This window comes from Argiope bruennichi, chromosome 3 (assembly GCF_947563725.1).
Source record: "Argiope bruennichi chromosome 3, qqArgBrue1.1, whole genome shotgun sequence".
Lineage (NCBI taxonomy): Eukaryota > Metazoa > Arthropoda > Arachnida > Araneae > Araneidae > Argiope > Argiope bruennichi.
Genome location: NC_079153.1, coordinates 134,663,091 through 134,807,269, shown reverse-complemented (window position 1 = coordinate 134,807,269; position 144,179 = coordinate 134,663,091). Strand labels below are relative to the sequence as shown.

Sequence of the window (144,179 nt, the reverse complement as noted above, 5' to 3'; positions counted from 1 at the left end):
TAAGTCAATAGTGTTATTTCTCAGTAAAACAAGATTATTCGGAAGCAATTATTGGAGAACTGAGAAAAAACTTCGTGATGTATACGATGTGGCACTAACTTGTCTGTCGATAGATTTTCCAGATTACAATTGTTCAGTGACGGCCTGTTGAGCAAGGACTTGTAGAAGAAAATTTTTTACAAGTAGTTCAAAAATTGTAATTATGTAGTAGTTCTGAAATTGGATTGTTATTGAGAAAATCAGTTAGCAGCAATAAGAATCCAATGTAACAAGAACTGCAATGCATCCTTTTTTTTCAGCTTGGAAAAACATTGTTTTAGCGAAAAGACTGCTTACGGATCGTTCGTGTGATGTTCAAATGCAGGTCCTTTAACAATAATTGCATAACCTTCAATGTATGGGACAATTGGGAAAATATATGAATTTGTCATAAAAAAATATAGTGATTTAAAAATGGCATGATCTCTCGCATCTAAATTGAAGTCAAATGTCCTGCACCCATTAGGCGGTGGTAGCGGCGAGTAAGGAACTGTCTCGAACATATTGTGTCCTTGCAGTGGGGGGGGGGGGAGAATTCCACCTCTCCAAATAAATTATCGAATCTGAGGAGTTGACACGTGGTGTAACTGAGTAATAAAATATGCACTGATCGGCTAAATCTAAACCTGTCGATGTAAGCGATTCAGCGATGATCAACTACATATCTTGTCTATTTCATCTCCATTTTATGACAAATAATTCTTTCAACAAATCAGGACAATTTTTTTTTGCCGCACCCTATATTTATCAACTTGCCATGTGTGAATCTTGAAATTATCAAAAAATGGCAGTATTGATTTCCCCCACCCCGTTCTTCAGACAGCCGTTAAAGGGAGGATAAACGGCTTAATGGCTTTACTGAGAAACGCTGTAAGAGAAAGGACATAAAATAAAACTCATCTAATCAGAAGAATCCCCTTATCGGACAACACTCAGAAGATAATTTTTCAAAGCATAACAAAGCCAACTATGGTACGAAATATTGTTGATAAACTTTCTACAATATTTGCCTTTTTTTCTTACTGTTTTTTTTTCCTGCTAACATATATGTCTCGAGTTATCTTACTTTTTCTTCTAGTAAAGTAAGAGCAGCATAATTAAAAGTATGAATTTAAATATTTTTAATAATTACTATCTGGATAGTCATTCTAATTATCATGTCAAACTTTTCAATAAAAATATTATATGGTGCAATTATTGTCATGCTTGTATTTCTTTTATGTTTTCTTTTAAAAGATCGCGTTCACGTAATATGCTGAAAAACTATATAAAAATGGATGCAATTCATGTAACAATTCCAGAATCAATAATAAGATGGCAAATTTTTGATGCAGATGTCCCACTTATTTTTATTGAAAATAAAATCCTCAGAATTGTTTGATTGAAAGCATCTAACGGATTTACTAGAGATTGAATTACTTCATTTTTTTTCCTTTAAAGAAATGGGTGGAACAAAAACATTCCACTCAATCTATTTAAAAAGGAAGGAAATGAAATTTGAAAACTAAAAAACATTAGTCAGAAACATGATTAGGTTAAATAATAAAATAATTCTTTTAGCTCTTATTTTAAAGTAATTTTCAAAGTGAGGCGAATTTCATATACAAAATCTTCTACCTGAAACGATGAAGGGAACTAGAAGTTTACAAATACATGCTTTGAATAAGAGACATTCATCTTCATTTCCAATTTTGCTTAAGGGTTTCATTTGAATAATTCTCCCCCTTTTATGTAGCTCCATATATCAATGCAAAATCTTTCTTTCATCCATCATTGATTTTCTTATTTTTCATATAACCATGAATTTGAAATTTCGCCCTTCAGCTGCATTTGATAATCGATGTGACCTCCTAAAGAAATTTATAATTTATTCCATTTTAAATTATCGGTTTTACGACAACAATACGCATTTCTTTTTTTTATATATATAAAAACAAAAGTCCTTAACAGTAAAACTGTTTAGTGTTTGTCACCTTTAATATCTTGATTTCAAATCTCCAAAAAGAATGCACAATGCATATATTGCATTCAAAACAAAACAAAAAAAAGAGAATAGGATGAAAATGTTTTTAACATAAATAAATAAAAAAAATATGTATATTGAATTTTGATCTATCTATCTGTTCATGTATTTTATCATGATATTAATCTAAATATTATCTCGTTTTAATAAAAAAGGAATGAAATGCTTATCCATATATGTTTGTCTACTATTACGTAGAAATATCAAAATGTTTTCAGAATAGCTCTGTTAAGTATCATATTGCAATATTGATAAAATATTCGATTACTGATAAATAATGTCAAAGATAGATAAATCAGAAAGTTTGTAAATAGATCTATTGAGTTCTGATCTATCTGTCCATGTATTTTATCCTGAAAAGTGTGCTAAACACCATCGTTGCTTTAATATCGAAGTTGTTACAAAGGATAGTTATATGCCATTTTGCTATGATATAGAAATAGCAAGAGGGTTCTGTACTAATTCAGCTGTGAATCAACAGGGTAACCATAGATTGTGTTGAATCTGAGAGTAACTGCAATAATGACAAGCAACATCAGTGTGTTAGCATATGAATTTGTTATATTCATAATAAGTTCAGAGGAAGAATACGATAACGTAACTGGTGCCTTTCATGAAGTTAATATAATGATATTATTAAGGGATGTGTCATGGAGTTCTTGAACTTAAGATGCTTATCCTCCAAACTGACCAAGTAAGGTCGGTATTAATATGGCATTGAGATTATTAGTAAATGGTTGTGCTTTATTAAATGAATGATGCTACGTGGCAAAAAAGTTGGCCACGATTGCAGATTATCACTGGAAATACATTCTGCTTCCCAGCCTTATAGACCTAGTTCTAATAACTTATGACACTAATGCATCTGCTGTTGTAAAAACTACTCCCTTTACAAATATCATTAAGAATGGAAATTTTTGCATTCTATTGATATACTTTATTAAATGATTTACTTCAGTTTTACTGCCCATTATTTAATTTGTTCTGACTCTGAAATTTAATTAGTTTCATGTGTTGTCATGGACGAATTTTATAATCGATTTTTACTCCTTTATACTGAGTAAAATTTTTGTGTTTTGTTCTTGGTGGTAATATGTTATTTTCAAATTTTAATTTTCTAAATTATAAATTTAATTAAGTATTAATTCTGTATGAGTGGGGCCAATAATATGTTTTGTAGAAAAAAATTGATTATCTTAAAAAATACATGATATTTTTAAAAATAAATTACAAATTAAAGACTAAAAAGTAAAAAAAAAGAAACATTCTGCTATTTAGTACAATTTTTTAAAATGTTATTTAAAAAATTTTTGTTGTGAAACTTTTAAAATAACCTTGAAAATTAAGTGCAGTAAATATATTAATTTTTTATGTGCAATTAACTAAGCACTTTTTCGACATGATAGAAAAATTATTTATTTATTACTTGACGTATGCGGAAGGTATTTATATTTTAAAATGATTTAGCATTATTACTAAAATTTACAGTAGCGGAAAAGGGCCCTCTTGAATTATAATTAAAAATTACTTTAGATTACAGTCACATGTATTAACTCTATAGATACGTATCCATTTCTGGTTAGCTTTACACCATGAATCATGCAAATTCTCAATGCCAATTTCATTGCAAATTCTCATTGTAAGATGTAATGTAATTACTAAGAATTCCAATTAATATTATTTGGTTCCAGAAGCTGTACTTTGCTTGAAATTAAATTCTGTCCGACGAACACCCTTCCATCGGATGGGATTTAATTAAACTTAGTTTCAGCTAATAGAAGGATTGTAATACTTAAATGTGCAAATTCCTCTCTCCTTAAATTATTCGATAGGTTTTAAAAGTAATTTTATAAATAGTTTTAATAATATTAGCAAAAATGTAATGTTATTATATATTTTTCAGAGAAAGCAAACATACAAAAATTGTTTTTGTTGATTATACGTAGCACAAGAAACGAGTTACCATTTTACTTTCGTAGTATTTACCATTTATACGTAGTATAGGGAAAGTATAGTAATCGCAAAAAATTCTACCTCGAGATTTAGACGAATCTCCACGTTTTACACATTTCTGAGTTCGAAAAACCAATTTTTAGAAACTATCTGTCTGCCTATCTATCTTCTCTGAGAAGGATAATTCAGAAACGCTTTGAGCTAGATGGTTGAAAATTGGTATACTGTCTTAAAATCAAATTGCAGATTTTTTGTCAAATTTGGAGTAAAATCTGTTCAGTAGAAATCCGTCTATCTGGCTGTTCGAACATGAGTTAACACGATAATTACAAAATAAAAAATTTTTTAAATCCGTCAAATTTTGAGCCAAATCCGAAAAGGAAACGTATATCGGTCTGTACTTTTAGAAACATAAAAACGCAACGATTTAAAGTTATCAAATTTGGTATGTGGTTTTACGACTACAAATGTAGTTTTGCTAGAAATTTTTGTTTTAATCTGTTTAGAAAAACATCTAAAACACAAATTCAATTTTGGATAGAATGAACGCATGCTGCACATTAATCGCCAAATAACTCGCCAAGGATGACACGATTGATTGAGTAAAATGGTAAATTCACGCCAAAAGTTAATATTTCGTAACTATTGTGCGCTAACACTATGTAAGACAATCTCTGACATGAAAATTTATTAGAGAGTATACGAGAAAATTTTAGGGAGATCACTCCAGCCGGTTTGATAAAATATGTGAATGTACGGCTTCTAATTTTCTATTTAAATTTCGATTTCAATTTGATATCATTAGATTTTTCTTATTTTTTTATATTGAAGGTATTCATAGTAGATAATGATACTGGTCTAAATGCATGCATCGGAACATAATAAACAGAAGAATGAATGTTTTCCGGACATTCAAAATATTTTCTCTCGTGAGGTTTCCTTTTCACGATAATTATTTTTAGAGCAATATACCTTTCATTTGAACCTGCAAGAATGTCTTAGTCTCGATTTTCTCGTATACTTTATAATATAGCAAATTCTTAGTGAAGAAATTCTGATATCCATTTTGTGCAAATACTCTTAAATACTGGGTTTGAAATGATATAAATCTGTAGCTTTAATGCTAAAATCATGGGACGAATTTCAATTTTTGACCTGTTGCTTTGCCATGTACAAAAGCAGACTGGTGGACAAGTATCCAATTCTTTGGTGAATATAATTCGAAATTCAATAAAGATCTATTATAAAACAAAAATAATCTGCCATTTATGTAATTTTTTTTAATTCTATGAAGCTCTGATAGTTTATTCAAACTTTCAATTTCATTCTCACATCACTTATACTCACACATCACTTAATATTTGCGCAGTTTCCGATCTTATCTAAAATGTTTAAGTTTATATGGTTATATAAGGTTTAATATTAATATTTAAAGTTAAAATATTAAGGTTTTATGATACGAAGAATATTTATAAAAACAATGATAAAGTAAAATAATTCATGAAGTATATAAGATACATTTTATACTTAATCTAATGCAGTTTCACAAATTTGTACAGGACTAAAGTAATGCTTTGAAAAAAATTTCTTAAAGGTAGTATCACTATGTTCGAAATAAAATTTTTTGGGAAACATCCTAAAAAATTATATTTTTTGAATATTTGTATGGAAAAGATTTAAAAAAAACTGCTATGAAACCAAAATATACCCTAAGTGGCAATTATTTTTAAAAATATGAGAAAATAGGGCTTTAGGGGGCTAAAAAGGACATAAAGCACAAATAGTTTAATTTAGAGTTTGCTTAAAATTTTGTTGATAGATTTTGAATATTTGCTTAAAAAAGATTGAAAAAAAAATCTATGAAACCAAAATATACGTTAAGTGGCAATTGTTTTTTAAAAAATGAGAAAATAGGGCTTTAGGAGGCTAAAAAGGACATAAAGCACAGATAGTTTAATTTAGAGTTTGCTTAAAATTTTGTTGATAGATTAACAAATATATAATCTAATTCCTGAACTAAAAAATAAACTTTATTTCTGTCTATTTTTAAATATTAGGGGTCAATTAATAAATAATACGAAATTTAAATTTTTTTTAACGTTAAGAAGAACTAAAATTCTTATAAAATATTTCGAAGTGGAAAGATTACTTATTCTCTAGTTCAGAACTGTAGAACATATTAAGAAGTTATTATATCAAATTTGAGCAAAAAGTATGCATTAGAATTTAATTTATGAGTATTCTCGTAAGAAATTTCTATCAAAGACTGGAATTTGTGAAAATAGCATTAAAACGTATATAAATGCAAATATAAAGATCAGTGTCCCAAAAAATAGACATAGAAACAAAATTCTAACAATTTCATAAAGAAACCTGGGGAAACAATAAGAATACTAAATAATTTCAAAATTCATAATTTCGTTAAAAAAAAATAGATTTCACCAACCTTTAAAGAAAGTTTTTTTTTTTTATTTAGAATATCTTTAAGTTTAGAAGTTCAGTTATAGTTATATTAACGCCCCGTTTTAAAACAACACAAGGGCTATTTTGGGATGGACTTAGTAATTTTAAACCGCGGTCAGATGACGAGGAGGACACGTGAGCTGGCAGTCCCAAGCTTCCACGCAACACCAGCGGGAGAACGTTTGGCCTCGACGGATTTAACGTGCATCAGACCCGCTTACATGACATTTCTTCGGTGGAATTGGATCTCAAGCCTGAAACCCGACAGTTCCAAAGCTAGCCCGCCAGTTCACTAGGCCCCCAAGGCCAGAAAAATGTTAGAAGTGTTCAGTTCTAAGAGCAGTATTTTTGTGTTCTCTAGTGACAGATTTCTATGGAGCAGCAAATTAAACTAGTCGTATTAACTTATTTCTTTGTAATTTTGTTTATCGATTTATAACATAATATGCCTCAGAAACTAAATTGTCTTTTGAAAATTTTCTAAGAAAGTACAAAGAAAGTCATTGAAAGTGGAATCAGATAAAAGAATATTTTATACGCGTTGTCTTAAATATTCCAATAAAGTTTGTCAGTTTGTTAAATGATAGCTTTCAAAAAATTAATAAAAATTTTTTAAATGTGAATGATTCAATTTTTAATTCATTCATTTTGATTTCCAAAGCAGGCAAAAAATTGCTGCCAATTTAATGCACAAAATTAATTAAATTTTGACTTAAATAGAAATAAATTAAAAATGTGATGCTCTTGCACAATTTTTTATCAGTACCTGTTTTTTAGACAATTATCACACAAAGACGATTCTTATCTTATTGAAAAATGCGAAAATTTATCATCCTGTAATATTATAGAGAATTAAATGTTTTACAAATTTTTGAAAAATATCGTGTGTTGCTAACAGCAGTGAGAAATCTGTTTAAATTGACTGTTCCCTCTTTAACAAGGTTACAAAACGATGTTACTTCTAGTAGAGGAAACTAAGGCTACAGATTACAGAAGGGCAGGCTGGGTAAATGCCTTAGGGGCCATAACCTAGGGCCACAAAATAGAGAAATCATTTGCTGTAAATAAGAGAAAAACTTGTTTTTCAAACTCTTAATCAGCAGATTCTTAATAAATAAAATGACTTCAATCAATTTAGGGAGAATACATATCATATTGTTCCATTCACAACCTTTACAAACATTACATACAAATACACATAAAAATTGCATACAAATATCTGTTGATGAAAACCTCATCTGTTAAAAGCGAAAGCTTTTTATGGTCTTATTCAGTGATTTATGGAAAAAAAAGCAAGGAGTCATCCAATTGCCCTAAAAAATTTAAGTGTTCTGGGTAATCTATCCTTAAATTGCACAGTATATCTTTCGTTATACTATGACTTCCACTTTCTCATTTCTCAAGTAAACTGCACAGAAAAGCAATATAAATTTGTTTCTCATTCATGAAAGAAAACGAGCAAATAAATAGTTTATGAAGCAACAGAATCGAATTGAATTTCATTGCAATAGTGAAAATTATGATTAAAAATAAAGCAAAAAATGCTTAAAAAATTTCAAAACTAAGGAAAAAAATTGCAACCCATCTAAACGACGTATCATTAATAGAATTTTTTTTTTATTTTAACATTGTGTAAAAATTAGTTTAAAGCAATATTATCTTAGAAAATTATTTATGTAAAACATTAGTATCTCTCTTACTTTTTATTTCATTAAATTTCTAAGTAAAATTCAAATAATTAATCCAAAATTCAAAATCGAATTCCCTTAAAATAGGAGTACTGCGAACCATCAGCATTGTAGAGCGCTAACAGATACATCCATGCATTTTTTTTATTAATAGAAGATATAAAATGTTTTCATTTATAATTTTATTATTATCTATTAAAAGGCGATTCTATTAAATTTTGGTTCACAGAATACTCGAACATAAATTTCTGGGTATACCAAATGAGCAGTTTCGCAAAATAGCATTGAAACTATCTAACAAATAAACTTATGTTAAATGACGAAAAATATCGGTTCTTATTATATTAAGAGTTCCGTAGCTTTCCATACCTTTACCATATCCGTAGCTTTTAGTTTATATTAATCATCAATACGATATCCTTTCATTAAATATATTATTTTTATAATTCAATAATTTAATAACCAAGAAATATGCGCCGATAGACTCGTCATTGAGCACTTGAGAAAATAGCGTCACAAATATGGAGACAATTCTCTTTTGGGAAATTGAGCACTTAAGAATGTAACCGGTAACCATTTGAGAAGTTACTTCTTTTTTTAACTTCCTGTATGCATTTTTACTAAAAATGATCAAAAACAACAACAAAAAACTATCCCTCAAAAATGCTTATCAAAATTTATACTGGTAAATTTGAACTTCTTTTTCATTATTTTTAATTTATTTTGAATAATTATTAGTCTCATTGTAAACATTTTTTTGCTTCTATCTTTTGAATTATTTTGATCCTATTTGGAATCATTTGCGTTTCTTCCGATTTTCCCTGTTTAATATTTTACTCTGCTTATAGAAGTAATTATTATGAACATTAAATCTAATAATTTAAAAACAAAACGATTTATTTGCTGCACTTCAGATTGAAATAATTTCATTGGATGGCTCTAATTCAAAATAATTAGGCTGCAATAATAACTACTTTAAACAACGTGAGGATTTTTATACGATTTACTTCGCCGTTTACCGTCATTTACCTTTTCATTTTTATACTTTACTTCTACATATATTGAATGGTTATGGCGGTTACTTATAAAAGTGCACAAATATCGTATTTAAAGCCTCTAATAAAATGAATGCTTCTGAAAAATCATTCAAAAAGAACTAAATATGACGAAAATTAAATATTCCTGACGTTATGTGTAAAAGTAATTTCATTATGGATATTCCGGAATACTCTGTGGCCCGAATTTTATGGAAGAAATTTCTATTTAAACAAATCTAGGAAAATAAATTAATTGAAGGCCATTTATGAAAATAGCAATTTTAAGAAACAATCTGCATTATTATTAATAAAATTTGAATTAGAATTCACTTGAATTCAAACTGTGGGTTAAAAATGTAAAGTAAAAAAAAATCATATCTGAAGAGATGTCAATATACTTAAGATACCTATTAAATGATAAATAGTAAAAATAGTGGGACGAATCAAATAAAAATACAGCAAACATAAATAATAAGTAAGTCGTTCTTGGATTCTACAACCTTTATCGCTTTTGCGCATGCGTCAGGATGCGTTTATTTAGTTAAGATAGAGGTGAAGAGGAAAATGAAAGAAGATGCTTACATTTAACAGTAAGGGGAAATCGGATTATTTACGGAGTTAAGAGACGTAAAAATAGCGGATAGTTCAAAAATGTCGGAAAATATGTTTATATATGAAGCAGATATTTAGTTTCACAGATATAATAGTAACAATAACGATAAGTGTGAGTAATGAAACATTTAGAAATCTGATCAATTATACTTGACAGAGCGTAATTTTTTCTTAATATTCCATCATTCAAAAAATTTGCATTATTTACAAACTTCTTTATTAGGCAGGTAGGAATATAAAATATTTTAATCGACCGGTTTGTCGCCTTCTTTCTAATTATAGTACTAGGCAGCTGCCTAGTTTGCCTATTTGGAAATCCGTCACTATTATTTATGTTAATTCGGCATTTTGAAACAACAGGATTATTATTGGACAAACCACGTCATTTTGAGTCGCTGGTAAATGAAAAGGATAACAATTTCCCGTAGATATAATTTTCGCAACTGTTGACATAAATCTATAACTTGGATGTAAAAAATCGTGTTCGAGATTTCATTTGGTCAGCTGGTTCTGTTTAAGTTATTGTTTTCAAAGACAGACGATCATACATAATATTTCCAAAAATAGATCATTTTTATCTCAGAAAATTCCAGGACATCAAAATCTTAAGGTCAAATTTTTTTGGCAAGTACAATCTGCAAAGAAATATTTCTGTACATTCCATATAAGAAAGTAAAAAAACAGTAGCAATGTTATTTTATTTTTTTGAATACATTAGGTAGCTTACTCAAATCCTGGCCTATTAGCTAATTTCTTAACTCTAAGAGATAAGCATACATTTTCCATTAGAAATATGATCAAAATGAGGTAATGAATTCATTTTAGGATGTTTGAGTCAATAAATATACTGATGAAAAACTGTCTTGTTCAAACTTTTATAGTCCCCCTGGCCCTACAAGTCATGTTTAATACAAGAATCTTAATACTCAAATATTTGAAGCAAAACCACTTTAACTTTTTGTGTGGCCAAACTGGAAGAGCTATGAAGATTTGAATATCCTTATTATAGGCCAATCAACGGCTGCCGAGAGAATAGATTATGCATTTATTTGCAAATCTTACTCGAAGCGGCTATTGATATTTTCATAGTTGTCTGAAAATGAACATTAACATTTTCATAACTCGGTAAATTTTAGTAGAGAAAAGTTGAATTTTTGTTTTTTCGTTTAAAATGTTAATGCTTCAAAAATCTTTTTTTTTAAAAGACTAATAGAACTGCAGGGGACTGTAAAAAATGTAGACTTAATTTTTTCAGCATTATGTTTATTAAATAAAAAGCCACATAAAATATAATTATTTGCACAATTCAGACACATTTGTTAATTGACAATATAAATAAATCTATTTCTAATAGTTTAGAAATTGACTATAAGCCACTATTAGAGTGGATACCCTGAATGAATACACATTTTATACATTCAAAAATATATTTCATTTAAATGCATAAAAAACGTTTTTTGAATACTAAATATGCATTTATAAAGACTTATAACATATATTTATATTCTTTTTTTCTTAAATAATAGCAAGAAAACTCTCCCATCAATGGAAAATTAAAAGGTAAAGCTCTAAGAGTGCAACAATGCAATAAAAGGAAGAAAAGGTCTAAGTAACCTTCAATAAAAGCTCGATGAACGATTTGTTCACAGGAGGAAGGCCAGTAAACTTGCTCAAAATCTCTTTGTCCCATCAAGGTATTCGCATGGGAGTTATCGTAACTCTCTGTAATTTAACGTCAATGAGAACTTGGCTTCATTCAGCGGGTCCCGGAGGAATGTAAACACCTCCCTAAATCTCCAATGAAGAAGAAAGTAAGAGAAATTGTGAGATCGAAGAAAGAAAAAGAAAAAAAAATGATGAAAGAAAACTCTAGTATCTTAATTTAAGAGCTCTACTATGGCTTTCGTTAATTCAACGAACTGAAAAGAAATCGCCATTGTGAGTTAATCCCAGAATGCAATGTTTTTAGATATTTATACTGGGCATCACTTAATAAATTTTTCATTTGCATGCAGTAGATGTCTGCAAAATACTTTATTAAAGCGTTAATAGTATTCATTTTATAAAAAATAACTGGCCATTTTCAGAATAAATTTCCAACGTCAGAAAGTTTATTTTGTAGAAATTTTTTTGATAGTACTGAAGTATGGAAGTACTGAAATGTTACGGCATTACCCGTTAGAATTTACAAAAAGTTTATTTAAATAGAAATAGCATCTCACTAAGTTTTAATATCAATAAATTTAGACAAATATTTAAAAAGCAAAAAAGGTTTAAGGAGTAGTTCCGTAATAATAAGCCATGATTTTTGATACTTTTAGTCTGAACACTTGGTACTTTTTAATTGGGAGTATTAGTAAATAAATCTATACAACAGTTATCTAATGAAAATTATTGAAAATAAAGTAATATATTTCGAAATATATGAAATGCTTAGAATATGCATTTTTTGTTACATAACAATGTTATACCAAATAGTTATTTTTGTATCAAGTCTATTTTTCCTGTATAATTGTGATATATAAGCAAACATTATGAACAACGTTTAGTTTAAAGCCCAGAGTTTGATATTTAAAAAAGAATTAAAACACTTTACAGTAAATTATAATTTTTTTTTTTTTTTTTTTTTTTTTTTGTAAAACAGACAAAAAAAATTCCAAGATAATATCTTGAAAGTTTAATAGCTTGAAATATTTTACTATTAAATCCATTTCGATTCAATATCTCTAAAATAGAATCTTCTTCCTATCTATTGATTTTTGGAATGCATCAATTTTGTACCTTCATATTTTCATTTCCTCTTCCGCTCACAGCAAATATATGCTGCCTTCGCGTGAAACCCGATGCAAACATTTTATATCCTATTTTCGGATACTGAGTGAAGGAGCTTCCTCTGCTGGAGGCAATTTTCAACTTGCTCAAACATTTGTGTTTTCTAGGAAGCTATGTGTAAGTTAAAAGTTAGTTCTAATTCAAACAGACGATCTAACTTAAAAATTGAGAAATTCTTTTATAGAGAGAATTCTGATAAACATGTCTGCCTTTCTTTTTTCTATTATCTTGTTACTCATATCATATCTAATTTCCATTAAAATTAATTTACTCGAGATGATACAAATTACTAATGCAAAACTAACTACAAAACAATTTGAAAATTAGATTTACGGTTCCAAAGATGAATTGTTTAATTAATTTCTTAATTTTTTCTATTTATAAATAACGCTATATATTGCAGTCCCCATGAAGTTTCCAGAAGCTTTTCAACCATATTTCATTTTTAATTACACCTTAAATATCTTGTAGGTCTTGTAGCAAAGGACTTTCTATTAGTTTAACTGCAACTGTTCAAAATTCTCCAATACAAATTTTTCATCGCAATTTTATTTATTTTCTAACTTCATCATTTGAACACTCTTTTTAGTAGTAAACGTCTACCCTTAGCAATAGTTAAATTGAAACTTGTTACTTATATTGTTTGTTTGCTTATATTGCGTAAGCGTTCATCGCGTTTATTAAAACATTGGATCAGAAAATAGTAATAAGATTCCGGAACTTGTTTCGTTTTAACTCCTGGCGTTAAAAAAAAAAATTTGATTCATTTCTGTTATGTCATTCGTCTCTGATCCTTGTACTTATCGTTTTTCCACTTATTATTGTATGGATTTGATGAAGATGATGGTTTTGTGGTACTCATTCAGAAAGTCAGAATACAATTTTAGATATTTTTGGTCTGTAGACAAACGAGTCCACAGCGATTCGAGTCGTTTTAGAGCAATATCCCTTGAATTCCCTAGACACGACCAGTGGTCTTTAAATGGCATCGCACAGTGTATTTTCCTGTCTCATCTCTTCTACGTGTTCGCATTCTCTTTACTTTAGGTAATTAATTACCTATTTCCCTAATCTCCCAAAATTTTCTTAAGTTTGAATTTAATTCTTCTGAACCACATATTAAATCGCAATAGTTAGAATTTAATTTATCTGAACTCGAAACGCTACCTACTACAATATAACCAAATACAGAGTTCGATACCTCCGATTGCGAATTATTTATGACTCCAGCGGTTTCTACTTCAGTAGACAAAACATTTTTTGCTTCTTTTGGAAAATGAATTCATTTTTTGTGAGCTTTGCCATAGAAGCAATTTCTATTTCCAAATTTTAACGCTGCTATTGGGTGATAAACATTTAAAGCAGGTGTTTTTATTTTTTACTACCTCAACGCGTTCAAGAACCGAAAGTTTATTGATTTGAGGACAAGCATATAACGGATGATTCTCACTCTTTAAACATAAATCCCAATTTTTATTTTTCACTTCATTGAAAAATAATTTTGATGCCGATTTAAATTTATTGCTATGAATTTTTTGCCCTTTTTTCGTCTGATTCATGATTTTGAGTGTGGAAGCAAAATACAGATCGCATTTTTTTCCTAATTCGAGAGGTGTAAACCACTTTTGGTTTTGTCTAATATTGATATTGTTTCTTTGTCCAGCGTTTGGAATAATTTATCAGAAACCATCCATTGTTTTAAGATCTCGAAATCTGTTATCAATCTTAATTTTAAATAATATTCAAAACTCGTCATTAAGCGTGACGCGAATTGCACATGACTTTCGTTATCTCTAGAAGCATTTCTAAAATTCTCTAAAACCGCTTGCGCTGTTGGTTCTAATTCTCTTAATACAATTTATTTAATTTCGTCATAATTATTTAAATCTTTCTCAGCAATATGTTAGGATATTAGAAGCTCTTTCCCCTAATAAAATTAATAAAATATCTGCTTTAAACTTCTCAGCTACATTTTTAGTGCTAATTGCTCTCTCTAACGAAGTAAAAAAGAAACCCCAGTCCTGAGCTTTATTCGGTGGTTTAACACACATTATTCTCCCAGACTTTAATAAGCTATCCAGTGACTCTTCTGGTTCGGTTTTATAACCTTGGTTAACGGGAGTCTGCGTACTATTTTTATTAGTCCTTAATTGTGCTAATTGTAATTCTATTTTAGCTCTCTCTAATCTGTGACGCTCTGGTTCTCTTTCACTGTCCTGATTGGATATTCATTTTCTATCCTCTATTACTCGATCTACAACATCTTTAAAAACTTCTGTTATTTTTTATGCGTCACTTTCCTCAATTAAACGCTTTATTTCACTCTCTTTCATGCTTTCCGCAAAAACCAAACTTATCCCCTCGGCAACGAGTTTTAATTCATCTTTCTTTAATTTTGCTGAGCCCGCCATTTTAAGCATGTAATTCAAAATAATTCAAGTGAACAGTATTATCACAATTTTATCCTAAACTCATTAAAACAAAAGTAACTTCGTCTCGGGAAATTAATTAGTTAATAACTCAACGGATAATATTGCCCCTACCACTTTGCCGGGACTGCTGTCACATGAGACCAATTACACCAGCCTGTAAAAAAAAGAAATTTTTTTTTGTTTGTAAAATTTTAATTGATTTATATCAGCAATGATGATGTCATTCCAAAATGCAAACTAAATTTTATGTCACACGTAAGGATTTTTTACAAATGACGATGAAAAAATTAACAAAATGCAGTATAATGCATACAGTTGCAACTATAGTTACTATTAACTAAACACAATAATGCTGTTCATTTACAATATTATGATAACTTTTGTGTTTTTCATGAAGTCAAGAAGCTTCTTTTTCGGGTTTTTCGTTTATGGTCCACATCACTGTCTCTTTTTAAAGACCAACAGTAATCGGCCATAATGTTAACATCCCACCGTCCTTGATATCTGCGTTCCATCTCCTTTATATCCTAGTGGAATCTTTCACCTTGCTCGTCACTCATTTTTCCTAAATTGTCTGGGAAGTATTCCAAATGTGAGTGAAGTAAGTGAATTTTAATGCTCATATTGCACCTCAAAAGATGATAAGTACGTAATAACTCAGTTACAAGTTCTTTGTAATTTTCTTTTCTCTCATTTCCCAAAAACCTTCTACGACATCTTTAAATGCAATCCAAGCCTGCTTCTCTCTATTTGTCATACATTGTTCAAAATTGGAATCTTTAACTAATTTCTTTATTTGCGTTCTATCAAATATACCTTCTTTAATTTTAGCTCTAGACAATTTTGGGAACTTCGATATAAGATACATAAAATATTTTCCACCTTTATCCAAAGCTTTCACAAACTGCTTTATAAGTCCCAATTTTATGTGAAGTGGGGGCAATAAAATATTTTGTGGGTTTATTAAATATTCATTTAAAATATTCTTCTTGCCAGGAATCCATTCTTGTCTCTTCGGCCATATCTTTTTTATCCAATGACTTTCTCTGTCCCTGCTATCCCATTCACAAATAAAGCACGGAAATTTAGTAAATCCACTTTGTTGCCCGAGAAGCAGACCTATAACCTTTAAGTCACCACATATTGCCCACTTGTGTTCAGTGTATTTTATTTTAGTGAGAAGCATCTCCATACTTTCATATGTTTCTTTCATGAAAACGGAATGTGCAACTGGAACTGATGCAAGTTTAGATTCGTTATGCAATAAAACTGCTTTTAGACTCCTCTTTGAGGAATCTATAAATAGTCGCCAATCATTCGGATTATAAGGAATATTATCTTCTAATTCATGTAACAACCCAGGTATGTCAGCACAATAAACCAAGAAGTTATCAGATTTGAAAAATGATAAAAATTGCTTTTCTCGATTCCTGTACCAACTAAACGACGTATGTGTCGATAATAAATTTTTCTCTTTTAACCGAGAGCCTAATAATTCTGCATTTTCTTTAGTTAAACCTAAATCACGAAGTAAGTAATTTAATTCGGCTTTATTAAGTTTTTCAAGTACTTCATTTTTCACAGTGAAATCCCACTGCCATCTATGTTTTGAATTTTAAAATAAAAGGTTTTTTAAAATATAATTATAAGTATTTATTCAATATAAATGCATTATTTAATTTCAATGAAGAGGTTTTCAGAATTTATTTAAATAAATAAACATACATACTTTATTAATTTATCCTATTCAAATCGCAAAAAATCTGTGTATTTTTACTTATTTAAAAAATTCACTTTTCAAAAAAACTGTACGTGATACGTAAAAACTGATATTATTTTTGAAATAAGCACGCGAAAATACATAAAAAACAACTATCACTTTTAAAACAAGAAATTGTTGCAGGCTGGTGTTATCCATAACTGAGTTCTCATTCTTGATATTTTCGTCATCATCGACGATATCACCACTAATAAATCAAACATTTCAAATAATGAATCACTATTCAATAGATGCATAACCGTCTCCGGAGAACTGGCTCTTGTTTTGGCCAATGATGGATCATTTTTAGAAAACACAATCACATATAAATCAAACACAAAATCTTGGGACGTATCACTGATGCTTTATTTCAACACTCATTGGAACACACTAAAAGGTCATATCATTTGGTCATTTGATGGCGCCACAAAATTAGTGCGCGGAGCGTTCTGCTGACTCATTGGCACCAACATATACAGTCTGCCAAAAAAGTATTGGGGCACTCCACAAGTTCTCAGATTTTTATCGTAATATTTCACTTAAATATACAAATGAAATCAAAACAAATAAATAAATATTAGGCCTAAGTGAAGATTAGTGTGCACCAGCTGTTTGTCGCCAATATTGCAAACCATCGAATCCCTCTTATAGCAACCATACTGATGTTTTGTTTACTACTTTTTGCAATGGTTGAGTTGTACATAAACTACAATTACATTATGAAAAATGTTAAATTAAAAATATTAAAAAAATGTCGATTAAAGATTTTAATTTTGTTCTTTATTATAATTAAAATTTATTAAATAAAGAAAGTTAAGTTATAATTAAAAGTTATTTTCTTCTTTCTTTTTTTAATGTGAATACGAGCAGAAAATATTTATTCTTTTGCAATTTTTAATTGTCAGTATGCGCTTTAAAAAAATCGTCTGCATTCTCACTTTAAAAGACAGCTGCAATGGAATTCTTCGCAGTTCTCGTAATTCTTTTGGTGTTATAACCGTTGGTTCCCTTCATAATTTGTTATGCCGTGAGTATTTCGAACCTGTAGAATGGATGAAGGGTGAGTTAAATATTATAGTTAAATTATATATATATATATATATATATATATATATATATATATATATATATATATATATATATATATATATATATTTGATGAAGTTAGGAAAGGATGCTTGTTTGAAATTTTGTATGGAGAATGTTCCGATTGCTTATTTCTCCGTTTTTTCTTTTCTCTTGGTTATGTACAGTTTCTGTTATCCACACAGTCTTTATGTTCAATGTGCTAGCGAAGCTACTAGGTTCCCGCTGCTAGCGAAGCCGTAGGATGTTTTTTTTAAGTTACAAAAATTCTGTCCGGTGCCTTCTACAGATACCGAAGGCATCTGTAGAAGGTACCAGGCAGTATGAAAAAACAAACAAACAATACTTATGAGTAAAAAGTCCTAATTAGATGGCGGGAAATGGTAACCTTAACTGTTCCGCGGAAGTATTTGTTTATTTTGTCCGCCATCTTTATTGGCGACTTGGCTTTGTTGGCGCAGCTGGGTGCACACTAAAGTTCACTTTTACCTAAATATTATTTTGATATATACAAATCATAATCATTCAAACAAAACTATCATATTTATGCAATCATGGTTATAATTGAAAATAAAAGAAATCAAATGAAAAAACGTGCTCAAAAACGTTGTTGAGACTCTACCTGAATTTCATTTCATTCAGTCGTTTCTCCGCTAATAAGATTCAAAGATGTGGGATCGTAATGTGAAATAATCCACTCGTTATTAATCTGACTCCATTTTATTATCTATCTATATTACAATTCTATTTACATGCTATATTTATATTTAGTTGCCATATACAAAAACATATATTGGTTTCGCGCGCAGTTAATTCTGATTTTAGAGTTGTAAAAGCAAGTTATAGCTCTAGTATGATTAAAGTTAAAATTAGTTTTTAGTCAAAGGCGCTTGTAACAAAAGTATTGGGATACTTCCCAACAAATAAAGAAAAATAATGCAAACTTCTTCGACCAAATGTTTTCTTAACTCCTGCTTGTCAGAAATTTTTTGATGGTTAGTAGAAATTATTGAACTGCAAATAATCCTACACATGCTCAATGGGATTAAAGTCTGGACTTGTGCAGGAGTCTTAATAACACTAGGGCAATGACAGAGGACCCATTACTTGCAAGTATCAGTGATGTGTCCTCTATGATTCGGGTCATTATTTTGGTACCATTTATAATGTCTTGAGATTCTCAGCTTGCTCACACTTTGCTTTAAATTTCGCTTGAGAATGTAAAAATAGACATGCTTATTCATTGTACAACCAATAAAATTTAAGTTCCCGACACTAGTGCTTGCGATTCAACCTCAGAATTTTGATTGCCACTTCCATATTTGACAGTATGTAGTAAATTTTTGACATGCAGAGCTGTATTTGGTTTCCTCCAAACGTTTTGCTTGGCCTCCGATCCAAAAATGTTATATTTGCTTTCATCAACAAAAATTACATTTTTCCAAAATTCTTTTGGATGCTTTACAAACATTTATGAAATGTTAGCCTAGCTTGTCGATTTGCTTTGTTGATGTAGGGCTTTCTTTGAGGTACTGCCGTCATAATTATATTTTCTTAAATCACTTCTGACAATTTCAGGATTTAAATATTTTCCAAACTTACTTTTACATTGCAGAATCAATTTTACTGCTCCAGTTTTTGGATTAAAGTGAACTTATTTTACAATCCACGTCTTTTCACGTTCATTAAATGTCCTTGGACGTCCTGATCTTTGCTTGTTTTGAACACTATTTGTTTTCTTGAACCTGGAAACAATGTTAAAAAAAGTAGACATACTCAATTTCAAGATACGTCCTATACAGCGAATTGATTTTCCATTTTTCCAATGACTTATTTCAAGATTTATACCTGGTCTTATATAACACAAGATTTCGATAACGATTTCTGACACGTGACGATTCTGATAGGAATGTCTTACACGTGTCAAAAGCGAAACAGAGGGATCCTTTTGAAGAATCTGTTTACATCAGCGATTCTCTATCCCTTTACACGGCACGTGCGAACCGCTGACGCAATCATTTTTACAAAGCTTTAATTGAATTAATTAAATAGAAAAAGTGGAATGGGGTCAGGAAATAAAAGAATATTTTAGAATGACTTCGACATGGGCTGAATTAGGCTACAAAAATTAGTAAATTAATTAGGATGAAATTAAATTTTAAAATAACATTACATACATACATACATACATATATATATATATTTATATATATATATATATATATATATATATATATATATATATATATATATATATATATATATATATATATATATATATATATATATATATATATATATATATATATATATATATTATTCAAAACTTTCAGCTGCAAAAAATTGAAGGAAATCTATGGAATCTAAAATTCACAAGTACTTCTTGTTTTTCAAGCTCGAAACATTTTACTAAAAAATTCCGTAATTTATACATAGCATAATTTGACTCTTAAAGAGTAAATGAATGGTTTAAAAGAATTTTGACAGAAATATTTATATTTACTTAATTTATAATATGGTTTAATTATTTCTACATATGATATCCAAACTACATTCATTATATTTGTTGTTAAATTTAATGGAACGTAATTAAACTCTGCATGACGTCAAGTGAGAAATCCACTGCTAAAGTATCTCATTGTCATTTACAAGATAAAATACACATACTATCAGAACAACATGCTTCATCAACATAAAAAAAAAAGTTTATATTTTCTTTGTTTTGAAATTTAACCCAATTTTTAACCTTTTAATGGTTTATCGTAAATGCTACAAAACTTATCACTAAACAACGATTTCTTAATTTATAAATTAAATCAAACACCTCTTCTTAAATGGCATTCTAATATTAGGGCTCGTATTATGGGAAAGGTTTTATTAAATAGAATTTTTTTTATTCAATTCCATAAGCTGAAACATGTTTATAATAAATGAAAAGTTAGATAATTAAAATGCTTTTTATTTCTTAACTGTAACTAATTAAATAATAGCTAGGATGAATGAATATACATTTTATTTAATGACTGAGTCTCTCAAGATAATTTTCAATGCGTAGGTAGCTTTCTTACTTAAAATAACTTATAATTTCCTAAAATGAAACAACTTCAAAACGCCTAACGTATCTCTAGTATTTATAAATTTAAGCAGAGAACTTTAAAAAAAAAACTAGTTGAGTGGGGAATCGTGATCAACATCGTATATTTCGGATTACGTTTTTCATTCTGTTTTCTAAAGTATCCGTCTTTATGTTAGCAAAAACGTAACGACGTTAACAAGGAATTGTATAATAATAAGGCGATAATCATCGAACTAAAGTATTATTTAATCAAATGAGCAGTTATATTTTGCCTTGTTATTTTTTTTTGTTGTTAGATAAAATTATCTAATAAAATGTTGAAAAGGGCAACACAAATATACGAGTCCAGTTTAGTTTAGTTATATTAACGTCCCGTTTTAAAGCCCCACTAGGGCTATTTTGGGACGGACTTCGTCATTTTGAACCGCGGTCAAATGGCGAGGACGACACCTAAGCTGGCAGCTCTCCTCCATACTTCCACACCATACCCTCAGGAGGACTTTGGCCCAAATGGATTTAACGAGCACCAGACCCACTTACGTGACGATTCTTCAGTGGAATCGGGTCTCGAATCTAAAACCCTCCGTTTCCGAAGCCAAGACCTTCCACCAGGCCACCGCGGCCGATAATGAAAGAATAAGAGTAAAATATTCACCATTATTCCTTTTATACAAAGTATTGTTAGAAAATGAATAAAAATCATTAAAAAGAGCTGGACATTATTAAACCTATAATAATATTTTTACTATGACTTCTCTTGAAAAATACAAATACTTTTAATAGTAGCATATAAATTTAATTTAGAAGCATCTTTGGGAATGAATATAAATGATTCCACTTTCCTTGAAATTTCAAAAGCATCCATGTGCTATGTTTCTACGTTGACCTTTCATTCTCTTTTTAGCAATGTTTACGAATTTTTTATGTTTAAAAAAATTACAAGAAAACATTGCTAAATACATCATTTTAGAAAAGTATTTGTAGATGTATCTTGAGGGGTTTTAGGAGGTTTACAACAAGAATTATATATCAAATGCAAATGTGTCTAATGTTTAGAAAAAAAAAACCCTTGAAATATTTTTAAATATTTATTTTTCAAAAATTGAGTGGACTGATCAAATTTATAACCAAAAATTTTGGCAGTAAATCCTCAATATGCAGCAAACATCAGCAAATTGATTTTTTAATCCCCTGTCATTTTTCTTCCTACCTACCGTAGAATAATGAAAACTTTAAACTAATAATCTTTCACATATGACCTAGGCATATCTGTAGGTTATAGCTTAGATACACCTATGATGTATTTTGATCAGAGCAATAAAATATAATACTGTTAAGCATTCGTTTTGTGCAAAACTAAACTTTTTAAATCATTAGAAAGTTTTTGGAAACGCATGATTGTTGAACTATAAAACAAATTAAAAGAAAGTTAATTTTTTTTTAAATCTGTCAATACTTAATTAGAAATTTGTTGAAAAGCAATTATTTAAATGGGTAAATTAGCTGCTGATAATATTTCTATTTTAAACTGAGCTTTTATGAGAGAGGAAATATAATTTCTCAACTCTCTCGTTTTGATACATACGACAATTAGTGAATGCACTCCCCCCCCACCCCCTCTTGAGATATGACTGATTGACTTTTAATTTGGATGAAAATAACTTATCAGCGATTGACTCATAATGATGGAAATTTTTCAAAGTGCATCATGTAAAATTCTTTCACCTTAAACATATTAAATGTCTGTAACAACCTCTCATCTGGTTATACATTTTAATAAATTATACAATCAATGCTTTATCCAAACAAATATGCATTTTTCTTTTTCCTTTGAGCGTATATGTTTCGTCTATCTAAAGAAATTGCAAACGATAAGGTTCAACAAAATTGCGATCATCTTGATGATTACGATTCTTTTAAAATGTACATAATTTTAATAAGTTCTTGCTATCACCAATTAATTTAATTTTTGTATTGTATTAAATATCTTTCCTTTGCATAGATTAAATATACTAATTAGAAAATATGGATAAAAATAGATAATTTTTAACTCAACGGCTGAGTTAAGTGAATATTTCTAGCAGGTCTATAGAAATAAATGTGATAAGTAACAGTGATAAGATATAGAAAAATAAATAACAATAAATTTCAGATTCAAATAGAGCTAGTAAAAGTCTCTGATATATTTATCAGAAATCTGAAAAAGCCTGATAACTTGTTTCGTCGGCCTGGGAAAATAATGTGAAATGGCATATGTTCATTACTTCGCCTACAAAGTATAACAGCTGAATCAAGAGAAGGTAGCATACACGGATAAGCCGTACTTAACATCATGCGTGCAAACGATATTTATTCGTTAGAAATGGGATTAGAAAAAATTTATATTGATTTTGGTTTAGAATAATTTCACCAAATGGCAATTTCTTTTTTTATAGGAATGATTTTAATCAGGACACGTAAAAAAGCAAATGTAAGCAAAAAATTTCTTAAGTATGAAAAACATTTTGTAGAACACATTTTATTTCGTGTAAAATTTCGTAGAAAACCGAATACAAATACTATCTCATACTCATCAAGTGCAAAGATAATTGACTCATTCATAACACAAATGGAAAACTTAAGAAAGCAAATGACTTGATTTATTAGATTAGTTACAAGTTATTAAATTATTTTTTAAGGCTATACGATTGCGGACGTTCCTTATTTATACTTTTAGCCATGGCTAGATGAGGGCAAAATTATTGGGATTCTTTTCGATGTCATTCTAAAATCATCTAAATAAATACCAGCGGTAGTGGTCTCCCAAAACTTTCTCGCATACTTTCTAATAAAGGTGAATTTGCATTTTGGATGCATTTTTTCCCAACCGGTTAAAACTAAAATTTGACACAGAAGTACAATTTCACTCACAAAATCTTTTACCAAATCTGATAAATTTAAGTCTTTGCATTTTTGAGTTATCACGTTGACATGTTTCTGAAAGAACAAACTGACAGACGTTCAATACCTTGTTGGATTTAGCATTAAATTTGATAGGTGTTTAGAATATAGATGTTAAATCTGTATACCAAATTTTATTCATTTAACTCTTTTTGGTTTGAAGGTAGCTTTATTCGAATAGCTGGACAGACCGACCTCCTTTGAATAGATTTTGCTCAAAATTTGACAAAAATGTACAAATTTGATGTAAAGACCATATACCCAATCCCCCCCCCTAACTCAAAATGTTTTAGAGTTATCTTTGTCACAGACAGACATATTCCCAAAAATATATATATATTTTTAACTCAGGAAGGTCTAAAACATGGAGATTTGTCAAAATGTCGAGTTTTAATTCTTTTGGCGATTACAATACTTTCTCTGTAATTCGTGTATATATATATATATATATTTAGTACTATAACATTCATTTCTAAAAGTTAGATGTGCAGATATAGTTCCACTTTTAAATATATGTTGTCAGTGTCGAGTAAATGCTAGAGGTTCAATGATAGGGAGCTACTGAGAAGCGGCGTTAACATAATTAGAGTATCTTTTTTAGTTATCTGAAGAATTCGAATAGTTTGATCGCAGCACTGTTCATAAAACTAATCGATTATTTTGCATCAATTTATCCACACGCGGACATTCTGTTTCAAGTTCTAATGTTTATCTTTTTTTTTAATTGTAGCTGATCTTCAGTTTTAATATAATTTTTTTATCATTACACACACACACACACACACACACACACACACACAAATAATAATCAGGATGAACAATGAAATCCGTAGTGAATCATTAATTACTGATGGATTGCTTAAACCATTTGTCAATCCGAATTCCACCAAGATAAACTCTCATATCGCGATAATTATTAAAGTATAATTAATTTTAATATAAAACTTTGATTATATAATTAACTGTCTAAACAATAGTTATTGGATGTGTATATACATTTTAGGGCATTATTTATAAAAGATTTCTTATAAGTAATGTTTAGAAATATTCCAATGTAATTTTTTACAATATCTTCTCACTCTTATTTTCTTTGTAGTGTTCTGCTTCTGTAAAATCATGAACAGCCAGAAAAAGCGCCAAGGTAAAGAGAAAAAGAAACAGAAAGAGCAGAAAAAGGAAACTAAGAAGAAAGCATAGTAATACAGCAGATGTTTAAAATAATTTATAATGAAGTATTTCAAAATTATTACATTAAATAAGCCACATCATTAAGAAAGAATACACTTCAAATGAGTCTCATTGAAAGAAAAAATGCCATAATAAAGATGTAAGAGAATAAAATATTTTATTTTCTAATTATGAAGAACTGTTTTTTTATATGAAAAAATAAACAATTTTTAAAAAAAAACTTTGCATAGATGTTTATTTGCATAGGTTTGTATATGAATAAATAAATAATTTTAAAAAAACTTTGCATAGGTGTTTAGTTGACAGTCTTGGTAATATTTAATATTCTTTATGTGTAAATGGAAAACAATATTAATCTTTAAAAGAACAAGTAGGAAGATTTTTTTATTGATACAGGTTAGATAAAAATAAATTAATTTAATCTAAAACATAACATTTTTTTCATTTATACAATTTAAATACTGATAAATGTATATGATAATTTTATGAAGTTAAAACTGTAAAAGAATTTATGTATAAACTAATGACTCCATTTCTTCAGTACTACACATCCATACTATTAACATAAAGTATGATATAAAAGAATGACAGAAAGAATAAAGATGATATAAAAGAATAAAAGAGAAATAAACTCTACTTTTGTCGAATCTGAATTTAAATATCTGTATTGGTTTATCACGAAAATGCTTTGGGCACTTTGGCTTAAAAGACTTGTTTAGATTTCAATTGAATTAAAAAAAAGACTGACATGTTCATGTAAAAACTTATTTTGTACCAATGACATTAATCTTATAAATTTAATTTAAGCCTGTGATGATGTTTGGTCTATATGATTTGATATGAAATGATTTAATGTCTGAGGCTTTTAGAAACCTAATGTGATCTCAGTTGTGGTACTTAGGACTTGGCCTCTTCCCCTGCTGTTTTATGTTTTACTTCTTTCTTGAATTTTAAAACTGATTGTGAACTGACTGTTTTAGATAAGAATCCTTCATAATATGTGATCTCTTTTTATCATGGCTACAAGCATAGAAAATGTTGTTGTTACTTATGGCACTTGCTACAGACAAGCCCGCTTGCTGTTCGAAGACAGCCTCTTGTTTTTATTGTAGAGCCAACTAAGGCCAAGAGTACAAATTAACTACATACACGTCACAACCCTTTTTACGGGACAGACTTCATTCTCGCATTTCATTCACTCATCCACAGATCGTAATTTAGACCTGAATCAGGGAATGATCACCCCTGATCCAGTACCCCCAGTGGTATTACTCTCGACATGGAGGACTTGGTGACCACAACAGATTTATACGCGTGTCAGTCACCAAGCAATCTTCAGCCTTAGCATAGAGAATTTTATCCATTATCTGTTTATATGAACATTTTAGAGATTTTAAAAATTAGTAGCAGTTAATATTAGTTAAGCTTTCAAAATAATAATAATTTACCAAAAGAAATAAAGAATAACAATTCAGAAATATATATATATATATATATATTGAACCATATTTTTAAGTCTAAAAACAGAAACCTAAATCCATTGATTGTGTAACAATACAAACAAGTTCAGACAGCGGAATTTGATTAATTCGAAATTGATGGGAGCACAATAAAAACTCAATTTATTCAAGGAAGCTCTGCTCATCCCTTCCCAAATAAGCACAGTTAGAATAAACAAAACTTATTTAATAATGAAGCAAAAATCTAATTAAACTATATAAAAATTTTAATAAATAATATATATTAAATAAATAAACAGTAATTTATTTTGTAATTTAAATTATTTTAAAAATAATTTAAATAAAATACTTTTAACAAACAGTATATAGTACTTTAATTATAACAGATATAAAATTAATTATAATAGAACAAAACCTATAAATAAACAGTGCAATCACAATTAAGATGTTAAACTTTTTTTAAAAATAATTTTGGATACAAATTTACTATGCAGATTCAATTTGAAATATGGCGCACTATTTATGACTGTGTGATTAATAAATGTAAATATATCACATTTATATAAAGAATGTATAACATTGCACTTTAAATGATAATGTAATATATATTTAAACACATAATTATAAGCAAAAATTTAAAAAAAAAAAATTATTGATATTAAGCCATTACATGAAATCAATCTCAAGTCCTTTCAAATGGAAATGAAATCAATTTCATATGTTTCTTAAGCCTGTATAAAAAAAAAAGAGACCTAATTGATATCAAAATGGCATTCATAGGAAAATTATGTCCCATCTTTACACAGGAATAATGCCAAAGCATTGTGAAACTTTGGAAAATATGCGATTTACTTAAGTATTGTTTTCATGGTTCCCACCCCCAAAGGTATTTTATGCAAACCGTAGTTTCAAATTACTGAAACTTTCATGTGTTATTAAAACAACAAATCATATCAATTAAGCTATGAACATACCATGAACGGCTTTTGTAACAAAGTTTACATTTTAAGAGATATCAATAAAGTAGATGCAAAGCACAATGAATTGTTCAAATGCAATGTTTATAAAATTGTATAAAGTGAATACACAAATCGAATTGGATTCACTAATAACCTTGTTAATTAGATATAATAATTAATGTTAAAAGTTTCAAATTTTAAGACATTCAGATGAGCAAGAAAAACATAGGTAGTTTAATTTATATAGCTAATACATAATCACTATTTCAGGAGAACAAGGTAATCAAGATCAGCGGCTTGTTTATTAGATACAAACATCATGCAATAATGTGATGATTATTTCTATACCATGGAACTGCATTAAATGGTATAAATAAAAATAAACTAAATCCATAATGAGTCTAATACATTATATATATATATAAAAACTTTGACAGATTAACCCCTTAATTCACATTCAAGACACTTTTTTTTAAACTTCAATAAAATAAAACTTGAAGAGGATTAATTATAAGTCACAAAATACTATTCAGGAAAATCATAAATTTAAATGAGTTAAAAATAAAAAATAAAGAAACATGCAAAAATGATAGAATAAAAGTATTAATATTTGGTTGATAATTAATATATATATATATATATATATATATATATATATATATATATATATATATATATATATATATATATATATATATATTTTTTCAATTAAAAATCATTCATTTCTTTGGTCATAATTATCTTAAAGAGATAATCTGCTTTTACTTTTGATTCGTCAAAAGTTTAAAAAGAGTTTTTTAGTAAATATTTAAATGAAACTTTATGCATATTTTCTGAATTCATTAAATAATTCATAATGCTATGTGATTGAAAATACATTACCAAATACAATGTACTAATTTTTTTTTTTCCCAAATAACCAAATATTAGAAACAAGAAAAAGTAATTCCAAGAACTAACACAGAATATTAAAATGTTTTATTTTTTAGAAAATACAAGCAGCAAAATTCAGATGTTACAATTGTGGAAAATTTGGTATAGCAAAGAGAACTGTTCAGATATATCTACCCTGATGTTATAAATAAAAATTGGCTTATCCTATGTATCAAAACATCTCACTACTTTTTTAAATTCAATTAATATCAATCAAATGTTTATTTGATTTAGCTGAATGATATAACAAGTACATGAATGAGCATTACGAATAAATAAGAATCATGATTATTATTTCTATCAATGAATGTTAATGGCAATCAATAAATATTGTTTTATAGTTAAAAAAAAACAAGACTTACGTCAAAAATTGTTTTAAATATGTTCAAAATATATAGAAATATACATAAAAGAGTAAAAAACAGATTCGTACATATATAAAATAAGTTAAATAATTAAAAATAAAAGACTGTATGGCAATTTCATGACTTGCAGAATTAAATAATCATATTTAATACATTGTCCACACATATAACAATCATAAATACTCTTAATTATAAAATTAAGTCATTTATATTATGTATCAAAGGTTATCCTAAATATACGCATTACACTTTTATAGCCCACATAAAGTGATATGTGGATTGACAAATAATAAATGATTATGAAAATCACATCAATAAATTATGAATTATGTGAATACATGAAGCATTATACAAACACAGGTGATATATTAAATTTATTATAACAGATTTAATAAGAATACACAGGTTATCACTTTCACAAATCTTGAATAAATAATCATAAAACTGCTTAAATTATTACAATGTTTGATACTGAAGTACAAAAATAGCTTATTTATAGGAACTCTAGAGATTCTTAAAGAGCATGTACACAGATCTAATAGCACCACTGAAAGATCGCTTTTAAACCTATACATATAGTTATTGAGTGGTATGTTAACATATTTTGTACATATGGCACTTGAAAATAATTATTCTTCTTCACAGCTGAGAGATAATGGTACACCAAATATTTCTTCCCATGGGTTTTTCAAAGCACTAATAAACGAAAAGAGTGCAGATTTTGTTTCCATTTTAACTGTCCAAAACACTGAATCACAATTCTGTTGGGCTGAAGTTTCATTTAGAAAACTAATTTCAACACTTCTCAAATCCTTTTTAAGTTTCTAAAACAAAGGAAATAGGTATAATTAATAAAGTAAATAGATGAATTTTTTAAAAAGTCGCTTTTTAAAACAAATTATTTTGAGAGATAATTTTTAAACATCTGTCTTTTTAACAAATAAACATCTGCAAATATAAAAAATTATTAAGAATTAAATCATTAATTGAATAAAGATCTATATTACTATTATATATAGAACAATCCCCCCCCCGAAAAAAACAATTTTGTACTTTAAAATTAATTTTAACAAAAATGAGTTAAAAATTGATTTCATAATTCAAATTTCTTAACTAAAAATTTTCAAATCTAAAATATAGCAAATAAATGATTTTATTATTTAAATTTAATTTATTATTTAAATTTATTAAAATGTAAAAACATTTAAAAATTGGTAGAGATGCAAATATTAATCTAAGCACAAAATATGGATAAATGAAAATATTAATTCATCAAATTTATAACCCTTTTTTTTAAATGAATTAAGATTTATTTTTAAATATAATGATTATTTATATATTATTATTATTAGAATTATATTGATTAATATTATTATAAAAAGCAGAACTTCAAAGTAATATGCATAAGATCAACTTTTTAGAAGAAAATAAATACCAAAGAAACAAGATCAGACATATTCTGATGATCCACTAAAGAATAATGATAGACGCTAAGTTTTCTTGAATCTGATGCAGAATCTTGTTTTTTATAGAGAACTCTTGACACATATATATGTTCAGGAGTAATTAAAACACACACAGGAATACTTGAGTTTTTTTCTGAAAGAGAGAGAGAGAGAGAGAGAGAGAAAAGAAAATTATTAACACATGAAACTTAAACAAATATTCAAAATAACAAAAATCACATAAAAGTTTTATTTACAAACCTTCAATTAAACTTTTCAAAAAAAATTCAAATTATATAGGACAGGTCAAATTCTATGTCCTGATTTTGAAACTTGTGAAATGAGTGATACTATTTGATTCAAGTTTTAAATTCAAATATCACAGATGTTTTATATACATTCCTTTCATTACATGGCATACATAAAGATTGTAACACAATTCTTGTCAAAGCTGCAACAGAATATTTCTTTTGATGCTGGTGACAACAGCTGTGACATAGGTTTTCATATCAGAGATGGTTGATGGTAAATATGGAGGCTTTACATGATGGATACGCAGGCATTACAACAATAAAAATAACCACATTGGTGAACCTGATTATTCAAATGACAGATATTTTTTATTTAGACAACCAAGACACCTAAATTGCATCAATTGCATTTCCACCTTTTTCTTTTTGCATGTTTGTATCTCCATCACAACTATGACAGTCTTTTGTCGTCAGAAAATTAATGGAATGATCATTAATAATGAATGTTCAATCAAGCTTAACTTTAAAACATGAATTTGAAAGCATTTACATTTCGATAAAGCATTTATAGATCTGCTGGATGAAATCTTCCACATTTCTTAAAATTTGTGAAGGGGGAGGAAAAATTGAATAGACATCATAAGTAAATTTAATATGAGAACCTTGGTTTGTCAGTATAAAAAATAATTTCTGATGTCAGTTGTCAAATGTATATTAAAATTTACATATTTTTGTCTTAAAAAAATAAATAGTGGTATGTTAAAGGAGTAAGTATTAAATTTATATGATATGAATAATACTAGAAAATTCAAGCAAATTTAATTATATAGTTGCTATAAAATCGATTATAATGATTTCAATGATGCATTCATTTCTGCAAGTGATATAAATTTGACTTCAAATAAATAAGTGAATACATAGTATAATTCTTATTAATTCTGAATTTAAACAATTAAATATGCTAAATAATGGAAGGCAGATTAAAGTGAATTTCCTTATTCGAAAGCTTTACTGCTACAATTAACTGCTGTCTTTGTCTGAGAGAGAGAGAGAAGGAGTGATATATTCAAATTTTGAATGCAAGTGTCATATATGTTCAATATGAGTTCATTCTTTTTATTTGATTGCAATTCCCGTTCCTTCGGTATCATGTATTTGTGGATGACATAAATGAATTATTTACATATATGTAAAAAGTGTTTAAAAATACATGATTGTACAAAGGTCAAATCCTTTTTAAATGCAATAAAATTATAAATAAAAATTGTCCAACAGTAGATGATTATTCAATGGGGTTATATAATTTATGGGATTATATAATTATTTTTGCTTAAAAAAGGAAAAAAATGTTCCTCATATTATTTAAATTTTCACTTTTTTTATAATCACTAAACAAAAATAAAGACAAAAACTAAAAATAAACTACATTATTTAAAAATTCAATTTACCTCCTGCTCGACTATTCCACCAAAAGCCAAACTGATGTAATAGAATTTCAGGCATTTCTTCACATTCTGCATTGGATAAAAACACTGAATCCTTCAGCAACTGCATAGTTTCATCAGCACTAGATAAGAATTTCACTTCCCCAAAAGTATTTTGATGTTCTTGAATGTAATCTAGAGATTTATCATTAAAATGAGTATGCAAGAACATGGTACATTATTTCAAAGGATAACCATAAATATTTTTACATATTAATGCATCCTTATAAAAAAAGAATTTCAATTTGTCAATGGAACATAAAAAATCAAATTCTGTTAATTAAAATACAAATGGAATAAAAGTAAAATGAATAAGAAGCAAAAACATTGGATTTTTCAGATATAGTGGAATTGACTTTTATGCTTATTATTATCATGTTTCATTCCAATATATTCTTATTATTTGTTTTATTTATTTTCACTTGAACTGAAATATGAAGTGCTTTTTAAGATTTTTTATATATATAAAAATTGTCTTATCCATGTATAAGCAGAAGAAGTATACCTGAGAGTGAGTGTGAGGAGGATATTATTTTTTACCACTCCACACATAAGATTAAAGGTTATAATTTTAGGTGTGGAAAAGGGAGAATGGTGAAAGTTTTCAATGAATTGTTTAACATAAAGTAGTATCCATGATTTAAAAAACAATAAGACAAGGAAAATATAGAAACAGTTCGGAATAGCGATAAGAATAGTAAAAATAAAGAAAACAATGAATTAAGAACTTTTGTGAATCTCACAATCCAAATTTAAAATGACTATTTACATAAATTAAATGATGTCTTTTTTCTTCCATGTATTTTACACCTACAAATCTTTTCCCAGTTATCACTATATTGGTGGAGAATTTTTGATGGTGACAACCAGATTAAAGGCTTTGATAATATTCACATATTATCTGTTTATTGGGGGAAGGGAGGAATTGGGTTTGTTGTCTATTTAAAGATGTTCTTCATGATTTAAAACTATGCTAAAAAAAGATTTTATATATGCTCACCTTCAATGAGATCACACTTTATGACAGCTAACTACTAAGTATAATTCTGAGGGATAAGTAATATTTTGGGGTTATAATAATTTCATCGTTTGATTATGCAAGGAACAATTATTTTTTCCTTTTGTAACAAGCACTTGCACGGTTTGCTCATACATTTAATCAAAATATTAATGTATTAGATTTAATAAATTATTTTACCAGACAGCAATGAAGAAAATGAGTTGCAAATGTCGGCATCTCTTATTACTAAAGTGAATACTTGGGAATTTGATCCACACACAAATGTCAGGCCTTGGTTTCCAAGAATTGCTTTGATCTGCTTCAAATGACTGTGAGAACTTGAATGAACAACCTGGATGACCTTTTCAATTGGCTCACTAAAAAGAATTAAAACATGCTGTAGCTGCTAAAAAAAATCATGCAAAAATCATTAATTCAAGTACTTTATCATTAATTACCTTTTACTAAGACTTAAATGAAAGAGAGGTAGAAACTTGATTATATACAACTTCTTTGTAGATAAAGCAAATAAGCCTGTAAACTCATCACCAGAAGATAAAGGCACAATAGAAGTCTAGAAAGATAATGAAATTTCAATCAAAGTAACAAAATAGATTTTTATAAAGCTAATATACTGACAAATAGCATAAAGACATGCTTACAGCATAAAATGATCTCTCTTTACAAAAGTAATAATAATAATAATAAAAAAATTCAAAACATGTTTTTATTGCAAGCAAACATGCTGATTCTAGAATTGAAAATTGAAATTAAAACAACCTTGATATTCTATAACACAGAATGAGAACATTCAAATACTAACATATTTCCATTTTTAACAGTTAATTTCTCAAATCAATCATTAAAAAAAATGAAACAAACATAAACTGCATAAGGAAAATTTTAAATAAAAGAATGTACTTTTATGTTAAAAAATACAATAAAATTATGTCATTTTAGTTGTAATTCAAATACACTATAAGATTTTGCATAAAATTACTGTTTTAATTTAATTCTCTATAAAATTTAAATAACAATTCAAAATTTCTTTATGCATTACACAAAAGGAAAGCCTATAGAAATTGAATGTAATATTAATTAGTAATAAAAAAGTATTAAAAAAATCTCAAAGCAGGAAGTTAAAATGCACAAACTATTTAGATCACACATTTAAAAAAAAAAAAAAAAAGTAGAACTTTGTTGCCATTTTTTCTCCCATTTAAGAATGCAATATCATAGATATTTTTATGGCAGATATTTATTATTATTAATTTATGGCAGATATTTTTATGGATAAAAAACAAATTCAAATATAAAAATATCAATAAAAATCGGACTCAGAAAAATTATTCATTCATCTTTCATTGAAAAACCAAATTTGAAAATGCTATTTACAGGTATGCCTACAAGAATATTTTTCATGATATTGAAACATACACAGTTTCATGTACAGTGACTATCTCTTCATAATATATGCCAAAAATAGCAGAAATTAACTGTTGCTCTAAAAAAATGTCACATGATTGGATAGTTTTTTTTTTTTTTCAATGATAAGAAAAATCTCAGATAGATAGTGTTAGATTTTTAAGATGTTCTGCAATCAATTTATATGATTTACAATTTGTTATTCGGAAAGCAATTTTCAGTGTTTCCAAAATGTAACATCATTTCACATTTCAATTGTTCCTTCAGCAATAGTTGCATTTTCAAAGCATCTGGTCCTTAAAATTTTTTTATATGTTTTTACGCTCTGAAAATTACAGATAGTTTTCCCTTTACATTAGCAAATTTTTGAATAAATAATACACACTAAATAATAAAAAAATGCTCAAAATTCCATGTGGCTTTCCTGAAGATTCCTACACAGTTGTGATGCTTGTTTCACCTATCCCTTACTCGAAAAGAAAAAAAGGGGGGGGGAGAGTAGCAATTTGCAATGTATCTATATCTCTACCTTTTTACTTTTTTTTTTTTTTTTTGTATAGAAAGCATAAAATAAAAAGTATAACAAAAACTGTATTAATACAGAGATAGAAACAGAACTATTGTCTAACAATGTAAATTTTGAATACCTGTGAATTCATAAGAGTGAGAGAAAAGAAAGAAAGAAGGATGAGTATTAGCATCTTGAGAAATAATTAAATTCCAAGTTTCTTGTCCAGCTTTACTTTTATGAATGCAAGAATACAGAGAAAGTACTGTAATCATTGAAAAATTTTACACTGATATTTTGACATTATATCTGTCTGTGAACATGATAATTGAAAAAGGCTATACATATATACTTATTATGTTGTTTTTACATCAAATTTTTAGACTTCTATAAAATTGTGAGTGAAATCCATTCATAAGAAGTTTATTTGAATCTGAGAACAAATGAATATGATAATTACAAAATGTAAACAGTTAGTCATATAGATAGTATTTGATGTACTGTTTTTTTATCTAAATTTTAGATTTGTATTGAATTCAAAAACAAGTATGTTAATGGGTTGACTGTTTTTAAATTAGTATGCAAGTAAATACAATAACTCTAAAAGACAAACTGTAGTTGTGTATCAAATTTTGATCTGAATTTTAATCAATTTGAGCACTTTCTTAACCAATTCAGGTTTTAAAAAAATGCCCAACAGAAAACATGCCTTTTTTTCCCTTCACTTTCTTACATAATACAAAAGATCTTATGAAAAAGCATGAATTTGAAGCTCATGACTTAGAATGCAGGAAAAAAATTCAGAACTCAAGACATTTGCTGTCTTTTGTAGAGATTTTATGTGGGTGAGAAGGACGGTAATAATTTTATTAAGGAGTATGAGTGAAAGTTTTGGAGAGACCACTCCAGACGGTTTTTATTGATAAAATTCTAAAGGTAAAAATTAAGTCACAAAATGATTTTACTTCCCTCTTAAAGTAATAAAGAATATGTATTTCATCAATTTTTTTTTCAAGGACATGAAAATTTAAGTATTTTTCTGTGACCATAAGCATAGTGAAATAAAGTTAAAGACATTTTCAGAACTGTGCCAAACCCGTTCAACTGGATACACAGGAAGAAAATCACAGAAAGCAATAGGCAAGGAATTTACTCTACAGTTAAGCACAATATTATTCATTTATATCAATAACATTGAATGGATGGGGAATACAATGGAAACACATTTGCCTCTTTTTATTGGCGATTTTAATACAGCTATAATATATAGACATGGAGGAAAAAATTGCCACTTACAGAAGTCACCCTTTCAAGATGGCATAATTGGCCAAATGAAATAAAAATGTAATATTAATAAGATGCATGGCAATATTTCAACATTTACTGCACATAGTGGTCATAAATCTTTGTTTCCTGTTTCATTAAAAAAAAATCAATATTATTTAACTTTTGAAGTTGGTTATTCTAGAGTAGAATTGAATATACAGCACACAAATTATGTTCTGCATGTATATCAAAATTGGAACAGAAGTTCAGAAAAAAATAATAATAATTAAACATTAGAAAAAAGTTAATCTAAATACAGTTCATTTTATGGAAAATAGAAACTATATACAAATAGATAATGCAAGATATTTTATAATTTGGAATATTACAAGCCTATATTTTCTCAAAATATAAAAAAAGAAAAAAAAGGCACTAATAATTTTTTAAAAACATTTATGGCACTGAATAATATTTAAACAAACAAAATGCCACTTCTTCTGATGCAAACTCAAAAGATTATGTCTCAATATGTCACTGCACTAGTGCACAATACATATCATGTAAAACTTTTTTTTTTTTTTTTTGAGAATTAACCTTCTGACTTAGAAATACATTTTCTAACTGCTTTTCAAAATTTCCTACAATCATTTATGTAGTTATTAATTTTGATGAAGCAATAAAAATTAAAACAGTTTTGTTTCTTTAAATAACTAGCATTTAAACATATAAAATAAGTATGTTTATATGACATTTATTTAGCTCAAAACTCTTTACCATAAATAAATAAGGATTCACACTCAATTGCATAAGAAAATTAGATATACTTAAATCAAGAATCTTCATAGATTAGATAGTGTAAGAAGATGCAAAATAATTTACTTACTTGTAAGCATGCTTCCAACTGCTCATCGTCTCCAAATATATTCATTTCTAAATGAAGTTTCAATCTGTGGTCGATTTCAGTAAAGGCATCATGAGTTATTGTTATTCTTTCACCTAATATGTTAAGCATTTGAGACACTTCATCTAATTCTTTTGTTTCATTTGGAGAATTAGATTTTGATTTATGCGACGTTATGCTCTTGGAAGGTGATATATATTGCTCAGACCCACTTGATAAAGCATCTTTTGTCACAAAATGGCTGGCACTTTCATTAACACTATCGCCATTTACAGAAAAAAAATCATTGGTTCCATTTGTCGAACGAGGATGATCATCTGGATTTGGGTTCACAGCATTTTGTGCCTCTGAAATAAAATATTAAAAGAATGCGATTAAATTCCTTATTTTTAATATAAAATTAGAGACTAAGCAAAGAATATGAGTATTCTTTAGAATGTCTCGATACAGTATAAAATATATATTTGGAATAGATACTTCATAAATGTTGCCAAGAAAATAAGTAAATATCAAAATATTATATATGCAAACTGGACCAATGGTGGATTGAGATGTTTTTCAGTGTTTCTAGGCAGTGAACATCATGTGGCTCTTTTTTTTGGGGTAAATTTAGTTTCACATTTCTACCTATTTTTAACTTATTCAACATATTTATTATATATTTTAGATTGATTTTTTTTTCAATAACTTTGTAAAAATGTGTTTGCCTATTTTTTATTTTATTTTTTCTCATGACAACATGACATCTACATTTGTACCAAATATTGTTTAACCAAGTGTTCAGGGAAATGTGAAACTAAATTTACTCAAAAGAAGGGCCATGTGATGTGCACTGCATTATAAATATTGGAATAACTAAATAGCCATTATGAAACTTAGTCATTTGACAAAATACTAGCCCTGCTTCTATATCTTGTATAATTCAGCAAATTTGTATTTTTGGCAAACTTATTAATAAATTTTTTAATTGAGGTGCATGTGGCTCCTTATCTGCCTAGTTAATCGCCAAGTCAGAAATCCGCTACTGTACTACATGGAATTAAGCAATAAGGAATCAATCACCAATCTAAGGAATTTAAGCTTGCTATTGAAAAAATGTATTTAAATTTGCGCAGTTTCCCATGTAGTGTGTGCATAGTACAGCAGATTAATTACAATGCAAAAATAAGTTAAATTCTAATATATTAATTCTTTCAATATTTTATTATATCTAGATGCAATTTTAAAGGTATAAAGCTATATTTTAACATGTTTACTGTGAAAGTAATACATTATTGAACCTAATTTTGTTAGCAGAGGGAGTGAGAGATAATACAAGATAAAGTAAATAATATAAAATATAATACCTCCCAAACATAAAAAGTCCATTTATGAAAAATTTGATGATAAAAAAAAAAAATAGTATGAGGAATTATATTTTCAATGTCATTTTATCACTTTAAAGGGGGAAAAAAAAAACCCATCTTACAATATATTTTATTTATAAACCTCACAAATAGGAAATGTTGAGAACAATAAAATAAAACAGATGTTGCCTAAAATTTTTATTATAAAATGTCTGAACTTCATACTCTTTTGATAACATATGAATAATCTATTCTTATTTTATAAATAAAAACAAATTTACACTGTATTAGAACTCTTATTTTTAAGGATTATTTATCATTCCATTAAAAAGCTAAATCCTACAATGAGTCAAAATCTAAAATGCTTTCACATTTCCTAGAAGAATTTTTATTTTTTAAAAAGAAATGATTTCTTAAAAATATATAATTAAGTGATCCACAGTAAATCTCTGCTGCATTTCAAAATTGTAAGCAGTTTTCTCACTCAAGAGGCAAAAATTTAAAAAGTTCATATTTTCTATTTCTTAAATTACTACTATTCATAAGCTGAAAAGGTGAAATGTTACTTGAATTTCTATATCAGTTTGTTCTAGATATATTTGCTAATAGATATGTTTGTTCATATTCTTATTGTTACCATACTGCATTTAAATATAAATTTAAATTGTTTTATTTCCTACAACCTTGAAAAAACAGAATTTGTGAAGTTGACTGCTGTATTACCCAAGGATATTAATTTGAATCTGCATTTATATTTATCATTATAACATATTTTCATGATTAAAAAGCACAAAATTTGCAATAGCTGAAACAAATTTAGATATTATTCTTAAGTATTTTATGATGAAACTAAATATCAACAAAAAGGTACATACTTTGTTTCAGAACCTCAAATGCTATTTCTTTAAAAAATAGTAGGGTGGATGTTTAAAATTAACTATTTATAAAATACTAAAAAAAAAAGTATAATATAGCAAGAAATTGGAAATTACCAGTTTCACAAACTTCTGCATGCTCCTCAGACTCTGAAGTATTATGAGCTTTGTAATAAATACTATCTTGAGATATTGGAGGTGATCTGAGGAGCAGAAAAATACATAACATAGTAAAACAAAAATAATCTGCAAGTCATAAGCCAGTATTTTAAGGTAATTTAAAATAATACTCCTGAAAATATCCTTAACTATTAAAACTTTTACATATATATTGATATTTTTTTTTTATACAAATTAATAACAAAAAAAGCAGCAAAAATAATTACGACAAATATTATTATTATAAAAAAGGTAAATTTCATATAATTATATATATGTACTTACAAAGAAGATTGAGAATTCTTCTCAACAATAGTATTGAGGTTGAGTTCAGGGTCAGGAATTACAGCTATACTACTTTGACTTGGATTGCTGATAATGGTCACATCGCTGGAATTTCTTCTTAAAGTACTTTCACTTGTTGTTGCTTTAAAATCATTATTCTGGTTAGTTACCCAGTCCTTAGTGGATGCACTTGAATCACTTACTTTAAAAAATTAATGAAAACATATAAAATAAAATTATATTTTATATAAAAGAAGGGTAAAGAACATAATAGATGCAAATATCAAAAAAGAGAATAAAAACAAAATAGAGCTCTATAATTTTGTATGAATTTAAAGCACTGGACATTATTACTATGAAATTTAATTAAATAAATGTCTTTCTTTGAAATTACAAATGAGTTATGGAAAAAGAGTTGTATTAATTGAGATATAATGGTGATAAATCTCACAATGAAAAACTTGCTTTTGAAAAGTAATGAAAAAACATTATAGATATAAAATCAGACATTATAATAAATAATAGATAGAAGTATAGGAGATATAAATGTGAATGCATTTCATTAAGGAATATATATTATATATGTATATAAAATCAAAATTAATTTTAAAAAATAATTTATTGAGACTAATATTAAATATATATCACAATCTATGTCTTCCTATCATTAGCTGGAAATCTATAATAAATATGAAAGGCCTCAATTAAAGTTAAGATGGAAAAAAAAATAACTTGGGCAGTAATATCTTATCACTACATGTTTGCAAAGTAATTCCATTATAAATATACATTTAAATTATTAAAACTTAAATAATAATAATATAGTTAATTATATATGAGGGAAATTTTCTTTTCATCAAATATAAATAGAAATCTTACCTTGAGAAGTTTGTGACCTCAAAGCAGGTTTCCTAAAACAAAAATTTATATTTTGTAAATGACTTACTAATTAGATTGATTTGCATTAAGAATATAAAGATTAAGATCAAGTTTATAATGATTAATTGTTCACTTTCATACCATCACATTAATTTTTCCATGAAGATAAGGTTGAATATTATTAAATTAAACAATATTTTCTTAACTTACAATAAAAGAATGATGATCTAGATGCAACATTTGACAAAATAGTAGAAAAATATAAGCAGATTTCAATAATCAATATTTTGAATTAAAGTATCCAGGAACTGTAGTACACTAAATTATTTGAGAGTATCTTTTTACTTACAATCTTTGTTAAATAAGTAGTTCAAAATTCAACTTTGCTAAATCCCTGTTAAAGAGAATTTTAATATCTTCCCACATTTATAAAAGGAAGTGTTTATATGTGTATTTATTTATGTATGTAGACAAATCTATCACACTTACAGCCATGAAATTTGGATGCAGGAAAAAGGGTGATTCAATGAACCTTGAAACCTGAATATTAAAATTTAATATATATCATTTTTTATTTGTTTTGCATTATTTTGGATAATTTCTCAAACATAAAAAGGTTTATAATTATTTAAGGGGAAGAGGATATTGGCATTGTCAAAAAGAGCAATCAATTGCCATTATAAAGAAGTTTGTTTTGCACCTCTGACATAATTTAGTGAATTTTGAGAAATGTTTAAATATTCGTCACTTTTTCTCCAAAAATTTAAAAATTCAGATTAAAATCCCTGCAACCAACATTCTAATTCAGTTATCTTTTTCCAACTGATTGAAATGATTATTCAAACATTACTCTCTAATTTAAAACATGAATGATCACGATGCCTTCATTAATTGTTTTTTTTAATTGATTGTTTCCAAATGAGTACAAAGGTTTTTTTCACTACTCTAGTCAGAGAAGGAAAAAAGGATCTAGTTAAGTTTTGCGTCTTTACAGATCTAGTAATTGGTAATTCATTGTTACCAAATTAGAAAACCAGGATACATGAGAATTTATATATAAAAACACTTTTATGAATCCAAAATCTTACCGCATTTTTTAATCACTATTTGGCAACCACCCTTTTGCTTAGTTTGTTCATGTATCTGAATAAAAATAAAGTCTGGGACAACAATCTTTTCTCTTTTAGTTAAACAATTGGATAAAATTTAGTTTAACTATGTAGTTTCAGTTATAAATTGAATTTAAAGCCAGTATGCATTAATATGTTATTGTGAAATTTAGTTCCAACAAAAAGTATGTGCAAATTCATTGCAACACAAATATATATATATATAGTATAATACATTTATGCATACTATAAAATTTTATATATAATATGCAACCAAATTGCAATACTATATTTAAAAAACATTGGTTCTGTAAATGGTGTGATAATGGCAGGTAATGCTAGTAGTACTGTATGAAACCAAGTTTAATAGAAGGCATTTCAAGATTACTGAACGGAACTATTTTTGTAAGATTATATATGGTTTTAAACATAAATCCAGCCTTTCATCATTTCAGTGGGTTGATAAATTGAGGACCAAGCATGCATTGAACTAAACACTGGGGGTTCCACAATATGGTTAACCACATAAATGGGATATATGCCTTAAACATAAATCCAGCCTTTCATCATTTCAGTGGGTTGATAAATTGAGGACCAAGCATGCATTGAACTAAACACTGGGGGTTCCACAATATGGTTAACCACATAAATGGGATATATGCCTTACACCCCAGGGCCCTCAGTCAAATAAGCAGATATTGGCACTGTAGGCCTTGACCCACATTGGCTGTCATGCCACTGAGTTTAGTTTAAATATAAATCATTATGCTCTTCAAATATTAATATCAAGGAAACACTTTGCAACCAAAAAAAGAAAGAAAGTAAGAAACAAAAATTACTGTATATGTATTAATAAACATATTTAGTTAAAACATCTAAAATACATAACTCCTGATACATAAAATATATTTCTGTAATCACAGAAAATTATGAACCTTAAAATATCTGCTTTCAAGACACATTTTATTTAGATGTTATCACAATAAAATGAAATTGCAACATAAGAACAGCACTTGTTACTAACAGTTACTTAATGCAATCAACATTTCAAAATCCAATAATTTTTATTGTTTAATTGTAAATATATTTCTTTAATTTATTGTTCAATTTATTGTAATGATATCAGCTTTAATAATTCATGCTTGGAATGTGCATGCTAAAGTTGAGAAATAACTTGAAAATTTTCCAGAACATATATTTTTGATACATTTTACATAATTATTTTTTAGAATCCAGTAACTGCTGAATTGCAATACCTTTAATACCAAAAAAAAAAAAAAAAGAGCATATGAGGATATTGGTGTAAAATGCCACTATGTCATTTCTTAATATTCAATGTAATACTTGAATAAAAGAAAATAACTATTAACTATCCATTTTTCCCACTCTTAATAAAGTTAGTGGGGTAAATCAACTAAAATATGTGAAATGGTATTCTGACACTAATAGAGTGTAAATAATGATTACTAAACTAACTTTTCACATACATTTTTAACAATGTATTTATTCAAAAAGTTAAAAATCAGATAAGCATTCGCTAGTTACCAATGAATGGAAATTATGGTAGCTAACTAAAGTTATTAATTTTTTTTTCTGTATAATTAAATTGAAAATCTCAATTAAATTATTCCTTTATTACTGTCTATTTTCATGATTTTGATATTGTTCTTAGTGGATAAACAATATCAAATAGCTCATATTCAGATATAATTAATCAGGATATGGATGGAAAAGGTGTAATTGAATCAACAATAGACGAAAGATGACACACTAAGTTCCAATTGAATATAATGAATCAGAAGTGTAGAACAAATTTCAAATTATCTTTTTCTTATACACGCAAAACCACATATTGTGCTAAAATATTAGATACAAAACTGTACCTTTTTAAAATAGGTGAAATCTTCATTGAAGAAAATAAACTAGAAAAAAGCTTGCCAGAAGATCCAGATCCATTAGAAATAGTATCAGGAGATGCATTTGAACCTTTAATTAGTAGATCATCTATACTTGGAGGCACAGCAGCTGATGGTACAGGGAATGAATCCATTTCTACGAGTATATGATTCCCACAGTTGGGACATGCATCTCTTTCCTCGGGAAATTCTATAAGAATTATGAAAATATAAGCTTCACTCCATTAAAATTATTTAAACTGTTATAATTCATCCAATTCACATGTATCAAAGAAACCTAAAATCTGAAAAAATAGGGCCACATGGAAGATAAACATTAAAAAACTATCTTATAGGAAAACATTGCGACTATTTTTACAGCCTAAACAAATGGACAGAAGAATAAGAGGCTATTAAAATAGGGAACTACTACTAAAATAGAGATCAACTGCTAATTCTGGAGCATCCAGTTATTTAATAAGTGAATTGTTTCAATATATATATATACCATTAGATTTTCTTTAATGCATATTGTTGGATACATTTAAAAATAATTTAACAGTATATCTAATATTACACGCTGTAGAAAGATCGGATATTATTATTATTATTTGCAGTTAATGCAGTCTCTATGAAGTATCTCTTTCCCGAGTAGGAGTGCAGCAAATATTGCAAAACCCAGATATAACAATAATATACATGTTCAATATGATTGTTTGAAATATATCCATTGCAGACCAGTTAAAAACAAACAGAAATACAAATTTGAAAGAAACTGCAGATTTTCAGAAAAACCAGCAGAAAAGATGACACTCAGATTTGAACGCTCACTTCTTTTTATTCATAGGGTTAATTTGAGACATAAGTAAAATTATACTACAAATAAAACACACTTCAATTTTTGGTGAATTAATAGGTTGTAAAAGGTAAATAATACTAAATAAAAAGTATTATAAAAATGTATATAGAAGATATATTTTAAAGAATTTCGAATATCATAACAAAAATGCAGATTTAGATATGCAGAATATCTAGAATAATAGATTATTTATTTCTCATAATAAATTATAGCACACTAATTATAACTCAGCCTATGGAAATTTTAATGCACCTAAATTAAACTGAGGCTGACAAATAAAGTTTTTATAAATTGCAAAAAGATTCAAAGTTAATATAACCAATGTAAACCATGATGAAAGTTTGAGGAAAAAAATATAAGTGATAAAGGGGTTGGAGCTGTCTTATAGTACTAATTTTAATCTATAAATCAGAAAGGCAATCTTTAAAATAAAACTTTCTTAGTTTCATTTAATACTACATTAAATTTAAATTCATTTTTACTGAAAAAATTAAGTAAAAATTTTAAATTCAAATAAATTTTTGAAAATTTTTAGAGTACAAATCACTTTTTCCGTTTTTATATGAAACAATATATTACTAAAGATATCTATGCATTTCATACAACTAAAGTAACGTTTATGCTAACAGAAAGAAAAGAAAATCTTATTCTGAAACAAAAACAAATAAAAGATTATTCTAAAATATTGACGTGCATTCTTCTTCGTCTTCAGAAATCCATGTGGTTTCCAGAATCAATGTTTAAAATAACATTGTTAATCACTGTAAATATTCTCTTTGTCTTCTATACCATCATGATGAAAATACAATTTGGAGGATGCTAAATAAAATAGTTTTCAAAAATGCAATTCCAAATTTCTCCCCATTTCTTCTTTTTTTCCCTCCACATTCAAACTGTTTATGTCATTTATTGAAGTAAAATAAGACTATTTAGAGACATAAAATAATAGAAAAAATCACAGCTTACCTTCTTTTCCAAATGCATGCTTCTTAGTCATTATTAATTTTTTGTGAGCAACTTGTTTTGAAAATTGTGAGCCACATTTGATGCACTAAAATTAAATACAATTTAATAAAATAGTATTATTAAATGTGTAAAAAAATAGAAAATTTTGAATATTGCAGTGAAAAATAGTCTGTTAGAATCTTAAGTGAAATTTTATAAAACTTGCCTCCAGAGCACCAAGAGTAACTTCTTTTAAAGTTTTTGCATCTGCAAAGGGTTGTAAAACTTTTTGCAAGTCCTTTAAAAGAAAAAAAAAATTTTTTTTCAGCACCTAATATTTTAAGTAAAAATGAATTAATAGTATTGACAAAATCTTGTAAAGAAAATTGAATTAATAATACTGACAAAATCTTGTAAAAAAAATTACAACATTAGAAAAAAAAAAAGATGTTTCAATAAATATTATGAAAACATTTACCAGAATGAATAAAAATATTAAGAAATAAAGACACATTTAAAAAATAATTTTAATATTGGTTACATATAAGCAAAAAATACATAATCAACACAAATGTTGACATTTAAGATTTCAATTTTTCAAATGTATTTTATCTATAATATTTGTTTCAATAATTTCACATTTTAAAAATATATACAATCTTTAATAATTTTAACTTAAAATACAAAATTTCAAATTTCCCTTAATGCAGCTCATTTCTTTAATTTCTAAAATTATACTGACATCTTTATACTGAATATCTAGAAATATTGATAATGCTGCTTGCAAAAACGTTTTAAATGAGGAAAAATCATTGAATTCCAATTCTAATTATAGAAGAAAATTATATTATAACAGTTACAAAATTCAGTAATATAATAACTGTTAGTATAATAATTATATACTAACAGTTACAAAATTCAGTAATTAACTATACATACAAATATTAACTCGTTTTAAAATTCAAAAATCAAAATAATTTGATTTATAATTTAGATTTTTTTTTTTTTAATTTACTTGCATACATACCTTGGTAGATTCAATGTCCTTTAACACATATATTCTTTTTTGCCTAGATGATTTAACTGTATCAAACTCCAAATGAATTTCATACCATTTCTTCATACTGTCATTCTAAAAAAAAAAATTAAGAAAATAATATTTAATATCTTAATACTAAAGAATATTTAAACTGCTAAAAGATCTATAAATTAACATACAACATTACAGATAATTTACATTATATAGACATGTATTTTTTAAAAACATATAAACATTTATAGAAAGAATGAAATATTATTAAACATAAATCAAAAAGAAATTAAGATTATGACAAAAATAAATATAAGTATCGTAATTATAACTGCTAATGCTGACTAGTAAACAAATTTGGAGAAAAGTTTTCATCAAGACAGGTACAGTATATTTTAAAGAACAAGAATCGAATTAGGGGTATATTATGTTTATAGATGGTGAATCCCTATAAAGGCTAATAAAAAGTAAAAGAAAATAAAGCATTTATATTTTGATTCTATCACACTGGTCAGCTGCAGATGTGTTTTGCACATTAACACACTGCCTATTAAAAAAAATTCTCATTAACGAAGCAAATATCATTCATTTATTATTTTAGCATTGTTGATCATTTCTTTTTTTATAATTAGAGAAACATATTAAAAAGTAGTTATGTCACACTAATCATCAGACAAATATAAATATATTTACTAGCTAATATGTAACTAATTTATGTTAAAAAATGCTACACTATCCTATTATTTTTCTATTTGGGAAATATAAAAATAGATTCCTTAATAAGATTGTTACTGCCATTTTGCATTCATCAATTGGACATGAATAGGCTCAATTAATGTAAATATATTTCAGCCAGCTCCCCGATAATTTTTTCTGTCATCAAAAATAGAACAAACAGAATTCTACCAAAAAAATTTTACATCAGCAATTATAATTTTTTCACTACTTGGCAAAACATGAAAATTTCAGATTATCAAGAATTTTTTCATATATTGAATAGTTCTCAATAATTTAATCAAATTAAGACATAAATAAAAATAACTAATTACACATTTCATGAAGAAAAATATTTTACCTCAGTAGTTACAATTCTTTCAACAGATTGCAAGACATTCAAATCCAGACGATCAAGAAATTTTCCAGATATTATATCCTTCTCTTTTATGTAATTTGATCCAACCATGACAGAAATCGGCTTCTTTTTAAATCCTTCTTTTGAGCTAGTTTTAATTTCAACAAAGAATATAGTGTCTTCTAGTTCTAAAAATTGGAGACGGAAAAAAAAAATTGAGAAATAATATACATATATTCATGGGTTTCAGCTTGTGAAAAAGGTCTTAAAAGTAACCTTTTCTTTAATATGGGAACCATTCAATGGACAAATACAAAATTATGCATGTATTAAAAATAAGATTTCAAAAAAAAAAATATTACCAAAATTCTTTTAGTTTAGTAGATGTATCAATAAAGATCACTATTTAAACAATTTTATTCTAAAGAAATGGGCTCCAATCAAAACAGTGAAAAGATAAATAAAGGTAAATTTCATGACTGATTATACTTTAGTGAAAGCAAAGAAAATAGCAAGACAACAAAACAATAATAAGATAATACATTAAATTTCAATTTTGTTTTTAATTATACTTTAAAAATGCCTCTTTTCAACTTAAAACAGTTTTACAAATTTTCCTTCTGTTTGCACTCAGTTTATGAACTTAATACAAAAATACTTATAATACCAGCTCAACGATTTCAAAAAAACTGATTGGTTAGAAAACCAACCAATAAATTATTTAAATCCCATTATTGAATACAGAATTAACTAGAGAATTAAAAAAAAAACACCCAAATTCAAATATATATTTAATGGAAACATCAACACTTCCCTGAATGAAGTCAAAAATAGGTTCAAATTTGTAACTCAATTAAATTAGTTAATTTAGCAATAAAATAAGTAATAATACTGTGCTGAGAAAATCAATGAAGGTCAATAAATAAGAAGAGAAGGATAAAATATATTACTTGATTCATGCAAAAAATATTTTCAGTACCCTTATTTCCCACTTTTACACTAAAAAATTTAACAATGAAATACAAATTTCTTAGATTCTTAGAAATTAATACATTTTAATTGGATACATTTGCAAATTGTAAAGTGTAAATAAATAAATAAAATAAAGCTAATTAAAGGTAAAATTGCAGCTAAGAAATTATTTTAAAATAATTAATATTAATAAGATTTAATTACTAATAGTAAAACAAAATTACAGAACATTAAACAGTAAAAATATTTGTATGATAAATAAGGAAATATGATGAACTGATTACAAAATTTTTAAACCTTACCATCTTCAGACTCTAAATCTTCATGCTCTTCATCATAATTGACAGAAACTGTATTTTTTTTATAAATATCACTGTCAGATAAATCATCTTTGCTAATGGATAATTGAGGATCAAGATACTCTTCATTACAGCTAGAATTAAGTATCTCAATGTCATCATTTTCAGGTGGAAGTTGAGTATTTAAATCAGGAGAATTACTATCAGCATTCATATTCAAAATTTCTTTTAGTTCTTTGTCATCTGGTATAGGAGATGTTTGGTCATCAGAATTAGAAAAGTCAGTTGGTGGCATAGGTATAGACCCACTTTCAGATTGCATTGGTATATGTGCAGATGAAAGCATTTTATCATTTTCAAGAGAACAAGCAGTTAGGGTTCCAAGAGAATTAGTAATTCTTGAAATGAGTTCATTTTCTGAAACAGTTCTAGGTGAAGCAGTATTAGACAATGGAGTATTGGCAGGAACTTGTGGAGTAGTGATTGATAATTTTTGAAATGGATGGTCTGGAATTAGCCATGCTTCTCCCTTTTCCAGACGCCTGGCTTCAATCAGTTCTTTTGCCCTAATATGACTTGGAACAACAGTTTCTACAGAAAACAATAAGTCACTTATCAATCAGTTAATGAATGCAAAAGAATTTACATCCTTATATCAAACAGATATAAAGATAGAAATATAAATAAGGGGACAAATTTCTACAAATAATAAACCAAACATGCATTTTTTGGTGTTCAACAGAACAGGCAATTGGACCTCGAATTACTAAATTTGGCAGAGGTATACTTATAATTATATAACACAGATATAATTATACAGAGGTAACTATAGAGGTTATATTAATAATACAGGTATAATTGCAGAGATACAGAGATTAACAGAGGTATAATTATATAACACACTACAGAATGATTTTTTATGCTCTTTAATCAAAAATTAAGTGAATTTCTGACATTTTCCTGATACATCTATATCAAATTTTGTAGCACAAAAATGATACTTGCACCATATCAACATTCAAGCAATTATCTTTTTACAAATCTCAGTTTAATTACCATAAAAAACTAATTTTTCTAATTTTTAAAAAGTGTTTCAAGTATTTTTTAAGGAAAAATTTAATTGTTACAATGAAATTCAAATAATTTTCATTGTAGTCATTTTCTTCCATTGTTAATAATCAAGGTGTGATAAACTGCATTAGCCCATCTTCAATATATTATTCAATTCACCTTCAAAATATTATATATCAATGTTCACAATTTATCATACTTTCCACAGTTCAGGAAGTTCTTTTCAAAGCATGCTTTTAATAAAGTTTATCTTTCTTATAAAATATTGCAATAATCATAATTCATGCTTAATTTCAAAAGTAAGTAATACTGAAGATTTTTAATTAACCTATTTTTAAAAACAATGAATTTTTTTTTGTTTGATAAAATAATTTGATGAACAATTATTAATATTTTAGCTTAAAATTATGCTTTCTTATTGCAGTAAAATAAATTTTATATTTAACCAAAAAATAAAATTCTGAGATATTACATAGTTTATAAAATCCATTTGTTACTTACTAAAAAAAACTTTAATGCTGAATAACTTTTGTTTCCATTTTATAAAAATGCTCCAATTCAATAAGGTTGTCAGATTATATAAAGTTTAACCACTTCGCTCTTCAAATTAAAGTTTAGAAAATCAGGGATTTGCACAGCACAAACAAAATGAATGATATAAAATTTCAAAAATAGAATGAGTTAAATACTTCTAAAAATTAAAAGTTTAAAAATATGTTTTTTTTTTTTTTTTTAATAAAAAGACCAAACTTTGCAGAAAAGAATTAACTGAAATGTTAAAGAATCAAAGATTCTGGTGAACTAGCTGACACTCAAAGTGACAAGTGCGAAAAAAATATCAGCAAAAAGTTTTGTTTTTGAATTATAGACTTTTCAAGAAAATAAGATACTAATAGTGAACACAGTGAAATATTTTTAAACTTTGATGTACTGAATTTATAAGTAAAAAGAAATATTTACTTATTTTCCTTTCTTACATTTATAAACAAATTAAAGGTTACTATGTTTGAAAAAGTTTGATATAACAGCTATTTATAATCATTTCTCCTTAATTTACTTTACATTTTGGTATCATATTATTTTACTATCTAGTTACGATAAGAAATATTAAATACTTTGTAATAAGAATTTCTTATTCAAATATGATTGCAAACTTGTCCCCCCCCCAACAAGAAAAAAAATTATTCAACTGTACATTTTTATCTAAAAAGTTTAAATGCTGCTTTCTGTTCCATATTTTATAAAAAAAAATTTCAGTTTGTTTAGAGCAGAAAAGCAACTAATAAAAAGACACATTAAACTACAAGGTGCATTAATTGGTTAAAAATCCAACTGATGTATTTTTCTTATAGTTAATGCATCTTAAATGTTTATATAGTACCAATGTTCTCAACAAACGCACATATAAAAATTTCAATCAATTGCCAGTTTAACTCTTATTGTGGCAAGATTGCTTTTTTGAAGAAGAGCAAAAAAAAAAAAAAAATGTATATAGGTATGTATATATAAAAATGTGCAAGAACGAACATTTAGGCATGTGTATTTTATAATAAACATACATATTTAGGGGTACAAACATAAAAATAAAATAAAACTTACCTTAGATAAACCTGAGCGACACATCTTGATGGTTATTTTTCACAACTGATTTAAAATTATGACAAATAAACTACTATTTTTATTTTTGAAGTATAAATAAATGTCTAGAAATGTCATGTGTTTAATAAAACTAAGTTAAAAATTATTTTATAGTGGTAGTATATTTTTATAAAGTTATATGTATGGTATACTATACAAAATGAACATAAGGGTTAATGGCTTTTAAAGGAACCTATCAAGAGACATACTATACATTTTTATTCTAATTTTTAATTAATTAGAATATGACAATCTTAATTTCAACAGAAAAAAAAGCCACTATTTATATAATACATTAGATTTATTAGTATATTATAATTTATCTTTCAAACCCCTCCTAACTGATTTCAATATTTTACACATTTAAGAAAATTTCAGACAGAACAAAAACGCCTAGAAAACATCTCATTGAAAGTTCTCACAGAAACTTCAATACTCATTTATGGAATGGATTATTTATAAAATATATACAGACAAAAAACAATAAACTAACCTGTTACAGTTACAGGTTGTGAAATGACATCAGATTCTTCATATGCTTGCTCATTTATTAAAACTTCTCGAGTTTTCTTCAACTTTTTTCCGGTTTTTGATTTCCGCCTACAATTTTTTTTTGTTGGATCTTTAGTACCAACAGCTAGCTGTTCCGCACCACTCTGACTCGTAAGGGAAGAAACACTGTTTTCTTCATAACTACTTCTTTCAGACAGTTCAGAGATACTTCGGGTTAAAAAGTCTGTCACCCGAGGAGCACAATTTACAGTTTGTGCATCACCTACAACAGTATTTATTGAAGTCTGATGATTATTGGTATGATGAACTTCACAGGTTTCCTTTACATTACAGAGCTAGGTGGAAAAAAGGGTGAAATTACTCAAGTGAAGCTCTTTTTTTTTTTTTTTTTTTTAAGAAAATAGAAAGCTAGAAGTTTAGAATCAGCTATACATAAGAAAATGTGATAATAGAAAATATATAACAAGCTTATAATAGCAAAATAAACTATTATTTACATTATGTTATTCTGTTTTATACCAAAGCTAATTCTTGTATACAAAAAATAGCATCAGCAAGAATATAAAAAATTAATATTAATATAAAGTTAATATAAATAATAATTAATCAGTTACAATAACCAACATAAAAACAACATTTAGCAGACAGTTTAAAATAAGGGATGAATTTTGGAGATATTCAAAAGATGATTAGCAGAACAATGAATTTTTCTAGTAATATAGAATATATATAATATTAGGAAATAAAGGTACTTTTCTACTTATACTACAACAGTCAAAATCTATGGAAAATTCACAAAGGAAAAATAAGTAAAATCTGTGAAATAAGTAGGAAATACTGTGAAACAAGTAGGTCTTCACTAATTTTTAATAAAATGACATTGCAGACATGTTTTCTGTTTTGTTTATCAACAGTTCCTTATATCATTTTTTAATTTTAAGCAATTTTCAAATTTAATGGATTTTACTTCAAGTGCCAACGCAAATTAATTTTGTCTCTTTTACATTTGAGATGGAATCGTAAATTCTATTTACATACTTTTTTTTGTCTGTTAATTTATTAATCAAAAAAACTAAAGACAAAAATATTTCTATAACATCTGGCTTCAAAACGCAATATAGATGTACACATATATCACTGGAAAGAACAATAACAATGCAATCATGGAAGCCATTTATAAAAACAGATACATATTTAACATATACATTCTAAGAAACATAGAAATAAATGCTTCAGTCTAATGTACTCTGAAATCATAATAACTGAGAAAAACAAAGTCTTTAGGACATATCCACACATTTAAATAAAACTGAACTGAAAATTGTCACTAATATAAACAATACAATAGAAATTCAGCCAAAATTCAAAATACATAATGCACAAAATAAATCAAATGAAAAATTTGTTCATATTTGTGAAATTTACACAACTTATTGTGTAAATTTTGATTGCTATCTAAACTCTAACAATAAAGAGATATTTCATGTTAAAAATTTATTATGCTGTTATTTAACAAGAATTAATAACAAATAATAATATAAATAATAAATAAACAAATGTTGTTAAATTAACAACAAATAATAATAATAATAATCTGCAATGTGTTTAATAAAAGACAACAAAACATTCATAAATTTTTGAGTAAAGAATTAATGTGAGATTTCATAACAAAATATAAATTGGCCATGCATTATTAGAAAGTACATTATACAAACAAAGTGAGAAATGTAGTGAAAAGTGAATAACAAAAAATTATTTACAATTTTCTGCACTGATTTAATTGATAATGATATTTCACAGATATTAGGACAAATTCATAGTGCTGATTTCAAATATGTTATTTTGATTCTAATTTTTAACATATTGAAATGATTTTTATTTTTTTTTATTTTTTTTTTTTTTGCAATTTTTAAGATTGGAGTGAAACTATCACAATTATAAATCAATAATACATTAAAACAATACAATAAATAAATTTAACCATAGATAATAATAATCAATATTTAAATTAAAAGGCGATCAATACAAAAATCACATGAAATCTATGAAATATTTATGCTAAAAAATAAAATTTAAAACAATATAAATGAATGAAATAAAGAAAGAAATTTCAACAAATTAAAGTCAAAATTTTTTAATGGTATGCAAAAAAATACAAGTACAATCAATTAAGGACCAAATATAGCAGCTCAATTAATTCATGAAAATTATTTCATTTTACATCCAATAAAAGTTTTGCATTGGAGGTAGAACAACAATAGTTTTTGTGTCTTATTGCCTTACTATCTTTGTTACATTACTTTAAAATCCTGGTTCAACCTCTCTCCATGCTCCCCAATAAAATGACCCAAACTGTCAGGGAATTAGTTTACATGAGTGTGTAGAAAATGTGCACTCATGTTAAAATACTATATTTCAATCCTTTATAGAATATTTCAGATCAATTCTTATGTTTTCTGCTTTTTGATAACCCAACAGATTCTTAATACCTAAGATGAAGTATGCATAAGCAGAGGACTTCAACATCAATAATAAATGAACATCTTGAATTTTTTAATGTTTATAAATTTGAGGACAGTTTAAAAAATGATTAGTTTTAGTTAAACTTCATAAAAATTACAACTAATCCTTCCACTATAGAATGCATAGTGGAAGGATTAGTTGTAATGAATCAATTTTGTTTTACACATTTTATTAATGAATTCAAATACAATTAATGCAGTTCATCCTCAAAACTATCTATTTTTTCTTCAAATTTCTGGAATACCTGCTGTATATATTATTGCAGACATCTGAGAAAATTAAGTAACATACTTTTAATATTAATTTTGCTAGATTATTAATATATCGAAAAAGAGCAATATGGTGCTTCAATTAAATAGATGAACAATTATTAAAATAAATTTAATAAAATTTAAAGGGTTCAAACAAATTTACCATTGCTTGTGTAGGTAGAAGTATTTTTCCATTGAGCTGAAAGCCATTCATCAATGCATACTGATTAATGTAACTTGCTACAAATATCTGATGGTGGCTGTGGAAATAAAGAGGATTTCCTTCAAGGTTTAACTAAAAAAAATAAATGAATCATTAATATAAAAATAAAACAGCAGAATTATACATAGAAAATACATTCAACACTTGTAAAAATTGTAAAAGATTAATAAAACAGGAAATGTTGAAATAGTAAAAAATTCATAAGAAAATTGATACTTTATTATGGATTAGATAACTCCACTTTTCTACTTTTTTATTATTGTTATGAAATTATTGAACCAGTAGGAATGGTCTTCCCAAAACCTTTTAGCATACTCAGTAATAATAAAGGTGTTCCCCTTGCAAAAAATTCTGCACATTGGCTAAAACAGAGAATGCCTTATATGTCATTAGCTTATACAATAGTCATGAAATATTAACTTGTGTCATGAATATAGCTTTTTACTGAATCTATCCTGTGATTCTTGGTGATTCGATTTTTTCACTATCATGTGATCCTTGGCATACAATAAATAATATCTGAAAGTCAAATTTGTGTTTTAGATGCGTTTTCTTTTTCTAACCGATTGAATCAAAATTTAACACAGAATTACAATTGTCAGCGTTAGATGCATTTGTAGTCACAAAATCACATACCAAATTTTATATAATTAAATCAGTGTACTTTTAAGTTAAGTTACTTCTGAAAGTACAGAAGAAATCAAACAGTGTTGAATTTCTCAAAATTTGATAAGTGTTTACAACATAGATATTAAATCTCTGTTTAGAATTTCATTCATCTAGTTTTCTTTGTTTTGATGTAATTGTGTTAACTATACAATTGATCAGTGAGACTTCCTCTAAATAGATTTTGCTCAAAATTTGATAGAAATTGACAAATTTAGTGTAAAAACTGCATACCACAGCTCAAGTTGCTTCATCTAGCTCCAAGTGTTTGAGTTATTTCTATCACAGACAGACATTTACCAAAAATTTGCTTTTCAAATTCAGGAAAATCTAAAATGGGCCAAGTTCGAATTTTCTAATGTTTACAATATTTTCTCAATACTTTGTATAGAAGAAAATAAGCAGTATTCCATATTTTTTTCTTTCAAAACTAAGTAAATTTAAAGGGCCTGAAAAATATTTATATTATAAAAAAAGAATGAATTTCCTTTACAAATAATTGAAATAAAAAATTAAAATTGCAAGCATACCACAAACATAATAAATTTAATTGTAGTATCAGACAGGTATATGTATGCCAAAATGAAGTAATTCCTTTATCAAATAAACTTATACATATAACTGAAAATAGTTCTAATTCATTTTACTTATTCAAGTCACAATAAGTTTCAAAAGAGTTTTCATTGTAAATGTTTTTGAATAATTACAATGCACTTACCACTTTTAAGACCTTTAGTTTATCTAAAGGATTTAAAACATGATAAGTTGACAGCAAATTGTTACTAACATCAAGTTCCTCTAAATTAAAAAGGCAGTCTATACCTATATAAAAAATATAATTTATAAACAAAACATACAAATAATCATTTCAATTTATTCATCAACAAAAACAATCGGTTTGAAATAAAATTAAACTTTTAACTCTTTTAGTACGATGTTTTTCATAAATTAACCAGTTCTAAAGATAATTTACATCTGTCAGAAAAGAAAAAAAACATAAAATTATATTACAATGTTTACAAAGACATGATAAATCTAGTACAACTAGGGATGAAAATATTTTCTCAAATTCTTAATTAATTAATGATTTTATTAATGAATTTCATTTTATGAATGAAAATTTAATTACTCAATTGTCAAGAAACATTCACTATATTCTTTTTATGCTTAGAAAATAAAAATCGATGTTAATATGGGGCTTTGGCTTCCTTTTATCCTCTGCAATTTTATTTTTTATTAGAATGAGAATATTAGTAGCTTCAAATGATTTTTAAATCTAACAGCTTTCCAAGAAATTACATATAGGTATAATAAATGATTTTTAAAAGCTACAAAGTCATATTTTTTCCAAAAATTATAAATGATTTATCAAGAACAATTCAAATATAATTAAACATAATAAATGTTAATTTATTATAGGTATATTAGTAGCTTCAAATGATTTTATATAGAATATTAGTAGCTTCAAATGATTTTTAAATCTAACAGCTTTCCAAAAAATTACATATAGGTATAATAAATGATTTTTAAAAGCTACAAAGTCATATTTTTTCCAAAAATTATAAATGATTTATCAAGAACAATTCAAATATAATTAAACATAATAAATGTTAATTTGCAGCCAACTATATGAAATTATGCTATTTTTTTTTAATATTATGATTCAATAGAACAACTACTAATAAAAAAGAATCTTTTATATTAGTTTCAAATTTATAAAAAAATTACTATTTAATGATTAAAAATTTTTCTAAAATCTTCCTTATTCATCCTAGCATTTATGAACAAAATCTGAAAAATACCTAATGAATAGAATATAAGAAGCTTTTAAGAAAATAATAAAAATATGTACCTTCCAAGTCTTCCAACATATTATTCTTTAAGTACAGTTTTGTAAGTGATCGGCAACTAGCAATATTGAAAACTGGTATATGCTCCAGCTCATTGTAATTTAGATTCACAAATTTAAGATTCTTTAATACCTTTAAAAAAAAGGAAAAAATATAAACAAATCCTTTATTTTGATTTTGAATAAAAATGAAACATTAATATAAGTAGTACTTACTTGAATTCCATCAACATTTTTTATATGGTTCTGACTTAAATGAAGTATTTCAACATTAGGTACATTTCTCTGGAAAAAATAATAATAATAAAGAGTTCAATTACCAAGTTTAAAGTTATAAGAATTTTACATTAATTTAATTACATTATCCATAGGATGAAAGCACATTGTATGCTTATTCCTTAGATAAAATTAAATGACATAGTGTAAATGTAAAATGACAGTATAGTATATTCATAATACAACAAATAAAATGAGTTTTGCACATATTACTTAAATAAATTTTTAAAAAATAACAATAAAAATATTTTCAAACTTAATTACCAAATAAATACCAGCAAATTAAAATAATATACATGTATATAAAAAAAAAGCATGCATCCTTTTCCAATATTTCTGATTGTTGTTAATACAAATATTTAGACAAAATTAAATTTAAATTAAATTAACATTAAGAGTAAAATTAAATTAAGATTAAAACTAATGAAAACAGCTTAAATTTGGAAAATTATACAAATAAAAATGCTTCATAATGATAGCTTTGCATGTATTGAGATTGAAAACTCTATGTTTCCTTTAATATTTCTGATAAATATTCTTCTACATCTAACTTAAAATCCAAACAATAAATTAATTTACTATGAAATACTAACTAAAATAGCACATGGATACAAAATAAATTCTTAATAAAGATAGGAAAATTTTAAAAATAAATTTTAATCAAATAAAATGAATCTTCATTATATAATTTAAATATCCACACTCATCAAACATCTGGTTTACCCAACTTATTAGTCATAATGATTCATTTATAACAATATTCAAAACAAGCAATTTTTTTTAAATTTACTGTTATTTCTATATTTTATGTTAACAATTTGTAATAAAAACTATCTGATGAAGCAATTTCTAAATTAAGTTTATGAACATCATCAATTATTACTGGTGAAAGATAAACTAAATATAGAAAAAAAATATTATTTTAAACCAAGTAAAATATTTAAAATTGTGTGTTTTTAGATGAGTGAGTGAATATTATACCAGCGCAAGATCGTGTTTTTAGATGCTTTTCAAATGAAATAATATGTTTCAAATAACAAAGGAAATTTAGATGCATACAGAATCAAGTAGTAAAGATAGATCATCTTTATAATCACCCAGATGACTAAATCACATTAATTCCAGCTTCAAAATTTATTAGTAAGTAAACTAAATCTAATATTGGCAAAATTTTAAATGAATGTAATTATCAGATAATATTTCTTAAATAATAATTTGAATTTCAAGCAAATAACATAAACAAAACTGAAATACATTTTAATCTTGAACAAATATTACAGAAAAATAAAGTTTACTTGAAATAAAAAGTGTAATAATACTTACATCCTGAGCCAGTACTAAAGATATAATTATCTGCAAATATTTATATGGGCAAAAATACTTATCTGGGAAGAATTTATAAAATTAACAAATATATTTATAAACAGAGAAGGCCATCATTTAACAAATTATATTAAAATTACAGAAACTTCACTTTTTTGGGGGGAGGGGGGGAGGAGGATCTAAATATTCAGGAGATCATATTCTACAAATATTATGAATGAAAATCAATGTAAGCAAAAATCTGTTGAAGAATTTATTCCAGAGATGAAAGTAACAGCAATGATGATTCCTTTACTCTTGATAAACTTCAACATGTAAATTTAAAAAAAAAAAACCCTCAACTCACCCCCAAGGTGGGTTGGTATAAACATGAGCTTCATTTAGTTTTACTATGAATTTCAAATAAACATTATTATCAATTTATAATGAGCTCTGGCCAAGATGAAAGGCACAATCTAAATGGATTATTACAAATAATATTTACTCTTTAAGCAGGAAAGGGATTGAATTCTATAGATATATTGAATTTTACAGATTCATCTATTTGATTCAGTAATTCTTAAAATTTTTGAAAGATTGAAGTACTAGTATGTGTTAACTGTATGTCACTAGAAAACGGTTAAGAAAAAGTCCATTCCTGTATAATTTGATTTTTTTTTTTTTAAGTTAAGTATCAAGATTGATTTTAAATAAATTTATCAACCAGGGAACTGAAAAAAAAAATTGCATCCAAATAACACAGGATTTCTTCTCTGCAAGGATTGCAATTATATAATTTATCTTGTCTATCATAAACAAGCTAAATATGAAAAGTAATTTTTTTATTCTTGCATTTTATCTATTACTCTTTAAAGATGGCTTGATTTTTGATGTTCTTCAAATTAGAATAAAAAGAACATCAGTGAAACGGTTCTACAATTTTCTTCAAGATACAATTACAATTTTTAGTATTTATTATTATTTTTTTTTTAATAATTTATCTTTATCTAATTTGCTTCTCAGCTTAACATGTTCCAAGAGTTTTTTTTTTAATTTATTTATTTACAATTCAAATGACTTATACTTTTGAAATAAAACTTCATAATAAAATATGCTAATCTATGCTGAAGATATCTCATTTAACAATAGTGATTAAAACTTGTTACCTCTCTTTAAAAAACATTTAATTTTCTAGGGGGAAAAATCTGTGATGATTCTATACATGGAAATTTAAAATATACATTGAAAAGGCATAAATTTTTCTAATCTAATTCCCAAGGAATTGCTTAAAATTATATGAATCAAATATTACCTGAAAACAGAAAAATTAAATTTTAGAACTAAAATATTTTCCAATCTAATCTTTAGAAGCCTTAAAAAGTCAATAATTAAAATGCCTAATGCAACTGAAGCACTTTCTATTAATTTCAAGAGGAATAATAACCTTCCATTTATTAAAAATTGATAATGTAACAATTCATAGCATGTTAAAATTACAAAAATAAATAAATAAATAAAAATAAAAATTATATCTTTATCACATACAGCAAATGTCTTTTCTTTTTACTTTACAGCCTTATATTGTGCAGTTCTTTGTTTTGTAATTCCAGTATCCAAGTATATTCTAATTCATATACATATTTTTAAAAAATAGGCAAAACTCGCCCTTTATCTTTAAACATCAGCAAAATTTTTCTTCTATAATATTTACCCTTGGATGATACTTCTGCTTTATTCTATTTTCTTCATCAGTCAATAATTTACCAAGATTAAGCAAATCAGTTGAATTTTTATTTAAAGAACATATAAAATTAATCAGTTTTCATATCAAATCTCTTATCCAATAAATTCCCTAATTTAAATAGCAAGAAAACTTCTTTTTCATTTCGATACTTTGCCTTTTCAAACAAACAAAAAAATGAATAAGTCCTAGACATCCAAAATCCTCTTAATATGAATAAAAATGCATTAAAAAATATCATTGTAATGGATACTACCAAACTAATATGTGAACAATACATGATTGCTAGAATAAATATCACAGCAAGAAAATCAAAAGGTGATCTTCTCTACCTTTTTAATTCATTCAATTTTTTTACAAAATGAGTTAGACCATTAATGGACAAACTATAATCCTTTAAGAAAGCTTTGTTGGTAACTGCAGATTGTAAAATAATAATACAAAAATCTTAGAGACACTAAAAATGATTTGTTTATAGCAAACAGCTAAATATTTAGTACAAATAAAATTTCTAGAAATGACATCATAGTTTCTTCATCACATTAACAACAGGAAATTTTAAAATTCAAGATCAAAGAATTATTGAGTTTCACAATAAATTATATTACTGAAAAAAAAGTGTGTGATTGTGTGGGTGAGGAGAGAAATTGCCACTTCTAAAAGAAGTTTCAATATGCATGGATTAGACACAAAAAGATTGTAGTAAAATAACAATAATATATTTGGGAAAGTAAAGGTATAAAAATTCATTAATATGATATACATTTTTGACTGACACAATAAAACAGAATAACTTACAAGAGATTGATCTAAACTTGTCAAATAGTTACATGAGAGATTCAGTTCCTTTAATTCAGGCCATGAATAAGATTCTTTCTCAGAATTCAAAGACTGCCCAAAAATTTCCTAACATAGAGACAAAAATTCATAAGAATGTGCAAAACACCATTTTGGAAAATAAGATAGATCACATAATATTATAATAAATTGGTATTAATACATACATCAGATTTAAACTTAAGCAGTAGAGCAAAGCAAGTTTCAAGCTATAATATGAGAGCAAGATTAAAAGTTAAAGTTATTTATATCATATATGTGTTATAACCACATGTGATCTTTGAATAGTATTATTTTATGTCAACTTTTAAAACTATCAATGAGCAAAAAATTGTATTTCATAACGAAAAAAATATTAATAAATAAATGCAGGGTTTTTTTATATTATTTATTTGATAAATTAGTTACTAAAAATAAACTATCAATAACTTCACTCAATAATTCAAAACTAATTAAAAGATCTTTTTAATTCAAAAAGAAAAAAAATTATTTAATTATGTATATTTCCATCAAACAATGTAACTATTTAACTAATTCTGGAAGTTTTAATATTAATATAGAAAATTCTGTCACTTAGCAATTATAATTTTAATAAGATATTTAACAAATCAAAAATGTTCAGTAAATCAGTATAAAATGCATTATGCAATTCTTATTTAACCAAGAATTTGAATATTCACCTTAAATAACAGCATTGCAATATTGAATGATTCAATTAATTTCTCACCTTTAGTAAATATATACTTCTACAACAAATCAGAACTTTTAATTGAGCAGATAAACAATCAAAGCCAATTATTAAATGAAGTGGCATCTTTCTAATCTCTAAAACTTTGAGGTTTGTAAACTGAGAAAGATCTACACCACCTCTCAAGGTCTCTCCAGTATGGAAAAGCTAAAAAATAATTCAAATATATGACTGAAAATATACAAAATAATTAATGAGAATGTCAAAGAAAAATAATAATTAGAAAACATTTTTAATTATTTTAGATAAAACAATCTTGATTTTCAGATACTGACAGTCAAAGATAGCGAGGGTGAACACTATAGGAGACTTAAATAATTTATCATTACACTCAGTTAAAACAATAAGGAAATCAAAATCCTGGGCTATACAAGACATAATTAAAAACAAGAACAAATATTTTACAACAGCCATTTTCCATATCAACACAAAATCATATAATAACAAATGTTATTCATTAATAATGTGACCATCTTTACTAATCAAGGCACTGTCTATTTGAAATGTCTCTAACAATTAAAATAAAATCATCTATACTTTAATAAAAGTTTAATAAAATAAAAAGTTAGAATATCATCTGTTCCTTGCAATTCAACAAAAAAGTATTGATATATAAAATAATAGCAGAAAAAGAAATTTTCCAAATCATATTTCTTCTCCATCATACTTGTGAAATATATCTATGACAAATGCAATGGGAGAGGAAGAAATAATTTGGGAAATGCAATGGAAATCCCCATTTCTTTCTCCGATAGAACTCTTTTCCTCCCCTCTCACTGAATTTGACAAATGCAATGGGAAAATAAGAAATTATTATTATTATTTTTTTTTTTCACAGCACACAAGGTTCTTATTTCTTTTCTTAAACGACGAAAGAGCACCAAGTACAGAAAATTAGCCCTTATAGTTGCATTCAGGGTCATTTACTACCTGATCAGGAAAAAGTTTAAAGAAATTTTTGATTATCTCAGCAAACATGTCTAGGCTTCTGAAGGCTAATGCACATGTTCACATATTAAAGAATATCAGTATTAAATCTATAAATTTGAAATGTAATTATTGAAAAATTATTGCCAGGAGTATCAACTGATAAATTGAAATTTTGATATATGAAGATTTTTTAAAATCTTGATTTAGTGATCATCAGTTGAATTTTATAAGGAGTTAGATAATGAATTGGATATTTGTGAATTCAGATTATTATATATATTTTGCAAGAAAGAATTAGGAAATGATATAAAGGAAAACTAATTAATTTTAAGTGCTTTAATTTTACACAACAAATATTTTCTTTTAAAATGCATGAAATTTTCTTTAAATTTTGTGACAAAAACACTACATTAAAAATCCAGTATACATTTTCATAAATAAAAAAAGCCTAAACATATATTTAATAAACAAAAGGTTACAGAAAATTTTTTTGACTTTGTAAGAGTAATTTTTACAGTATAACACATTATTTATAATTGCTGTATATACTAAGCTACCACTTTCAGATATTTCTGTATACCCTACAACTCTGCATATCTCGAGAAGAAAACAATTTTACAAATTATAAAAACACATTGTTTAATTAAATATTTACCTTCAATGAAGGAGTCCTTTTTATAAAATCATATATATATCTTATATCAGTAGTGATATTCTCTGCATCTGATACTGATATATTCAACAAGCCAGGCCATTCTTTATTCATTACTTTTACAAATACTGTATTTAAGAAGTATAAAGCACATGTTGTGAGGGATAATTTACAAGAGCCATCAATTACTTTGTGACCTAAAAGTATATTAAAAAGATATGAGTTTTTTAATGCCATAACATCAACAAAAAAAATTAATTAGTATTTGCATGTTTAATGAGTAATGAAAAGCTTTCATTCACATATATAATAATCATGTTGCATACAAGATAAAAAAACATAATATACATACAAACAACAATATAACAAAACATAAAATGTTACATAAGATTTCAAAATATTAAAAAATAATAATTAAAATTTTTTAAAAACCTATATAACAACTATTTAAAAATGGCAAATTTCAATGGTGTTTAAATGTTTTTAATTAGCATTTGAAAAAATAAAAAGAAATTGATTATTTAAATAAAAGCTTACTACAACTTTTCTATTTGTTCACTTATCAGTTCTACCTATTAGTGTTATCTTTTTTTTTTACATATCATAACATTGTAGGATTTTTTTTTTAAATATATTAGTTTAAAGCAATCCTTAGGATTAAGAATATTATTGCATAATTAATCAGAAAATCAAATAGCAAAGTAATAAAATCATTTATTATTTCATCTTTAAAAAATTTTTCTTACCAAGATCTAAAATTGTAAAGAAATTAAAACATTATTCTTGAACTGAATATTATAAAAGTAATTAATTAATTTAATAAAACATAAGTCATAACTAAAAATTACAATATTTTAGAAATTCCAAAAATATTTGCACGTATTTTGCCAATAACATGAATAGTGCCTCATAATTTAGATTTTATTAAATTAAATTATCAATCTTTTTATTTAATTCTTATTCCTTCTTACCAAGGATTACTTGCAACATGAAATTTTCTTTATTCAAGGCTAAAATCAAAATGGGCTTTGTAATGCTTCTTTAATCTTTTTTTTTATTTTATAAAATACATCCATACTTTTTTACTTCGTCCTTTTTTATTATAAAATAGTTGTTATAAGTTAAACTTTCAGAATAAATTGTCAATCAGATAGAGATTTACAATTTTTGTTAATAATAAATAACATATATCATACAAACTAATGTTTTTCAAATATTTATACTTCATGAGCAAGATGAATGAATATCACTTCACAACGAACGCAAAAAATTTTAAAAATCCAAGTTTAAAACACGATTTTTAAGAGAGAAAAGGTTGAAATTTACATAAAGATTGTCTAACTTTTTCTGAAAGTAGAACAAACAAACAAAAAAAGCATGAAGTAAAATTGAAATTATTCAGGAGGGACAATAAAAAAAAAATTACCATTTGTCCTCAAAAATTGCGCAAATCGAGAAGCGTGGACATATTTCGATTCCAAAGACATTGTCAATACACTTAATTATTTTTTTAAGATACAAAATTTGACCGCTAGCAAATAAATGAGGAAAAAAATTCAAGGATCATTCCTAATCTGGTTTGAAAATTTTACATGGTTGTGCTTATCATCAATAAAGATTTCTTAAGACAAAAAAAAAATATTTCAAATTGATTAAAGTGATAAAAGTCAAATTTTTTTCGAAACTGCTCTGAAATTTTGTTAATACGCAATTTCATCACAACAATAAACATCGAACATGTGACGTTCACTCGCAATTTCACGAGCATGTAGAATTCCTGCTATTTGTCAACGAGACTCGTTAACCGGAGGACGCTTGAACCCCCCATTTGAAGTTGAAATGGCGGGAGAAGTGGGGGAAAGCAGCACTGGAGGACGGATTTCATTCCGGTAGTGATGGAAATGGGGGTATCGATGTATGGTTGCTTACGGAAAAGCTTTTTTCGCCAAAATTTGAAAATTTATTTACCCGCTAAGAATGAAGCGCATTTTTGGAATGTATAGGGTGGAGTGTGGACGAATGGCGGTTGGATCTATGATGAAGGCAGACCTTATTTATGCACGATCTTTTTTAATAAAAGAATAATACCGTGTTATAATATATTTATTTTTGCTCTTAATTAAGTTTTATGAATCCAATTTTTGACTAGAAATGAATGTTGACTGTGGCTGGGAACTTGGGAAAGCTGAATTTTCTACAGGCGCCTTCTATTTATAATTAATTAAATGGCAAGAAACTAATATGCTAACTCATAATTAAATTCTATCTTCTATTGGTTTGTTAAATGAAATTTAAAGTTTTCACAAAGTAATGGAATGAACTTACAAGTTTCATTTAAATTCTTAATGGAAGCTAAAAATGATGCTTTATCCGGAATACAAATTCGATGTGGTTTTAATTTTATTTCTTGCAATTTGGCTGTATTCATTGGAAAGTATTTTAGTTTTTTTTTATACTATTAATTTTAATGCCCATATTTTGTTTGTTTGTTGTTTTACAAAGCTAAATGTTGTTTTTTTTTAAATTAACTAAAAAATTTTTTAAATGATGCTTTTAAAAAATTATATATATATATATTTACCTAATTAAGTAATAAATTAGTGTTATAGAAAATTTAAAACATTTTTTATAACTGCAGGCATGCTTTGATTTTGTTATTTGCTAGTATTTATAGTAGCAATAAAGCATTTATATTTTGTGGTTTAAAAATTGCAATAATAAAAATCTGTAATCTCTTTCTTGCAGTTTTGTCCATTCTTTTTTTTAATGTTGATAATGTGCATGATGAACTCTTTAAAATTTGTTTTCAAATTGAATAATTCATACTTGTAAAAATATGCATTGTAAAGATATATATATATATAATTTTAGCTAAGTTTTTGATAAAATATGGCTTATTCTTTGTTAAGAAAGTATGATAACCAAAAATTCTCAAAGGAATCATCAAAATATTCAACATTTTCTATTTAATAAAAACTAATTTTTGTTTTGTTAAAATAAGATTTATATTGAATTAAAAATTATATGCATAAGCTGATTAATATTACATGATTTTAAAAAGTACTTTTTCAATACATATATTTCTTATTCTAATTTATTAATTTTTTTTCGTAAATGCTTAATACATTTATTTATGCATACAGCAATTCAGTTCTTCTTTTAATGCTAAAAATCATAATTTTGATTGAAAGTATCCAAACTAAATTTGAAAAGGTAATAGAATCAATTATTTCTAATTATACAATTGGTGTAATAATATTTTAAAAGAAAATTTGTATTAAAAATTCTAATATCGTGGATAAATTTGTTCTAAATGTTGAATTTTCTACTTTTATAATAATGCTCAGAAGTTAAAACTTTTAAAGAAAATTTGGAATGTAAAAGTCATATTTTATTCAACACTTACATTTTCTCTAGAAATTTTTCTTTTTCTTAGTTTTTTGAAGCTTAATTTCTTCTCATTTTGATTTTCAATAATAATTCATGAAATAAAAATGATTTGCTTCACAAGCATTCATTATTGTAATATACAAATGTATATTAGTTAACCAAACCATTAACAAAATAAACATTTACTCCACCTTAAAAAATACTATACTAATATTGTTTTAACTGATTCAAATGAGTGGATAAATACCAAGTGATGAATAGTTCTGAGATATTGTGTAAAAAAAAATTATAAAGGATGATGAAAATCCTTAAAACCTGTAAAACTTATATCTTTTATATACCTACTTTATCTTTTAAAATTAAGGTTTTGACTAAATTATTAAAAAAAAAAAACACGACAATTTCTATAAGGATATAGAAAAATGAAATGGGAGAATATTTTTTATTGTTTTAAGGTAATGATAATTACACTGGCATAATGAATTTTAACACTGTTTATGTTAAGTTGAAAAAATTATTTACAATTTAGAATCAATAATAAAAATAATCATAATCTCTGAATCAAATTATCTGGAAATTTATTTGTTCAATAGGCAATTTAATAACTTGGAGAATAAGACTAGTCACTTGGAGACTTTAAAACAAATTCCATTGTCCCCATTACAAAAACGTAAAGAAAGGCTAATTTCCAAAAATAATTTAGTATTGATTCAATTCACCTTCAGTAAAAATTTTAAACTACTGACACAAGTAGATTAAAACTGTCTGAGTGGTTTAACTTACATATATCAATTGGATCAATAAAAGAAAATAGATGGCAATCAACTGAAGACAGATTTTATTCATTACAGAAAAAAGGATGGACAGAGAATGAATAATATCAGAAGGATCACAAAATATGTTCTGATCATTGTTTTGATGAAGGAGTTTGTATGAAACCAGTATTTTAAAAATCAAAGTAGTTTTGTACATTTTAAATGCAACTGAAAGAACTTCCTGGGCCATTGTATTCACAAAAGAAGAAAAAAGAAATCTTTTAGCATATGAAAGAGCAGTTGAACTTGGATATGTATCATATAATTGGGAACTTCTAAAGAGAACTTGACAGGAAAAAAAAAAACTTAATGAACAAAGAGAAAGCACAATCATTTACAATTGGAATATATGATATAATATATTCTCAAGATATTGTATCAAAGCTGATAATCTATGCAACTCCTCTCAAAATTCAAATTATACCTCTAAAACATGATTCTTATTAATGCTTAAACCACAGCCTGAAAATTGGAAGGAAAAAAACTGTAAACAGTATCTTTCACTTGTGTTTCCAATATCATTTTAAATAAAAAAAAAAAAAAAATCTTTCTTTTTTATTTAGTTAAAATTACTTTTCAAAAAATCGTCTACCTCATTATTATTCATTGTAACTAAAAAGAATTTAAATTAAGTATGTTAAATGTATGATGTGTTATTCTTTGTTTTTTTTATTAATTTTTTAAAAATTTTATGAAATAAAAAAAATTATATGCTTCCCTCCCTTTCTCTCTTTTATCTTTATACTTTTTCTGCCTCTATAACATTAGTATATAAGATCATACAGTTTTTTTTTATATGAATACAATTAATTGAAAAATAAATAACCATTGTGGATATTTATCCTTAAAATTAGATACCTGAATGCCATCACTAATCAACTCGCACTAAAAGAAAATTTTACTTTTGAAGAAAAATAATTATTTTGCGAATAAAAGAAACCTTGGTTAATGCTTCAGAAGAAAATTTCATAATTTCCAAATGTATTTTTTGAAGTTTTAAATACTAAATCTGAATGATAAAATGGTATTTTAACAAAATTTCGAATATGGCTGTGTTAATTTACCTAAGCATTTTTATTGAACAAATAAAATATCTTGAAGGGTACGAGAAATTGCGTTGTTTCAAGATGTCATAAGGAATTGTTTACCTCGTTTGTAGATTTTTCAGCTACTACTGCAAACATAATATTCCATTTTTTTTTTCCCCAAGATTATTGTTATCATATAATATTATTGCTGTCATACTTTTTTTTTTTTTTTGTAATCATTCTATTGCATACAAAGAAACGCGTAATGTTGAGTGACAGAAAAAACAAGTTTAAATTAATGACAAAAGAATAAGTTCATCTTTACTTGATTAGTTAAATTTTGATAGTCTTGGAAATGAAATGAATTTTATTACAATAATAAAAATTATTGTAGAAATACATTCTAAAATATTTTTTTAGTTTATTTATATTAAAAAGACAATTGTATGATAATGAAATTGATATCAATAAAAGGATTTTGATATTAAGTTTGGAAAATGGTGTTAGTATCATTTTTGTACAATAATATTGTTACGAATTTCCTGCGATGTGCTTAGAGTAAATTCAATAAGCAGAATCCTTTTAAAAAAAATAAATAAAGCTATTTATTTAACGAAGACTACAAGAATAACACTGCGCATTCAATAGCTCAGTCACCAGCCTACAGCTTGCTTGCTGTCTAAGGCTCCAATACAACTCCTAGATCTCGATCTCGATGGTAGCTTATCGGGGTACCCGTCCTTGGAGTAGGACTATCCCCTTAAATGACATAACTGGTAGAAACTTGACTTTTAGTAATTTTGCCATGATAACTGTGATGGGTCTTGACTCGATGGTGGAATGAGAGCAAGTGGCATGGAACTTCAGCGAAAAAATGGTCTTTGGAGGTGAGGGAGAGTGGGAGAGTTGTCTCAGCCAATAGGAAAGCAGGTTGTCAGGAGAGTAGGAGAGGGTGATGCAGAGGGTTTTCGGAGCTTGTTTTTATATGCTCTCTGCCGGAAGTGACGTCACTAACAGGAAGTTATGTCGTATTAGAAAAATCCAGAACCTTGGAGAGAATTCAAGAAATCAGGATCCCTCTAGAAAATTCTCTCTGTCGCCAAGGTTTCCAACTTCCGTCGCCAAATTTGGCGATAAAAATTAGTTGCCTAAAACATCGCCAATGAGCCAATATCTCGCCAATTTGGCGACTTGCTATTGAAATACAATGGGATACATATAACATTCATTATCATAAGACAAATTACACCAATTTACAGAATTCGTAACATTGCCCCCCTCTCAAGGACTGCACGTCCCGGGCAGTACAATCCTTGAATAGGTAAAAATTATTTACAAGTATATACAATGGTCGACAGTACACAGTTACATACAAGCATATAAGTGGCTCTTTCGATCAGCTAGTTTCGTCCCTAGAGTTACAAAAATAAGGGGCCAGCCGATCACAATGCACTACCCTAGGCCTTGAGTTCTTAGATTTTTGGATACGAATCACAACGTCATTTAGTCTTTTTAGGACTGTATATGGACCGTTCCAATTTGTCTGTAACTTTGGAGAAAGTCCTTTTCGTCGAATCGGGTTCCAAAACCAAACCTTGTCACCTTCGTGAAATTCATGTCCTGTAGCTCTCGTGTCGTACCTAGTCTTCATCTTTTCCGTTGCGATGTCGATCCGATTACGGGCGAACTTGTGCACACTTTCTAAACGTTCCTGTAGTTCATGGACATATTCTTCAGGAGAAGAAGGCACATCAGGAGGGCGCCCAAACAGGAGATCACAGGGCAGACGGAGTTCACGACCGAAGAGCATCTGGGAGGGAGTGAATCCAGTGGTTTCATGGACGGCACTTCGATAGGCAAGCAGGAACATAGGAAGCTTCCGATCCCAGTCTTGTTGATTCATGGAAACGTGGATAGAGAGATGGTTTAAGATCGTTCTATTAAATCTCTCAACCATGCCGTCTGACTGGGGATGTAAGGGGGTAGTTTGTGTCTTATCAATCTTAAGAAGGACACAAAGTGCCTTGAATACAGCAGAAGTGAAATTTCTGCCTTGATCAGAGTGCATCTGAAGGGGCGTCCCATAGCGAGAAATCCAGTTCTGCAGTAATACTTCGGCAACTGTTGTAGCTTCTTGATCAGCGATCGGGTAGGCCTCGGGCCACTTGGTAAAATAATCCTTGACAACTAAGATGTATTTGTAGCCATCATTTGAACGTGGGAGAGGCCCTAAGATGTCCAACACGATTCTTTCAAATGGTGCCCCTACATTATAGCGCCGTAATTTTCCACGGCATCGTGTTTTGGGTCCTTTTCGGGCCCCACATGCATCGCAGGACTTGCACCATCTTTCTACGTCATCTCTTACTTTGCTCCAGAAAAACCGCTCCCGAACCTTTTGGATGGTCTTCAATATTCCAAAATGACCTCCGGTTGGACTACTGTGTAATTGTTCCAACACTTCCGGTATTCTTGATCGTGGGAGTACTAATTGCCATTTTGATGTTTTGCCATCCTCAGACTCCCATTTTCTGTATAATACACCATTACGAATATGGAGTGAATCCCAGAGAGCCCAATAGCGTTTGCTGTCCGGACGATAGCTGGAGATATCTTGCCAACTGGGTCTAGTGCTAGATGATTCAAGAAGTTCCAAGATAGGTTTTATGTCGGGATCCGTAAGTTGAGCTTCTCTGACTTCTTTATCGCTCCAACGGTCTATTTGTGTCGATACCGAATCCTTTATTTGACGAATGACAGGTGTTATCATGTCATATTTCTTCTCGACTGTAGTGCAGTAAGAACAAGCATTCGAGCATGGTCTTCTTGATAAGGCGTCAGCATTACCATGAAGGGACCCCTTGCGATGCTTGATCTCGAAATCGTACTCTTCAAGTTTCTGAATCCATCTAGCTATCTGGCCTTCGGTGTTCTTAAAATTTAAAAGCCATGTCAGGGACGCATGATCCGTTCGGAGCAGAAACTTCCGACCGTAAAGATAACTATGAAAGTTCTCAACAGCTTTTACAATGGCCAGTAATTCTTTTCTGGTGACGCAGTAATTTCTTTCAGGCTTTGAAAGACACTTGCTCCAGTATGCGATGACATGTTCTTGGCCGTTAATTTCTTGGGATAAAACTGCTCCGACACTTTCATGGCTTGCGTCCGTGTCAAGAATGAATTGCTTTTCGGGATCCGGATAAACTAGAATGGGAGATGATGTTAGAGCCGTCTTCAAGCTATTAAATGCTTCCTCGCATTCGTCTGTCCACAAGAACTTCTGTTTGTTTTCAGTCAGCCTGTGGAGAGGTCTCGCGATTGAAGAAAATCCTTTAACAAATCTTCTGTAATATGTGCACAGACCGAGAAAACTTCTAAGCTCATGCACATTTTTAGGGCGCCTCCAGTCTTTTACAGCTGACACTTTCTGTGGATCAGTTCTAACACCATCAGCAGAAATTATGTGACCCAGATAATTCACCTCGTGACGGAATAAGTTGCATTTGGAGGGGTTTAGCTTCAATTTGGCCTCTTTCAATTTTTCAAATACTCTCCTTAGGTTGCTGAGGTGTTCCTCGAAACTTTTCCCTACAATGATGATGTCGTCTAAATAAACAAGGCAAGCTTCAGGAGTGAGTCCGTTCAACACTGTCTCCATGAGGCGCTCGAAGGTAGCTGGTGCATTACAGAGACCAAACGGCATGACCTTAAACTGCCAAAGTCCTTGTCCTCCTGTCGTGAATGCTGTCTTTTCACGGTCTTCAGGATGTATCTCTATTTGCCAATAACCGCTTTTCAAATCCAAGGTAGAGAACCACTTGTTTCCGCTAAGAATGTCTAACGTGTCATCGATTCGTGGAAGTGGATAACTGTCCTTTTTGTGACATCATTGAGCCGTCGATAGTCTACACAAAATCTCGTAGATCCATCTTTCTTTCGGGTTAACACGATGGGAGAAGCCCAGGTACTCGACGAAGGCTCGATGACATCTCGTTCCTGCATGTCCCTTAGTAGATCTTTAACTTCTGTTGTCTTAGCAATTGGTAGTCTTCGGGGATTCTGTTTAATAGGAGAGTTATTCCCAGTTTCAATTCGATGTTCAGCCAATTTCGTCCTCCCGAGGTCACCAGATGTACAGGAAAACAGTTCCTCGTATTCGTCAATAAGCATCCATGCTACACTTTTCTGTTCCTCATTCAATTCAGTGGGCTTCAACAGATTCAGTTCGAGTTCTTTAGAAGGCTTTTTCGACATGATTTCGGGATGTTTCTGTATACAGGTGACTGGAGCACATGTTGCTAATACGTCGCCTTTCCTGATTTTTTAGGATTACCAGTTAGATTAACAACTCTGACTGGTACAGTTTCCTTCGAAAGATCTACCAGTGCGGAAGCAACCAATACACCTTTTGGAAAATTTTCAGAGTCCGGAAATTCAGTTAGACCATGTCGAAAGTTTTGACTTTTCTCAGCGGCCCCTCTTACAAGCATCTCAATTCGAGCTGGAATAGTAATATCACTTTTACAGGTTATTCGATGACACGGTTCTCTTTCAACAGCTCCTAACTGGAATAACGCTACATCTTCCGAATTTGAGCGTAGCACATTATTCTCAAAGTCAATTACAAAATTATGTTTTGTTAAGAAGTCCAAACCGAGTATAAAAATGTCGGTGATTTCGGCTACAAACACGGTATGGCCATATAACACATTTCCAAACTTAATTGTTATATGCATCTTGCCAATAATGGGGATTTTATCCCCTTTCACGGTCTGAAGGGTAACGCAGGGCGGTGTCCGAAGAATTTTTACGCCAAGTTGTTGTGCTAAATCTTGGCGCAAAATGGTGACATTGGCCCCTGTGTCAACGACCATTCGACACGGAAATCCATTTACATTCGCTTCAATAAACAGTCCATTCTCGCTGCTTGATGAAATTTGTAACACTTCAAAATGGGGCTTTTCATTCTCTGGCAACCTCCGATCCGCGAGACCGCCACTACCTAGTTTTCCTGAGTATTATTCCTCGACAGGCTCCTAGGCCGTTGATCTTGGCGAGCCTGGCATTGCCTTTGGAGATGGCCTTCTGCTCCACATTTCCAGCAACGGGCGTTGTTTCTTTTAAATTTGCCTGTCTCCTCTCCAGACCTCTGCTTCATCCCCCGGAACTCCTCTAACAGTTGTGTCATAACTTTAAGTAAAGGATCCTCATCTCGTTTCACCTCCGCACCTCTGATAAAGTGACGATCCCTTCTCGATGCTTGTTGTGCCGCTTCAAACTTGATCGCGTAGACTAAAGCGGACTTCAGATCCTTAGTTTCCGCCATTCGTAGTGCCTTTTGTATTTCTACGTCTCTGACGCCATCGACGAAATACTGCACAGCTAAAGTCTCTCTTACTTCAGTAGGACAATCGGAGAAGGCGAGGTGGGACAGCTTTTCAATGTCCGTTGCGAGCTCTTGAAGTGTTTCGTTGGGTTTTTGTTCGCGAGTCTTTAACTGAAGTCGGCTATAATCCTTCAGGCATTTCTCGCCAAAACGCAACTCTAGGGCACTTGAAAGAGCATCAAAATTTAACTGTTCATTATCGGGAATGGTCCTCAGTATATCTGCAGCTTCGGCTCGGAGAGAAGAAGCCAATTGGCGAGCTTTGGTAATTGGATCCCAGCCATTAGCTTCTGCGACAATGGCGAACTGCGTCTTATACACCTGCCAAGATGTTTGTCCGTCATACGGCAGTAATTTCATACAGGGTCTGTTGACAACAGGCATATATCGAGCATTTTGAGATTGATTTGCAGCAGCCAATCCAAATTTTTGAGGAGTTTCATAGGACTCTCTTGATTCTTCAGTAACTTGAACTTCCATTTCTTGCTTCAATTTCTCAAATTTCTTTTCCATTTCTTCTAATCTTCCTTCAAATTCCTCTACTTTAGCATTGGCTACCTTCACGGCGTTATTAATTTCCTTCATCTCAGATTTCATTTCTGCTTGTCCTGCTTTCATTTCTGTTTTCATTTCAACTTGTCCAGCTTTCATTTCTGTCATGAATGACAAAAGTTGCGTTAATTTGTCTTCCAATGCGGATTCTTCCTTCTGCTTTTCTTCCGCAGCTTTCTTACTCTGCTCATTCGTTTCACCAACGTTGTCGGATATACCACCACAACTTTGCTCTCTTTCAAGAGCTTCTCGAAGACGTTCGATCAAGTCATCTTTCAGTCCTGATGTGGGCAAATTCCTCGCCGACAGTTCGTCTTTCAATGCGGCCACAGTGAGTTTCGACAGAGATTCTCGATGAAGATCAGCCATTTTCCTTTATCTTCACTATTCGATCCCACTTCTGACGCCAATTTGTTACGAATTTCCTGCGATGTGCTTAGAGTAAATTCAATAAGCAGAATCCTTTAAAAAAAATAAAAATAAAGCTATTTATTTAACGAAGACTACAAGAATAACACTGCGCATTCAATAGCTCAGTCACCAGCCTACAGCTTGCTTGCTGTCTAAGGCTCCAATACAACTCCTATTTGATGGTTGGGTTGACGGGGCGCCTAGCCCCGGCAGGGGCTTATCCCCAGTAAGGAGAGACTTCACAGTGCTTTGCTGTCTATACTTTGCCGTGGCCGTCTTTGACGAAATTTGGAGATGACGAGTGTCAGGACTCATTGTGATTGTCTGATATTAGGGTGAGGGTGGGGGGGGAGGTACGCTGCCGTTGGGCTTAGTAAGTTTTTACTGCTTGTGAGCTAGAATTGGCTATTGTGATACAGTATAATTTGAGTTTGAAAAAATAAAAGTTAGGAAGAAAAACTAAGGGGCTGAGAAAAATTAAAGTAGTATATTACGGGGTCTTCTAGAGTTTGTAGATGGTTTATATTTAGGGATTTTAGCTATTGCTTCATTTTCATTCTTATCCATGTTTTTAAAGAAGTTAGTGGCTAGATTTTTAATGAATTTTTTAAGAGGGGGATAGTCTAGGCATAAGTACATATTTGTATTGGGCATGTAGTATTTCATATTGCAGAAATTTCTAATTAAGTTATTTTGCTGGCGTTCAATAAGTCTAAGATTAGTCTTGGCAGCATATCCCCACACAGGGCAGGCATAAGTTAATACTGGACGCAAGTAGGCAGAGTAAATAAGCATTTTATTTTGTCTACTCATTTTGGAGTTTCGAGAAATTAAGGGATAAAATTTACGAGTTAGGTTTCGAAACTTTTTAGCTGTGTAAATAAAGTGGGGTTTCCAAGTTAATTTACTATCTAGAATAACACCTAAATATTTGCATTCCTTAGACCACGGGACAGTTTGATTTTTAATTTTAACTGGGGAGAAATTCTTTTTACAGTTATTTTTATTAAAAACTATAGCTTCAGTTTTACTAGCATTTATTTCAATTTTCCATTCGACGAACCAGTCCTCAAGAGATTTAATATGTCGGTTTAAAGCTATGGTAATGAAATTTTGATTTTTGTTTCTAGCTAGTATTGCAGTGTCATCAGCGTACATGCACAACATAGTGTTAAATTGCTTGGGGATATCATTAATAAACAAGGAAAACAAAATTGGCCCTAGTTTAGATCCTTGAGGTACACCTGCAAGAATAGGTTTTACTTCCGAAAATTCATTGTTTATCTTGATTTTAAAGGATCTGTAACTGAGGTAAGAAATTATAATTTTGATAAGGTGTGGGGGTATGTTGTAATACAACTCCTAATCTTTCGTGCTTGTTTTTATATGCTCTCTGCCGGAAGTGACGTCACTAACAGGAAGTTATGTCATATTAGAAAAATCCAGAACCTTGGAGAGAATTCAAGAAATCAGGATCCCTCTAGAAAATTCTCTCTGTCGCCAAGGTTTCCAACTTCCGTCGCCAAACTTGGCGACAAAAATTAGTTGCCTAAAACATCGCCAATGAGCCAATATCTCGCCAATTTGGCGACTTGCTATTGAAATACAATGGGATACATATAACATTCATTATCATAAGACAAATTACACCAATTTACAGAATTCGTAACAATATATTTGGGAATTATAAGAGGAAAACATCAACAGTTTGTTTAGTTAAAATTATAACTGGAAATTTTGATGCATTGCATCAAAGCACACGCTTTCATCTTTTAAAGCATGTTTGATAGATTTTCAGTTTCTGGAGTCGGCAGTCTGTCTTATAATTCATGTTAAAGTATAGATAAATATATGAACAACTATATATTTCTTCAGTAAGATTGAAATTACAATTGCATATCTGTATATTGACCTAATGTTATTCTTTGATTTGATATCCACCGGAATGCAGCATCTTGTAAAATTTTTATTCATCTACTATTCTATTTAAAAGTGAAGGGGTTTTTTTTATCAATTAATTTTAATAAACATTATTTTGATATTTTTTTCTTTGGCATTTTAATCATCAAAATAAAATTGCTTAAATGTAGTTTCTCAAAGAAAGCTTATTTGCAGAAAAGTATTTCATAGATAGCGAAGTAACCGATGCTTTTATGAGAATAAAGAAAGAAAAATAGATACTTATGACAGTTCTGTAATTGATTTTTCCACTTCCATCTACTTATCTATCTCTGCTGCTTTTGAAAAGCTACCCCAATTTGCTTACGGCAACAAAAACACTGGGTGGTGGTAAGCAAATGCGCTCTTATCTAGTATCATATGTGCTAAAGTTGTAGGATCAATGGAATTTAATTACCTTTTAGAGAAAACTTGGTAAACAATTAGAAAAGCTGTAGAGAATGCATATTTCTCATTCTTATAATGTGAGTGATTGATGGATAATGATTCTTTTTTATGGGATAATCAACATTTTTCCCACGCGAAACTTGATAATTACACTTTAACCCATGCCTGGAGATGGGAAAATTCAGTGAACTCATGATCTAATTTCCTTCAAACAAATGCCTCCATTTTATAAAGGCAAATGAATAAATTTTTATTGAATTAAAAAAAAGACAAATTAAGGAATAATTAAACAGACAGTTATTTGTTTACACAAATGATATAACAAAGTATTTGACATTCGCATTGGTCTGTGAATATCCATTTTGAACGGATGATTTTTAAGTAAAGTTGATTAAACTGAATCTATTTTTCCCTTGTAGCATATAAATATTACAAACACTTGATAAAGAATATTGGAATTATTATTACGATTTATTTCTTATTTAATACTTTTTTATCGATGTATTTTAGTCAGTTTTTGAGTTCGCTGTTTTGAGCTGCATTTTAATATAGTTAATGTTTTGTTAGCAATAATGGACAAAACCATTTTTTATACAACCATGTCGAATGAGTTTTATTTCAATATATAGTATGTATAAATATATATATATATATATATATATAGAGAGAGAGAGAGAGAGAGAGATTAATTAAAATTATAGTAGTAAATTTGGATAAATTGCCTAAAAGTACACATTTTTATCCTCTAAATCACGTTTGCTAAATGTTAAGCTTTGGGGCGGCAGTCTGTCTTGTAACTAACTCATGTTAACATATAGATAAACACATTAATAATTATATTATTCTTCAGTAAGACTGAAATTACGAACGGATATCAACATCTTACTCTAACGTTATTCTGTTGATTTAATATTCATTAAAAAGGACCGAGAAGAGCTATTTGGAAGGCAGCATATAGCAAAATTTTTATTATTTTTATTAATCTGCTTAATAATGAAGATTTTTAACCAAAAAATTTTAATAACATGAGTTTTATATTTTCCCCTTTCTTGTTTGGTATTGTATTCATCAAAGAAAGAAATCGCTTAAAAGTAGCTTCTCAAATAAAGGCAATCGTTTGCAAAAATAAATTCAAGTTAAAATATCGATTTTTATTTATTCTTTTATTATTTTTTTTATTGGGCTCAATTTTTCATTCGGTTGATATGTCTAATTTTTCTGAAAAGGATGTTGCATTATTTACAAAAATTTTAACATGATTAAATTTATAGATTGGATGTTGTCTCTGAATTAAGTTAGAACATTTATAAGGTAAAAACATATTCGAGATTTCTGAAGGCTAGACCGTTCGACCGAAAGTTGGTTCGTAATTTGAATAATAAATGTTCACTAAAAAAAGTTTTTAAAACTGCAAATAATTTTTTTTCTTTAAAAATTTATTGACGTTTTAACCCTTCGTCTCAATAACTTCGGAGCGTATTGTTGCATAAAAGTCATTTTTATGCCCTTTTAAAATTCAAAATATTAATTATTCAGTGATATCAATTTTATTTCTGTGTAATTTCTTTTCATATTTTAATTAAATATTTTAAAGAATATTTTATAATAATACTTTCTAGTACCTTTGTTACAGGGTTGGTCTTAGAAAACGCGAGGCCCAATCTGAAACTATTTTCTATAATACTTATTTCTAGACAATTTTTACCAGTTATATAAAATAACTTTTATAAAAAAAACACTTTTTAAAAGATATTCTAATTAGTGAATTAAAAGTAGATTTTAAAAAATTTTAATTGATTTTTTAAAAATTTTTAAATTATTGTTACTATTTCCCTTTGGCAACTAGCTGGTTTGCCTAGAATTAACATTTGCTTTTCAATTAAATATTTTATGTAACTTGCTCTCTTAATAGATTCTCAAGCAAAATGTTTTTAAGCTTCAAATTTTTATAAACATATCACAGATACTATTATAGAAGCCTTTCCTTATTCTGTTCGTTCTTCGATGACTTTCTCTAATTTTCTATGAGCTCCCGTAAAATGTAAACTTGAAATTGAAGCCGGAATTGATAAAACTTCAATAAATACATTTTTTAAAAACGAAACACGTCTTTAAAAAATATATGAGTTCAGAATTAATATCTAATTTGTATTACAGAATATTTACATATTTTATGAATTAAATAAAAACATAATTCAATAATATTTTCTTTGGTCTCGTCATAAAATTTTATTTTTAATTTTGCTTTCTAAAAGATTTAAATAACGTAATATAAAATTTTATTTCAATTAAAAAAGTACTTCTGTAAACGATTATGAAGTCTAAATTTTATACGATCCTTCAGACCTAGGAATCCTATTCAGTAAAATAATCTTGACCATCTAACGTTTCCATCTTTGCGGCAAATCTGACCGAGTTATAAAGCCTTGAATATCCTTATTTTAGGACAATCAAAAATGTCATTATTTTAGATTGATCAATCTTGGGGAAACTCAGGGCACTGATTTTGTATCTTCGAGGCAGTCAATGGAGTTCCGCGTTTTTATAAAACAGTGACATTCAAATTGTCATAATTCACTCAGTTTTGGTCACAAAAGGGCGAACTTTTTTTTATATAATATAACAAAATATACATAGAAAAATTATTAAAAGCAGTGGGAAAAAGGCTAAGATGAAGTATTAGGAGCAACAATGTAAATGGTTTCAGTTTCTCTTCAGTAATAAAATACAATGTGTAAAATAAACTTAAAAACTTTTAAAAAATAAAAAAAAATTATATGGCAAAAAATTTTTCATTATTAAAAAGATAATGTTTTGAATTTTAAGATGCTGTACAAATTGTTTTTCTGCTATAATATTTTCAGAAATTATTGCAAAAACACCAAAATTTCACAAATTTTAATTAACTGCAAATTCAAACAATCCCACCAAAATTTCAAATTTCCTCACTGAATATATGTGCAAAATTTGGTTGTTACAGATCAAACGATTTTCCCTATACAGTACCAATACAAACACACACAAATTTGTCTTTATAATTAGTGCAGATTATATGCATTATGTAATTTAAAAATAAATTGTTTTTTTTTCTCATATTCAATATCGGATGACACTACTCATGTGAAATTAAAAATTAAGTAAATTGACAAGTTAATTTCTAGCAAAATTATGTATAGTCATAGAGAATACAAACGTGTAGTGCAATTTTGAACTGTGTCACTTGAGAGGGTGAATAAAAATTCCATAACAAAACTTCATCTTTACAAACATGAAATGCATTATCTACTAATAATAAAGCGTATTATTAGTAGAGCGATCTCTACTAATAATAAAGATGAATATGTGTTTGCTCTTCTGTATATCTGGGTGTTGACGCTCTATTAATCAAACCGTAAGACATATAGCTACCAAACTTAGTACGCACTTACTATGTTGGACGGATAAAACGTGCACTTCGGAGCAACTTTTTAGGATTTTAATTAATTAAAAATTAAGCAAGTTCTTGATGTTTTTTCCCCTCGATAACTTTCGAAAATATTACAGTATAAATGTTATTTTTATATATTCAGGAATTTTTTTTTCAATGATTGTAATTTTTTGCAGTATAAATATTTTTTTCATATTTAATCAATTTTCTAAAAATATTTTAGGCACATTTTCCAGCAAAAATCTTAACAATTCTGAGCAAATATTAAGCGTATCAAGAATAATTATACAAAAGCATAAGAATTCTTGATGAACACCGAAGTTATTATTAAATTTGCAAAAAAATGTTCAGTTTTCGTTTTACTGTGCGAATTATTATTCTGTCCTTTAAAAAAATTATGCCTGGCAAAGCTGATCTCAGGAAAGTAAGCAATATAATTATCTAATTCTACAAAAAAAAAAAAAAAAAAAAAAAAATCTGAAAAATTTACATTTAAAATATTTTTAATATGAAGAAAAATGCCAATTTTTGTTTTGCTCTAGGTTAGAAATTAGATTGTATTGTTAAAAGACTAAAAATATCAAAGTGCATCCACGATGGTTAGTGGCGTTTGCAGAAAATAAGGAAAATGCATAGTAAAATGAATAGAATCATAGAAGTCTTCTAATATAATATTTATTATAGACTATCTATCAAAATTTGAAGCTTATAAATAATTTGCTTAAGAAGCTATTAAGACCCAGTTACGTAAAGTATTTAATTGAAAATTTTAGCGGCCATTAACGTTGGCTAGCCAGTTATTCGGTGACTAGTATTAAATAAAATGTTGCTATAGATATAACTCAGCAATAGAATGGAAATCACAAATAGAAATTAACGCTAAATAGAAAATGATTAAAACGTGTTTTTCACACGGATTAATAAACCAAACATACTCGTAAATTTATATATACTTTAAAACATATGCTTTAATTTTTAATTCATGAATGCACATAAGCTAGCCAACAAATGGACAAAAATTTGTATACTATTTGTAATAAGTAAATAGGTCACTATACTATTTATTTCAGTGACTTAACAAAGATTTATGAAAATTCTTTATTTGGTACAAAAAGAAAATTGAAATGCAAGAACATTGTAAGAAATAAATAATTTTTAGGACTTACATAAAAAATAATTGAAAATTCATAGATCATTATTGTCGTTTATTATTAGGGAGCAATTTTTCTTGTTTTTATTTCCTTTTGCGAACTTTTTATATAAATCCGAAATCCAGCTGATTTCAGATCCAATCGATATAACTGCCCAACAATTTAAGCGTCCTTGCTGAATTAATGATTGTAAGTTTGTTTTATAATTAATGATTTAATGATCGTAATTAATTTCAAGTTGGAAAACTTTCTTTCTACAAATGCTAAAGAAACTGAAACTGTCAAGAGAATCCGTAGATGAATATATAAATTTGAAATGCGTCTTATCTGTTATCACAAGCCAGAAATTCAAAATTTTCATGGTTTTATTTTTATTTTTAATTTCATTTTATTCCCAAAGGCATTCTTCAATTTCCTCACAAAGCATTCAACTATCATATTTTCATTCAAAAAAGAAATTGGAATGGGATTTTTCCCCCCTTCTACAAATTATTTCACGAAAAAAAACTATATTATTCCAAATGTTCCCATTAATGACATATGGATAAATGCTTCTTGTTAAAATGGTGATTAATAAATAAAAATGTTGATAGAATATCCATATCTACTATAATGAAAAAAAGTTTAAAAAAATTTAAAAAAAAAAACTTATTTTTGTGAGCATTTGAGCTCGCAAAAGTTAAAATAAAATTCTTAAAAATAACCTTTCAGGATTACAGGAGAATTTGAATTAAGAACAAATATCTTGTTTTTGAATAAATTCAGTGCAGAATAATAATTTCATAAATTCACATTTCCTAGTTAAAAGGCTTTTATTTAAAAAATCCTTTATTCAAATTTTATAGAAAACACCACTTTTATAATGAACCAGAATCCAATGCATAAAATGCTAATTATTTTTTAAAGAAGAAATGCCTTGAAATTTTTATTTTCTGCTCATCAAAAGTTTCGCCACAGATCCATTAGTAAATAGCATGTTAAGTGGACTAGAAGTTAATAATCTCCGTTGCTGAAGAGTTTTAACTTTCCGAATTCATCTAAATTGTAAATTCTAAAAAAAGATAGAAACAATGATAGACAAAAAACTGGTCACAATGATGGAAACAGAAAAGAAAAAAAAAAAAAAAAAAAAAAAAAAAAAAAGCTGATACAAAATTAGTAGTAACATTGAAAACGGCTTTGAGCTTTTTTTTTCAACAGTGAAATATACATTGTTGCATAATGCGTTTAAAATATATTTCAAAAAATTTATTAAATATTGTAAGAAAAATTGTATGATAAACAAATTTGGTATCATTAAAAGGATATATATATATTTTTTAATTTTATAATGCTATAAAAACTGTTTTTCTACTGTAAACTTTTAAAAAGTTATCCCGAATAAAGACCAATATTTCGCTTAATTTTTAATTAATTAAAAAATTTTTAATCACTCTGAAAAGCAAATTTTTACCCACCGAACTAAATATTTGCCAAATTTGATTGATACATGTCAAAAAGGCTGGTTTGTAAAGTCAGCACATGTACAAACAGACAGAAGCTATTTCCTTATGTTTAAATACCAAAATTTAGTTAAAATACCAATACATTTTCTCACTAAACATTCTTGCCAGCAGGTTTATGCGTTTTTAGCAAAGACTAATCACTCCTTAGCCCCTTTTTTCAATGAACTAAGAATGATTTATTGGACGTTTAACTCGTACGGAAATGTCTGGTCCCAATACCCTTCTCGTGCCCCCCTTTTTTTCCCCTACTAAATAGACAAAGTAGCTGTAAATTTTATGTTACGAACATACAATACCCTTCGTAAAAAGACTACTAGGATTCTTTTATGTTTATTAAGGTCCATGGCAAGGCGGAAGAAAAATTAACCCTGTATGCAGGAAATATGAAAGAGACCTTATGAACGTCGCCCAATTGGAAGCAATCGACTAAAGACCGATCCTGCTTAATTCTTGGTCTTATACTCAAGAATGTGTTTGATATTGTCGATATTAAACACCATTTTTATTTACTTTATTGCTGTTGTAATTAAGGAAAAAGAACAATATAAAAATAGATTAAAATGAAACCTAAAATATTATTATACTACGATATTTCGAATTAAAGGTTCGAATCACCTTAATATTTATTTTTTGTATAAGTTCTGTGATAAATTTGAAAAGAGAATATAAGTAGTCTATAGAAAATATAAGGATCTTTTTGATCTGCCGTCAAAGACATTTTTTCCCTTAATCTGTCCTCTCCTAGCAGATAACAAATGGTCAAGATCAATTACATGATGTTATTGATACCGGATAAGATTAATGTATTTAATCATTGGAAGGAGTAATAGGATTTAACTGAACAAAATTAAAACACAGTGCCTGAAAATTTGCCATTGTAGGATGTCCCCTTTCCGAAAACTAAGAGAACTGCTCCACTTCGGGCTCCTTCATGGTTTTTTTTCTATCATATTTCCTGATAGGTTTTCCAATATCCTTCTATTAATAGCGTTTGAAAAAGTCATAACAATAGTTTTTGATACAAATTTAATTGAATTTTTTATTTCTTAAGATTTGAAGTCTGATTGGAAGAATTTACTTAATAAAATCAAATATCATAAATCCCATTATGGGTTTGAAGGGGTTTATACATTCCAGCTTATTTTCATCAAATAATCTACAAACAAGTTCATTACATTTTCAGAGAATAAATGTAGATTATTCAAAGAATAGTAGTTGATTAGAAAAGATATATAGAAATTTATGGAACAATTAAAGGTCCATGCTACACATTCAAAATTAATATAACAATATAAGCGCATACCCGGCAGCTGAACATAAATGCTAAATAGAGAATCAGTCAATAAATATTAATTTTGGATTTTAAGAGGAGTCGGTGCATAACTAAGCAGGTATTCCATGTATGACATGGCTAGAGCCGAAGAAGAAACATGAGCTCTACTGTTGGCTAACTATTTAATAAATAAACACCGCGTTCCCCAATGATATAAGTAGACGGTTTTGTTTCACATTGAAAACACATTTACATTATAAGGATGATTATTGTTAGATGTATACTTTGGAAACGAAATCGAAATAATTAGGTATGTACCAGTTGCTTTCGGTGACCAGCTGGTCTGTCCATCATTCATTTAGTATTACTTTAATTATGTCTCAATTAAAGTATTTGCAATAAATTTAATTTTTATTAAATTAATGCATGAATTGCAAGAAAATAACAAGTTACATATAATTGTAAATTATTATAAAAAAAACTGTTTATGAGAATTTTTTTGAGAATTATTTTTTTTTAATACTTAATTTTAGTTTAATTCTTCTTTAATTTTTAGTTTTTTATATGAATTACTGTTTAAGCAAACTATAATATATAAATAATTAACATAACCTTCGAAAAGAATTATCTTGCAGTTGATAGAGGACTTATTTAATGATTGAGCTAAGAAGTAAATACATTAAAACTAATAGAAAGTTAATTTTTAAAATTGCTTTTTATTAAATGATAGAAAAAAAGCCATAAAAAGCTGGTCAAATAAAAAAATCAACTGTATTTTATTAGGGGGAAAAAAAAAAGAAAAAAAAAAAAAAGAAAAAAAAAAAAAGATGATAATCCTGTTATACCTAATTTTTAATTTTATGTTAACCTAAAATAAATGAAATAAAATAAATAAAAAATAAATAATAGAAATGAAAATAATAAAGTAGATTTGAATCTTCATCCAAAATATTATAGAAAGCCAAGATTGAAGATTTTAATTGCTTAGTTTTATATTATCTTTAAAAAATTAAAATGACAATAATATGCGCATAAAATTGTATTGAATATCACTGCAATGTGCTCATATAGAAGTATAGTTTACTAAACCAATGAAAAATATTTTTGAAAAATATGTTTAAAAGTATTTTGAAAAATACTAAGATCAGAGAAGAAAAATATTGAATGGAATTTAAAAAAAAGATAACTTAAAAATTAATTTCTTTAAAATTTAAAATGTTTTTGGTCAGTGATATATTTCGAAGTTATGAAGAAAATGCTGGAATTTTGTTAATTTTTTATTAAAATTTTAATTTAATTTTTGAAACAAGATTTCTTAATATTGCTATCTAAGAAATAGCTAATTGCCAGCCAAATTTGGAAGCTCTAAGTCCAACAACCTGCCTCGAAAGATGCAATTTATTGATAGCATGCCAGCCTATAAATTTTATTATATTAAAAGTATGAATAATTTTATCTCATATTTTTTTAACAAAGAAAAATCGTTCAGCTTTGATTGAAAAATGAAAATGATTTGTTTTTCATTTACAATATTGCTGAAAATCAAAATTTAAAAATTTGTTAAAATAAAGAATATTATAAGATTTTATAATTAAAAAGATATATGTCTAAATATACTTTTATTTTAAAGATGAATTAAAATCTTTTTTTAATTTGGAAACATTTTCGAAAGTTATTACAGAAAAACTTCAAACTGTTTCGCTGTTTTTAAATAATAAAAATTAAAAAATTGCTCTACCAAACATTACACTTTCCTACCCTCCTTTCCTACATATTTATTCTTCTCTGCATACACACGCGCACGTTCTCCATTATTAGAAAAAAAAATTTGCATTTAGTAAAAAATTTATATATATATTATATGGAGAGTCCTTGCAGCCAAATGTTATTTCGTATCGCAATAACATAAAAGCATTTATTTATTCAAATTTCGCATGAAAATATTTCTATTATTATCGACTGTTGGAAACGTTTTCTTTCAAATGAAAAATAATTATACAATAATAAAAAATAATAAATAAATACATTTATATTTTCAATAAGTTATTTAATAAATAATAATTTTTAACAAATGACTTAAAAAATTCTTAATAAATAAATACATTTTAATAATAATAAAGAATTTATTTGCATCAAAATCAATTTAAAATAAAAAAATTATCAGATGAATTTCTGAAAGAGTGTAAAAGAAAGGAGTAAAGTTTCAGAAAGAGTAAAAGAAACGAATCAGTTTGATGATTCCAAGTTTTGGAGGAATAAAATAAAAAAACAAAATGTCGTAATAGGAAATGAAAAAGATTGGCATAATTCGCCACAAATGTGCTTATTTGCCAAATCTTATAACTCCTATTATAGCTAATCCTGCAATTGGGATAGTTCTTGTTAGCGCCTATAGATGGCTGTAGACTGCTGGCGTCGTCTACAGGCACTAATTGGAACCTAGCTTGATCCTCCAATCCGTCCTCCGGTTAACTCTACCCTTTGTCAACAACTTTTGATTGCAGTTTTACTGTTGCCATTTTAATTATTTTTAAAAATTGACCTGAAATACTCTAGATTAGTCTGTTATTATTCTTAATCATTTTCATACTTTTTTTCTGAATGACTGACTTATTTTAATTTTATACAAATTTATAAAGTTGCATAAAAATATTTTTTTTAAATATGTGGAGTCTTGCTCGAATCACTATATGGGAAGAAAAAGAATCCGCTGTTAACACTGTTACTCAATTAAGCATCTACCCAAATAATGTTCTTGTGTTATAATAAATAGTGATAACATGATTCGTTTTTAACAAAATATGTTATTGATGTAGTGCGACAATGACTTAATTTAACCACTAACCACCTGTGAGTTAACCTTGATACTACATTCCATGATTTAAGATCTCTCTGCATGGCATCGATCTTTGAATATTTAAGAAAGACATTTGTGGGTCAAGTTTATTTTGTAAGTTTCGAAATTCCAGTTTGAATTGTTTTAAACTTCATTTGAATATCGTTTATTCAGATTTGTTTCTAAGAAATGTATTTTTAACCGATACCGCATTTTTTTTAACCCTTATAATATATTTTTATATTCTGATATATATCATGATTATATAAGATCTCCGAAATTTCTTACTTATTATTTTTGAATATTTAAAATTCATAATTTGTTTTGTGTAATGAAATTTTTTTAAGGGAATTTAATATATTGTCCTGATGGGAAACTTCAAATTTTGAATGTTCATTATTAAAAGGCCAAAAAATTGTTTATTAATATTTTAATGTATAGAAAAATTTTGTCGGTGATATTAAAAAAAAAAAACTGAGTTATCTGTTTTGATATAAAGGATATTATATGTTTCTGAAAAATAGTCTATTTGCTTGAACTTTTACATAACTAGCCGGCCGGCATTTTTTATAGCCGCTGGATTTTCCGAGTGATGCAATCGGACTCTTAAGGTATTCATTTCATCTCACGGTGAAACTTTTAATTCTTGTATTTAAAAGACTATAAAATTTGGTTCTACTTCTGAAATAATGCTACGGAAGTTTTAGATTTGTCTTCCGTTTGAGATTTCGAGTAAGTCTTTATTTTACTGTGTTCAAATGAACACTTTTCGTTAAAAAAAAATAGCCATGATTTATTCATATTTCGCTTTTATTTTTTATTAATTTACAAAATTTTATCTCAATTTTTTTTTTCTTGATAAAATTGTGTTACATTTTCAAAGCACTTTTTCCATTTAGAACTAATTTGCTTCATTTTTTTTCCATTATTATTTTGCATTAAAAATTAATTTTTTTCCAAATCCTTAACATATTGATATTTTGAAAAGGTGTCCTATCCCCTATCATTAAATATGTTTTGGAATCATGATTTTCACAAGATATGTCCAGTTTTGAAATTAATTGTTTATATTGACATATTCTAGAGGAAAATATTATTTTTGTAGTTCTTGAAATTTAATATTTTATAATATATTAATTATAAGATGTTAAAACTTATGTTTTTTTAAAGATAATATTTCATCATATACACTACATATTGTTCTTGGAAATTTTGGAGAAACTAAAATGGACAGTTTAAATGATTATGGTACTTATAGATATTTACTATCTCTAAGTTTTATTGTCAAAATGGGTGTATTGTGTGCAATGGAGCTTTGCATAATCTGAAAATCATCAAGTAAACTGGATGCCATAAATACCCACAAGTACCAACATAATTTAGTGCTGAAAGTATTGGAATTATCTAATTTTGCTTTAATTTATAAAATACTAAAGGAATAATAAATGATAGTTGGTAGTAATTTGATGTGCATTATATTTTCTGTTTTGTTGCTTTCTTTAGAATTTAATTCATCTACAAATATTTCTATAATATTTTAATGTATGTATAATATTATTCAAATATTTGTTTAGTATTTTTAATCCATGTATATATTAGTTTATATAGTGACTTAATCAAAAATAATAATTAAAAAAATCAATTTTTTAAAACTTTATTTTTCTTTAAGAGATTGAATTTCCTAAGTTATGTGTACTGCGAAATGTTTTAGATTTTATGTGAAGATTTATCATAATTTTTAATAAGTATTTAATATAAATTTTGTAATTTTTTATTCTTTTATGTTTCAGAGGAACTTCTTAATTAACCACTTGATACAAAGTTAAAGTTATTATAAATTAAGTAAGTTTTGCTTATCTGCATTTCTCAGTGTATAAAAATAGTTTGACATTAAATTTTTTTTACTGTTTTTGTAAACGAAATACAGTGTACAAATAACTTTAAAACTATTTTTGAAAAACAGAAAAAATAGAAACATAAGAAATGGACATTTTACTATTAAAGAAATTATACAACATGCTTTTAAATTGTACAGTAATTGATAATTCGGTTAATTATCTTTGAGCTCATCTAAAAAGTTTAGTTATGAAACTTAAGTAATTTATATAATTCATTTTGATATTTTGAGCGAAAATAAAGCTGAGTTTAGTAATTTTTTTTAGAAAAATTGGTTTATGTTTTCAAAAGTTTGTTTTGAGAATTTCTATTGCAGTTATCTCCTTCCCTTTTCTTTCTTTCTTTAATCTATATCAATAGTCCTTAAATAACAAAAGTGTTTAAAATTTTGGTTAAAATTTCAAAAGGCTGAAGGTCAGTGTTTTTAAATTTCATTTTTTCCTAATTTTATATAGTTTAAAAGAATGAATACACTTTTAAATTTATTAGGAATAACAAAGTAAATGTAGGAAGAATAAAATGTAAGAACTTCTGAAAAAAATGGGCACTTAGCCAAAAAAAAAAAAATGTTGTTATGGATATCCTTGAAAGCATTTTCACTTAGCAGCTGAAAGATTGCTTTAAAAATGTTCATTTCATCTGTACTTGACAGTCAATAAAATTCTCTTTTTTTATTTAATAAGATATGAATGCTATAACATTGTATTAGGTTAGAATTTCTTCATTCACATAAAGTACTTTAAATGTTAATTAGTATTATTTTATTCTTCATATGTTTACTAAGCTTTGGGGAAACTAATTTTATTTATTCCTGAGATGGATTGATGAAATAATTTTGGTTTCAATGATAATTTTGAAATAGAATTTAAATATAAAGTATATGAAATATATAAATGTGCTTTAATTTTGCACCTTAAAACTTTAATTCATACTGTGCTTTAAAATGTGGCAGTGTTTTCTTACTTAAAACTGTTACAGATATGAATGCTATGATGTTAATTTTCATTGTGATACTAAAATGGTTTAAACTATAGCTTTTGATTTTTTTTTAAATTTAGTTATAAATACCTATCAATTTCTGCTTCTCATTAAAATGTTTTTATTATATATAACTGTATTAGGTCTGTTAAATATAAATGCTTTTAATAGGATTGTTTTGCTAAGAATTTGAATTAGCCTTCTTTAATATTTTAATATCAAAATTGGTATTATTGGCTGAAAATATATTGAAATTTTTCTTGTTATTTATAGGTTTTTTTTTTTTAATATTTACATAATATTGCTTAGTTGCACAATGAATTCATGAATTGCTACACTTGTTGAGAGGAATTGCTCATGTTATGTATTTTTTTTGCTGTATGAAATAGTATTTTTTTAATAATTAAATCAATACTAAGCACTAGATTTATTAAAAATATTTTATATAATTTTTGTAGACAAGATGACAGTCAATCAGCCACCACAATTTGAGAAACCTGAATTAAACTTTGAAAGTGAAAGTACAGTTCAGAAATTAGCTAGAAAAACCAAAGATAGTCCATTAATGGTTGCAGGTAATTCATATTTTAAGTTGTTGTTTATAATTCTTGCTATATATTTTTATTTAGGGTTTGTTATAAAGAGAGAAATTAATGATGAAGTTTTTCTTGTATTTTATAATTACAGTAATTTCCTAAATATTTAAAAAATGAAGGAAAATCACATTTGTCAAATTGTATGTCAATTTTTGCTATGTTTTTTTTTATTATTATTATTTATTTAAAATGTGAACTTTATATAGAATATGTTAAATAGATTTACAAAGAAGTTATTCAATCATATAGTGTAAAAATAAATAGATTTAAGGATTATGCAGATTTTTTTTTCAATATTCTGTTAAGACTAAACATAATAAGAATACAATGATAAAGTAACAATAAAGAGATAGCAATTAAAAGTTTCTAGTATTTCAGTATTATTGTTAAAAATGTATTAAGTTATGTGATCATCAGAATTTTGATACATTCTGTGACAAAACTGAAACTAATAAAATTGATGAGTTTTACGCTTAATCAAAGGAAAAATACGATGTGTGTTAAATTCTAGAACATTATTTAAAATGTAAGATATTGAATCGGAAAGTATTTACTTATTTTAAAAGGTAACAGTCAGAAAGACTACACATTTTAAAACTTATAAATTTTAATATTTTTTTTTATGTAAACAAATTTAAATCATCGTCCTTAAAGTTAAGAAGTGCACAAATTATCTGTAAACAGAAGAAATTGTGTTTTGATATTTCTTAGTTAAGTTTTAAAACGAAATATATTAAAATGTAAAGGGAGAATATGTTACAAAATGAAAGTCATTAGAGTATAGTCCGGTAAATCCTTTACTTTAATGTACCTGTAAATATGTTACATTGAGGAATTGGATTTTTAATCTAAAATAGTTAATTCTCATATATAATTTTCTAAATAACTTCTTGATTTTTACTTTTAAAAAACTAGCAAATCATAATTGTTTTGTCCAAATTCTAATTTTTAAAGGAAAAAAAACCTAACAAATCATCATTTTGCCTAAATTTGTGCTTTTAAAGAAGAAATGCTGAATTTGTATTTTTCATTTTCAATGCAGTACATTTATATTGACTATATGCAAGATCTTAGAATAGCCCCAAAAGATGGAATTTTAATATTATAGTCATATTATTATTATTATCATAATAATATTATAGTCAATATATATTTACATTTATATTGACTATATGCAAGATCTTAGAATAGTCCCAAAAGATGGAATTTTAATCTCTTTCTTTCTCTCATACATATATATATATTATGCATTATCTATTATGTACCATTGGAAAGAGCATAGGTTTTGCAAAAAGTATCATTGTTTATTCTGTTGTGTCACCCTTGAATATAAAATAATAACAAAACCTGCATGGCATTATTTGTGACATAATGGATATCAGTAAAATCAAAATTTTGTAATACCTTTCATTTTCCATTAATTTCAATAATTTTATAAAATCTTTAATCATATATAATACAGCAATAAATTTAACACTGTTTTTTAACTACTAACTACTTTTACTACTATTTCTTAATTTCAATTAAATATAAAGTTAATCAAAATATTGTACTACATAATGCAATTACCTTTGTACAAGAGTTGTTGGATAGCTTAATTTCCAGAATATAATGATTCCAGCTTCTGAGAGAGGGTGTTAATTTGCCTAAGCAGTGTCATTTCTGCAATGACTAAAAATGTATCATAACAGAAAGGTTGATATTGCAAAAGACTGAAACATATAAATCTTGCATTAATTATGTTTAAAACTAAAAAGCTGGGCTGAAAACTAAAAAGCTGGTTATTCTTTTTTGTAATACAAATAGGATGCAACCATGTGAAATCCCTGGATAGATTTTTGAAGTAATTGAATGAATGAATATAAAATGGGTTTAATTGTTCAATACAGGCAAAACTAACTTGCATCATGAAGCATGAACTACCTAGTCATCTGTTGTGTATGATGAAGTGGTCCATCAAGTTATTGTGAAAATTGATGTGAATAGACATTTCATAATCTCTGATCATTTGTTGGAATTTCTGGTACTGTTTTTTATGAAAATTATGTATTATTAAGTTTTATATGAAAAAAAAAAATAAGAAGGACTAAAAATAAATGTTTGATGCTTCTTGGATCTTTCTGAGCTGAAAGCAATAAAATGTTGAACTACACTGTCACTTGGATTTTCCATGTCAATCCACCATTGAAACAATTCATGAAATGAAAGCACACCACATTATCGGTAGAATTTAAACAGGTCATTTCCACATACATAATTGTGGGCAACATTTTCTGGGACTTGAAGAGGCATAATTTTTATGGATTTCCTGCTGGAGACAAACCTGTCAATGCTGTTGCATGATTTTCAATACTGCATCATATGCAAGATGTAGACTAGAGGTTCAGTTTGCTTAGTGATTGTATTAATTTATTGCATGACAGTGCCCAGCAACAATTAGTGTGTCTCTACAACTCATCATTGAAAATAAATATCATTTTTTTGTATTACCTGACCTGGTGCTAACGAGCTTTCAGCCATTCTTGCAGTTGAAACAATTCCTTAGGCAATGTTTTGATGGCAATGAAAAATGACATAACACCTTTGCTAACCTTACAGGGAGCATAAAAAAATCTTGTTTCATGATATGATAAATGCCTTAATATTCTGGATGACTACATCCAAAAGTTGTGTAATGCTTATAAATTCTTGTTAAATTTGTGCCTTTGTCCATGTATGCTTCCATTTTCTTTAAGCAGTATCAGAACTTACTTCTAAATAACTTTTATATATTAAATGGCATTATATAATTCAGTTATCATATTTCATCATAAAGTTTTCATTTTTTTGTAACTCGCATTGTCAACATGCATTGATAAAAATAGAAGAAGGATAAAACCTAAAATGGAACATATGTTTAAAAAAGTGATAATGTAATTAAATCGTTTGATGCAAAGATGCAAAAATTGTTGGTTTGCTTCATTGTTCAAAAATTGCTTCCCATCATACAATATGTACTCTATAACTAATGATATCTGTTCTTTTTGCCATTATGCCTGACAATGCTCAATGAAAACTAATGTTGCACTGAAATTCTTCTATTTCTCTGTATTATTAATTTGTGGTTGATGCTATGTACTTCTGCTCTTCTTCGCAGCTTCCTTCTCTCGTATTTCTCTGCTAGGATTTCGTTATTCTTTGGGATTTTGCTAGTGAAGAGAGAAAATTTTGTTACTTCTGCTGGTAAATGCAACAAAAAGTTGAAGTTATTAAAAAACAATCAATGAAAAAAAAGGATATTTCAATCTTTTTATTTTAAATTAGATAGAAGTTGGAATTTTAGAAAATTTGGAAAAGATAATAAAATAAGAATATTGGATGCAAAATTTTTTATTTCAGTTCTTAAGATTTGGGGTAGGGGAAACTGTTTTGTGAAAGTTTCTCAAAATTTAATATGTTACATTAGAAGTGTTAAACAAATTTTTTTTTTGAAAAGCTTTTTTTTTCCCCCTTTTTCTTTCTTTTTCTTTTTTTTTTGCTTTATTTGTGCACTGATTGTGTATGTATGTGTATGTGTTTATGTATATATATATATTACACAGTCAGCCATTAAAAAAATACTACTTTTGAAAATAAGCAAAGAGTTACCCAAAGGGATAGTTGATGTTAAGTAAAATAAATGTTGCATCTAATTTTCAAATTTGGGCTTCAAGGTGCATTGAGTCACCATTATGGCCTGTATACCAAGTCACATAGATGTAAATGCAATGGATTTTTTTGGGTATCATAATCACATATACATGCTGACAAAAATCCTTTTATAAGTAGAGACAGCAAAATCTTAGTGAGTTATTATTGGCTAATATTATAGCATAAACTATATATTTATAAATTTTAATTGAGTGGCTAATTTAATCTTAATATCTATTTGCATAAATTATATTGAATATCTGTTTCCCTTCAACACTATATTTTAAATCTATTTTTTAGGCCTATCTTCATTTTTCATCATAGCTGGATATGGAATTTACAAATTTAGGAACAGAGGAAAGTTGTCTGCATCAAATTACTTAATGCAGTTGAGAGTAACTGCTCAAGGAGCTGTGATAACGTGTCTAACAGTGGGAGTACTGAAATCATTATATGATCGATTCAATCGCAAATCTGAATAATTGTTGTTGTTGAAAAGTTGTATTAATTTATCTATTTTATAGTTTAATTAAAGTTTAAAAACAGCAGATGTGATTATCTTTTTTTTACTCAGGTTTCATTTGTATATTATTTAGTCATTAAATTGTTTTCATTTTTTTTTTATATTTAAATCTCCTTTGTTTCTTCTTTTTATTAAAAATCTGTAATTATTATTTTTAACATATTAAACCTTTTTAATGTGTAATTTTCTTTGTTGTTTATTATTTTATGAAAATTTTTGTAACCAAACATTATGAATCATAAAATTGAATTTCTTTTGTCACCATGAAAATTATCAGTTAAGTCTGGAGTATTTGTATTTAAATAAAGGCGACATGTCTGTAATACATTTTAATATATGCAATAATAATGTTTTAAATGCAAGGAATTAACTAAATATACCAGTGTGTAGGTTACGATTGTTTTTTTTTCCCCCGTCAAATGATTAAGTAATTTTATGTATTAATTTCAGTCAAAGTACAAAAAAAAAAAAAAAAAAAAAAAAAAAAACAGTGTAATTTTATTTAATGTTATACAATTTACTTGGCTGTGCTGAAATAAAGAAATTCTAAAGATATTGTTGAGGTAATTTTGAATATTAGCTGAGATTTATACGTTGGAAGTCTTATTTTACATAAATATTCTTTTATGAAATTTAAATTTTTCTTATATATATTTTGAAATCAAAATTTCTATCCCTTAGATATAGATCTACACAAATTGTAAAATGTTATTAAGTACCTGTGTCTGAGAGAAGTCCCATGCAGGATCCTGGTTTTGCATCGACTGTACTAATATAATTCTGTGAACAATACTCTTTTAATAACTACAATTGCAAGAGTATAAATCCTTATTGCCAGCAAGTACATTCTGTTCAGCTTTTACATAGGGTGACTTATGCTTGTCTAATTCTGAAGTGCAAATTTGTTACTAACTTCAAGATAATTACTATTTTAAATTTAAATTGCTGAATTTAGCAACCCTTCCATTAAATATCAAAAGATTAAGAAATACTTTTCTAACATTCATTCTTTCAGAATATGTATTTTGTTAGAAATGTAACAATGGTGCAGATTAAGAATTAGCAATTACAGAATTTCCAAATTTATATATATATATAATATATAATAACAAATTATAATTATAGAAATTTAATTATGGGATTATTTGAATTACTGGTAAATATGTATTGATTTCTGATAGATTTGTTCTTTTAAGTTGAGTTATTCTGATTTGTTTCAAAACACTTCAAGGTTTTCATTAAATGCTATTGTTTCCAAAAATACAGAAACTATTAGATGTAACAGAAGCAAGCAAATTCAGTATTTCACATAGTCCTATCACATAAATAACTTCCAGATTTTTATTGTTTTTCAAGAAAAGATTTTAAAGAAGTTATTTATAATTACCATTTGAAATTTTGAATAGCTTATTATTTTCAATGCCAATTAATTCTTTTATATTTATGCTGTTACATTTCAATATTTCAAAAAATATTTTGCATTTCAATGCTTTTTAACCCAGAAAAGGTAAAATTTAGGACAAATAAAAGCAAGCTTTACATTATACATATATGATGGCAGAAATTGGCAAAGTGACTGGAGCTGTTGCATTATTGTAATGTTGCTTTTAATCTTTGGTTTTGAAAAGATAATTTCTTATTCTGATTATATTACATTTATACTAGATGGTTGGATCTTGTTTCAAATGAATTATTATTATTTTTTTTCATTATTTAAAAATGTTCTTTTTACTTATTCCCCATATTTTTAGACTTTGAATAATGAGAAAATAAGCATACTATTTGAAAATTTATTATTTTTATATTATTATTTTATTCATATCTAAGTAGGTACTAGATTTTCTAAGCAGGTACTAAGTAAATACTATACAAATTGTATCTCTTTTACTGAATCATGATTTTTTTTTAAATTATACAATTAAGTCATATTTAAACATTCTAATCAAATTTGAAGCATCTAAATATTTTTAAAATCAGAAATCTATCATATTAAAAAAAAAAAAGTTTTTATAAACTGTCAGAAGTGACCTTACTTATGTCCTTATATAACTAAATGCTTTTGATTAATGATATAAAAATACTACTAAAGCAGATAATTTTCCTTTTCGAAAGACTGCTTGTTAAAGAGACACGAATGAATTTAAAATTTGAAACATCAAGTCATTGGGTAGACAATTAAATTTCATTTCTCTCTCTCTCTATATATATAAATATTTTGATGAATATTTTTTCCCCACAGGAAATTGTTGTTCAACCTTTACAGGGCAATTTATTCTCTGTATAAAAGTCAAGATATAAGGCATAATTTAGTTTATTATTGCATACTTAGTTCTTAATTGTAATGGTTCCTCAAAATCAGATTCTCGGACAATTCCAATACTACTTTTTGTGGGATGAAATGGAAACTTTTTCAATATTTACTTTAACTCCAAGATAAATTATGAAATTATTATTTTTGTTATATTACTCTCCTTGATCAGATTAGATATATTACACAAAAAATAAAACTATATGTGAATGAATGAATCATCAGGAATAACTGTTATTTTTTTAATTATTAATTTTTAAAAAAATATAAACAGCTTTTACATTTTTTCTTAATTTTTTTTTTCAGTTGGGCCTTGGTTTTTAAATGTCTTCCAAACATAGCTGGCATACGTTCATACAAGGCTCGAATTAAGAGGATTAAGCTTATAGAAAATTAATACAAACAATATGGATATGAGAAAATGACTTACCGTTGTGGTGAATTTTCACGAGAGCACCAAGTTGATTTTTATAAATCCCCTTTGATGTGTTAAACTTTTAAAACTAATATCCTAAAAGAATTTTTTTTTTTTTGAAAATACCACATTGTTATATGTCCTGCCTCTTTTGCAGTATGTAGAAAGTAATTGGTGTGGCAACGTGAGTATATACATTCCTTCCGGAGGAAAACGGTATTTTTACGATACGAAAATAGTATTTATGTGTTTATTTTATTTAGAAAGAGAAGAATCCCTAAAAGAAATATCAAAATCCAGGCATGCTGTCAGCATGTCGCTGGATAGTAATCCCTTCCGTAAGCATCAATACTCAATCTACTTTCTTTTAATACTACACCGCTTCGCAGCGTTATTAAAAGAACAGATGGTAGTTGTGACCTCCTGATCCCTTCTCTATCAACTCTTCTCCCTTCTGATATGATAACTTAATTAAATTTCAGTCTACATTTGATCTCTTTTCTTTAAACAAAGAATAATTTGCAATGGCAATAGGCTACTGTGTCCTAGGTCTCTGTGGAAGGACGGGCGCAGGCAGATCGATTTAAAAATATTAGCCCATTTGCCAAATAAGTTTGTAATAAATATCAGTTATATTTACCACACAATGATAGAATTGAATTAATATTTTGTCAAATATGATTAGTAAGGCCCCTACTTTTTTCATTATATTTGTTATAGACATCACTGAGCGTCTGCGTCAATAATATTTCGATAAACGTGCGTGCCGACTTTCATAAGTCATTATAAATCAACAAAAACTTCAAAATTATTTAGCACATTTTTTTTCTTTCTTTTTTGCAAAATTACTTAACCAAGAATTTTATCTATAATAAATTATTAACCTAATTGATTTTACAAAAATGTGTTAAAATGTAAAATTAAATTGGTTCGTCTATTATAAGAAATGTCTCAAAATGAGTAATAACTAGGATCACAAAATGTTTAAATCCGTTTCTGATCGGGACGTTATAGAGAAAAATGAAGGCATTTTGATTCATTTCTATGCAGAAAATGCTTTGTTTTCCTAATGGCATTCAAAAGCAAATTAAGGTTTGACTTTGCATGAGTTTTCGGCAGACATGAAAAAGAAATAATGCATTATTTTTTTAGCTTTATATATATATATATATATATATATATATATATATATATATATATATTTGTAGCGTAAAGAAATTATACTTTACATGAAATTGGTTGCATTTATAATAAAAAAAAAAAAAAAAATTCCGTGTTAGTTTTAGCTTCTGTTTTTTAGGATGTATTAAAATATTTGTATCTTCGATTTTTCTTTTATTTATCTTTACTATCTTCGTTTTTAACTGTATTTTTCTTCATTATGAATTAATCATCTTTTATTACGAATGTTCCAATCATAACTGAACTTCTTTAGGATACATTGCGGTTGCATAACGCTTAAATTAATATATATCCATTTTTTTAGTTTAACCTTTAGTGGGATTTTTTGTTCCTTTCTGATTTCTTCATGAAATATTTTCATTCGTAATGTGGTTTTTTGCTCCTTTCTTTTACGTTTTACTCAAATCAGTCTATTGTAGATTAATGATCATATGGAGAAAAGGGGGAAAAACATCTTAAGTTATCGCTCATTAAATTCGCAAGCTCTTTACTGTATTTTGACAACACAACTGATCAGAGTAGCTCCTCAAAGTCAATACATACTGATAGTTGACTAAAATATTTCTGATTGGAAACAGCTGTGTTTCAAAATAAATAAATAAAAAAAAATGAGTATATTGGAAAAGGAATGTTGTGGGGTTATGAGAAAAAAAAAATAATCATTTAAAGTTGTAGCTATTTTTATTTTTTTAAAAACTAGTCATGACTGAGCGGTAATATTTGTGATGTGAAAAAAGTTGTTTGGAGTTGGTTTATCTAAATTCCGTCGTAGGAAATTGAATTTTGCAGTGTATTTTTATGACTGAATATTTTATTTCAGAATCGAATCTGTAAAATTATTTTACAATTAACGTGCATTTAACGTAAATAGTGAATTATTTTCATTGGGGTTTTCATATTTTTTCGTTTAGGTGTTTTTGCAATAGGTAAGTTTGTTTAGGTGGGTTTGTTTTATTGTAAAACACGAAAATTTAAATAGATCGAAAAAGCTTTTGAAAGTAACATCAAAATAATTTAATGGTTTTCAAAGTAATACTTGTGTTTTAAATTTAAATATTTTCTACAATAATCATCTATTAACATGTTACTTCAGTTTGAGAAAGTTATGAGTTTATATATATAACATTCCGTCTTCCTTTAATTTTCTATGTAAAATTGTTTTCCCTTGTTGCACAAATTTCATCCCGCATATGTGTCACATTATCGTTTCTCCATTTCCTAACGAAATTCTAAGTATAATTTTTGTGGTATGTTTTCATTTTACTGATTTTAACATCCTTCGCAAGGAGACTTTCATGCTTTTAAATTTAAGTTTCGAAATTAATGTTTTCATTGAAGATCTGCTTCTGAAAGTCTCTTTTGGTTTATTTTATTCTTAATACTTATGATTATTGCATTTTCCTTTTCATGTTTCAGCTAAGTTATAGCTCTTATCAAATAAATATTTATGGTCGTCGTATTCCAGAGAGGAATCCTCCTCTTATTGTAATGAATGAATGAATTTCTCCTCTGCAAGATGATATGAGAGGGAAACAATCTTTCTTTGTGATTAAATCACAAAGGAAGAATTGTGTCGCTTTGTTTGCTTTTGGGTATCGATTTTATCCAATCGAGTGTACTTTGTAATAGAATGAATAAACAAGCCAATTAACATCCATCAAAATAAAGTGTGCCATGTCATTTAACAACTTTCTTCTTTCTTCCTCCACGGTCACATTATACTGATATGATATTCTTAAGTGTTTCTACTTAGAAGATAATTAAAAGATATTTTTTGCGTCATAATTATTGTTATATTAATGGTATTTTCTAACAAGAGATGATTTTTATTTGATTGCACTTTGTTATAAAAATTATTAGTAATGCATAATTTTTATCTAGTAATAGTTTTATACTTTCTTACTATCTGTAAATTGCTTGCTGCAAAAATCTTTCAAATTACTCTACAGAGCAAATATCTGACCTTCAGTTATTAAGTTGGCACAGTGTTACTTCTTGGTTAGTAGATGTTTATTAACCTCTTCGACGTCCGTAACTCTTTTAACGCGTTCAAGTGAAACTTCTGCAGGGCATCCGTAACGCGCTTCAAGCGTCTTTCACATTGTAAAACGTTTAAAACGCTTTGTAAATGTTTACTTGTTTGAGTTTTTATTTTTGTTTGTTATGATATTAAATAATATGATATTAAAAAAACATTGCGGAATACTGTGGTTGTCTGTTGTTTAATTCAATTCAAGGATTGATATTGTTACAGAGTCAATTTTTATTCTTCTACAGAAATTTTCGTAAAATTTTACATAAAATGTAACTGCGCTAGAGTATTCATTTTTAAATCCGTTAATGTTTTAAATCAAACAAAATTATTTTGGAAACAGGGTACAAGATTTAAAATTATTCTGAAAACTAACTCAGAAATGTAGATAGAATATTTTGGAAAATAGATAGAATTTTGGAATGTGAGTAGGAATATTGGATTAAACCTCCATTGGATATAACCCATCTAGTTACAATTACAAGTTTATTCTTTTATACAGATTTAAATATTACATTCGACTGAAGTTTTATTCTTTTATACAGATTATTTATAACAAGTAATTAAATCTAATTGAATCTTTTTCCCCCCTTTCTTCAAGGTGCCTTAGTTTAGAGCATAGCAGGGCTTTGTTAGTGATTATAGTCTGCTTTTGAAAGAATTGTAAAAGAAATAAAAACAATCATTATTCAAATAAATCTAGTTTTTCGAAATTAATGAACTCGTGCTGAAGAAATAGCTATTTTTCCTAACACGAAAAATATTTTTACATATTTTTTAATGCGAAATACCTTTACTGGGTTAAATAAGCGTATACATGATTGAAGAATTTAAAATATCAATTCTATTATTCTGTAACTCAGCATTAAGAATCTTTTTAGAAAAGTTATATATTTGTAAATAAACTGGATAGATGTAAAATTGTATTTAAATAGATATAGTTTGTAGTTTCCCCAGAACTTCCATATCCGTAAGTGTTAATGATGAAATAATTATATGCATTTCAGAATTTGTGCATTTGCATTTTTGATTCTTGAAAGTTCGTTATGCATGAGCCTGTTGTGAAATTACTAGTTTAATTAATATTAGATCTGGTGCTACCGTTTTAGTGATAGCTGTTAAATGTTTTTTTGATGTTTTCTTCTTATTTGTAGCTTTCAGTTTTTAAGTATTTAGTATATTACTTTAATAAAGCCCTTTATTTATCCTTTTTTAGTAAGAAATGAATTGAAATATTGTTGTTATGAACGAATTGTGATGTCATTCTTGTACTTTTGAAGATCCATAAAATGTCATTGATCAATGCATTAATCCAAGGGGGTTTCCAAACTTTTAATATTGCGACCCACTTCATCCCCCGGCGCATTGAATTCCTTTATAGACAAATAACACAATTTTTTAAAAAAGTTCTTGAGTCCAAAAGGAATTTTCGAATTATAATTTACACAAATTATTTATAATAAAACCTGCATGAAGCGTGTAACTTGATGATGATGCAATGAAATTCATATCAATTTGAATTATTTTCAGACGCAAGGAGCTCTACAGTTGCAGCTTGCGTCGATACTTGGTTTTAATTCCTACCATTGTCGAAAATCCAACCTCACAAATCTATGAAAATGCAAAAGGGAGTAATAACGACAATTAAAATTATATTGCAGTAAGTATTTGTGGTTATGTCGATAAGTGGAAAGATGCATATACATTCAAAGCCTTTTGATGATGCACAAATTTGACTTGCAACCTATAAGTGGGTCGCTATTTAATAGTTTGGGAACGTCAGCAAGCATCTTTTAATCTTGTTAAATTTTAAGTGTTATGCATGTAATAGTTGTGTTTCGATGTATATATTTCTTTTCAAATGTTTCTATTATTGTTAATGAAATAGCAATGTGATGGACTGGTCAAGGCTGATATTTTAAAGCAGAAGTCGTGTTTGTAATACATCTCAAGTTAGTTTAATGAAATCCATGAATCAATGACTAATTATAAAAAATAAGAGTAGTGTTCTCGTTGGTCAGAGAGACCTTGGTATATACAGGTACCACTGAATATAGAAGTCTGAATTAGTTCCAAGGTATAAGTGTAGGGCTCTGGAAGTGTTTCAGGAGAAATTAGCACGCATTTGCGATTCACTTGAATGAAAACTTCTAACTACCATGCCAACGACAGCGATCATTTAGTTGTTTAAGTGTAATTAATTTACCAGTTTTTGAATAATGTCGGTTAAAGATCACAGCCGGAATTCATAATCTTCCCCAGGTGATCAGAAATTAATTTGAGGATTCATTTAAATTAATTATTTTTAATTCGTTTAATCTCTGGCAACGGAAATAAACTGGTTAAAGATGAAATATGAAAAAGTATTTATTCTATTTGAAAAAAGATTAAATCACTTGTCTTATTTATTTTTTCTACGGAAGAATGATTTTCTTTTCAACTCTATAAAGTTATTATTTATAGCTGAATCCTCTAAAATAAAAGTTTATTTATGTGATTTTATTCGTTGATTTTTAGAGGAAATTTAAAATTGCTTTGATATGTTTTTTCTTTGTAAAATGGAATTAGTAAGGTTTTGAGAATTGAATAACATGAAATTCGATTATTAATTCTAAAGCTTTATCGTTTCAAATTAAAAATATAAATACTTAAATATCGTCTGAATTTTTCTGAAAGTTGAATTTCTGAGGAAGCTTCATTGTTATTGCAGCATTAACATCGATATTCACTGCTCGAACATGTGACAAATGCTTTCAGCTGTATATAAACGTCATCTTACATCGGCATTATTACACTGCTCTCAGACTCAATATTAAGGAAAACCTAAGGAAGTTCCGAGCGAAGAAATTATTTAATTCTAACTATGTATTTGGTTTTAAATTTAAACAAAGGTCCGGAATCAAGAAAGAAAATGGAATTAATTTTCTTGAATAAACCTTAGAAATATTTTTGTATTAGTTTGAAATGTGGAAACTTCAGAATCAATTTATTAAAAAAAATTACACATATATTGAGCAATCTCGACTTTTTAAATATGTTTTCTTTAAAGTTACCAGATTTTTTATATTTAATTTCAAATATCTCTATAATTCGATTGCAAAACATAGAAAAGAATTAAAAATGAAAAACGATGAGGCAGAGGAATATATTAAGAAGCATAAACAATATACAGTCGAACTGCTATAAATAGAATTTTGAAAATTCTTGAAAGAGAATTCGATGTATACTAGAAATTCAGATAAATAGGAATATAGATTTTAAAATTTTCTTATTAAAAACTATTATACATAGCTATTTTTTTAATTTTAATGATTAAAGAAATGTATTTCAAAAATTATACAAATACGAACACTTTAAAATGAATGAGAAAAATGAATTTCATGTTGTCTTTGGCAGGTGTCCCTTTTTTTAATTTGTTGAGCCATCTAAAGCTGGCTTGGAAGTTGGAAATTCACAAATTTACTGCATATCCCGCACATGAATTGCCTATAGTCACACATTCTTCCTTGTCCCCTATCATTTTTACCTATCTCAATATTGCTTCTTCAGTCTTATCAAAGGATTTAAATTGTTTCTGATTGCTTTAAAAGAATAGCTAACCCATGGGTATTTTTTCCAAGATTGTGGACACCGACTTATTGAAATTTCATGGCTTATTTTTTTGTTGTTGTTATTATACTTCTTAACTTCTTTTTCACACTTAAAAGTTTCCGTTTAGAGGCAACATTCATTGTAAATCTGAAGCTAAGCTTAATTCAATGTAAAAAATATCTCTTCAAGGTAGGTAATGAATTCGTTGAACAGAAGCTAAGAATCATTTATGACTCACTGTCAAGTGTTCGTTTTTTATTTATTTATTTCCCTAAACGAATTTCTTTCATGAATTAATGTTGCCATAAGAATATGTCATATAGTTTTTTTTTTTCCTTTTCTTTTTTCAACTTATGTTTCTACTTATGAATGGATCTAATTGTCCTTATCAGCTGCAATAACTTTGTATTAAATTTTATGTCGAAATTTTTGTTTATTATATAAAATTTTTATTCGATACAGAGACACTTTTTTTCTATATCGAAAAGAATTTCATTTTATTCCAAAACTTCGGAAGAGTTCATGTATAAAAAATATTTGATTTTCGTTCGATTTTCTTTATTCGCGCTATTTTTTTTTTTCAAGATTCGCATTGATTATTATGTATATAGAAGTTGCGAAAAAGAAAATAATGACTCATTTCGAATCCTTTAATTTAAATCCGAGACAAAAGTATCGGCTGTTTAGTTCGAGATCTCTGGTCACTTTACTTTTTTAAACATTACATTTAATTTTCTATTTATCTAAAGTTAGAGTGAAATGGATGCGTTTGTAAATGGAATTGAATAGTTCTGTGATATGTATAGCATATATATCGAGTTGAACCCTGTGTGGTAATCGAAAAATTTTAAATATTGATGTAAATTGGATATTTTAAATGCAATAAACTGAATTGGAAAGATTTCGTAGATATTTTTTTCTTTTTATTATCTAAATAAAATAAAGAATGAACAATTATGACTCTGTAAAAAACGTCAACCAATCATGACACTATAAAAAAAACGCCCAATGCAGTTTAAATTTATTTTTAATTTTCCACTAATATCAGTGGCGGAGGCAGCTGCTTAGAACCGCTATGCTGAGAGGTATCGCTAGCAGGTCCATTAAAACATTTTATTTTCCTGGTTACCAAATAAAAACCAGGAAAAATAAATGATAGATTTTTATTTTCAGGTTCGCTCTTTCTTCTTGTAAATTGTAAGATGTAAAAATCGTTAATCACAAAATCCAACTGCTGATATCATCACGCTTGATGAAGTCAAGATAGACGAATTGAGACTAAAATATAATAATGTTATAGCTAGAGGTTACAATTTACTTTGTTTCCTCCGGCTTTCTGCATGGAAGATCTGGAACAAAGACATATGTCATTTGGATCGGAATTTTCTTGATAAACTGGGAACAAATAAAACCTGAATGAAGAATATATCTGCAGTTATAACATAGCCGATTTAATGAATAATTAATAGTTCCAATTTATATAAACAAGGGATTAATTACTATAATTTATATAACAATGCTTGTGATAATTCAATGTAAACTTAAAATATAGTTAAAATATTTTAAAATTCATAAAATTTTCCTTTTAAACAAATATATGTAGAAGCGGTTGTGACAGTCACGAGATGGTGCAGGTGGCGCCAGGGAGAACGCTAACTCTAGTATATTGAATGAGACCAGCGAGCGGTTGCTGGACTGTTCGGGTTGAATGACTGTGAACCGTGGTAGCACGATGAGGTGCCCATACTGTAATATGTACAATAGAATCTATATTTTACCCTAGACACCGTTTCGTAGTGAGTTCTTTCAGAGGATGGACACCTTCGCTCCCACCTATAATAATTTGGTAGCATTTATTGGACTTGGCTGATCTGTTCATTCAGAAATCTACCACTGATAGCAGCAATGCTCACGCTTAGGCAATTACAATACTTCGGGTCTCAAGCCCTAAGATTTCGCCAACTCCGCCAGTTTGTAGTTAATTATTATAATGAAGATATTAAAGAATGAGTTAAGAGAAATATAATTAAGTAAAATAAAGATATCATTGAAAGGTCAAGTAATGCGGAAATAAACACAGACTGGAGACATTAGATAGCTGTAAGCGAGCGTGCAAATGAGTCATTTTCTTTCTTCGGTTGAGGCTTGTTAAAACCATGTTTCGGGCATGCTTAAGCCGAAGATAAATGAGCTTCCAACCAAACAATAACTTCTCTGTGTCTGTGTCACCATCCTCCCACTGGTGTGGAGAAGGGGGTGCCAGCTCGGGTGTCGTCCTCGTCATCTGACCGCGGTTCAAAATTACGAGGTCCTTCCCAAAATAGCCGTAGTGTTGCTTTACAACGGGACGTTAATATAACTGAACTAAACTAATAAGTTGGAATAGTTGTCGAATTTGAATAGTTATGAATGAAGTCATGTTGAATAAGCCATCTTTTATTGTGCATTTTTAAAATGTATATATAAAATTCATTATAAATAAGATGACCGAAGCATTTAGGTCAGACAAAACTTTTTATTTAATAATCATGATTAGGATCGATTTCGATCAGTCATTGTCACCACAGTAAAAAAGGCCTCTTTGAAGAACATTAGCAAATGCATGTAAAGGTACAAATTATCCATTATTTTATCAATTACATATAATTTATCAAATACATATAAAGAATTATCTTTATAATGTACTGTAAATAAATTAAATAAAATTGTTTATTCTCACAAGCAGCACAAAAGATATAGACGTCTTTAATAACGGGTCTTAAAACAAAACGCTGTTTTAAATAAAAGTGATTTATTTATTGCCAGTACAGCCAAAGAAGATAATTGGGAAGTAATAATTAGTAAGAACGTTGACTACAACACACACCAGTGAGCCAGCTGGAGATAATGTGTTTTCTTTAAGGAACTCTACAGTAAAGGAATAACACTTTCCAGCATTTTTCAGTGGGTATTTTTTTTTTTTTTAACATTCGTTTATTTATTTGCAACCGTATTGAAAAAAAGCGAAATTAGAACTTTTCTTAGGTGTCATTTTTCATTCCCTACATAGGCTATAAGCAAAGTAAGTTGCGAATAAATTGGATCTGTAGGATATAATAATTAGAATAAAGATACATTTCACATTTTTTAAAAACTTTTTTAAGAAACAGCGCAGTGCTTTCAATTAGCCTTGATAATAATAATAAACAGATGTATTTTTAATTCATTCAGAATCATTTATTATACTGATAGGAAGTGATATTAAATTTAAAAACACAATAGCAACCCATCCTACTAATAATGCTCTATATTTTAGGACAAATAAACACCTGATATTTTAAAAGAATCTACCATGTAATCTTACAAACATATTACCTTTCAAGAATTAAGTTAGTTGTTAATAATGAGTTGATGCTATTTGACGCCATGTATGGAAGAAAACTTATGTATGGAAAGGGGGGCGGGGAGGAAAGCGAATCTGAGGGAAAATTTTGAAGATGGTGATTATGATTCTTTTCTATAAGAAATTGAGTTTGTGGAGAAGGTGAAAGTAACCTTTGTCGAATTATCTATTCAAGATTGATTTTTTAAAACAAATATTTATATTTTGATTGAATATATTAAAAGTACCAGAATAAAGAAAATTTATTCGTAAGTTTAAAGATTTGATGGAATTGACGGTGGCCAATGGAATGTCAAAGGTTTGAAGAAGGCCAGTTGGACTAAATGAACATTTTGAGGTTTTGATAGTTTCTGATTTAACAAACGCTGACTTCTTCAGGTAACATAAATGTCAGAAAAAATGAATTGGATGTTGAACATTCTAAGAAGTGAGAGTTATATTTTCTATTACTAAATTGAATCCACTCAAACATTACTCATTTTAAAATATTTTTGAGAGTTTTAGATATTTCCTTTTCATGGCTCATAAAACTCAATCCTTACTATTTTTATGCAGAATTATTGAATTTTACGAGACATTTTCCTACAAAACTGAAGATAGAATGATTATGAATTACTCCAAATGGTATTAAATAGTTTATTTGCGAAATTTTTAGAAAATAGAAAACATTTTTATTGATAAACAATAAAACCAATGCTTTGAAATAATTGAGTTTGGAGTGATAAGCAATAATTTGTAATTATTTCAAATATATTCTCTTGGAAATTAGTTTGTTTCTGTGATCAGGAATCAAAGCATATGTTCCCAATTATTCTACAGTTTCTGGGATATTTGGGAACATATTGGAGTAATTATTAATTTCGCTGCAGCTGAAGCTGGCTCATTAACAAATCAATTTTAAAAAAGAGCCGTTGTATAATAAATACTTTAGAATATGAATTATTTAAGAAAAGATTCTGTTACATGAAATACAGGCCTATTTACATGAAATACAGGATCAATTTAAGTTGAAGAAAATGACACTATCCTCGAAATTCATTGCAAATTCTCTCCCCCCCCCCTCCCTTCGAAAATCAGAAACATTATGATTACTTGGTGATGGTGAAAAATAAGCTTTATTATTGATTTGAGTATTTAGATATTTAATTGCAAATTCAATATTGAGCCGAAAACAATAGACCTTGTAGATGACATAAAGTTTCAAGATTCTGAAATGTCAAGAGAAATTCTCTAAAATACAGAGCAATCTTTAATAATTAAAAATTGTTATTGGTTTGCATGACGTGACTTGAATTTAAGAAACTTGGTTGTTGAAATATGAAAAAGTACATATTAATTTTTAAAATGCAGAAAGAATGTATTACTTTCGAAATATATTTCAACAAGTTACATTTTATCTTTCATTATTAAATCATTTATTAAACAAATTTTCTTCATATTTATTAAGAACAGAAAATTCCAAATCCAAAATTTTTTTTAAAAATTCTACTTTGAAAACGAGTCAGTTTTAAAGGAAAACAGCTTTCAAAGAGGAAAACAAATTCTTTATTGAAACGCGACAGGGCAATTTCTCTAAGCTGACAAATTTATTACTTTGGATGGCAATGAATGATCATCCGATCACGTGAGTTCAATTCACGCGGCTCATATTCAAATATCCTTCGGTGTTATCCGACCTTCAAAACAGGCGTCAGAAGGGTAAAATTAACCCTGTCGTTACCGGGAATAACAAATCCCAGGGGGAAGCAGTAACATACACGACCATTTTACAGAGGTTCCATAAATTCTTACTTGAGCAATTTGTCTCGAATATTCAACTAGAGAGGTACCGTTTTAAAATGATTCAGGCTAATCAATTAATGGGTTAAAAATGCCTTTACTTACGAAAAAAACTCGCTTTTCCATGTTAATTTCTATGGAATAGGTGGCACTCTCTCAAAACTTAATAATCAATCATGTGGCTAATGCTGAGATTGTGTTGAAAGATTAATTCTGCTGAGAGTCAAATGCCTAAGAGATATGTGTAATTAATTAATATAAGACTTAATGCACAATCATATAATACGGAAGTGGTTGCTTCAAGACCCTTCAAAAATCGAAATCTTGAATTTCTACATGCGAGTTCTACTCAATAACATCCATATCCGGGTTAGTGATGGTTTTAAAAGTTTCTAAAACTCAATCGGTATTTAAACTGACGACAGAATTGGAATGATTAGCTTAAATCGCGTTAATTAATTTGATTTTGTATTGATTAACCATCTTAAACGAGATAACTTCTTGTCATTTCACATGCCATCACATTTATTAAAGAAAATAGAAATAGAAACTAGTATCTGAATATTTTATGCCATTATATAGATTGAAATTCTTGGGATTATCGCAGTGAGCTCCATTGGTGCTTTTTAAGGGCTAAAGCATCAATATTACAATATATGTGAATCTCATTGCGAGATATTTTTATCTCAGTGCATCTATCGAGTCTTCACTGTTGAGTTTTGGTTAATGTTTTCAAACAAAAATATTGTAAAAATTAGCATTTTGACTGTTAGGCTTTTTTTATGTATACGTGATAAAAAAAAACACCAATATTTTAATTTATATAAATAAATAAAAGAAATGAGAAAATGAGTAATATATAGCTTGAAGTTCAAAGTTTACACTCTTTTTTTGTGGCAGTTAATTAATAAAACTTCTAAAATGTTATTAATATTTTACAAATAACCAGAAATCATTTTTGGTGGAAAGTGAGATAGATTGTTAGGTTTTTTTAGTTCTACTTAGTTAGTTTAATTAATAGTTTAATTAGATAAGCGTTTCGCTATGAACTTAGCTAATGAACATTATTTTGTTCATTAGTCAAATTCAAAAGTAAATTAATGTTCATAAAGATTAGAATTCATGCTAGTAGACGAGGGCTCATTTGGGACGAAATTTGAACTTATGAATCATTTTGAAATGGCGAAACGACTTCATCGCAAGCATCTGCACTTGTCATATCGAAGTGGGAATATTTGATCGACGATGGCAGATTTAAAATACCCCATATCTGTACCATATCCTTGCAAGTCACCGGTGCAATTGTAGATGAAATCAATGATTCTGTTATTGAGACATGGCCTCACTCACCATTCTATCAAGGTGATGAAACAAGATAGAAATTAGTTTTATGCAAATAAATTCCAAATGGTCATACAAAACATATCGATTTGGGCCATTTTTATTGGTTAAGAGATTCAATATATATCAGAACAGACCAATCGTCCTTTCTTCTTACGTTTTGTATTTATGAGTCAATTTGCTTGAGGGAATGTTTCGTTTTCTATGAAGTAGGCTATACATAGTATTATGTTATAAATTTGAATTTTTATCATGACTGTTGTCGCCGAAACTATCTTCCTAATTCTTATTGGTAAGTAATTTTTCAAGATTTTTTTTTTTATCATAATAAGTTTTAAAAATAGGAGAGCTGTTGTTAATGCAATGCATTTTTACATCCGTAAATAATACGTATCGTTTCCGAAACGTTTGTCATCGCATTGATGTTGTAGCATCTAAAGTGGTTGTGAATTTGAAACGATTTACAAATAGTTTCTTAACGGTAATTTTCACTTCATATTTAATACAATTGTATGAAATGTTATTTTTTATGAATGCAAGAAAAAATACAAGTTGCAGGCTATTGTATAACGAATGAGCGTTAGCGAAACTAACGACGATTGTTAAATTCACAACTCTTTGTATTGGAATATACTAGAGCCTAATTAAACTGAAGCGATGACGCGTTTGTTGTGTTTGAATTTTCACTTCTTTGCATTCGGAAAAATAACTAGGTATTTGATTAACAGGGATTCATTTTGTATATCGAGAAGTCAATCCAATGATATTAACTATTTACTCAGAAAAAGCTTTTAAATAGGCAAAGTCTGGACACTGCTGATGTAATGTTTAAAATGGTGCATAAAATGAATAATCTTGAGTGCAGAAGTTACTATAGTAATATTCTTATACGCAGTCTTGAAATTTCTTACAGAACTGAATAAATAGCTTCATACTGCTGCCCTATTTCCATTTAAAATGGACACCTGCCAATTGCTATTCTACTTCAGAAACCCGGCCGGGTTATTTCCAATATAGCCTCTTATGAGAACTGGAAACGCCATGTTCCCTGCAATATACCTTTGCCAGAGGAAGTTGCTTGAATTCCTACACAGGTAAGAAACGAAACGGATGTCCTTGAATTCACCATAACATACCCAAATAATTTCTTGGGATTCAAATTTTTATTGTTCGATACCTTGTATATTCTTCCTGAAGAATTGGATAAATCTACTCATTCTCCACCTATTCGGCGGAGACATATCCGGTTATTCTTTTACGGTGAATGCATGTCACAACCTTTAACCCCTCCTCTCAAAAAAATTCTCATCATTCGGAGAGTGTACGTTGAATGGGACAACTTAAAGATTAGAATAAAAATTGTTCATTTATTCTCGTATTCATGAAATTTTAATCGAAATAATACATTAAGAAACTGAATACACCAATCGTCTGAATGGTTAGATCCATATCCCGGTGGAAAAGCTCAAGCTATTTAGTTCTTGGAATAGTCTATAATAACATCTTCTCGTAATTTCTCGCCGTTTCTTCGATAATGACAAGCCTAGCTTTTGCCTCTTCTGTTCAGATGTTACTTTATGAAACTGCAATCTAAACGGTCTTATACAAATCCAATAGCGAAAAATTTGTAAGTATGTTGATACAAGAAAATTCAACAATTGACTTTAAGCTAAATTTTTCATCTAAATTTTCATGAACAGCTCACGTATAGATTATAAGTTAAAAAATTAAAACTTATTCATACTAAAAATATCATAAATTATTAGTTATATTTATGAAATCTCTAAAATTCCACGAAGCAAACTTTATAGTTTGTACACTTCGAAATCTAGCAGTTTTCGAAGGCAGAAGTCAATGTATGCACGTGAACTTCTGTATTCTTGTTAAACTGTGAGCGAGTCTCATGGTGAAAGGGGTATTAATAATCTTGCTATCTATAAATGGTTCAAAATGAAGCTTATAAAGTGGCCAAGTTTTATGTAGTAAAATTTCTGCTGTAAAAATTAAAGCCGTAGTTGTCTAGAGGTAAGGGGTATCGTGTCGAAAGGTTCCAGGTTAGAAACTCTATTGCCGTAAATATGGTGTATGAGGGTCTAGTGCATATTGAATCTGCCCAGATCAATCGAGGGCCGAAGGTTCTTCCATTGATGCGATGGGAAGTTTCGAGAGGTTTGCTACTTCAAGTATTTCCTTCGCTATCTGATCGAGGTTAACATTGAGAAGTCTCTTTCAATATAGCTCTAGTGTCTTCAAACGGAACGTTAATATAATTGAATTAAACCAAACTCTGCGAGAACTAACTTAAAGTCAACTCGGCCTATTTTCTTCAAACCGTAATCGTAAGAGTTCAGCCAAATGCCATCGTATTCATCACTATTATGGAATTTTATCTTTAAGACTTTCACTGTATTATGCATTTCTCTTCATTATTACAATAGTAATCGACGAAATAGTAGTCTTTATTCAGGGGACGGAAACATTTTCAGATTTAATCAATTGCTAAGCTACAATCATTTATCCCCACTTATAATACTAGACATTTTGTCGCATTACGAGCGAAATCTCTCGCCTCATTTGATCAAATGCTGTTCATATCTTAAGAAATGACGTGATTAAGGATTTAAAAATTTCCTATGTATATGGTAATTTTAATACACGATTGAAATTTTTTGAATACCCTATTTCTTTTGATTTAGCAAGACGGCATTCGACTTGCATGAAAGTTAATCGCCCATTAATCAATTATAATGAAGAGCCATGCGTGACCATTCATAAAACTCGGAAATACGCAATTTCTTTGGGAATTCAACAAATTAGCTATCTAATAGAGTAAATATCAATATGCCCTACTGCAATAAATCTTGTGTAGACAATTTTCCAGGCGCTGCATTTTAACTTCCAGCGTTTTCTAAACTCTCTCCGAGGTTTAAGCTTGAAGTCTTTCAATAATCGTGCTAAACAAAATTGTAAATCAAAGGCGATATCGAATTTAAAATGGTAATGACTTTAGGCCGAATTTTTACCTTCAAAAACTTAAATCCTTGCGAATCAATTTTATTTATCTTGAATCAGTTGCTCCGATAATGAAATTCCCCGAGTTACAGAAATTCAAAGCCCAAATACATTCTAAAATTAGCTATATTTATTACTTTTATTTACATGATATTCTACGAATGACTTACGTTGATTACTTTTTCAGGATCCTGGTAAACTCCATTCATCGAGCATGGAAAAAATCTAGATGCTAATCTAGGTTTGTTTTAATCTTGATGAAGTCATGCATTTTGCCAATTCTTCAACGCTCTGAATTCTACAAATTGATAACTGGATGGTAAAAACTGACGTATTTAGTATGCTTGGATGACTTTGGAGATCTTGGTAGTATCTTATTTCATGTATAATAACCAATGAATGGATTGAATTTTATGAAGGCAAGCTTAGTGATCAATTTAATGTCCTGATATGCTCTTTTTCAAATCGTATCCATCGATCAAAAAGCTAGCTTTAATTAAAGAAATGATGGCTCTGCACCATTATGCAGGGGAACTTCAATGCAGCCAAGAGCGTTAAGATTCTTTAAACTATAAAACAAACTTTCTATGCCCTAAACTTTGACTTATTCGAGTGAAACGGACAAAGCTACCGATGCTACACATCTCTTGCATCAGTTGGAAGTTAGTGTATACAAAAGCTACGTGTTAGATGCCACTTTAACTTGTAACAGAAGGTACAAATTGATACCCATCTCTTAAATGTATTAAACCTAATTGAAATGTATCTATCTTAAATATATTAAACCTTATCTACGTGCTTAATATACATATTTCATATTTTCCACGATATTTCAACTGTATGGCCACAGAAACACTTAAAAACAAATTTCGTTATGCAGGGTGTCGAATTCCAGATAAGTCTTTCGAATAATTGCCATCGAACGAACCTCTTTAAATCTACATCTCAAGCGAACATAACAGCTGAATCTTAAAGTATTTTTGATTTCCGAAAAGCAGCTCGAACCCTATTTCCTTCGTCCTAGGCCTAATCGACATTGTTTCTACTAAGTTGAATCGACATTGTAAACGGTTTTTACGATATTCATTAGGCAATGAGCAATTCCAGTTTTACGATTTCCCTGTAATTCTTAAACTCAATCCTGCAATGGTTTTGTCGATTCTGGTCTTTGTTACTAAGATTAAGTCCTTCTCAAATCGTTGAATTAGATTTTATTACAAGTTTGCTTACAGAAATTTATTAGCATAGGAAACTAGGTTTGATAAGAAATATTTAAGTCGAGTCATCTTAATATTTTAAGGTATAAGATCTTAAACCTTATCAATCGCGTTTTAATTAAATTGTTTTCCAGTGTAAATTACATCAAAAAATAGCTTTCCAAGTAAAATTCTTTAAATAAAAGCGAAATATAAGAAATTCAAACTGTACACAAATAAAACTTTGATTAGAACGTTCCTTCCAAAATTCCTTAAATTTGGTTTATATAAGTTTGCTAGGCACTTGCCGATGCCAATATTAAAAGTATAAATTACACTTAACTGGTTCATTAGGGAAGGTCGAAACAATCGGAAATAGCTTGGAGAATAGGTGGGTCGGAAGGGAGGTTAACACGGTAAGTATATATTGGTCCCTGTTTACTTTTCGTCTGGGCTGTTCGGGACCGGCGGTCTAAACGGAAAGTAACGGTCCCCAGGGAGCTGATACTTAACGTGTTAACGAATTGGGACTTGTTGGACAATCGTAAAAAGGGAGAATGAACGTCAAGTGGGATTGCAATCAATCGTGCATGATTAAACACTAACATGGTGTGTGTGTGTGGGGGGGGGGGAGTATTTGAACCTATAAAGGGTAATTTATACTTCAAAAATTGGCAAAGGCAATTAATAATTGAAGTACCCAAGGTAGATTAAATATAAATCTTTATTAAATGTTAGGTAGTAAAAGATAGTCCCGATTTCGTAAGAACTTTACCTATAACTATCTAAATTAAATATCGTCTCTTGGATTTTTAGCTCGGATCGAGTTCTATTAAAAATGGAATATTTTCGGCAAAATTAAACATTCGGCAAAAAACTGTCTAGACTTCAGATGAAGATCTTGTATAACTTTTGAGCAACGCAATCCTATAGAATTCTCTAATTGTACGAGGAAATTTAAAAATGAAATGAGAAATTTGAAGGCTTAATTTCTACGATTCCGTCATTTCCTTTGATACTTTCTGCAGTTTAAATAGTGCTAGAGAAAATATTATTGCTAAATCGAACATCTTGAAGCTTTTTGAATCTAGAAATTGATGGATGGTAGTATATCATTGTTTCAAGGTTGACAGCTATATTTCGTACTTTCACCTTTAATCAAGCTGATGTTGCAGTTAGTCCAAATAAATCAAACTTTAGATGAAATAGGCGATTTCTAGTTGCATATTTACCAGTCCTTCCCCCTACTTCTGGAATACTCCCTTGTTTACATCTAATTCTTGAACGTTTACGAAAATCCTGGCTATTTTCGTTAATTTTAATTCAGAGGCGCTTAGTCATTTTTGGAATCGAACATCACTTCATAAAAGAACACCCGCATGCTTGAATTTCAAAGGTATTCTTTAAAATTCGTATAATTCGTGCATCAATTGGATTTTAATTGGTCCTTTTTGAATAGCAATCTTAAAAATTTAAATACTTACAATCGTCCGTTTCATTTGAATCTAAAGATTTGATTAAATATCTCGTTAGTATTGTTTCGGTAACTTCCATTTCAAAAATGAAATCGCTATAATTTTTTAACATGCAAATTTAAATGGGACATTAAGAACTTTTATACGTGGAATAATCTGCCTCAATTGGCATCGCGATCTTATATGTTGATAGCTTGTTAACTTTCATAGTTTTCCTTGGTGCTTTAATGTAAAATATCTCTGAAGATTTGGCTTTTTATTGAAGTTCCCTTTCCGTTTTAAATAATGTACATTAAATTTTGTATTATCAGCTTAGTTTATTTTAATATGCGAATTACCAGTATTACTTGCTTAATAACATGTCGAAACTGTTACGAATAGTGTTTTAACTGTCGTTTCTAAGACGGACTATATGAGCTTGATTACTGTATAGAATATTTAAATTGTTATTAAATGAAATTAATTACATTTTATAAGAATATATTTCTATTTTTTGTATTTATAGTAACTCGTAATATTCTGATTATCTACAGGCTGGATGCTGTATGGTTAAACGGATCCTATCGCAGGTTCTCAAAATTCAATAACATTTTTATTCAATGAAATTGTAATTGCTTACCCATTGATATTTTAAAATGGGTTAGCAAAGGCTTCAAAGGAGAGTTCGAAACCAGTTCTAAATTTCAATAATTCGTGTTTCTAAATTTTGATTTTGAAGTTTAAGAAATAACTTCAGTCACATTTTATTCTTGTGATGTAGTGAGTTTGTTGCTTATCATACAAAGTGTTATTTCGTTCTGTTAACTTGCAAATAAGGAAAGTCGCGCAATTCCGTAATGTATTAGTTTTTAATGGCAAAAGAAGTCTCGAACACCAAACTGAGAATCTGAATAAGTAGCAAGTCAGGGAAAGGAAACGACTATTATCCGTAATTCTAGACGTGTCTAAATTGATTTAATTCTACGAACAGTAGATACAAGCAAATTTGACTTAATTTATAAATCGGTACGACAATCGCAATTTTATGTCTTTCAATCCTGCATCCAACGGTCATTCAATTAGTCCTGCTTAGAACTGCCCATCACCAATTAGTTAACTACGTGTTCACGCGTTTTCAGCGATTTTAAGTCTTTTGTATCGCACTGAATGAAACAAATATCGCGGTTAAATCTTTCACTTTCAGTAAAGAATTTCACGCCTTGTATTCAAAATTAATGTAATGCATTTACATTAATGTATTGTAATTTAATTTGTTAAAAATAAATGTATTGTAAATTTAACGTATTTGCTACCTGGCGACTCTATAATTACCACGATTGATGAGCTTTCAAACCAGTAGCTTCATAATGTATTGAACCGTAGCCGTTATAAAAAAAACAAGATCCCGTCGTGTTAAAAGAATAGTCTCCCGAAATTCAGTCCGGTTATTTAATTTTCGAACCAGACAAATACGTTATCTTTATCTAAGCAAGTTTAACTTTGAGCTTGAAATATGAACTTGGGTAGGTTTTCCTGGTAGTTTTATAGTAAAATTTTGGCATCTTAAACTATTTACTGTCGCGCGACAACGATCGTAACAATCGGAATAGAATCGTCCCTGTTCTTAAGCAGAATTCTAGTTATCACTTTCCCCTTTAGCTGAAGGTGGCCCATAGTTCTGCCGGCGAGCTACGAGACTGCCTTCTGCTTCCAAAAATAATCGAAGCGTCTTGATCTTGGTGCCTGGCCAACACCTGATCGGAACGTTTCGAACAAGATGAATCGTTGAAATTAAGTTTCGGCAGAAACTTGTTAGTAGTTCAACTGAAATACTAATTTTGAAATGTAAATCTAAATTTTTCAAATAAATTAAATGTAAATCTAGTAAAGGTTCGAAGTATTTTAATTTCGATGCAATTACTGTTGCAAAATAGTAAAATTTCTCTTTTCTCTCGCAAAATTTGAATTCGAACAAATATTTAAGTCATATTACGCCACGCTTTAGAATGCTATGGAGATATCGTTAAATTTCTAGTAAGCATAACTGATTTTAGGTGACGGAATTTGTCTGGTTAATAGTTACGAGATGGAAATCTTTGAATTCATTTAACTTCATTTGCGCATTTACCTATTTTATTGCAGTAATTTTCATTCTTCTACCCTAACTTAAATTCGGCAAGTAACTTGTAGAATATTGTGATAAAACGGGGTCCTTCCACTAAATGCTTCACATGTAGAATTATTCCAAACAAACTTAAAATTACGCTAACTTAAAATTATGACTAGTTTTTAAACTTGTTCTCTCCAGTTAATAAATATCAATTGACATAACTATCGTTTTCCATTGTCGAGAGTAGTTGGAATTTTTAAAGACTTAAATGTGGTTAAGATCTTAATTCAAATCCATAGTTTGTAATGCAGCGAGATATTAAATTAAAAAACCCTCTATTTTAACTTCGGTACATTGGATTTTTAAATCCTATTCAGCGGGTAAACTTAAATTCGTTGTGAATGACATCAGTATTAAAATAATCACTAAAGAACGGTGAAGGTGCTTCTATAAACCAGGTAAAACCATGGAATTGCAATATACTACATCAGTGTCTATTTTCTGACAGCTTTTGGAGTATTCGGTTTTATAAATTTAGTTTTGGCATTAGCTTTATATTTGATTTTAATTAAACATTAATACGTTTTATCAAAATATCGGATGAGAATCGGGTGCATTTGTTCTAGTAGATTGGTTGAGGATTTTAATTGGTTTTTAGATTGACTATAGAACTTCATCTTAATAGGATTGTCGATGGCTGTGCTAGCCAGCTAACGACAATCCTCTAAATTCCAAACGTCATTCTTGAATTCGATGCCTGATCACCATCGAAGTCAAAATGAATTAGAATTTGAAACCTTACGACTACTAGGTAACAGACTCCGTTAGACCGGCAATGTGGAAGGTGAATGCGATGAATAACTTTAAAAATGCCTAATAGTTGAGTTGAGGGAATTCAACTATCGGTTATTTAGCGGTTCTTAATTATGCCTGTAGTTTTATGTATTTAATGCTATCGCGTTAAAAATTCCATAGGTTTTCCTGGTTTGTTAGATTCAGAATCGACTTATTTATAAACTGAATAGGATTGACACTAGGGGTAGAAAGCACACATTTCTGAATAATCTCTCCTTTTTATTTAAAGATTGTTTCGTTCCTTAAATGAATTGCTTTGCCGAGTTCCCTTTGAGTAACTCAATTGTCTCACTGATGCAGGTCATTCTTGCCCTTCCCGTATTTTGTTTTATCTTCCGACGATTCGTGTTTAAAAGTTGAAATTAAATAATCCCGGTATCGTCTTATTAGGTCTAGATCTTAGAATTTGCTAACCAGCATTTCGTATGATCTTGCTGCTCTTCCCTTTTGTCTAACTCCGCCATTAATGTCGTTCTTCTGTTTGAAGGTGAAAGTCTAGAACAAACTTCAAAGCGTTTGACGAAATTCCGGTGGGAAGAATCATCTTGAAGTCGCGTTCTTGCAAAGAATTCAATTAAAACGAGGTTTCTTCTCCAAAACTCGGTATGCTCTATTCTGCTTCAGTCTTCATTGATATTTTAAAGGGCAAACTGACAAATGAATGTTTCTTCATACAGAGGAAATCATTTGCTCATAAATAAGGAAATTTAATCCTAACAAATTCCAAGTAAAAGTAGGAACTTGCAAAATCAATCGGGAAAATCGAAGTTTGTCCTAAATTGTCACGGTAAAGATAAAACGGTTACTCCTTATTTAGTCTACCGAAACTAACTCGTAGAGCCTTTAAAAACATTGACTTTAATTTGTTCGAGAAGTCTTTTGCAGTATTAACGATTTTTGGGCAGCTTCAGAATTGACACGGAGTATGAAAAGTTTGATTTTTCGAAATGCATCATCCAGCCTTTAACTGGTTAAATGGATATATTTTTCTTGATTTTTAAAGCTTATTACACGTTTCGAAATTTTAATGTTCTTTATTATTAAATAATGCATTGTTTCATTCCAATGTTAAACTGAAGCGTACGAGCATTTTCTTAATGTATTATAATATACAAAACGTCAAATTATTCTTTTGTGGTAATGTTATGATTGTATTAAATTTATCATGCTTCTGAGACACTATTGCTTAAAAATGCCAAGCGACATTTGGTCCATTTAGATGTTAATCGTAATAAAAGCTTATCTGTACTAAAACCTGCGAGAGGTGGTTTTTTAACCAAGTGCAACTCTAATAGATTTATTCCTCTACTACATTTATTCGGAAAATGTTCTATTAAGGGGAGAGGCAAAAAAAAAAAAAAAATCTATGAAAGAACTCTAGAATTCTTTTAGTGTAAACTTTAAAGTGCATTTATAATATCCTATATGTTCAAATAGAGAACTTAACTTTAAACTTCCAATTAAATTGCGACATTCATTTTTAAAGATAAGCGATTTTATATTGTAAATAGTATGATTAATAAAACTATACTATTGTTCAAAAGTTGCTTATCTTTAAAAAAATTTTCAAATGAAAACAATGTTTGTAAATACAACATTTCATACGACTGTGATGAAAAGAATTTGCTGCATATGTACTGAACTGAAATTTGACATTGTATTTTTAGATTGTTTCTATCGTAGGGTTATATATTCTGAAATTACATGAAGGGAATTAATGAACTTCTGGTTTTTCAAGCCTATACATTTATGTAATCTGTGAAATATTCGCTCTTTGAGATTTAAAATCCATTTTTACAGGGACCAATGCTATCTATTCTTTTGTGTTGGTAAAAAGAAAAATGCAAATAATGAAATTTAAACCGATTATGCAATGAAAAGGTTAAAAGCGTATATCTTGCATAGATTCACATTTTTATCTTGAATTCTGTATATTTAATGTGTAAATGTGTTTCACTTGTACAACTTTGTATATATAGGTTATGAATTATGTACATGATTTATTAATTGTCGTATTAAAATAGATTTATGGTATTAAAAAAGTGGAAGGTAAACATTCCACTAAGTATTTAATGTTCGCTTATTGCCATTTTTTGAGATGGAGCTTTATAAATTTATTTTGGTTGCACAGGAAACTAATTTGAGCATGACTAATCCTAAATGGAATAGGCGATTCGAATTTAGCATTTTGTCAGACTAATTTCTCTGCGCTTTCATAATCTTAGTTCTTGTAATCGTACTATGCCTTGTGTGTAATCTTTTAAAAATGGAAATACCTGTGTATCGCTGTTATCTCCATTTGCTTAATTGCAGCTGTTGGTACTTTACATCTACCGTTTTTGTAATCTTTCAGATTTAATGACTTGTACTGTTTTATTCGTATATTATGGGTATGTTAGACTAATGCGTTTGACTGGATTTCTGAAACTTTCGTCTGTAATCAAATGTCTCTTACTCATTTCTATGTATTTATTTCAAAGTCTGTTTATGTAATTAAACTAGGAGATTGTTCTTAATGTGATAAATGTGTGTGTTAATAAACTGGTTTCATTCATACTACGGAGTGCTCATTTGTTCCAATGTTCTTTTCTATTGCTAATTTTATATTGTCGCATCTTATCCACTTAATATCTTGAATAAGCAGCCGGCACTTACATTTCTAATACTTTCATATCAATTGTGGGGTTTCAAGTTTAATTGCCTTTTTAGTCTGAAATAATTAAGCAAATTAAAGTCGGTCGGTTTCAATTATTTAGAAACTTTAGATAGTGTTGTTAGTATCGAAAAATCGGTTATTAATAAACTATCTTACTAATAAACTATACATAACTAAGCTTTTAGTATCATCTTTAATCTATGGTTTTCTAAAGATGAAAATAAAGACACGTCTGTAATCGGTGTTTCCCGGCATTTGATAGAATCTCGTTACTTAATGCTTTGCCTACTGAAATATCATTACTTTTAAAGGTTATAAGTTTTAGATTTTTCCGTAATTCTAAATTCTCCTCCCGACTCTCCTAGTTATAACGTACCATAAACTGCCCTTTAATTTGTTTGCGTAACATTATAATTCTTTTTCAGGGAATGAATTTTAATGAGCATTTACAAAACCATTTCTGATAATATCCGGCATAAATAATTGAATTTTCGTGAGATATAGACTTGCACTGTAGGAAAAATTGCGCGTCATCAATTGAATTTTTTTATCAGCGTTAACCAGCCTAGCAACACTCTTTTATCCACAAATCTTATACAAGCAGAAGTCATTTTATCCTTTTCTGTTTTCAAGAGGGATGTAACAATTTTCTCTTTCTGTTTTGATTTTGCCTGCGAAAGCTTGATGTGTCTTCCGCATCAACTGCCCTGTCACTCTTTGACGATTGACAGTGATGGGTTGTTGCCTACAATCTGTACAAGAGATTCGCGGGTGAGGGTTAAAGTTGGAAGTAATTTGAAATAACAAATGTGTTCCTATCGTGACAATAATAAGTAGGAAAGTATGTTGCGCACAGATAATTGAATATTCTATTCCATAATTATACCCTGCCAATTCTCATACTTCTATTCGTAAATAAAGCAAACTGCGAGTTCTTAAGAAAAGATGCCATTAAACAGTCTTAATCTTTTAAAGAAACTTTACAAAGTGCATCCATAATAAAAATAGAAATCTCTTTATGCCAATATAAAATTCTTTGGGTAAAGTCGGTTTCTTTCTCCGTAGATTTTTCTCTACCTCAATAATTGAAAGAAATTTCATAAACCCTTCCCCGCAAAAAAGTTTTCATGGGGGAAAAAGTGAAATTTTAGGAAATATTAATGCATCCCAAAATGAAGTTTAATTATAAGCTATACATAATTTAAAGCTATAAGGGAAAAATAATCAAAGGTCTGTTACGAGTTCAACTTATTTAGTGATTTATATAGAAATGTATTAGAGCTACGATGCCATGTTTAGTTGGATATATTTTCCACAGTTTTGTCTATCTGGTTCGAGAAATCTCATTTGCAATAATTCTGTTAATTAATCGTGAACTTTTCATCTTTGGAGTACAAAAATGCGTTTTCTACAATAAGAATAAGATAATATTTCAATGCGAGAAAATATATTCTTATCAATGCTTTTTCAGTAAAACGAATATTTATTTCTATTTTTTAATTGTATTTGTGCATGAAAAAGTATATATGTATTTATACGCCTAAAATACTCAATTATTTTTTTTCTTGTGAGATTGTTTTGGCGTTCTATAAATTTAACTAAGAAAATAATTTATTCCGATTAGATATCAAATTACTTCAAAGAGGGCGGAAGAAATGAAGACTCATTGATTTTATTGGAGTGAATATTTCATATAAAACATCATTCCTTATTTTTAAAGTTTAACCGAGAAATATGGGATTATGAAAAAAAAATAATCTTTAATTTCATGGCTTATTGAATTTAGTTTAGAAAATATTTTTGTTCATTAATAATGCGGGTAAAAAATTATTGTATATTTTCTTTAATATAACATTTTTATTCATTCGATAACGTCAATATTTATAAATTTTGAATTTCATATTAAAACTTAAATGAATTCAAAACTTTATCTCAAATATCTTACTAAACTATTTATGAAAATGAAATACTAGAGAAATTTCTATATCGCATTTATAATCAATAAAAATTTATCAGTGATTAAAATATGTGAAGTTGAATGAATTTGGAATGAAATACACTGACTGAAAATCCATGATCCCGAATGTATTTGTTGATGTTTTCGGTCGACTTCTAAGAATTTCACTGGCGGACTCTCAAAATAAGCCTAATCTACCTCTAAGCCTTATCTAACCTAATCTAAAGTTATTCTGAGAATGTTGCTTTGATCATCTGACTACATTTTGAAATTGATTTTCCTCCCCAAATAGTTATCATTTTGCTTCAGAAATGGAGTATTCATAAAATTAAGGTAAAATTTATTTTATGAATAAGCGAAGTTACTTATTTAACAATTTTCGTATGTAATGTTTCTAATTCTTAATAACGTTACCATATTATTCATTTGAACATAATATAATGCTGTTGGTTGGTTAGTTTTTAATGGCGCAAGAGCTATTTTTGGCCATGCTGCTGCAAACTTTTCGTAGATTAATAGGTACATTGTAATAAACCATATGGTGATGTATAGAAGGAGTTAAAATTTTTAAAACACTATAAAATAATTCTTCGTGAAATCTAAAATTCAATATACTGTAAAAAACCGATTGGTAGAAACAGAGAAATTGCATATTGTAAAACGTTAAATGTAAAATATATCTAAAACATCAAGTGATGAGCCAGGAAAAATATAAAATCGGAGACTTAAACTAAGCAAATAAATTGTTAAAACATTGCATAAGTAAGAAAAGAGTTAAAAATATGAAATAAACTTTTTTGAGTTAAAACTCGATAGAAAAACAAGGTAATAAGAGAAAAAAAAAACAACAACTAATGCATGAAAGTTTCAGAAGGTATGCAATAATGCTACATGTTTTTATATTTTGTTGGGATAATATATTTTCTCTTTTCCTTTTTAGGTTTGGAAGAAGCTGTAGGACTAAAAACTTGTGTTGGATCTTTCAAGCCCTCAGATATATTGTATTCTAATATGTTGCCTACCGATGCTGTAGAACTCATTTCGACATTGTTATCAGATTCCCGAGTTTGTTTAACCTTTTTTTTTCTTGAAGGGTTTACAGATGTACATGGAATGCAGTGTTAGCAGAAGGAAGCAATTTTGTTTAAATTGAGTAACTGAGTTTTTGTGAGTTTGTTTAAACTTTTTAGTATTCAATGTTGGTTTCACAGTGAAGACAACATTGCAACTCTGTTGGGAATTTAAGAAGTGATGCGACGTAAAATTTTGAAGTCTTTTCAGAATTTGTGGCAGTTTCTGTTCTAACAGGGGAGCCTTTCCTAACTTTTCCGTATGTGTAACAAGTTTTAAAGCAGTTAAATCAGGTGAAGCAGAAATGCCTTCACAAACTGGTGCAGCAGAGCGAGGAGGAGACTTTGGCAAATCATTTGAACTAGATGCTATTGGAGCAGTCCCACGGTTTCAAGTTAATGCCAAAAGTTAGATCCATTAGATCCTATTGAGTACATATGGTAGATGATTTTTGAACAGCAGAAGCATAACTGTTTCCAGGGTAGGAGTTATAGATTTTATCAGCTTTCGGGCTACCTGATAAGACATTTGATATTTTTATTTTAGTTGAAAGGATTTCTTTTCCCTATTTCCAGGTAAAACAGTTTAGAGAGAAAGAAGTGCCCCCCCCTCCAGTTGCAATTTATACACTTCTCTTGAACAGTGCAGTCAGTACTATCATGGCCAACTTCTGCACAACGATGTCAGAGTCCAGCGGCAAGAAGTTTTAGAATGCCCAAAACGCTGGCACTTGAAACAGCGTAATGATTTGGAATATAAGGTGTAATAACAAGGCGTATATATCCAGCTTTTATGTGTTTGGGCAGTTTAGAAACTGAATGTCAAAATTAGATGTTCAATATTCAGGAGCTCGCCATCCCTTCGGTACAATGCCACTTGACAAACTCATGTACTATCTCGAGTTCACCTGATATTTATCTGATTTAGAATACATGTAGAGAGACATAATAATTATTAGTTTTTCTTTCTATTCCGTTATGTTCTGAATAGCAAGGCCTGAATTTCAGAATATTTAAAGTATGAAATTACAAAGGATCAGTATACAGGTAATAGAGTTAACAAAGTCTTTCATTTTATCTGTGAATTTTCAAAAAGGTTTGGAAATTTATTCCGTGTATTCGACAGGAAATTCTAAATATTACATTCTGTTTAATTTAGTTATTAATCCTTTTACATAATACTTCTGCCAAAATTTTGCATCTATATTGTACTTCATCATTTTCTGCACACTGCATACATTACTGTATTTTTTTGGATAATAAAAATATTACTTGAATATAAAGTCTCATTGTGTTACTTATAAATTTAAATCATCCTTTTAAAATAAACGACTTTTTCATAATGCTGTAGAAAAAATAAACTGTGAGTCATTGACCATTTTAGGTCATGACTTTATTAAAATGATGAAAGAGTTTGGAAATCTCTAAATCCATAGACGAATAAATTTATCATAAATTATAAATTTTCAAGATGCTTCTCAATTACTTTGAAAAAAATGCTAATATATTTTCTTCTTGGTTGTCGACATATATGAGGGTGAAGACATAGAATGAATTAATCGAAAAAGAAAATGCTGTCCGTCTGCTTTTTGACGCTTTACAAGCCAGACCTTTTGTATTATTAACAAATTTGGCTCAAGTTTACTTTCGAGACTTGAAATGTGCATCCTGAAATATTTTGAATCTTTAAATAAAATTTTAATTAACGAAATTTAGTATTTTTTAAAATATTATCGTCATAAAGTAATTTTACTCCTATAATTTACAAAATATATATTTTAATATAAATTTTTTAAATAATTTTCTGTAATTTAAACAAATTTTTAGTATGATTTACAACAGTAAGTTCCATTGTTAAAATTTAATTTAAATTTCCTATTTTCATTAGGTTTCTAAATCATTTGTTGTTCTTCAATTAATAAAGTTCATTACTTATCAGAACTTTATTAATCAAGGGTTTAAGTGTAAATTATGAAAAAGTGGTTACGGATTTTGTGGAATACGAAAGTTAGGTTTTCTTTTCCCCTCTCTCTAGTTTAAGGTACAATATTTACGTCTCAGGATTAAGTATGCATGAAATGCTCAGGGCATTTTTATAGTTTCTAAAGCTTTAATTATTTTTAACTCTATATTTTGTAAGGAATTTTCGATTCTTATTTTGTTGCTAATTTTTATGTTGTATAAAAATTGTTATTCACAGATCCGATATAATTACATTAAATTTATAATATTTAATCATCAAAAAAATATGATTATTGTAATAACCATTTGAATCGTATGTCACTTCAATGGTTAAAATATTATATATAAATCAGATGCATTTTTCTGTCAATAATAAAATCTCATTAAATACATATAACCTTAGTGTAAATATTTTACAGCTTATAAATATCAATTTTTTGTGTTATTAAGACATGAACAATTATATGAAGATTTAAATTTCGGAATCTCATTTGGTGTATATGTTTTTTTCATGTACAAATGATTGATTCAGATAGTAGCTATGTTTTTTTTTTATTTATAAGATATATGTATTCATGAATTTCATTAAATGTTAATTTTGCTTACTCCAGTAGTAATTATTCAATGGTATCCAGGGTCGAATTATCATATGCACTAGGTACTGAAAGCTTAAAGGAAACACGATTTTAAGGATTCCCAAGCCTTAATTTTTTTCCTTTGAGGCATTTTGAAAGTTAACTACATTTTGTTCTTCTTTCGTTTAATTATAAAGTTATGCAAATGAACTTATTAAGACCAAATATTATTTTAATAAATTTTGGAATTTCAATCTCGCAGTACTTCTAATTATTATAAGAAAATCTTATATTATGCCATTTTAAAATTCTGAAAAATTGCAGTGCTTTATAATTAAAAAAAATGTCTATCCTGCTATCAAAATGAAAACTGTATTTCTTTCGGCTCACTCTAAACGATGGACTTAAAAGATATGAATTTTTCCTTGTTTCTCAAGTTAAGCTACTCCTGTCTATGCCCATTAACAATACAATTTTTAATCGGGATTTTTAAGACTAATTCAATGTTTCCTGTATCCTAGATTAATATATTGACATATGTGTTTAACTTTAATGATAACAATATATCCACTTGTGTCAATGCATTTTGAATAACTTAGAATTGAATAACATAGTACATAAAGAGTTTTAATTTTAAATCTGTGGCATAATACAATGCATGAAAATATACATATTTTTTTTTATTTCACCCAAGAAAAGACATTGGAGTTTGTTGGAGAAAAAAAACAATATCTTGCCATCCGACACCAATTTAATATGCACAAATATTAGGTTCAGAAATGTATTCATCTTATCATATAAAAGAGACCGCTCACGTCATACGTAAGTGTGACGCATATTCTACTTCTATTTGTTTAATCTTCAATGTGTAAGATACATTCTGTCAACTACTTTTATGTTTTCTTACGATACGTATATCCAGTTTTGTCTGTATAATAGTCGTATTACAAAACGTTTGATAATATATATTTTTTAAAATTGTTATCTCTTATTCACTATCTTGAAGGATTACTTTCACTGTATTATAAATAGCGATTTCGTGTTTGATGTTTTATCTGAGCTCTCATTAATGTACTCTGAATAAAGATAAGATTTTTTTTACGTTCTCGTATTCGAAGTATACGGAAAGTATTGTAATTGTTTTAAAATTTGAAAACATTCTCCACGGTTTAGATTTTTCCGAGTTCGGAAAAATTTCTTTTTGGAAAATGTCTGTCGGTGACAAACATAACTCAAAAACTCTTTGAGCTAGATGGATGAAATTTGGATATGTGGTTTTTTTACACCCACTTAGTAGATTTCTATCAAATTTTGAATAAAACATTCAAAAGAAGTCTGTCTGACTGACTGCTCGAATTCTGTTTAACTACTTAATGAAGAGAGCTAGATAAATACAATTCTGAATAGAGATTTAATATCTATCATGTAGACACTTATCAAATTTTGATACAAATCCTACAAGGAGTTCATTTTGGTCTATGCCTTCTAAAACACGTAAATGCAATAATTCAAAAACGCAATCAACTGATTTAAATACATCGAAATTGGTATATGATTTTGTAACGAAAATTATAATTCTGTGTCAAATTTTGCTTCAATTGGTTGAAAAAAACACACACAAATTTGATATTTGGATATCATTCATCGCAACCACGAATTACACGATGGCGAAAAATTCGAATCGCCAAAAAATTCGCCTAGTATCACAAGATAGATTAAGTAAAAAGACCAAATTCACGTCACAGGTTAATATTTTGAACTATTGTATATACCATGTAAGGCGTTCTCTGCCTTGATCTGCCCCAGGACTATCGCCTACCCGAAAAGGTGTAAGATCTAGAAGACATACCCTATCTTAGCCAAGATCTAAATTTTTTTGATGCAGGTGGGGGGGGGCACCTTTATTAGGGAGTATGCCAAAAAAGTTTTGGGGAGACGAGTCCTGCTGCTTTTCATCTTACCGAAGACTCTGGTGTAGGAGATATTTTTATTAATTTTTTTCATTTCATTATTGTTTATTCTGTTTAACCCTCATTTCAGCTTTTCCTAAAATTTATGCACGACTATCTCTCTTATTATATAAAGCAGAGTGTTTGTGCATTTACTCCAGCATAAATTCACAGTCTTTATTTTATTTACACGAACTTTGGTTCAGTATCTCTTCCGAAATGAAAGATAGATCTCAGTGAATATTAAATATTACTTAGTTCAGATGTTAATTTAGATTTCAGTTAATCAAAAGTTAAGAAATTTTTGACATTTTCTTAAATTCTTTTCTTTTCCAAAATATCATATTACAAAGGAAATTTCACTATTTTTTTAAAATTTAAAAATTTCCAATTTTTGATACCAGTTAACTGACGAGAGATTTTTTCCTCTAATTTTGATAAATTCCACAAATTTGTGTAATTTTATTTCTAACAACATTTTACATTGCTGAATTCATTCGGTATTTAAACCTCGTTACCTTTCAACATTTTATAGCTATATTTAACAAAGCTCTCTTTCTTAGATACATTAAATAACAATCGACTCCAAAGACGAAATTTATTTATCAACTGTTTCATGTAACAAATTTTGAAAAATCGTTCTCAAATCAAATTTGTTGAATGAATTTTTTTAAATTGTTTGGTACAATTTTTTAAATTATTTGGTACTTTTGTTTGGTATAATTTTTTCTCGCATCATCTTTAAATTATTGCTTTTCATAATGTAATATTAAACATTTGCTTTGCTTCTTAACTAGATTTTTAATTTCATTTTCATTTCATAATTATTATAACACAGATTCCTTTCTTTTAGACATGCTGGCTGAGAAATAAAAATCTAACTTTCTTCAAAATTTAAATCTTTTTAAAATTCTGTTATCTCTTTTTAAATTATATTTTTAATGTTTTCTTGATACATTTTTAGAAAAATTCGTTTTTTATTTTGTTTAGTTTCGAAAAGGATAATGCATTATTTTTTCATTATATATATGTAATGATATCTCCTAATCAAATTGAAATCTTAATGTATTTCTTAATTTTTATCTTAATTTAGCCTTATTTATTTAAAATGGTCCCTTATTCCTTAACCAATTCAATTAATTCAACACGCGCTCTGTAAAACTGCTGAATTCATCCGGTTCTCACGCTCCGAGAGAAGGAACAAGAATTCTTGATGTTTGCAACATTCTTTAAAGATACCAAAATTTCCCTTTCCTAAGACTACATGTGTCAAGGACGTCCCTATCAAAATCTCATGGTATCGTTATGTATTTATCATCGCTTCTTGTACATAATATATATATATATATATATAATACCTTTTTATCTTCTATTACTCACACCCTTATGTTTAGCCAAAAACATTTAACGTTTATTTCGAAAGCAAGTTTAATACCGATAATTATTTCTTTCCGCATAAATTTTAATCAATATTAAGTAAATACTTTTCAGTCTGATGAAATAATGAATTAGGGATTTAAATAACTATGCATTCCGTATTAATAATTTGAGCGAATATCGCAGTTGAACAAATGGGTCGTCAAAGATGGCTAGTCATTTGTAAATATGGAAAAGTGTTGATACAAAATCAATGAAATATTTGTAAACAAAAATTTTCTAGTCGTTTGTATTTTATTTTAATTTGATGCATGGTATCTCGGTTTTTACAACTTCTCCCCTTCAAAATTTGTGAGGATATCGTAAATAGGAACAAACGACTGGAATAATTTTAAATGCTCTCTCTCTTTTTTTTTTTTTTTTTTTTTTTTTTTTTTAATATTTGAGTATTCTGAAATACGACTGCTTACTTTTCATTTAACAATTAAAGACCAAGTAAATTTGTCATCTGCGTTTTAATCACAAAAAATGAAATCTGCGAAATTATTCCTGTTTTTACTTTAAAATCGTTTAAGCCGGCGTCCTGGCATAAGGATAGTCCGTCTTCCCTGTGATCTGGGCGTCCCGGGTTCGAGTTCCAATTCGGGCATGGTTGTTCTTCTGTGCGTGTGAATGCGCCTCCTGTAAAAAGGTGTTGTGCAAGCGAATGTGATGCATGAAGTAGCTAAGCCTAGTTGGCGCTACTGGATAAACAAGAGACGCCCACTCGGCTTAAATCGCTGACAGATAACTGTCAGCTAGCTTGTAAAGTGCCTTATGTCACAACACAACAACAACAAAATCATTTAATCCTTGCAGTATGAAAATTAATTAATTAAATACAGTTAATATAAATAAAATTATTCGCGAATGAAAGTAAAATCTTAGTTTTGTGGTTGAGGTATTTTATATTACAATTGACTTTTAAGTTATTGCTTTGAAATTAAATTATACTTCTTGCTCTTCTGTAGTTTTTATTATGATCTTGATCTATCAAGATCAATACCAAAAATATGCATTCGCAATAATTACATATGATAATATAAATTACCAAAAATATGCCTTCGTTATAAGTGACTAATCGTAGCATTGTTAAAAGTAAGCAAAGGCCTTGTCTTATCAAATTACCGAAATTTTTTTTTCTAAATTCCGATATTTAAAAGAAAGTTGTGGGTGTATTCAAGTTTCAGTTCGGGACATCCACATGCAGACAATTCAAATTAAATGTCAGTTTATTTTTAGCTTCATAAAAGTATTTTTTGTGTGTTAAATATTCTATAATTTTCAAAATTTTATATAAGGTTGTAGAATTGTCTTGAAAATATCGAACAGTAGTTTGAATGCTCGAAAATATTTGAGAAATGTTTAGTGAAAGCTAGAAATTTACAACATGCCATATTGTTCAAAAGTATTCTAGAATATTTTTAATTGTTTCGGCATTTGAATAATTTTAATATACTATTTCCGCAATGGTTTGAGTAGTGCTGTTTAAAACTTTATAAGTAAGTAATAATTGGCCCTGTTTGAAATTGATGCAACTAAACAAATATATATACAGTTTATTTTTTAAAAAAAAGGTAAGATCAGATATTTATAAATGGATCTGTTTCACATTATTTTATGTATCATGTTTCTAATTCTTTGTATCAGAACTAAATTCGCAAGTTAAATACGCCCTTTCAACTTAATTTCAATATTTTAAATCGGGTAAGTAACCTTTCTGTGGCCTTTTTTCTATTAAAAAAGCAGCCACTGTAAATGAGGAAGACGGAAAGAATCAATCGTTGAAGTGTTATTAAACACTGTCAGCGAAGAGCTAAAAGTCTTCAACTTCCCATCGAAGTGGATAAAGATAACGCACAACCACAGGTACATGAATGCTATTTTTAGATTCGCTAGATGGGAGGTTATTATGAGTAAAAAAAAGTCAGTTTTCCTCAAGTCATCTCAAATTAAAAAAAAAAAAAAACTATATTGGAGTCATTTTAACAAAGTAATGGGTAAAAAGTTTAAAGTAAAAAGTTAAAAGTAAAAAGTAAAGTAAAAAGTTTAAATCTATAAATGATGGTTTTTTTTATGATTGCAAAAATAACTGCAAAAATTTATCCAAAAAAAGTGCTTATTTAAAACCACAATTAAATCGGCTAGACTTTTTTCAGTTTTATACTTTCTTTTAATGAATTAGGAAGTTATAGTGCCTCTAAATTTGAAAAATTTATATTTAGTACAAAAGCATTTATATTATAACTTTACCTCAGAAAATATGTTTAAAATAAACCTATTGTTTTAGATAAAAAAATACTTTAGTTAAAATTTTTAAAAATATGTAATAAAAATGCTTTATCTGAATATTATATTTCAAAATTATTACCTAAATGTAATGTTTTATATTAGTATTTTCTATTAATTGCGAAATTTCTGTTGCTACTTTTATAAACTTGTTTACATTTATTTAAAATTGTGATATATAATTTTTAAAGAAGACATTTTAGAAATTCTGAAAGATTCTGCAAATGCAGAATTTGCAGAGCAATTTTATGCCACAAAGCAAAAATGGCATGTTTTAATTTCCACATGCAATATTTTGCCTATAGTTGAGATGACATAAAAGTAACTTAGATTTTAACATATAGAAATAATTGATATACATAGTTCGGTAGGTTTAATTTAAGTCTATGTAGCTGGTAATTATTGCAAAATAACTGACGCTTTCTTTAAGGGATTCTATTATATTTTTAAGCAAAAGAAATGAATTATGAAGCATATATTGAATGCAAGCGAAATAATTCCCATTTGTTAATGATGTCAAAAATTTACATCATTAATTGTGAAAGATATACGATTTCCAAAGTGATATTAAGGAAAATATCGAAGATATAAAGAATATATATATAAAAAAAAAGTGCAGGGCCCGACGTAACCTAATTGGGGACCGGGGCAAAAACTTCTTTGCCCCCCCTCTCAAAGCCGTATTTTTGTAAACGCATCGTATTTTGCGATATGGAAAAATACAGATTTTTGATTTGCCAAATTTGTCCATCGTAATTGCGAAAATTTAGCTGAATTCCGTCCTAGAAAACCATGAATTTATGAAATATAGATTTTTTTTTTGTGCTCATACGATAGATTAATTGAAGAAGCTAACATAAAACAGACGGATTTTACAGATATTTTGTTTAAAAAAAATCACTAAAGAAAGAAACGTAAACTTTTCTGCAACTTTTTCTGTAAATGTGCATTAGTTAAAAAAAAAAAAAAAAAAAAAAAATACGATCATTCAAAAATCATTACCATCTTGTTTTTGCATTTTTAAGAAAGGAATATAGTAGTGCCATCTATTGTGAAGTAAAAGCACCAATTGTTACTTATAAATGTTAAATTGTTCTTTAATTCTAACTCGAAGATAAAATAGAAATTAATTATCTTTTGTTGTATTTATAAAATGTAGTTAATTAAAAAAATATTGAAGACTATTAAAACACATAGCTTTACTGTGTTTGTAAAAATTTTCATTTTTTCCCCTCATATTTTGAGTAAATAATTGTCAGATTCTAAAAATATTCATCACGTTTACTTCTGATTGTTTTGGTAAAATTCTGAGAAAAAAGATTAAAATTTTTAGTAAGTTAGAGAATGTCACAAATTATTAAAAGATTTAGTCATTGAGACCGATTTTTCCGAAATCTCAGATCGCATATTTATTTGTTTATTGATTTATGATATTTTGTTTTAAGGGGAAAATATTATATGTTTATTTAAGTTAGACAATAAATTATCTTTGTAATATAAATTTTTAAAGATATTTTTTTGTAAAGAAATAGGAATTTTGCTTTTTTTTATTTGAGATCGAAATGATTGATTGTTTCTTTATGTAAGATTTCAACGATTTAACTCCACTTTCAACATATTCTTAACATCTGTTGAAAATTCTTATCAAGTACGATATTAATCATTTTGAATAAAACACACACAAAAAACATTCATATCGCTTCATCAAAAATTTCATTTACATTTTAAAATATATGTTATTTGTTGCAAAAGAAAATAAAAATTATTCATAGCTACTTAATAGAATAGATAACATAAATGCTTCAGATAACCTAAAAATAATTTTGTTTTATTCATTCGGCAGATACAAAGAAAATGTTATTTTAGATCGCCGATCTGATTAAATATTTTGCAATATTGGGTTTCTGTTTGTTTGAAAATTTGATATTTATTTAAAAATAGTTCTTAAATGTAAATTAAAATTTCATTCTATATATGATTTAAAATATCATTTCGTTCAATCTAAAGTAGCAGTACTTGGTGGAAGATTCCTCTCTAGGTCTTCGCTTTTTGTACACTTTTTTTCTTAATACTTTAAACAGTGTTTAAGTGCTATTGATTATTTATTGAAATTTTGGTCTCTAATATTAACAAATAGATTTTTAAAACTCTTAAAATATTTTTTTTTTTATTTGCTTGTCAAAATTTTTAAGCATCATACCAACCCTATTAGCGCAGAATGCCCAGGAACATTGTTACAATATTTGCACGGTATTGAGTAGCTTTCAGAATATCAAGTAACATTGTGGATATATTGTACAATATATTGTGCTAATAAGGAATGTATATTTGCAGACAGATACACAAAAGTACGTAAAAATACATTAAAAATTTTAAAAAGGAGGAAAATGCAGATTTTAAAAATTAGAAAGAAAATTTTAAGAAGCAATCTTTTTCTAATATTTGATAACACTTTTTAATATTTAATTTTCTAATAGTTTCAAGATTTTAAAATGATTCTAGGAGAAGACTGATTTTATTTTAATAATAATGATAATTTTCTTTTGACATTTAATTCTATTCTCTTGATATGTACCAAATTTTTAAAAATATATGAAAAAAATTATCTCAAACATGCATTAGTCAATATAAACACAAATCTGGATATTAAACTCTCTAAAAAATTTTTAACAGATTTGCAAGAGAACATTTTTTTTTAAACTTTGTTCTTATTGAAATTTGGCGCAGCATTTAATTACATCTATCATTGCAATCAATTAGAACTCTAATATGTCGAAATATTCGTGAACTGCAGAATAGTTTTTCACTTTTCAATATTTCTAAAACTAACTTTTCTTTTTTCATGACTTAAGAATAAGTTTTCGTATTTTGAATTTCCTCACTGCCGTTCTTCTTTTTTCTTTTTTTCTTAAACAAAAATTTCACTTTTTATAATTTTCTATGACATGAAATCTCTTAAAATAAATATAGAAAATTCACAATTTATTTTACGTAAAACAAAAACAACAACTAAAACCCCACCATGTTTGCTTTATTTATTACTAGTCCCCTTCGGCGACCACTGGTTTGCAGGGGATATTGGTTACCCAGATTTTCAGTTGAATTGTTTAAATATAGCTTCATATCCATGATATCGTGAAATTGCCAGGAATACAAGATAAACTATCAAGCTTCAAAACAAGCTTGGGGATGAATGTAGCAAGTTTAACCAGTTAACTGTTGAATTTATTTTTTAAAGTCCCTCTTTTTAAAGTCAAGCGATGACGCATATACACGTCGAACGCAATGCAAATGGCTGCATAGAAAATTTTGCAAAAAATCATAATAAAGCGAATAAGATTTCATTTTTTTATTACATAAAAAATTACACACCGATCGCGCCAAAACGAAGATTTGAATAGATGCGTATACACATCGAATGCACTCAACTGGCTTCGCCTTTATTTGTCTCCTTGTCACTTATCCGTCATTTTACTTTACTCCGTTCTCCCTCTCGATATTTTTTCTTCTTTTGGTACTACTAAATTCTAAAAAACTTATTCAGAAATAATTTGAGAATATTTCTCAATTTTTCCTACGCTTCTTGTCTTAGTATTGCAAATATTAAAAACCGCATCTTAAGGCAGAATCTATATATCACTCTGATTTGGCCAAGCGGCTTTATTACTTAGTGACCAGACATTCTGGAGTATTTTCGATCTTAAATTATGAATGAACATCTAAAAACATCCTGCACTTTTTTTTTCCAATTTTCGGAATAAAATGTACTAATTATTTCATCTTATAATAAAATTTAATTTATTATGTTAAAAATAAAAATCAAAAACTTTAATTTAATCTTAAAAAAAGAATTTTTTGAATTAATCTTAAAAATGATATTTTTGGTCTTTTTCCTTCCCTATTTTGGATTCTTGAGCTTCTTAATCGGAGGGTTACAGATTCGAAACAAGATTCTTCAAGAAATCCGTAGTATAAGTGACCCTAGTATATATATAAGAAGGGTCACTCTTTCATTGGAGTGGATTGGAGTCACGGTATTGGCTTAAAAATTTTTCTTACTTTTCAACAACGATCCTCGTTTTGCTTTTAAACGGATACTGTTAGCTTGATGTTTGACCACGGCTCATAATTAAAAGATCTGTTCCAAAATAACGTTTGACCACGGCTCATAATTAAAAGATCTGTTCCAAAATAACGTTTGACCACGGTTCATAATTAAAAGATCTATTCCAAAATAATCCTCAATATAAGAGGTACAAGTGGTGTTTCATAATAAGTCCTTAATAACTACTGAACTAAAAATCTTCATCATTTACTTCATATCATTTAACTTATTATTCAGTTCTGTACTTAGACTTGTACTGTCATTACAATTAATTATTAAGAATGATGATTAGCTAGAACTGTCCCAGGATTTAAAATGGCCTTCTGCACTGAGATCTTCCCTCGCCAAATATCTAGAGTATTCAGGTTGAAATATTTTAGTCATTTTACTTCGATATTAATCAGCTCAAATTTTAATCGCCATAATCATCGTCAAAATGAGGCAAACAAAGTATTTCCATGCTTCAGTACAAATAAATCTATATGCATCATAGAATGAATGTGTACATCTCAAATGTATGCTCAAAGATTAATGCGTTCATCATAGAATGGATGTTTACAATTCAGTTGTATGCTTATAGATTAATCCATTTATCATTGAATGAATGCATAATTTATGTGCAAATAGTTTGTTAGTGAAACATCTTTTGCTAAAGTCACAATGTCATAGATGGCGCAGTATCAAATTTCATTTCGTGGAAATCTTAAAGTATCAAACTATGCAGATAATAAATGAGCCATCCATTTATTTAGCAATTTCCTAGATTTAAAAAAAAACATTTCTAACCCTCCGCCTATAAGACTTATCTGCAGTTTTTCTGGGTGGAGAAGTGATATGGAAAGTGAATGGCACAGCAATAAACACTCGCCCACTTTGTAAAAGATGATTTTGGGAAAGTGCGGGGCCGTTGGACTCCCGTGGGTGGAGGGCCCCCACGCGCGCCGTTCAATGTACCTTCAGCAAACAGAACAATGACGCCTCAACTCAGGATATTGCAGCTTCAACGTCTTTTATAATGTTAAACACAAACTCAAGAATTTCTCTTTAGTTTGTTCTAGAAGGGTGCTGACATGTTCTGAAGTTCACATTGTATGAACTCTCTTCAACTTCAGTACATATGCTGATGATTTAAAATAAATATGTGAAATGTTTTATTAATTAGTTTCGGGACTGATTGTTGGATATTACAATATAATATTCGATAAATCTTCCTGATCAGTAAAATAAATACTTTTATTAATATTAATATATAGATGCGCTTTCAAATGTTTTAAATTATTAAAGAGACAAAAACATTTGAATAGAAATTAATTCGGCAAAAAAAAAAAAGATGTAAAAGGCATGAATTGCATAATAAAAATTCTTGCAAAAACAAGATAGTAAAATAGAGAAATTACAATGAAGGACTCAACAGTGAGAGTTTATTTTATATATAAAAAAGATGTTTGGGTGAAGAAATAGAGCACAACTACTCAAGATTATCAATAAACGAAATTTATCTTCTGATATTTGTTTCGAAAAGAAATGGGAACATGAAAATGTTGGAAGAAGCAGGATCCAGAGAGCCCATTTCAGAGTACAAAACATTCTGATTTTCTGTTGTACCACTTCTCTGAGAATTAAATCCTTGTCATTAGTTTTTTATCACGAAATAATTGAATAAAAATTAATCATTAGCAAAAAATTCTGAAAAGGAATCTGAGATTTTAGAAAACGAAGTGCTATCTCTAGAAATATAAAAAAGCTATTTAAGGGACACTGGCTGCAATAAATGCAGAATTTTCAGCGTTTTGGATAAGTTGTCATTAAAATAAATTCATCGTGAAGAATCGAATCTATAAAGTAGATATGACAAACTTGAATATTCCAGGATCATTCATCAGATGTCAGTGGATTATCAAAATAGGATTATAATTCAGATTACATTTATATAATGTTTTTCATCTTAGTGTCTGAGAAATGTTTCATGCACAAGAGTGCTACGATTAAATTAAATGTTTGTTCAAGCTATTTATCATTCACAATAAAGGAATTACAAGGCGAAGACAATATTTCGATGACTTTTACCGTTACCCAATATTCAAAGAGTCAAAATAAACAAATTCTTTTGAATGAAAATATTCGCACGCTGTCATTAAAATAATTGTAATATTAAATCTCATATCGAACTGAATTGGAAGACTAATAAGTTGTTGATTCTTATGGCACTTTACAAGTCCTCTGACAGATCTTTCAGCGATTTAAGCCGAGTGAGAGTTTCTTGTTTTTTCAATAACGCCTACTAGAGCCAAGCGTACGACTTAGCTACTTCATGCGTCACATTGGCTTGCACAGCCCCTTTTTACAGGGGGTCACATTCACACACTTCATAGATAGAACACAGAAGGAGAGCAACCACGCCCAAACTGGGATGTCCAGATCAAGGGGTAGACGCGCTTATCCTATGTCAGGACGCCGGCAGACTAATAAGTGACTCTTTAAATTAAAAATTATTCTTCCTAAGTTGTAAATTATTTTATTATTCGTAATTTATTATTAGTTTCAAAAAGTGGCTCCGCCAATTTTCCCAAACCGCTACTAATTTATATTACAAAACAAATGAGTTAAAATGAGTTATTAGTGGTCACAGAATATATATATATATATATATATATATATATATATATATATATATATATATATATATATATATATATATATATATATATATATATATATATATATATATATATATATATATATATATATATATATATATATATATATATATATATATATATATATATATATATATATATATATATATATATATATGTATGTATTTCTAAGGCAAAAAAGTATAATTTTACCACTCTACTGTATGCAAAAATTCAATAACTAGTTTAACATTCAAGAACAAAAAGCAAGATAAATAGAGTCAAGATAAAGTATGGAAGCTTAAAGATCTAAATTCAAAATCAGTTATCGATGGCAACTGAAATGAATTTTGGGTATTACATTGTTTTCTTAGGTCCATTTATCATCTCGTTTTTTTATGATACTTTATCTTTATTTTTTGAAATTTTATTTATCCTTATTGGCGAGGTTTTCGCCCTTACCGAGTGTGTAAGCACCCTCCTAGGGTAGCCGACGGCAGAAGGTCCTTGAAGCGGCTCGGAACAATCTGCGATTCAACATTCCTCCCGCCTCCTCCCAAATTATCGTAGACACCCCCAGACGCAATCCACAGCATCCCAATGAAGGTATCCCATGGTGAAGGCAGCAGTGAAATAAATGTTATGATACTGGACGGTGTTTGCTAAAGCAAAGAACTCGATGGATACATGTCCCATGTAATAATTAGATGCTTTATGGGTGTTGAAAGTTCAGTTTTTTTTTTTTTTATCTCCTCACATTACGAGAGCATTTCAAAAAATGATGAGATTAATAGAGATAATAAACTTTCTGGGAAAAAAAGAGAGCAAAACACATAAAAACGTGCTACCAGTCATTGATCTTTGGTAAAGAGCAGTGGCAATCTTCTGAAGGGCGCGGAAGGTGACATTGCTTTTGAACTTTGTAAGTCACTGGTCTAAAAACATGACCTTGTCTGAGAATTTTCGTTCTGGTTTCAATTTTTTTTTTAAATGAATAAAGATAACTTCATGAAACTATGCATAAAATTATTATGTAAATATGGAGATTTGTGCTTTAATACGAATTCTGTGACAAACTCTTTAGAGAAAATAATTTTACATTTACCTTGCGAAATTCTTGAATAATATCAGAGAACGCTGAAACAACCTCTAGATGGAGCGATGATGGAAAATAGTATATTTATTTTTGCAGATAATTTGGAAAACAAAAAATAATGCCTTATATTTATAAATGGACAAAGTCAAACATAGTTAAGCAATTCAAGATATGGTGAGTAATTTATTGGGTTTGAAATAAAAAAATTTCCTATTCCCCAAAAAGATTTCAGTTAAACTTATTAATTCAATACCTTGACCTAAGATTTTATTTAACTTTCTTATTAGGCAATCAGTATTATTTTGAGCATTTATTGTTACTTCAACTTTTACAAGAGTGTAAAAGAATGCTTGAGATTCTGAATCGATCTAAGAAAATGTGTCTTTTTAATCAATTCGATTTACTTACATATTTAAACACTGAAATTTCTTTTATTCCATGCATAAATTCGACATATGAATGAGTTATTAATTAGTTAAACAGAAAAAAGACAGCTGACATTATTGGGTATGCAACAAGCTGCAACAAAAAAAAATGTCTATGATATGCATTAGAATTAGTGCTTTCAAATGCAAATAGTAAAAAATATGCAAATAAAATAAAAATATGCATATAAAATTTAAGTAAAAAAATATGTAAGCAAGTTTAGTTTAGTTATATTAACGTCCCATTTTAAAGAAACTCTAGGGCTATTTTGGGACGGGCCTCGTAATTTTGAACCTCTGTCAGATGACGAGGACGAAGCTTGAGCTGGCACCCCCTCTCTGAACTTCCACACCACACCAGCAGGTGGAGGTTTGACCCCGGCGAATTTAATGTGCAACCAGGCCCGCTTACATGACGGTTCTTCTGTGGAATCGGTTCTCGAACCTGAAATCTTCCAGTTCCAAAGCCGAGGCCTAAACACCATTCCTCCTCTCCCCGGCCCTTGCAAGAAGCGAATATATTCATCAACATCAAAAATGATTTTCATAACTAAAGTACATTCGTCATTATGAAATTGTCGAAAATGACGTTAATGCCGAAATGAGGTTGGTCGTTAAATGTAAACAATCCACAATTAACTCATGATCCTCAATTTTATCCTTTCAAATCTTAATTTTTATCTTAAGACGCAGAAGCATCTCCAATATTTTCTCGTAAACCTCAAATTTCGTTCAAAGCTAAAGATAAATATTTCTTAAATTTCTGTTACTCCCTTTCGTTACAAAATCTATTTGAGATTTCACTAAATACCTCCCAATTATTCACATGGAATTAAACTTTGAAGTATACTTCAATAAATATTATTCTTAGCGTCATAGTAAAAATACTAATGAATACACTTGATTTGTTATCAATTACAAACCCTCTTTTTACCTGAATCAACACGTTATTGAGTCATTTGAAGTTATTTTTATTGTAGTAACTTTGTGAAAATTATTTAATGTATGTATTTTTATTTAATTATCTTGGCAAATGATTCCACAGTATCAACGTTTTATACTCAATATCAATTAATCTGATTCTGGGTGTTTTTAATTGCTGCAATAATTTAGGACAAAATACATGTAAGAACTGACATATATTATTTTATAATAAGTAGAATTAGTATTTTTTTCAATTTTTGTATTTGGCAAGTAGGCTAATAATGTTTTTAATTGAACTGCGTGCAGTCCCCGCTCAGCTTAATGGTCCCAGGCAGTTGCCTAGTCCATCTAATTGAAAATACTCCACTGAAGTTGAAAATCACATGAATACAAAATTACGAATAAAACATTTTTTGTTTGTTTTTTGTACATCAAATTGAGCTAAATGTTCTCTGATTCATTACTTCCTAAATTTTACGAAACTCTTCGTTAAAGATTCTGCCGTCCTTCAGTAAATGACGTCATTTTCTTCACTAATAATAAGCCTGAAAGTGTGTATGTGTTGGTGTTTTACAGGCCTGGCCATTTCATTCAGTGAGCTAAATGAAAT

General features: G+C 28.2%; 4 protein-coding genes and 1 long non-coding RNA gene across 6 annotated transcripts; 2 read left to right on the top strand and 3 right to left on the bottom strand.

Annotated features, from left to right (window-relative positions):
- Window positions 1–28,503: 28,503 nt before the first annotated feature.
- Window positions 28,504–65,841, bottom strand: LOC129962743 (serine/threonine-protein kinase 11-interacting protein-like). 2 transcript variants are annotated; one of them, XM_056076725.1, is made up of 24 exons: window positions 65,497–65,841; window positions 64,074–64,267; window positions 62,468–62,635; window positions 61,702–61,809; window positions 57,801–57,869; window positions 57,588–57,717; window positions 56,454–56,557; window positions 55,010–55,141; window positions 52,053–52,407; window positions 48,854–49,441; window positions 47,583–47,767; window positions 46,505–46,609; window positions 45,704–45,775; window positions 45,499–45,583; window positions 43,662–43,884; window positions 40,670–40,701; window positions 39,791–39,932; window positions 39,464–39,549; window positions 37,108–37,472; window positions 33,484–33,599; window positions 33,224–33,402; window positions 31,990–32,160; window positions 30,281–30,444; window positions 28,504–29,669 (listed from the first exon to the last, which is right to left on the bottom strand). In XM_056076725.1, exons 1-24 carry the CDS (start codon window positions 65,555–65,557, stop codon window positions 29,475–29,477), a joined length of 4,029 nt encoding a protein of 1,342 aa, XP_055932700.1. In that variant the 5' UTR covers window positions 65,558–65,841; the 3' UTR covers window positions 28,504–29,474. The 2 variants fall into 2 exon arrangements, with proteins under 2 accessions (XP_055932700.1, XP_055932699.1); XM_056076724.1 differs by having other exon boundaries at window positions 39,791–39,992; window positions 65,497–65,840.
- Window positions 65,842–73,140: 7,299 nt separating this feature from the next.
- Window positions 73,141–73,557, bottom strand: LOC129962984 (uncharacterized). Its single transcript, XM_056076987.1, has one exon. The coding sequence runs from the start codon at window positions 73,555–73,557 to the stop codon at window positions 73,141–73,143; it is 417 nt and encodes a 138-aa protein (XP_055932962.1).
- Window positions 73,558–74,305: 748 nt separating this feature from the next.
- LOC129962983 (myosin-J heavy chain-like) lies at window positions 74,306–75,610 on the bottom strand. Its single transcript, XM_056076986.1, has one exon. It carries the CDS (start codon window positions 75,608–75,610, stop codon window positions 74,306–74,308), a length of 1,305 nt encoding a protein of 434 aa, XP_055932961.1.
- Window positions 75,611–89,974: 14,364 nt separating this feature from the next.
- Window positions 89,975–95,879, top strand: LOC129962644 (HIG1 domain family member 1C-like). The gene is made up of 3 exons (XM_056076521.1): window positions 89,975–90,032; window positions 91,523–91,639; window positions 95,630–95,879. Exons 2-3 carry the CDS (start codon window positions 91,528–91,530, stop codon window positions 95,809–95,811), a joined length of 294 nt encoding a protein of 97 aa, XP_055932496.1. The 5' UTR covers window positions 89,975–90,032; window positions 91,523–91,527; the 3' UTR covers window positions 95,812–95,879.
- A 16,158-nt stretch (window positions 95,880–112,037) lies between these two features.
- LOC129964095 (uncharacterized) lies at window positions 112,038–127,375 on the top strand. The gene is made up of 4 exons (XR_008784066.1): window positions 112,038–112,174; window positions 112,796–112,976; window positions 115,082–115,260; window positions 126,063–127,375. It is a non-coding gene; the product is annotated as an uncharacterized LOC129964095 (long non-coding RNA).
- The last annotated feature ends 16,804 nt before the right edge of the window (window positions 127,376–144,179 follow it).

What these genes read in the sequence shown, in the direction of transcription:
- LOC129962743 (XM_056076724.1), bottom strand. Translation starts at nt 65,557, where the DNA reads ATGTCTTTGGAATCGAAATATGTCCACGCTTCTCGATTTGCGCAATTT. An exon ending in AACTAAAGGTCTTAAAAGTG is followed by an intron (nt 55,142 to 56,453) that starts GTAAGTGCATTG and finishes TATTTTTTTTAG; the next exon opens with TTAAACCTTGAAGGAAATCC. An exon ending in ATTTTCTTCATTGCTGTCTG is followed by an intron (nt 32,161 to 33,223) that starts GTAAAATAATTT and finishes ATAAATCTCTAG; the next exon opens with ATTACATTCAAGAACATCAA.
- LOC129962984 (XM_056076987.1), bottom strand. Translation starts at nt 73,557, where the DNA reads ATGTCGAAAAAGCCTTCTAAAGAACTCGAACTGAATCTGTTGAAGCCC.
- LOC129962983 (XM_056076986.1), bottom strand. Translation starts at nt 75,610, where the DNA reads ATGGCTGATCTTCATCGAGAATCTCTGTCGAAACTCACTGTGGCCGCA.
- LOC129962644 (XM_056076521.1), top strand. Translation starts at nt 91,528, where the DNA reads ATGACAGTCAATCAGCCACCACAATTTGAGAAACCTGAATTAAACTTT. An exon ending in TAGTCCATTAATGGTTGCAG is followed by an intron (nt 91,640 to 95,629) that starts GTAATTCATATT and finishes TCTATTTTTTAG; the next exon opens with GCCTATCTTCATTTTTCATC.